At 42.1% G+C, this 144,179-nt stretch overlaps 1 protein-coding gene across 1 annotated transcript; it reads left to right on the top strand.

Moving 5' to 3' along the window:
• The first annotated feature begins 61,474 nt into the window (after nt 1-61,474).
• Nucleotides 61,475-126,485, top strand: LOC126263539 (A-kinase anchor protein 14-like). Its single transcript, XM_049960632.1, has 3 exons — nt 61,475-61,801; nt 105,804-105,911; nt 126,426-126,485. Exons 1-3 carry the CDS (start codon nt 61,475-61,477, stop codon nt 126,483-126,485), a joined length of 495 nt encoding a protein of 164 aa, XP_049816589.1.
• The last annotated feature ends 17,694 nt before the right edge of the window (nt 126,486-144,179 follow it).

Raw genomic sequence — 144,179 nt, 5'->3', positions numbered from 1 at the left:
ACTGTTGCATTCATTTGTTGCCGTTTATGTGACAAACTCTTATGTTTTCATCACTTTTTGGGAGTGATTATCACATCCACAAGAAAACCTAAATCGGGCAAGGTAGAAGAATCTTTTTAGCCATTCGCCAAGTGTGCAAGTTAGGTGGGTCGACAACATATTCCTGTAATGTGACGCACATGCCGTCACCAGTGTCGTATAGAATATTTCAGACGTGTTTTCCTGTGGAGGAATCGGTTGACCTATGAATTTGCGATCAAATGTTTTCGGTTCCTATTGGAGAGGCACGTCCTTTCGTCTACTAATCGCACGGTTTTGCGGTGCGGTCGCAAAACACAGACACTAAACTTATTACAGTGAACAGAGACGTCAATGAATGAACGGTCAGATCGTAACTTTGCGAAAATAAAGTAAGTAAAATCTTTATTCGAGGGAGGACTCGAACCAAGGACCTCTCGTTTCGCAGTTGGTCACTCTAACCACGAGACCACGGCGCTCACCAGCCTACATACTCCTTGATGTTGCATATCTTACACTTGGACTACTCAGTTTGTATATTTTGCTTATTTTTTCATAGTTCCACAAAACTTCTTCCTGTTTTCTCGATTGATCTGTGTTCAGTTTTTCAAGGTCTATCCACTGTGTCAATTTATAACTAAATCTGAGGGGGATGCGATGGGGAGGTTCCCTTGCCAGAGCCATTTGAATCATTTTTTTGTTGAGTCCCATAGTGTTCAGAGCCATTTGAACCATTTTGTAAATTCATAGCCACGTCTGTTTTTCACTGTAAACTTTTCCGAAATACTTGCAGTAGTTTACTCCAACCTAAAATATTACAATAAGTATGAATATTAAGGGACTGATAGGCAGCTCATCATGAAGCTGACGGATGAAGCTATAGCACTTGCGAGAATCAATTTTTTTACCGAATAGTTTCTTCACAATAGGTTGAGAAAGACTGCAGTTCGTTCGGCTCGTGCCCCCTGCCGTTCATGAAGTCGACAGCCAGCTAGCCCTGCGCCAAAACATACACCGTGTGAGACGTTCAGGGTGCGAGGTATGGCGGCAGGTGTGCGCGCCATCTAGCAAACTTGCCTGTGAGACGGTCGCGGTGGTGCCTTTGGAAAAGACAATCTTCCCTGGCCATTCTCGTACAACATAAACCTCTGCTCCGTCTCTAACGACTTCTGGTCGATGGGACGTTAAATCCTAGGTTTCCCTTTTCTTTGTTACGTTGGCAGTCGTCACTGACCCAAATAGCGGAAATTGCTGTCATACTCTGCAAACATATTGTTGTTAACTTTGCATCGATTACACAGGCTGATTGGAACACCGCAGCTTTGAATGTAACATTTTTGTGCATCGAGGGGCATTCCATAAGTAAAGCGACGCATTTCCTTCACGGCAAGTTCCGGTTACAAAAATGCGGAAGTAGTTGTGGCACACCGTGGAATATTCGCACTTCAGCCCCTCTAGTTTCATGAAGTTCCTATAGCTGGCGCCGTTGTACTTAGCCTCCAAAATGGCGTCTGTATCAAAACTGCATCCCAAGTAGAAAGATGTCACTGAGTTTCTTTTGGTGGAAAGCCAGAGCATCACAGATATTTATAGACGCTTGCAGAATGTCTACCGAGACCTGGCAGTGAACAAAAACACGGTGAATCGTTGGACGAGGCGCCTGTTACCATCGGAAGGTTGCGCAAACCCGTCCGTTTCCTCGCATACCGGCCAACCACACACATTTGTGACTCCTGAAATATTGGAACGAGAGGACACTGTCACTATTAGTGAGAGGCAGGTCACAATCAAACACGCCGTGGCCGGCCGCTGTGGCCGAGCGGTTCTAGGCGCTTCAGTCCGGAACTGCGCTTCTGCTGCGGTCGCAGGTTCGAATCCTGCCTCGGGCACAGATGTGTGTGGTGTCCTTAGGTTAGTTAGGTTTAAGTAGTCCTAAGTCTAGGGGACTGATGACCTCAGATGTTAAGTCCCATAGTGCTCAGAGCCGTTTCAACCAAACACGCCGCTGCACAACTGCGCGTCTCTGTTTGTAGTGCTGATACATTCGACCACCATTTGGGATACTGGAAAATGTCCGCTGCGTTCCTCACCATCTAACAGAAGACCGTGACGAGCAACGAAGAACCATCAGTGCGGAATTGCTTCCGCATTACGTGGGTGAGCGTGACAAGTTTTTGTCGAACATCGTCACAGGTGATGATACATAAGTTCATCACTTCGAACTGGGACCCTCTGAGTGTCGCCACATCTGTCCGAATAAAATGTTCAGATCTGCACCTTCAGCCGCTAAAGTCAAGGCGGCCTTCTTCTGGGACTCTAAAGGGATTATTCTGTTTGATGTCCTCCCTCGTGCTGCAACGATCAACTCTAAAATGTACTGTGCTACCCTCATGAAACTGGAGAAACGATTTCAGCGTGTTCGTCGTCACAAAAATGCAAACGAACTACTGCTCCTCCGTGGTAACACGAGGCTTCACACAGTTCCGCGCACCCGAGAGCAGCTCACAAAACTTTACTGGACTGTTCTTCCTCATCCACCTTACAGCTAGGATCTCGTAATTTACGACTTCCAACTGTTTGTCCCAATGAAAGATGTGCACCACCCGACAACATGGATGATGCGGGGCTCATTGATGCAGCGAGTTGTTGGCTCCGACCAGTAGGTATCGTAAGGTCGTCGCAATGAAGGAAGATTATGTTGAGGAATAGGATAGAGTGGGATATAACATGGTGTATACGACTCCCGAATAAAACCAGCCTGGTTTCAGAAAAAAATGAGTTGCATTATTTATTGTAACGCCCCTCGTAGAAAACACATTTAAGGTTCGTATGAGCTGCTTCACATTCTGCGGTTTCCACCAAATTTATGGAAGCAACTACACAAACTACCTCCGAACTCTGTCTCGCTCACTCCACAAGCAAACTACTGCAGAAAATTCTGCTAGTATTACAGTGGGCCTAGATGCTCTGCTGAGAGCTACAGTATCTGATCAAAAGAATACGGACGCCTATTAGTGGGCATTAGAGTAGGGAGTGCCCAACCACCGCGTTTATGACGGTTTTAACTCTGCTAGGAACACTTTCAGTGATGTGCCTGAATGTTTCTGAACGAATGGCCCACGATTCTTCCTCAGGAGCCGAAATCAGAGCAGCTAGTGATGTTGTACACTGTTTCCTTGAGCGAACTCAACATTCTCACCCCTCCCTAAGGTGTTCCAGTCGGTTCACGTCTACCCATTTCAGGAATGTTATTGTCCACAAACCACTGCCTCAGAGATCCTGTTTTAGGACGAAGTCCGTTGTCATGCTGATGCAAGCAATCACCGTCTCCAGGCAGTTCCTCTACTGTGCGCATTACACAATGCTGCAAGATGTGTTCGTATCCTTCCGCATTCACTGGACTCGCATTCGGGTGGACGACGGGTCAATCCCGCGTCCGGCCGTCCTGATTTAGGTTTTCCGTGATTTCCCTAAATCGCTCCAGGCAAATGCCGGGATGTTTCCTTTGAAAGGGCACGGCCGACTTCCTTCCCTAATCCGATGAGACCGATGACCTCGCTGTCTGGTCTCCTTCCCCAAACAACCCAACCGAACCCATTCCGCATTTAGCGTTTTCTTAAGCACAATAAAGGGACTACACGCTAACAATGAAAAATACGTCCATACCGTAACACCACATCTTCGGTACTTCACTGTTAGCAATACACATGACAGCATTTAAAGTTCTCCAGGCATTCGCAAAACCCAAACCCTTCCATTGGATTGCCGCAGGGTATAGCTTATTCATCACCCCAAATCAGTCGACTGGCAGTCATACGCTGTCCAGTGTATTCACTTGTTATCTTAAGTATCTCTTAGGATTTACTATAGAAATGTGTGGCTTGAGTTGATCGACCACTGCACCCCACTGTTTTAACACCCTGCACATAATCATTGTTCTAGCCGGGATGCTGGTAGCACTTTGTAACTCGGGTCTGATTCATTCCACTGTTGATCGAAGCAGACGAAATGAATTAAAATTTGCGCTGCGGCTGGGACTAGAACCCGGGTCTTCTTACATGCTAGGCAGAAATGCTAACCATTACACCACCGCAGTTGAAAGACGTGTATATTGCCGGCGATGGGCGAGGCATGACAGAATCTCTGACCAGAGAGTAGTTTATCGTTAGCTGTTGCTAGTCTGCGCTTGACCGCGCGAGCGTTCAGTTGCACTCTGTCTGCAGTTGGATGGTTGTACTCTGTCTGTAGTAGTAGTCAGTCGGAAGTAGTAGTAGCGAGTACTGAGCGGGAGTCGGCATGCGTCCGCGGTGTGCTCTGCTCGCGACTCTGGTCACGATTCAGGACGATGAGTATTTTTGTAGAAGGTAAAGAAGCAGCATTGCGCATATCTAATAATGTATGTTATTTGTAATTAATTTGTTCCAGAAAAATGCCCCAATAATAATTTCTTTTATAAAGTAACTCATTTAAAGAAAAAACAATCATTTCAATTCAAAGAATATTTCCTATGCTTTTCCTCCAATAATCCAAAAAAAAATATACGCCAGCATTGCACGAAGCTGTGTCAAAAATTGCAACATAAGAGCAGATATAAGTGCAGTTTTATTGAGGTAAGAATTTTTGCTTTTTTTATTCAGAATACAGGGCCGAAGGTCAGCGCTGCTGTCCTTATAAAATTTACCAGATATTATTATTTCTGTTAGGAAGTTACATTTCCTGCATGGTTCATTATTTAATTAATATTATTGAGGGTTTATGGTCAATTTCCATTTATCAATTTTTGCGGGGAGTTTACGCTTGGCTCCATGGTTCCATTTTCATTTAACAAAATTTCGTGTGAAGAGGTTACACTTGGCACACATTTTGATTGTCATATATTTCTTGGGAGGTTACACTTGCCACATTTATCATTAACATATTTCTTGGGAGGTTACACAGTACGATGATCAACATTGCTGCACTAACTACCTAAACTGAGTGCCCTCCTCAACACACACTATTTTTTCCCTTACATATTGTCACTACTGTCTAGCAAGCAAGAAGACCCGGGTTCGAGTCCCGACCGCAGCACAAATTTTAATTAATTTCGTCTGCTTCGATCATTATCGTAGATAATAAAAAGAGACTTAAATGTGTCAGTGAAACATTTAATTATAAGATCATTCCGCTGTTGTCTTGCGACGTTTCGCATTCACCCTGAGGAATGCTCGATGGTCCCTGTCTGTCGTTATGTGAGATCTTCCTCGTCTTGTTTTAGTTGCTCCTCCGCGTTTTCACTTCACAATGACGCCACCAACAGTCGACTTGGGCCGCTATAGAGGGGTTCAAATGTCCCTGATTGTTTTGTTACTCACAAGGGAAACTCCCCATCGCAACCCCCTCAGATTTAGTGGTAAGAGGGCCCAGCGGACAGCCCATCAAAAACGGAACACAAGCATGGAAACAGGAAGATGGTATACTGAACTGTGGAAAAAAGCAAAATAGAAGTGCAATAAACAGTAGGTTGAAACAGCAGAAGCGTCGTGGTTCAGTACTCGATTCCCAGCTGAGTCGGAGATTTTCTCCGCTCAGGGACTGTGTGTCGTGTTGTCCTAATCATTATCATATCATCAGCCTGCACGGTAGCTCAGGGTGTTCGGTCAGAGGGTTAGCTACCCTCTGTAACAAAAAATTGAGCGAACCTAAATGGGTGTCATCAGGGTCCGCCCCGAACAAATTCAACGAACAATATAGAACGAAATGAGATTTAAAAAAATAATAAAAAAAGTAGTTGTGGTATTGGACTATGACGTGTGTGAGCCGTGCTCAAAACTTCCTCCTGCCAATTTTTTTCTCCTTTTTCGCTGTTTGCGGTATTCAAATTTGGGTGTGAGTCGTGTTGAAACGTCCGTTTGCAACAGTGAGGTGTAAGCGAGGACCTGTAATGTCAGTTGACTCTACACAACAACTCCATTAGTAGCCGAAAGGAAGTGGCTTTCGAAAGGTAACTGCAAACGTTTGGTGACAAGGCGACAGGTTAACCGAATCCTCCAGCGGAAAATATGTCTGGTGCGTCATACGCGGTATTAGTGACAGTACGTGTGTCATACGATAGGAATATCTTACCGAAGCACCTAGCTTGTACGCTTGGTAGGTGAGAGAGATATGCCTCCTTGCTCGACTCAGGTGTTCGTATGAATGTGAATGTCATCACTCTCAAGCAAATGACGTAACCGTAATAGTTTGTCACATAAGCTACAATAAATGAACGCAACAGTTTCACGATCACCTAGTTTCTCTGCGCTCTGTCAAAACACATGTTTTTAACGGTTTTAAATTTGCGTTCCGTTTTTGAAGTTTTGGCTCTTGAATTCCTTTCTTGTAACGTAGTTCACACCCGTTTATTTATTTTTTCATTTCTGTGAGAAGTCTGTGTGGTATCTCGCCTGCTCTCACAATTCATCACGTTTACTTGCGACGGTAACATATTCTTACCACATGACTCATATTCTCTGTTTTATAGTATGGCAACTGCCCAGACTACAGCCGGCCGGTGTGGCCGTGCGGTTCTAGGCGCGTCAGTCTGGAACCGCGTGACCGCTACGGTCGCAGATTCGAATCCTGCCTCGGGCATGGATGTGTGTGATGTACTTAGGTTAGTTAGGTTTAAGTAGTTCTAAGTTCTAGGGGACTTATGACCTAAGATGTTGAGTCCCATAGTGCTCAGAGCCATTTGAACCATTTGAACCCAGACTACAGAAAGAGAACAAACGTTTCAGTGACTGGACGGACAGTTCATAATGTTGTGAAAAATAAATAAATAAAAACGAAACGGTACGAAGGAGTTTTGTACAGTATTCGTGCGTTCCATAGTTCACTACTGTGACCACTTAACCACGACGCTACGATTACTGGAACACGCTCAACATTGCATTTGTTGAGCTTGGACCGTTAACAGTTCAGTACACTTTCTTCCTGTTTTCATGCTTGATCTGTGTTCAGTTTTTGACGGGCTATCCACTGGGCCATCTTACGGCTAAATCTGACGGTGCTTCCATGGGGAGTTACCCTTGTCAGATGACATCCAGTCATCCAGTGACTGGTCCACGTTCGGAATCACAGAGCTCATCCGACCAATCCTTTCTGCTGTTACCGCTTCTCTATGGACAGCACGGTACTCCTCGCCAGCTTTCACACTGGTGGCGTCTGACTCTCTGTATATATATGGTCACTCCAAAATAAATTCACACTATTTTTCTAAAAGTACAGTTTTCATTCTGCCTGTGTGAAAGTTTTACAGTGTGTAGATACATCCTTCCCGCTTGTTTTCGAACTTAGTTTAACGTGTTACCGTGAGTGGCGCCGTCACAGCGTGTCTTCAAGATGGCTGCTACACTTGACGTTCGTCAGAAGCAACGTGCTGTCATAGAATTCCTGTGCTGTGAAAACGAGACAGTGGGAAACATCCACAAGAGGTTGAAAAAGGTGTACGGAGACGCTGCTGTCGATCGCAGTACGGTTAGTCGGTGGGCAAGCAGGTTACGTGATAAAAGCGGGCGCGGCAATATTGAGGTTTGTCCTCGCAGCGGCAGGCCTTGTACTGCACACTCTCCAGACAATGTGCAGAGAGTTAAAAAATTGGTGACTGCTGACAGATGCATCACAGTGAACGAGTTGTCACGCTACGTTGGGATAGGGGAAGTAAGTGTTTGCAGAATACTGAAAGTGTTGGCGTTAAGAAAGGTTTGTGCCAGGTGGGTTCCCAGGATGTTGACAGTGGCTCACAAAGAAACAAGAAAAACGGTATGCAGCGAACTTTTGGAACAGTATGAGAATGGTGGAGACGAATTTATAATGAAATGAACACCCTTAGCTACTTACAGGCGTTGACATACGTCGACAGGGACAGATGAAAATGTGTGCCCTGATCGGGACTCGAACCCGGGATCTTCTGCTTACATGGCAGACGCTCTATCCATTTTTTTTAATATAAGGTAATGACAGAATGACAGTCAGGGGGCAGAGTGGGCAGGGGTCGTACTTGGAGGCCTGGCCACGGTGTCCCCGTCTCCTGACAGGATAAATAAGGGAGAGGCAACACGAAGGAAACATTGTGCATTGTAATTTCTGTGTTAGTAACAATAATATTTTATTTATTCATTTAATTTTAATGTCCCAAAAGAAAAATCATATATAAAAAGGAAGGGAAAGAAATATAGGGCTGAAGTGACATCCTCGTCACTTCACTGGGAGTAAATCCTATCCCTCGAAGCAACGTAAACCTGGGACTCCCCAACGCTTCGGGGGGTTATGAAACATGCTGCCTAGAAAGTTCGCAAAATGCGTTTTATATTTAGAGTGACGTCGGATGATTTCGTGTTGTTCTAGTAGATAATGCCAATAGTTCATGCCCGATATCAAGGTCCGCGAGAGCACGTAGTGCGATGCGTGTCCTCCAATCCATCGGATTGCCGAAGTTTTTTGTGAGGGGAAAAAGTCAGCGTCAGGGAAAAATAAAGCGTCCGTCGTGATCGTTGATTCATCGGTGCGTCGGAGGAGGGCCATGATGCGTTGCGTCAGCCGCCAAACATCCTTTGCCCCACCGCACTGCAGAGAATGTTTGTCGGTGTCCTGCATGCCACATACAGGGTGTTTCAAAAATGACCGGTATATTTGAAACGGCAATAAAAACTAAACGAGCAGCGATAGAAATACACCGTTTGTTGCAATATGCTTGGGACAACAGTACATTTTCAGGCGGACAAACTTTCGAAATTACAGTAGTTACAATTTTCAACAACAGATGGCGCTGCAAGTGATGTGAGAGATATAGAAGACAACGCAGTCTGTGGGTGCGCCATTCTGTACATCGTCTATCTGCTGTACGCGTGTGCTGTTCACAACGTGCAAGTGTGCTGTAGACAACATGGTTTATTCCTTAGAACAGAGGATTTTTCTGGTGTTGGAATTCCACCGCCTAGAACACAGTGTTGTTAGTTACAACAAGACGAAGTTTTCAACGGAGGTTTAATGTAACCAAAGGACCGAAAAGCGATACAATAAAGGATCTGTTTGAAAAATTTCAACGGACTGGGAACGTGACGGATGAACGTGCTGGAAAGGTAGGGCGACCGCGTACGGCAACCACAGAGGGCAACGCGCAGCTAGTGCAGCAGGTGATCCAACAGCGGCCTCGGGTTTCCGTTCGCCGTGTTGCAGCTGCGGTGCAAATGACGCCAACGTCCACGTATCGTCTCATGCGCCAGAGTTTACACCTCTATCCATACAAAATTCAAACGCGGAAACCCCTCAGCGCCACTACCATTGCTGCACGAGAGACATTCGCTAACGATATAGTGCACAGGATTGATGACGGCGATATGCATGTGGGCAGCATTTGGTTTACTGACGAAGCTTATTTTTACCTGGACGGCTTCGTCAATAAACAGAACTGGCGTATATGGGGAACCGAAAAGCCCCATGTTGCAGTCCCATCGTCCCTGCATCCTCAAAAAGTACTGGTCTGGGTCGCCATTTCTTCCAAAGGAATCATTGGCCCATTTTTCAGATCCGAAACGATTACTGCATCACGCTATCTGGACATTCTTCGTGAATTTGTGGCGGTACAAACTGCCTTAGACGACACTGCGAACACCTCGTGGTTTATGCAAGATGGTGCCCGGCCACATCGCACGGCCGACGTCTTTAATTTCCTGGATGAATATTTCGATATTTCGATGATCGTGTGAGTGCTTTGGGCTATCCGAAACATACAGGAGGCGGCGTGGATTGGCCTCCCTATTCGCCAGACATGAACCCCTGTGACTTCTTTCTGTGGGGACATTTGAAAGACCAGGTGTACCGCCAGAATCCAGAAACTGAACAGCTGAAGCAGTACATCTCATCTGCATGTGAAGCCATTCCGCCAGACACGTTGTCAAAGGTTTCGGGTAATTTCATTCAGAGACTACGCCATATTATTGCTACGCATGGTGGATATGTGGAAAATATCGTACTATAGAGTTTCCCAGACCGCAGCGCCATCTGTTGTTGAAAATTGTAACTACTGTAATTTCGAAAGTTTGTCTGCATGAAAATGTACTGTTGTCCCAAGCATATTGCAACAAACGGTGTATTTCTATCGCTGCTCGTTTAGTTTTTATTGCCATTTCAAATATACCGGTCATTTTTGAAACACCCTGTATAAGGCAGAGCGGGGAATGTCGTACAATCGTTGGCGGCTGACTGTTTTGCGGTTGATTAGTGTATACCATGACGATCGCGCTGCTGTAGTGAGGAGAGGTATATGGACAGCTCGCCAAATCTGTCGCCAGTTTCGTGTTGGCTATTTAAGTTCGACAACATTGCTGCCATGATGACGCCGCTAGTATCGATATATCTCACGGGTAGTGGGGATTCTTGTAGAAGGTATCTGTAACTGTACATAACTAAAATCAACAAAAAATCGCGCGACGTGAGAAAAAGAGGGCGAGATTGTGCCTACCACCACCGGTGGTTCAAAGGACGTGGGAAGAAGCACATCCAGGATGGCCGACGTGATGGCGTGTTGCCGTTGGTTCCAAGTGCGTAGCGTCGCTCGCAGGTATAGAGCTAGAGCCTTGTTCCGCACATCCGTGAGGTTAAGGCCTCCAGAATGGTGTGGGAGAGTTAAAGTCTCGTATTTGATTTTAAACAACATTCCTTGGCTGACATAGTATCCAAAGGCCGCCATTAATCTGTCGGCAATACCATGTGGCATTGGCAGTACCTGTGCCAGGTGCGGCAGTCGCGAGGCCAGGTGAACATTAGTGTAGTCCACCCTTTGGAGCAGGTCGTGCGTTCGGAGTGAATTGTTGCGTATGTGCAGTCGGACGTTCTGGAGGAGACGGCGGTAGCTCGCCACCGCTGATTGCCGTAGCGATCGGGTGAACAATACACCTAAGCATCGCAAGATGTCCACCGTCGTAAACGGACTGTGCAGAGCGTCCAGCCCTCGACCGATGTGCATGATCTTGGTTTTATTCATGTTGACTCTGCTTCCCGCAGCTACTCCGTACGTAGTAAGAAGGGTAACCACCTGACTTACTTCGTTCTCCGACCGGACGAGTATCATCAAGTCATCGGCATATGCACGACACGTGAAGGAGCTCGCACGGAGTCGGATGCCTGTTAGAGTCAGTCTAAGAGTCATCATCAATGGTTCGAGCGCTATTGTAAACAGTATCATCGACAAGGGACATCCTTGCCTAACTGAGCTGCAAACAGGAATCGTTCCTACCTCCCTGCCATTGACTCTCACCGTCGAAGAAGCGCCGCGAAGGAGGCGCATGAGGACTGTAATAAAATCCTGTGGTATCGCCATGCGTCGCATGGTCGAGTCAAGGAAATCATGGTTGATCCTGTCAAAGGCACGATCAAAATCCACCGATACGAACGCCGCTCGCATGCGACAAGCTTCCGTCAGGGAAATTACGTCGCGGTATTCGCCGAGGATAGAATGTATGTTGCTCCGAACCCCTAGACAAGCCTGGTCTGGTGGTATTGTCTTGGATATTACAGTCTTGAGCCTTGCCGCCAACATTCGCGCAAAGATCTTATAGTCAGTATTGAGCATCGTGAGAGGTATAAATTGATGGACGCTGTCACTCACTGTCGATTTCGGTATTGGTATGAGCAGTCCCGCCATGAACTGCGACGGAACGTCCGCGTCAGGGCTCAGTAACTCATTATACATCAATACCAACTGGGACATCATTAAATCCGCAAATGCGCGATAAAATTCGAGTGTCAAACCATCTGGCACAGGGGATTTATGCACCGCACCCTTCGCGAGTGCGCCCCGGATGTAGTCTTCCGTTAGGGGTTCCAATAGCGCCTCTGCATCAGGACCATCCACCTCCGTTTGCATCTGTCGCAAAATTTTTTCTCCTGTCAGATTGTCCGTCGGCGTCCCAGTGAAAAGGAGGCGGTAATGCTCCAGAAACTCAGCAGCAATGTCCTGTTGTGATGTCAAGGGCCGACCATCGTCATCATGGAGCACTGTGATTAGGGATCGGCGACTACACGCATGTCCCTAGGACACATGGTGCATGCCAATACGTTCTCCATCGACGTTGTCCAAGCACCGAGCACGGATCGAAAGTCCCTCCAGTCGACGTCTCGTGATCGATAAAATGCAGGCCTGAATGCGATGGACTTCCGCTTGACGCTCGGGCGATGGGGCCCTGGAGGACAGGTCGCGGAGCACCATGTAGTAATAATCAACTGTATCTCGGAGCCATTTCGCTTTTTCCTTGCCATACGTTATGAGAGCTCTTCGTATCGCCGGTTTTGCACACTGCAGCCACCACGAAAGAACCGTACGGTGCAGCGGCAGACGGCGAGTGCAAGTCTGCCATGTTTCTTCGATCCGCTGGCGACATTCGAGATCCACCAATAAGGATGAATTAAGTTTCCAGGAACTACGACTCCACCAGACCCGCTGCTGTGGGAGGGTTAACGTGCATAAATATGCAAGGTGATCCGTAAAAGCTGTGGGCCAACGTTCAGCAGCCAACACGTGATCTCTTAATCCGTCAGAAACATAAATCCGATCCAGCCTGCCCGCCGAGTGGCTAGTAAAATATGTGTAACCCTCTCGCTGCCCATGTATCTTTTCCCACGTGTCCATAAGGGCCATGTCCCGGCAGATCGTGTTCAATGCGTGGCAGGAGCTGAAATTAGGAGTTTGATCCTTCGGTGTGAGTACACAGTTAAAATCCCCCCCTACCAAGATGTGGTCATACCTCCCACGGAATAGGGGGGCAATCTCCTCCGAGTAGAATCGTGCACGTGCCTGTCGATTGTCAGATCCGGAGGGTGCATAGATATTGACGATACGAATGCCGTTCACGGTCATAGCCAAACCCCGAGCCGAAGGAATGTAATCGAGGTCACACATCGGAATCCCTTCCCGGACTAGTATCGCTGTGCCACGTCCTCCATCTGGAGTCGGCGCTAGGTAGGTGTTGTATCCGTGCACGTCGGGAAAAGCAGCATTGCAGGTTTCCTGCACCAGCAGAATATCAACGTCTGTGGCGTAAATCATGTCTCGGAGAAGTTGCATCTTTGCTAGCGAACGTGCGGTGTTAATGTTCACGGTGCCCACCTTATATGCTTGGTTCGTTGTCGTTGTCATGCTCGTGTCATGTCATTGAGAACTCCAAAGGCTGTAGTCCACTATTCGTGCTCAGAGGGGTGCCCGCCAACGGGCTGCCCTCCTTTGTTGTCGTTCCGTGATGTACATCCTGTAGGTGAGTGGTCATCATTTGGGGGTGGCAATTCCTGTATGTCTTCGACTGGTTCCGCCCAGTCGCAGTGGTCATCCATCCGAGAAACGTCCTCTGATGTGTTTCGACGTGGCTGCCGGGACATTGGTGTCCCTGACTCCTTCGTCGGCAGCGCTGGGTCAGTCGGTGTCAATGAAGAGTGACCATCTGAAAGGCAGGACATCCGGTCACCATCTGACGGAATCCTGCCAGCGTCCTCTAAAGGCACGTGTTCTGTGTCAGACAGTTCTTCGGCTAGGATACCTTCCGTGTCCCCTGGGCTAGGGGGGGACTTGTCACCGGAACTATGGCGACGCTTTTTGCGACGCTTCGGCGATCGCTGTTTGCGTGCCCTGCCCTCTGCTGCCTCACTGTGGTCGTCGATCGTTCGTTGGTCCGTTGCCGGCGCCATTGTCTCCACCTCTACTTCCACGCCGCGTGCTACATGTGAGTTTTCGGAATGTTCCTCCCTCGACTGACGTGACGTGGGTGTATGGACATTCTCCGAGTCACTTCCATGCTCCCGTAACTCGGTCTGCTCGTGCATAAACACGTCCTTGTCACGCTCCGAACTTGGCAACACCTTCCGGCGGGCCACCGACACGTACGTCATCGGCAGTTGCGTGGGAACTTCTCGCTGTGACGCTTCTCCATGTGACAGTTGCACGACGCGGCGTTGTATGCACTCCGAGCGGATATGTCCTTCTCCACCACAGCCAGAACAGGTGCGTGCTGGCCATCGTAGATCACAATAGCTCGACATCCGCCAATGTATAAATAAGACGGGATGTGTTTAGTAAGGACGATCCGCACTGTCGCACGCCGTTTAGCACAGGATAGGTACTAAAACTTGCCCAGCATTCAGGCGTATGACTAAGTACCGTTCCATATGGTCGCAGCGATTCAGTAACCATCGATGGTGGTGGTTGTTGGGATGTTTAAGGGGGACTAAACAGCTAAGGTCATCAGTCCCCCATTCCAAAAACAGGCGAGACATAAATGCACGAAGCAGGTAAAACCCCAAGGGGAAGGAGACTCCCCCCCCCCCCCAGGCCCTAAAAGAACACAAATGCGGTAACGAACACTACAGACACGAAGAGGACAGATGAACACCAGACAAAAAGAAACAGAAGAAAAGAAGATGGCTGGAGACTGTGTGACTGACCACAACAACACAAAAGGGAAAGAGTCAACCAACCGACTACACACTAAAATCTGCAACCAAATATGAGAGACTCGAGGACAAGAGACACACAAAGGGAAAGGAGCAGGACCTCCCTAAATGGAACCATAAAAAGGACTACCACGGATAAAATTTAAAACGTCATCAGCCATGGAGGCATTGTTGCTTAAAACCAAAGGCAAAGTGCCCGGGAGATTAAAAGACTGCCGGAGGGTGCGCAGTCGGGGACACTCCAATAAAATGTGGGCGACCGTCAGCCGGGACCCACACCGACACAGGGGGGGATCCTCCTGACGCAAAAGATGGCCGTGCGTCAGGTATGTATGGCCGATGCGGAGCCGACACAGGATAACAGAGTCCCTGCGAGAAGCCCGCAGGGAGGAGCGCCACACATCGGTCGTCTCCTTAACAGCCCGCAGTTTATTCAGGGATGTCATGCCACGCCACTCAGCAGTCCACATCCCAAGCACCTCACGGCGCAACACCAGCTGCTGATCGCGAGCCGTGAGGCCGATTTCCAAAGCTGGGGCGTCGATCGCCCCCTTTGGCCAGCCTGTCGACACGTTCGTTCCCCGGGATGCCAACGTGACCTGGCGTCCAAATAAAGACCACCGAACGACCAGAGCGGGTAATGGCGGAAACAGACTCCTGAATAGAGGACACCAGAGGAGAAGAGGTATAGCAGCGGTCGATGGCCTGGAGGCTGCTCAGTGAGTCACTGCAGATGACGATGGACGTACCTGAGCAGGAACGCAGATGCTCAAGAGCGCGCAATATGGCCACCAGCTCTGCAGTAAAAATACTGCAGCCAGCTGGCAAGGAGCACTGCTCGACATGGGCAGCGTGAGCAAAAGCGTAGGCAGTGCGACCATCAAACAGGGAACCATCAGTGTAGACAGCCTCACATCCAGAAAATGAGGCGAGGAGCGCAAGAAAACGGCGACGGAGGGCCACAGGCGGAACCGAGTCCTTGGGTCCCTGTGCCAAGTCCAGACGGACGGACGGACGGGGCAAACACCAGGGAGGCGTAGGTGCACGGACCCGGAAGGGAGGCAGAAGAGGGAATGACCCCAGTTCGGACAGCAGGGACTGGACGCGGACAGCTATGGAAAGCCCAGACCTATGTCGCCGTTCGGGCAGATGGAGGACCACGGCAGGGAAAAGCAGGCGATGATTGGGATGGCCGGGCGAGCAATGCACGTGGACAGCATAGTCGGCGAGCAGTCGATGGCGGCGAATCCGCAGTGGGGGAACCCCGGCCTCCACCAGTAGACTAGCCACGGGGCTCGTACGGAAAGCGCCAGTTGCAAGCCGAACCCCACAGTGGTGTATGGGGTCTAACAACTTCAACACTGAGGGTGATGCAGACCCATAGGCCAGGCTCCCATAATAAAGCCAGGACTGCACAAGGGCTCTGTACAATCGCAGCAGCGTGCAGCGGTCTGCACCCCAAGACGTGTGGCTAAGGCAGCGGAGGGCGTTGAGGTGCCGCCAGCATTTTTGTTTCAGCTGAGTAAGATGAGGAACCCACGTGAGCCGGGCATCAAACACGAGTCCTAAGAAGCGGCAAGTCTCCACCACTTCAAGCAGGTGGCCGTCGAGGTAAAGTTCAGGATGAGGGTGGACCATCCGACACCTGCAGAAGTGCATAACTCGAGTCTTGGCTGCAGAGAACTGAAAACCGTGAGTCAGAGCCCATGAGGCTACCTTGCGAACGGCTACTTGCAGCCTGCGTTCGGCGAGTCCTGTAGTCGTGGAGCTAAAGGAGATTCAGAAGTCGTCGGTATACAAAGGAGGAGACACTGACGACCCCACGGCTGCAGCCAGACCATTAATGGCCACTAGAAATAAGGAGACACTCAACACCAAGCCCTGCGGGGCCCCATTTTCCTGTATATAAGATGAACTAGAGGCGGCACCCACTTGCACCCGGAAAGAGCGGCGCAATAAAAAGGTTTGAAGAAAAGCCGGGAACTGACCACGAAGACCCCAGTCATGTAACGTAGCAAGTATGTGATGCCTCCATGTGGTGTCATACGCCTTCCGCAGATCAAAAAATACAGCAACGAGATGCTGACGTCGGGCAAAGGCCGTACGGATAGCAGATTCCAGCCGCACTAAATTATCCGCTGCAGACCGGCCCCGACGGAAGCCACCCTGGGATGGAGCGAGGAGACCGTGCGACTCAAGGACCCAACACAAATGCCGCCCCACCATACGTTCGAGCAATTTGCACAAAACGGTGGTGAGGGTAATGGGACGATAGCTGTCCACCGCCAGCGGGTCCGCACCGGGCTTCAAGATGGGGACAATAAGACCCTCTCGCCATTGCGACGGGAACACGCCCTCGCTCCAAATGCGGTTAACGATGGTGAGGATGTGCCTCTGGCAGTCCCTGGAGAGATGCTTCAGCATCTGTGCGTGGATGCAGTCTGGTCCTGGTGCTGTATCAGGGCAATCGGCGAGGGCAGCGAGGAATTCCCTCTCGCTGAAAGGAGCATTGTATTTTTCAGAACGACGCGTGTGGAAGGATAACGGCGTCTGCTCGGCTCGCTCCTTTAGAGAGCGAAAGGCGGGGGGATAAGTTGCAGTCGCAGAGCTCTTAGCAAAGTGTGCAGCAAGGTGTTCAGCAATGGCGGCAGCGTCCGTGCAGACAGCGCCGTCCAAGGAGATCCCAGGGACACCCATAGGGGTCTGGTATCCGTAAATCCGCCGGATCCGGGACCACACGAGCGAGGGGGAGACACGGGAGCCCAAGGATGAGACATACCTCTCCCAGCACTCCTGCTTACGCCGGGCGATAAGGCGACAGGCCAAGGCACGGAGCCTCTTAAAGGCGATGAGGGTCTCAAGAGACGGGTGCCGCCTATGACGCTGGAGAGCCCACCGACGGTCGCGAATAGGCTCAGCAATCTCCGGCGACCACCAGGGTACAGCCTTCCTCCGAGGGAGTCCAGAAGAGCGGGGGATGGCAGCCTCGGCCGCTGAAATGATGGACGTGGTTAAGACACAGACCACCTCGTCAATGTCACCCTGTGGGGAAGACTCAATGGTTGCAGCGGAAGTAAAAGCCGGCCAGTCAGCCCTGTGGAGAGCCCAGAGGGGCAGGCGCCCAGAAGAATAACACTGGGGCAGTGACAAATAGATGGGAAAATGGTCACTACCACACAGGTCAGGATGCACTCTCCAGTGGAGGGATGGGACAAGTCCGGGGTTGCAAAGAGAGAGATCGATGGCCGAGAACGAGCCATGGGCCACACTGAAATGCGTGGGAGCACCGGTGTTCAAGAGGCTAAGGTCGAGCTGAGCCAACAAATGCTCCACGGCACGACCGCAGTCATCGGAGACAGTCCCACCCCATAGAGGGTTGTAGGCATTGAAATCGCCCAGCAACAAGAAAGGTGGCGGCAGTTGGGCTATCAGAGCAGCCAGGACATGCTGCGCGACAGCACCATCCTGTGGAAGGTAAAGACTGCAGACGGTAACAGCCTGTGGCGTCCACACCCGAACAGCGACAGCCTCTAAAGCTGTTTGTAGAGGTACAAACTCGCTGTGAAGAGTGTTAAGGACATATATGCAGACGCCACCAGACACCCTTTCATAAGCTGCCCGGTTCTTATAATAACCCCGATAGCCACGGAGGGCGGGGGTTCGCATTGGTGGAAACCAAGTTTCCTGCAGAGCAATGCAAAGGAAAGGATGAAGGCCGATAAGTTGGCGGAGCTCAGCCAGATGGTGGAAGAAACCGCTGCTGTTCCACTGGAGGATGGTATTGGCCATGGATGGGAAAGGCGTGAAGGGACTGGGGAGGCAGATTACGCCTCCTTGGCCCCTGCTGCTACTGAGTCACCACCTGGACAACAGCTATCCACTGTGTCCGAGGGACTGGCGAGATCCAGGTCCTCAGCGGACGCCAGAATCTCCACCTCGTCCTCAGACGCAGAGCTTGTAGGAAGCGGTGGGACGGGTGCCACCGCAATGTCGGTAATCTTGGGGATTTTCTTCTGCTTCTGTTTCTGTTTCTCGCGTTGAGCCTACTATGGTTCAGGTTTATAGGGCTTCACAGGGTCAGTCTCAGGGACGGACGACGACCGTGAGGCCCTACGACCAGGGACGGGTGGTTGTTTCAACCACTTGCGGGCGTCCGCTTTTCCGCTGGTCGGAACTTGCGAAGGGAGGTCCCCAAGGGACCCCTTCCTGGCGAGCGGAGCCGAAGAGGTCTTACGCTTCTCCGGCTGGGAAGGGGGAACGTCCCCGATGGTTGGGGGGGCGTTGCTCCTGAGGTAGATGGAGCAGGAGCAACAGGGAGTTTAGTGCCCCCCACCATCAAGGGGGCAGGTGTGGGCCTTCGACTCTGAGAGCTGACGAGAGCTGATGGAACTGGAGCAGGAGTGACAGTTGCGGCATAAGAAGAAGTCATATGCACTGGATGAAGCCGATCATATTTCCGCTTCGCCTCAGCGTACGTCAGGCGGTCGAGGGTCTTGATTTCCATGATTTTCCGCTCCTTCTGCAGAATCGGACAGTCTGGCGAGCAAGGCGGATGGTGCTCACCACAGTTCACACAGATGGGAGGCGCGGCACAGGGATGATCAGGATGGGATGGTCGACCGCAATCGCGACAGACGAGGTCGGAAGCACAGCGAGAAGACATATGTCCGAACTTCCAACACTTGAAGCACCGCATCGGGGGAGGGATATATGGCTTGACATCACAACGGTACACCATCACCTTGACCTTCTCAGGTAACGTGTCACCCTCGAAGGCCAAGATGAAGGCACCGGTGGCAACTTGATGATACCTCAGACCCCGGTGGACGCGCCGGACGAAATGGACACCTCGTCGCTCCAAGTTGGCGCGCAGCTCGTCATCGGACTGTAAAAGGAGATCCCTGTGGAAGATAATGCCCTGGACCATATTCAGACTTTTATGGGGCGTGATAGTTACGGAGACATCCCCCAGCTGATGACAAGCGAGCAAGGCCCGCGACTGGGCGGAGGATGCCGTTTTTATCAACACCGATCCGGACCGCATCTTGGACAAGCCCTCCACCTCCCCAAACTTGTCCTCTAAATGCTCTACAAAGAACTGAGGCTTCACGGATAGAAACGAGTCACCATCAGCTCTGGTACAGACAAGATACCTGGGCGAATACGTCTCAGCTTCATTCAATGCCTTTCGTTCCTCCCATGGCGTGGCCAGGAATGGGAACGATTTGGGGTCATAAACGTTACCCTTAAAATGAGCCCTCGAACGCTTAGAGACTACTGGTGGCTGGCCACCAGCGAGAGATGATGTACCACACTTCATTGCGGGTCATCTGCCCTGATGCCACCTACTCCGACCAAGGGCCCTCCCCACGGGCGCCACCCAGCCGCAGCAATAGCCACCTGGCAGGATGGCCATTGCCGGGAGTCCCGATGCCCCAGGGAGATGGGCAGCTACTCCTTGGCATACGTGGGGAGTTAACGGCGCAGGCATCAGTAGAGCGATCCCTGTGTTGTCAGGGGGCTACAACCAACAGGGTACATGGCGGCCCCACCACAACGGACTGGCTACCGTGCTGGATCTTAGGTGCAAAACTGTCCAAGGTCGTCATCGCAGTTAAAAGAAACACTGCAGAGTGCAGCGTGGGAATCGCACCCAGGGACGTATCCTCGCCCAAGAGATGGAAAACGAGCGGGACACCATTGCAACGATAAAAAAGCCGGCTAAAGGTCTCAATGCACGACGGATACAGTGCACCATGTAAGGCGCCCTTCCCCAATTGGCTCGCTCTTCGGAATAATTTAGAAAGATGGAGGTCAAACCCGAGAGGGGACCATCACATAAGGCCCAAACAGTGGAGACTCCTTTTAGTCGCCTCTTACTACAGGCAGGAATACCGCGGGCCTATTCTTACCCCCGAACCCGCAGGGAGTAACCATCGATTCTGGCACCTCAAACGGCAGTTCAAAGATCCGAATGACCCTCACACCCAATCCTGAAGGAGTTACTGTTACATCGCTGATATGGCCATCAGAGTGTCGAAATTTAAATCCTCTTTGAGCAGCGGAGAGAGTTCTTTCACACGCAGCTTCATCGGTCATCTTTACGTACATTGTACTGCTTACAATGGACAGGTGTATTCCAATTATGTCTGCAGCAACGAACTTCTTCCCTCAAGAAACGCTCTATTTCGAAAGCATTGGGTCTGGCAAATTCGTTGTCGAACGTAAATTGGAGCGTAGTCTTTCGAAAATTGTGTGCCATGGAGATCGAGTCGGACAACAACACACGCGAGTGCCGGCGGTGTAAACACTTCCTCGTCCACGCGCGCCCGCGGCCGGGACAGCAGGTCCGTGCCGCGCCACCGCCTAAAGCAGACTGTCCATCTGAGCCACCGAGGACACAGATGATAGCGCGCGTGCAGGGATTTATTCTGGCACGCCTCCCGCGAAACTCACGTTCTCAACGTATTGTCCCGCACTACATTCGTAGTGCCCCCGCCCATTATACTCATTACTCGCGGCGCGTTGCCTATTCCCGTAAGAGTTCGGGCACTGTTTGTGCATTCGCACAGAAGAAGAAGATGGTTAAGTGGCCGGTGAGTCTTAACTATATATATAATAAAATGGTATCTGTTCTTTCGAACATGTCCGAAAGAACAGATACAATTTTAATATATATATGGAGATGAATTTCTTGGAAGAATTGTGTCAGGTGATGAAACATGGCTCAATCATTTTTCAGCAGAGACGAAGAGGCAATCAATGGAGTGGCATCATGCAAATTCACCCAAGAACAAAAATTTAAAACCGCACCTTCTGCTGGAAAAGTTATGGTTATGGTGTTTTTCGATTCTGAAGGACTCTTGCTTGTGGACATCATGCCAAGTGGAACCACCATAAATTCTGATGCATATCTGATGACACTGAAGGAACTTCATGCTCGACTGAGTCGTGTTTGACCACATCGGCAAAAGCAGGATGTTTTGCTGTTGCACGACAATGCACGGCCACATGTCAGTCAAAAAACCGTGGAAGCGGTCACAAAACTCGGATGGTCAACACTGAAACACCCGCCTTACAGTCCTCACCTGGTTCCATGTGACTATCATCTCTTTGAGTAACTGAAAGACTCTCTTCGTGGAACAAGGTTTGAAGATAATGATTCCCTTGTGCACGCTGCCAAACAGTGGCTCCAACAGGTTGGTCCAGAATTTTACCATGCGGTTATACAGGCACTGGTACCAAGATGGCGTAAGGCAGTTGAGAGAGATGGAAATTATGTGGCGAAATGAAAATATTGTTCCTAAAGGATGTATCTACACACTGTAAAACTTTCAAACATAGAGAATAAAAGATGGATTTAAAAAAAATAGTGGGCATTTTTTTGGAGTGACCCTCGTATATAGGGTTTATTCTCTTTCTTTCTATATCTCTTTACAGAGAATTTCGGAATACACGTTTATCACCGGACGTTTACTCTAAACATATCGGAATTACTCGTTCCATAGTCGTGGTATAAATTCCTCTCATACTCAGTACGGCCTTGTCAGAACTTCTATTACACTAACACAAGAATTTCGTCATCTGTTCTGTAAACGTGACTATCTGGAAAGATATGATCCTGCATATAATGAATACTTCTTTCGATCGTTTCGGAAAGGGTTTTCTCAGATTTTTTGGTAAAAATGTTCTCTTGTCGTCGTGGCCCTCAAGGGACTGATGAATCATACTGTGATAAACAGACCTCCCTCCGGCAAGTAATACTGACATAGGAGGCCACCATTATTTTCATTCATTTCTGAAAGGTCCTTTCTCCTGGGGAGGGGGCAATTCAAGAGAGAATCGTCATTGTTTGTACACTGAAGAGCCAAAGAAACTGGTACACCTTCCCAATATTGTGTAGGGCCCCCTCGAGCACACAGAAGTCCCGCAACGGCACATTGTATGGAGACATGAAAATATTGTTCCTAAAGGAGGTGCTGGAGGGAATTGATACCATGAATCCCGCAGGGCTGTCCATAAATCCGTAGGAGCACGAGAGGGTGGAGATCTCTTCTGAACAGTGCGTTGCAAGGCATCCCAGATATCCTCAACAATTTTCATACCTGGGGAGTTTGGTGGCCAGCGGAAGTGTTTAAACTCAAAATACTGTTCCAGGAGCCACTCTGTAGCAAATCTGGACGTGTGAAGTGTCGCGTTGTCCTGCTGGAATTGCCCAAGTCGGAATACACTAGGGACATGAATGGTTGCAGGCGATCATATAGGATGCTTACGAACGTGTCACATGTCACAGTCGCATCTAGACGGATCAGGGATCTCTTCTCACTCCAACTGCACATGTCCCACACTATTTCAGAGCCTCCACCAGCTTGAACAGTCCCTTGCTGACGTGCTGGGTCCATGGATTCAGGAGGCTGTCTCCATGCCCGCACGCTTCCATCCGCTCGATACAATTTAAAGCGAGACTCGTCTGACCAAGCAACACGTTTACAGTCATCAACAGTCCAATGTCGGTGTTGACGGGCCCAGACGAGGCTTAAAACTTTGTGTCGTGAAGTCATCAAGGCTAAACGAGTGGGCCTTCGGCTCTGAAAGCCCATATCGATAATGTTCCGTTGAATGGTTCGCTCGCTGAAACCGTTGATGGCCCTGCATTGAAATCTGCAGCAATTTGCGTAAGGGTTGCACTTCTGTCACGTTGAACGATTATCTTCAGTCGTCGTTGGTCACGTTCTTGCAGGATCTTTTTCCGGCCACAGCGATGTCGAAGATTTGATGTTTTACCGGATTCGTGATTTTCAGTTTACACTCGCGAAACGGTCGGACGGGAAAATCCCCACCCCACTGCATCGCTACCTCGGAGACGCTGTGTCCCATCGCTCGTGCGCCGACTGTAACACCAGGTACAAACTCACTTACATCTTGATAACCTGCCATTGTAGCAGCAGTAACCCATCTAACAACTGCGCCAGACACTTGGCTTACATAGCCGTTGCTGATCGCAGCGCTGTGTTCTGCCTGTTAACACATACCAGTATTTGAATACGAACGCCTGTACCAGTGTCTTTGGCGTTTCAGTGTATATTGTGCTAGACACCCCAAATCTGAAGCTCACATTGCAAATACGGAGAAAATTTAATGTTTCAACTGATTTTGGCCTAATTTATGCTCCATGAAGTCTCAAAGGCAGCGAGCAGTCCTGCTTGTTATCCGCAGTTTAGCACAGATCAAACCACTTACATGTGGTGACCAACTTTGATTTCGTAGCAGAACGCGTGTAAAACATACTTCTCTCTTAAGTGGGATGCAACAAAACGTCTGAATCCTCTCTAAAGTCCAGTGTGGAACGGAAATGTTCAAATCAAATATAACAAGTTAGAAAACACCAAGAAGGCTATAAAATACATCCCAAAATGGTACAAATGGCTCTGAGCGCTGTGGGACTTAACATCTGAGGTCAACAGTCCCCTAGGACTTAGAACTACTTAAACCTAACTAACCTAAGGACATCACACACATCCATGACCGAGGCAGGATTCGAACGTGCGACCGTAGCGGTCGCGCGGTTTCAGACTGAAGGACCTAGAAACGTTCGGCCACAACGGCCGGCTAAATACATCCCAGGCACATATGTACAATATTATTAAAATTTACTAAAGGAAACTAGTGTCATGGATAATCCAGTGCGTATAACAGTTTTTAGCGAGGTAAACTCGTTTGTATCGGATGCAGAAACAGAGAGATTTCTGAAGTCATTGCTAAAAGTCCTATGATTAATAAAACTCGCAAGGTTTCAGTCTTTCTGTTGAACATAAAGTACTAAATTCATTGCGTAATTTCACTGATGATGTAAAAGGAATACTTCATCAGGAACAGTAATTTGATTTTAAAACATAGTTTGTCTTTTTTCGACACCATAGTGATTGATTATGGGACCGTTTAGAAATGATCGATTCATTAATTATGGTCTAACTAAAAGGCGGACCTGAGTGGGTGTAAAGCTTTAGGTGAAGCAAGTGAAGCCCGTACTCCTCAGCTTTTTCGATCGATTACACGCACTCCGAAAAAAAAAAGAAACTGCAGAGCACTATCAAGACCAGGAACAAGCTGTTGCGATAATGAAAATTTGTCTGCGTTTGATCCACACTGCACAAAACACTCGGACATGGAAATTAATGTTAGTCGTCTCAGCCGTTAAAATGGGCGCTATTGAGTACGTAGCAGCGCAGACGTGGGTATTGTAATTGTGAAAGTTCGTCGGTATTCCAGCTTTGCAGCATGAAGCACCCCGTCGCGGAACGATTGTGTAGGTATCGGACGCTTTGAAATGGCCTAGATTCGCAACACGTGTTGCACTTCAGTTTAACGTTTTGCATTAATCAGTGGAATGTCTGCTTTACGTGCCCCGAGTACCATGCAAATTGTTACACAATAACTACCTGGGCTGAAACCCAATTCGCTTTTACAAGGCGAGAACCTGGTTGAAGGGTCGTTGCATTCCGTTCGGAAACATTTTAACGTGCTTTAAAGCCCATCTTTGAAAGATGACTGAATCGTCCGTAACACAATACTCTGGAATTTTTAAATGTTTCGGTAGGCTACACACGCTTTGACGGACTCGTGCTGTCAACTGCAAAAAGTATTGTAAAACATTGTTTTGCCTTCCATTAAATTTAAAAGTGATTTCGGTGTTATATTTGCAGGAGTTCTAATTCTACGAAATTCTGAGCGAATTAGTGACAATTAAAAACTAATTCGTTAATATGCAATTATAATACTAAAGATTTTTATACATTTTATTGCCATACCACAATTTTTTATTAATTTTGTTCTTCGTATTTTACAGCTTTTGTGATCACTCTTCTAATTTCCGTACCTGGTGTGAAGTCAAGACACTCTGCTGTTTTAGTCACTGTCCTACAGAAATTACTCCATCCTTAGCTTTTTATCGAAGTATTACTATCAATGTTGTCTTTTATTCCTTCAAATACAAGATATGTGTTTCAGAAAAGCAGAGCGTCATTTCTTTTCATGTATCGTTACGTTACCATCTCTTCTAGTCGAGGAACTGTCAGAGAACTGCAAACTTATTATTCCCTAGCGTGGGTAGCCAAAAATTTGAGAGTTGGAAAATCGTTTTTCTCAAAGTAAAATATATTCATTTCATGCAGACATACTGTAGTTGTAACGTAATATACGACATGATAAGAGGATCGAGTTGGAGGTTCATTCTCATGTTTTTTGTAAGAAGATATAAGTTAAAAGTGGTAGAAAATGATGGCGATCACGTGAGTGGAAAAATCTTACGGTAAGAGAAAGTAATGTTATTAAGACTGCAACTGTGATACAAAATGTTCGAAATGTTGCAAATTAAAATAGTCTATTTCGCAAGTTCGTTGATGATGTGAACACACTTCAGCTACAGAAAGAAATCCACATTTATGTTACTGAATAAGTATTTTCTAACATTAAGAACGCATCACCCTAGCTTATAATTACACTACACCGTATCTCAGCTGAATGATTTACTTTTGTGTATCGTTACTAATATTTCCCAGTACCACAGATATCGTTCTTGCTATTGAAACATAAAGAGTGAAAACGAAGTGGATTCGAAAATGCACATAGTTGGACGTTTCCTTTTACCGGGTTACTGTTGCAGGAATTGGTCTGTAATATATATATTACCATTTCTTGGCCGGTGTGACTGAGCGGTTCTAGGTGCTTCTGTCTGGAACCACGCGAATCCTGCCTCGAGCATGGATGTCTGTGAAGTCCTTAGGTTAGTTAGGTTTAAGTAATTCTAAGTTCTAGGGGACTGGTGACCTCAGATGTTAAGTCCCATAGTGCTCAGAGCCATTTGAACCATTTTTGAACAGTGCATTTACTTTTTTATAGACGCCATAACATACCTATTTCGTGCTAGGTGACAGACAAATGTCTTCCGAATGCTACTGAAACACCCAAAGTTCTCTTCGGTTAATGACTGAGTAAGTGCTAGGTGCGAAACGTTTGGCCACGGGATATGGGTTAACCACTTTTTATGGTTTCCGCAGACCTAGACGACAACCTATAGGAGATGAGTGCACGGCGTGGAATACCAGCGAAGGCCTGTTTGCATGCATGGATCAAATGACGGTGTATGTAAAATCTGGCAGACTCTTTTAACCAGAAGTAAATGATAAATAGGCGGTGATGATATCTTTTAAGCGACACTGGGGGCTGAATGATCGTTGAGCACACCAAATACGAATAATTGTTCGAATCTGAGCCACAGGTCTCTCAGCAACGGAGCGTGTTAATTGTCGCACATAGCTGTACGTAAACGTGAAACAGGCCCATACCAATCCCATTGTCTATCGACTAAAGTTTCGTCTGACAAGGGAACCTCCCCATCGCACACCCCTCAGATTTAGTTATAAGTTGGCACAGTGGATAGGCCTTGAAAAACTGAACACGGATCAATCGAGAAAACAGGAAGAAGTTGTGTGGAAGAATGAAAAAAACAAACAAAATATACAAACTGAGTAGTCCATGCGCAAGATAAGCAACATCAAGGACAGTATGTGTTCAGGAGCGCCGTGGTCCCGTGGTCGAGTGAAAAATTTAATTTTTTATTTTTAGACAATTATTATCTGTTCGTTTGTTCATTGACGTCTCTGTTCACTGTAATAAGTTTAGTGTCTGTGTTTTGCGACCGCACCGCTAAACCGTGCGATTAGTAGACGAAAGGACGTGCCTATCCAATGGGAACCGAAAAGTTTGGTCGCAAGGTCATATGTCAACCGATTCCTCCACAGGAAAACACGTCTGTTATATTCTATACGATACTGGTGACGGTATATTTTGTCGACCCACCGTTGGGTGGCTTGCGGAGTATAAATGTAGATGTATAAATGTAGAACTTGTACACTTGGCGAATGGGTAAAAAGATTCTTCTACCTTGCCCGATTTAGGTTTTCTTGTGGGTGTGATAATCACTCCCAAAAAAGTGATCGCATCGGACGGACAGATAATAACTGTCTGAAAATAAAGAATTAAAATTTTCACTCAAGGGAAGACTTGAACCAAGGACCTCTCGTACTGTAGCTGCTCACGCTAACCACGGGACCAAAGCGCTCGTGAGCATATGCTCTCCTTGATGTTGAATATCTTGTGCATAGACTATTCAGTTTGTATATTTTGCTTATTTTTTTCATACTTCCACACAACTTCTTCCTGTTTTCTCGATTGATCTGTGTTCAGTTTTTCAAGGCCTATCCACTGTGCCAACTTATAACTAAATCTGAGGGGGGTGCGATGGGGAGGTTCCCTTGTGAGAACAAGGGCTGATCCAAGGTTGAGGGAAGTTAAAACGTGTTTATAGGCTTTACATATACGAGTTTACAAATTTCACAACTAACTTTCGTAGAATAAAATACCGGCAGTACGAAAACGAAGGGTCTCGAATGTGGCGAGGAATTCTAGAACTTACGAGATACATTTCACGCTGAGGACGGGCCGACGTGTATGAGCTTGCGGCCTGACCGCTAACACCGCAGCCTGGTAGAGGCTGCCCTACTTGCTGTCAACAACACCTCCGGCTACCTGTGCTATGAGCTGTGTGCGCCTCTTTTGTAGGTGCCGTGTGCGCCTCTTTTGTTGGTGTCGTGGGACTAAAGGCCAAGCAGTTTTGCACAGTGGGTTGTCCCATCAGAGTCTCCCTCACTGTAGATGTGCGTCAATCGTTCATCAGCAGCGGATGTGTTGTCACCGTCTTTCACTGCAGTGCCCTCTCGAACAGCCTCCGTTTCCGTACAGCTTTACAGGCCTAAGCTACCGGGTAGTTATACTTAAAGTGCAGCTCCTCACGGAGGTCCAGTCTGGGCGCGTTAATGTGGAACCGATCGAAGCTGGAAAAAAATTAGTTACAACTGTGGCCACCAGGTGCAAATCAGGCGCTGAACATTGTTTGTATGTAAAGCTCTGTATAAAGTAAAGTATGGCCGTCCTATTCACCTGCGTTTGGCGCGGTCCGCAGTTCAGGATTGGCTGAAACCCCGGCACGTGACGTTAGCGGCCATCGTGAGCCCAAGCGTTACGTGTGAGGCATAGGAAGAGTTGTGTATTTTCGTTGTTTTAAGTAGAATAATGCCTCAGTGCTGTGCTTTTGGCTGTTCGTGTCGAGGCGAAAAGGGAGGCAAACTGTACAGAGTTCGTTCCGAAGGGAGAGATGCAACGGGAAGGAGAATATGGCTGATGAAAATCAGCAAAGCCAACTGGCATACCACAAGAGACTCTCGCTCGTGTGCGGTAAGTACAGTTTTTACTCATTGCTGCAAATTATCGTAAGGTTTTAGATTCACTTTGTGTCAAACTTTCTATATTTTGACTCATTTCTTGATCGGATTTGGTGCATCATTATATGTCATTAGCCTAAAGATGGTCAAGTTTGTTTTTAAAAGGTACGTCGTTTTCAAGCCTTTCTTTTTTTTTTTTTTTTTTTTTTTTGGACAATCCCTAGCAAAAGCGACGCGTTTCTAGTATATCTGCAATGTACCGACTGATATAAACTATAAAAGCGTATTTTTTGCAGCACGAAAGATGAAATAGGTAAACGTTGTTTTTCATTTCGTAGTTAGTGTGTAAGCCTAACTGTTGAAGCCGGCCGGAGTGGACGAGCGGTTCTAGGCGCTTCAGTCTGGAACCGCGCGACCGCTATGGTCGCAGGTTCGAATCCTGCCTCGGGCATGGATGTGTGTAATGTCCTTAGGTTAGTTAGGTTTAAGTAGTTCTAAATTCTAGGGGACTGATGACCTCAGAAGTTAAGTCCCATAGTGCTCAGAGCCATTTGAACCATTTTGAACCTAACTGTTGAAGACGGAAAGTGCTGTATTTGAATGTTTTAGTATATATTGTTGCGTCCTCCGAAAAATACGCTATTTTGGCTACCTGTACTTTAAAGAGCAATTAACAACGCGAAGTTTTCATTAAGGTTCTTGAAAATAACTGGTGTGATAATGACGTGCCTCTTTAAAGTACCTATTACTTGCATATAATAGAATAGGCCTACCGTTTCCACAAACATTGAAATTAATTAACAGAAATGCATAGTTGAATTGCAGCTTAGAGATAAAACTACCACTGTTAGCACATAAAACGAAAAATAGTGAGTGGTACTGTACAAAGTTGTCATGACTGTTAAAAAATTTTACCTGATTGACTGTACATTATGCTTTAAACTTATATTTAGGGCGCTCACAATAATAAATTGTACTTTTTTTCACGCAATATAATGTAAAAAAAATTTTTTTGTACTATGCATGTACGTAACCTACGACCTTTCATTCAATAACTATTAACGTTACCAGTAGGCTAGTAGTAGTAGTAGTAGCTTTATTCATCCATAGATCTCTTTTTACAAGGATATAGGAAGTGTTAATGGTAATATTACTGTGGCAATTTGACCGCTAATCTACATTGTATTAACATGAATACAGTTGTTACTGTTTCCTACAGCCTATTTTTGATCGTTGGCTTAGTTTTATTCCGACACGTTCTAAAAATATTGTATTCTCTTGTACTTTCGTAATCATTCTCCTAATGTCACAGAATAATTTACACACAATACTTTATGGGATAGATCTGACAAAAATATAAAGCATATGTGATCATATAGACACGTTTATTAATTCTATTTACTAAGATATCGCGCATATATACACCACTGGCCATTAAAATTGCTAAACCACGAAGATGACGTGCTAAGGAAGCGAAATTTTACCTACGGGGAGAAGATGCTCTGATATGCAAATGATTGGCGTTTCAGAACATTCACACAAGGTTGGCGCCAGTGGCGACACCTACAACGTGCTGACATGGGAAAAGTTTCCAACCGATTTGTCATACACAAATAGCAGTTGACCGGCGTTGCCTAGTGAAACGTTGTTGTGATAACTCGTCTAAGGAGGAGAAATACGTACCATCAAGTTTCCGACTTTGATAGAGGTCGGATTGTAGCTTATCGCGATTGCGGTTTATCGTATCGCGACATTGGTGCTCACGTTCGTCGAGATCCGATGACTGTTAGCAGAATATGGTATCAGTGGGTTCAGGAGGGTAATACAGAACGCCGTGCTGGATCCCAACGGCCTCGTATCACTAGCAGTCGAGAAGACAGGCATCTCATCCTCATGGCTGTAAGGGATCGTGCAGCCACGTCTCGATCCCTGAGTCAACAGATGGGGACGTTTGCAAGACAACAACCATCTGCACGAACAGTTCGACGACGTTTGCGGCAGCATGGACTATCAGCTCGGAGACCATGGCTGCGGTTACCCTTGACGCTGCATCACAGACAGGAGCGCCTGCGATGGTATACTCAACGACGAACCTGGATGCACGAATGGCAAAACGTCAATTTTTCGGATGAATCCAGGTTCTGTTTACAGCATCATGATGTTCGCATCCGTGTTTGGCGACATCGCGGTGAACGCACATTGGAAGCGTGTACTCGGCATCGCCATACTGGCGCATCACCCGGCGTGACAGTATGGGGTGCCATTGGTTACACGTCTCGGTCACCTCTTATTCGCACTGACGGCACTTTGAACAGTGGACGTTACATTTCAGATGTGTTCGACCCATGGCTCTACCCTTCATTCGATCCCTGCGAAACTCTACATCTCAGCAGGATAATACACGACCGCAGATTGCAAGTCCTGTATGGACCTTTCTGGATACAGAAAATGTTCGACTGCTGCCACGTTCTCCAGATCTATCACCAATTGGAAATGTCTGGTCAATGGTGGGCAAGCAACTGGCTCGTCACAATACGCCAGTCACTACTCTTGATGAACTGTGGTATCGTGTTGAAGCTGCATGGCAACTGTACCTGTAAACGCCATCCAAGCTCTGTTTGACTCAATGCCCAGGCGTATCAAGGCCGTTATTACGGACAGAGGTGGTTGTTCTGGGTACTGATTTCTCAGGATCTATGCACCCAAATTGCGTGAAAATGTAATCACATGTCAGTTCTAGTATAATATATTTGTGCAATGAAGACCCGTTTATCATCTGCATTTCTTCTTGGTGTAACAATTTTAATGGCCAGTAGTGTATTTGAATCCAATGCTTTATTTCGTATAGCAAAAGAGACATTGGGCAAATTTTCGTAGTACCAATTAGAAGGAATAAGAAGTAAGTCGATATAGAGCTTTAAATAAGGGATGGATTTTTCCTTGACCTTGCGAACTAATGTTGGTTCCCTTTTGTCCTGCTGACTATTGGATAAGACCAATTCGTGTTCAAACTCGATACTGCAACAAGAGTTGCGAAATCTAAAAATGATTCAAATGGCTCTGAGCACTATGGGACTTAACATCTGAGGTCATCAGTCCCCTAGACTTAGAACTACTTAAACCTAACTAACCTAGAGACATCACACACATCCATGCCCAAGGCAGGATTCGAACCTGCCACCGTAGCAGCCGCGTGGTTCCGGATTGAAGCGAACTGCGAAATGTGCTTTCGCTATTACTAAAGACCTGCAAGGAAAAAACTGTCGCGCAAAACAGCATGATCATTGGTTTTCGGACCAAAGGACGGGTGAAGAACTTCCGAAACGGCTAAATTTGTAAACTCTTCGCCCGCCGCCGTGGTTAAAGTAAACCGTGCATAGCAAAATGGCGCTGTCCAAAACCGGCGCCGAGGCAACTCAGGTCACCAGGAGCCATAGATGCCAGGTGTGACCGACGACTGCGGAGGTGTGTACGGGCGAATAAAGGTGCAGCTGTGGAGTAACCGACCGTCCAGGGGAACCAAAGGGCCACCAACAATGTGTCCTCAATGACAGTTCAGTGGACGTTGCAACAGGCGCCTGCCACAACTGGAAATCAGCCGAGTGGCGACAGATGGCCTTTCACTTTTCATGCGTGTAGGGTGCGAAACGCTTGAAAGCAAACACCTGCAATATCCTTCGGAAGTGTGGAGGCCGAGGAGGGTGGGTTATGGTCTGGGGAATGTTTACATGGCATTTTCTGGAGAACTCGTCATTGTGAAAGGTGCAAGGGAACGACAGAAGTAAGCATCCATCCAGTGTCCGCCCCAATGGCTGAGTGGTGCGCCGTCACGGTAGCTCAGCGTGCTCGGTCAGGGGGTTAGCTACCCTCTGTAATAAAAAAAAACTGAGTGAACGGATCAACAAAGAACCTGAATAGTTGTCGTTGGACGTCCGCCACGAACAAATTCAACGAACAATATAGAACAAAATGAGATCTAAAAAAAAGTTGTCAGCGTCACGGATTGCCGTCCTATGGGCCCGAGTTCGACCCCCGGCTGGTTCGGCGATTTTCTCCGCTGAGGGACTGGGTGTTGTGTTGTCTTCATCATCATTTCATCCTCATCCGGCTCGCAGGTCGCCCAATGTGGCGTCGAATGTAATGAGACTTCCACCGAGGCGGCCGGACCTGCCCCGTAATAGGCCTCCCGGTCAATGACGCCCGACACTCATATCCATTTTTCCATCCATCCAGTTCATTTTTCCTGGTCACGATGGCGTCTACCAGCAGGACAATGCAACGTGGCACAGAGCTCACAGAGTACGTGCGTGGTTCGAGAGCACCAGGAAGAGTTTGGCATCCTCTTCCGGCCAACATTGTTGTTGTTGTTGTTGTGGTCTTCAGTCCTGAGACTGGTTTGATGCAGCTCTCCATGCTACTCTATCCTGTGCAAGCTTCTTCATCTCCCAGTACCTACTGCAACCTACATCCTTCTGAATCTGCTTAGTGTATTCATCTCTTGGTCTCCCTCTACGATTTTTACCCTCCACGCTGCCCTCCAATGCTAAATTTTGAGTCCCTTGATGCCTCAAAACATGTCCTACCAACCGATCCCTTCTTCTAGTCAAGTTGTGCCACAAACTTCTCTTCTCTCCAATCCTATTCAATACCTCCTCATTAGTTACGTGATCTACCCACCTTATCTTCAGCATTCTTCTGTAGCACCACATTTCGAAAGCTATTCTCTTCTTGTCCAAACTGGTTATCGTCCATGTTTCACTTCCATACATGGCTACACTCCATACAAATACTTTCAGAAACGACTGCCTGACACTTAAATGCCGGCCGAAGTGGCCGTGCGGTTAAAGGCGCTGTAGTCTGGAACCGCAAGACCGCTACGGTCGCAGGTTCGAATCCTGCCTCGGGCATGGATGTTTGTGATGTCCTTAGGTTAGTTAGGTTTAACTAGTTCTAAGTTCTAGGGGACTAATGACCTCAGCAGTTGAGTCCCATAGTGCTCAGAGCCATTTGAACCATTTGACACTTAAATCTATACTCGATGTTAACAAATTTCTCTTCTTCAGAAACGATTTCCTTGCCATTGCCAGTCTACATTTTATATCCTCTCTACTTCGGCGATCATCAGTTATTTTACTCCCTAAATAGCAAAACTCCTTTACTACTTTAAGTGTCTCATTTCCTAATCTAATTCCCTCAGCATCACCCGATTTAATTTGACTACATTCCATTATCCTCGTTTTGCTTTTGTTGATGTTCATCTTATATCCTCCTTTCAAGACACTGTCCATTCCGTTCAACTGCTCTTCCAAGTCCTTTGCTGTCTCTGACAGAATTACAATGTCATCGGCGAACCTCAAAGTTTTCACTTCTTCTCCATGAATTTTAATACCTACTCCGAATTTTTCTTTTGTTTCCTTTACTGCTTGCTCAATATACAGATTGAATAACATCGGGGAGAGGCTACAACCCTGTCTCACTCCTTTCCCAACCACTGCTTCCCTTTCATGCCCCTCGACTCTTATAACTGCCATCTGGTTTCTGTACAAATTGTAAATAGCCTTTCGCTCCTTGTATTTTACCCCTGCCACCTTCAGAATTTAAAAGAGAGTATTCCAGTTAACGTTGTCAAAAGCTTTCTCTAAGTCTACAAATGCTAGAAACGTAGGTTTGCCTTTTCTTAATCTTTCTTCTAAGATAAGTCGTAAGGTTAGTATTGCCTCACGTGTTCCAACATTTCTACGGAATCCAAACTGATCTTCCCCGAGGTCCCATTCTACCAGTTTTTCCATTCGTCTGTAAAGAATTCGCGTTAGTATTTTGCAGCTGTGACTTATTAAACTGATAGTTCGGTAATTTTCACATCTGCTTTCTTTGGGATTGGAATTATTATATTCTTCTTGAAGTCTGTGGGTATTTCGCCTGTCTCATACATCTTGCTCACCAGATGGTAGAGTTTTGTCATGACTGGCTCTCCCAAGGCCATCAGTAGTTCTAATGGAATGTTGTCTACTCCCAGGGCCTTGTTTCGACTCAGGTCTTTCAGTGCTCTGTCAAACTCTTCACGCAGTATCGTATCTCCCATTTCATCTTCATCTACATCCTCTTCCATTTCCATAATATTGTCCTCAAGTACATCGCCCTTGTATAAACCCAACATACGCCCGGCATTTAAACCCAGTTCAGAATCTGTGGGACCACATCCATCGGGCTGCTCGCGCCATGGATCCCCAACCGAGAAACGTACCGCGGCTGCCCAGGGCACTGGAGTCGGCATGGCTCCACACACCTGTCGATACCTTTCAGAACCTCATTGACTCTATTCCTGCACGTCATGCAGCGATCCGCACTGGAAAAGGTGATTATTCCGGCTGTCACAAAGTGGTCACATTAAAATCGCTGGATAGTGTGTAACACCTGGGAGGATTTAAGAAAGTTTAAAATCTCTGGTTTTTATACAAAAAATTGAGTAAGAAATTAAATTTCGTAAAATAAGACAAAATGTTTAGTCATTCACTGCTGTAATGCTGAAGAAATAAAGAAACATAAAAACAAATAAAATAAAAATTAAAATAGTAACATCAAAGATAAATAAATCAACAAACACTTAAATATGCCAATGTACTACTCGCATAGTCAGACCTAAGACTGGAAAAATGGGAAAGCATGTTATTATTACAAAGAGGTTGGCACAGGCTGCCCCACTGTTGCGGCCACCTTTGACGGTCGGAAACATTACACAAGGCACGTCAAGGGTCGCGAAGCGCACGGTCGGAAACAGCACAGTACCACAGATTCAACACGGTTGGCGAACACACAGGTACAACCGGGAAAATACGGCAAACTGAATAAGGGAAGACAGAAAGAAGAAGACAGAGGCAGAAAAAAACGAAAAAAGAAAAAAAAGCGGAGCACCTGAACGTAGGCAAGAACAACTGAAGGGTATGGCACTTTCATAGTTTACACAGTCGTATAGGTATAGTTTGCAGGCGGGTATTCACGACCACGGTGTTTGATGAGAAAACGACACTTGTGAGAACACTCTTCTAGTTTGTGTTGTGTAAACTGTGAGGTTTTCAGAGTTCTAAGAGTTTGTTGCCGTTACAGTTCTTATTCCTATAAACTGCGTGATAAAGCACCTTCAGATTTTCGGACGTATGCTTTTCAAAACTTATATTTCTCTGAATTGCAACTTTTTGACCGATACGATAAAGCAATGTACTATACCCTAATGTAAACAAATTATTATGATTATATAAAAATATGTATCAATTTTATGGTGATTAAGCAGTTTATTGCCGGCTGCTGTGGCAGAGCGGTTCTAGGCGCTTCAGTCCAGAACCGCCCTGCTGCTACGGTCGCAGACTCGAGTCCTGCTCGGGTATGGATGTGAGTGATATCCTTACGTTAGTTAGGTTTAAGTAGTTCTGAATCTAGAGGACTGATGACCTCAGATGTTAAGTCCCATAGTGCTTAGAGCCATTTGAACCGAAACAGTTTACTATTCTCACCATAAAAACATTTCATACACTTCGTTGTTATTATTGTGAAAATCGTACAGATATGTTGGCACATTACTAGAGGAAGTAACTGCAGTATATACTGGATGAACATAAAAAAGACAAACTGCAGGGACAGATTGCTTACTGGAAATTGAGCCTAAAAGGTCCTATGAACATGTGTCCCGAAGTGGACTGTGTACGTGCAACGACAGAAAATCGTCTCGGAACACAACACAGAGATGCATCGCACCCATGTCACGACAGATCTTCGATGTGGCCTCCATGGAACTACATGTGATAGGGACAATAGCTGTTGTCATGCATGATACACACATCGTAGTTTGGGGCCACTTGCCGGCCGCGGTGGTCTAGCGGTTCTAGGCGCGCAGTCCGGAACCGCGCGGCTGCTACGGTCGCAGGTTCGAATCCTGCCTCGGGCATGGATGTGTGTGATGTCCTTAGGTTAGTTAGGTTTAAGTAGTTCTAAGTTCTAGGGGACTGATGACCACAGATGTTAAGTCCCATAGTGCTCAGAGCCATTTGAACCATTTTTTTGGGGCCACTTGCCTCTAGTTTGTACTACGGTTCGTCTCAATATCCCGTAGAACCCGGTCCTTCAAGTCTAGTGTACGCGCAGTCCACCGCCTCTCTACACATTCGTCTGTCTGGAAGGAACCCTGATCACACAAACACCCAAAGAGGCCTTGAAGTGTTTGATGGTCTGTGAGGGTACTTGTTCTGGCATAGCCCTTTCCATCTGCTTGGCCGTACACAAATACCATCTCGGCTTGTTCCCGACATCAAAACCGGACCATTATGCTTCTTTCAGTATGCTGCATCAATCACGCAGCCAGCAAGACGAGAAACACACGTCAGATGGTAAAAGGAGCTGTCATTCGTCAGCGCCATCTTCCGTGGTAACGATGCATTTCCGGACACTTGTTCATAGGACCATTTTTCCTCTCTTTTCAGTCAATTGTCCGTCCCTGCAGTTTGTCGGCTTCATTAACGTTCACCCTGTGTTTAGCGAGAAGGGAGGGTAGGGGGCAGGATGGGGCAGACAAGGACAGTAGGAAACTATAATCCCCCCAAGAACTGAATCCCAAATCAGTGCCTGCCAAAGAAAGAGTTAGTGTAGCATTACTGCTCTTCATGTTGTATGTTGCGATATGCCCGGTAACTAACGCATGTTTCTCACAATTTTGTGACGGGAGTATCTTCATGTTGGAAACACTGAAGTGGCAGTTCTGGAGTGAAAGTGCCGTCGGTTTGTGTTTCGTAAGAACTGTCGACATTTTACTGCGACACATAACAGAACTGACAAATATCAGCATGCTCACTTCAGAAAAAAATGGTAAATTTTGACATCGAAACCAGTACCTGCGTGTGGCTGAAACATGTACGTCTGCGCGCACTTACTCCAACACAGCAGTAATATGCATCCTACCACTGTGATAACCTATATCCACCCAATCTGGCTTCGAATCACTCGGATTCTGTGTATTGGTCCACGTTATACTATACGATTAGACATGCTAGCGACTCCCGAGCTCTTTCCTAATATCATGCCTGCAGGCTGATACAAAAGAACAAGATAGAACGTGCAGCAAATGAACGAAGCTGAATATATATTGTGCTCCACTTGTATGTAAAGTCCCTTCGGTCTGTAAACCAGTAATTTTTTTATTTGTTGTTGTCTTCTGTCCGTAGGTTGAACTGACGCAGCTCCCGACGCTAGCCTATCACTTGGTACCCTCAACCTCTGCATAACTACTGCCCCACAATTCACAGTCACCTATTAACGTCATCTCTGAACTGTTTTTCGTCCATATACAAGGGTACACTTTTAGAGAAGACTTATATTTTCAGAAATGCTTTTATTGCTGTTGCTAACGTTCGCTTTATATACTCTGTATTTCCGCCATCGTCAGTCGTCTTGCAGACCAAATAGCAAAATTTTCTAGTTTTCTGCTACTTCCGTATTTCATTTCCTAAACTACACTGATGTCCAAAATTAAAGCAACAAACTGCAACTTACCTGTCCTGTGTCTAATGCAGGATATAACCATACAAACTATCAACCAGACGTCCGTACCATCGTGTTCTGCACGGAAGATGGCATTCCGGTCAACCACACCAACGATGACGCCAGGGCACCTATGAAACTAGGTAGTGCTTGCTGGGTAGCCCCACATCCACATTCGCTGTCTAAACAGTCACAGTCGGTGCACTATGGCACAGAGAATATGCCTACCAGACTCTTTGCGATGGAGGGCCGTAGAAAGAAAGGTAGCAGGACGATCGCAAACTGGTGTGGCTCGTAGTGTGGATCGTTCTGTTGTTTCTTGGATGTAGCGACAGTTTATAGAGACCGAAACTGTATCCAGAAGTCCAGGCAGGGCCGACCACGTGTTACTTCAGAAAAGAGGATCGTTATTTGGCTGTAAGGGCGCGACAGTACCACCTCAGTACCGCACGGCAACTGGCGTGTGAGCTCCCGGCATTCACTGGACGTGTTGTATCGAGGCTGTTTAGGTTTTTTTTATTGGTAACACCACGTAGCGCTCTGTATGAAAATCACTGGTTGTGCTGTGTGTAGTCTGTGGCTGGTTTGCATTGTTGTTGGCTATTGTAGTGTTGGGCAGTTGCCTGTTAACAGCGCATAGCGTTGCGCAGTTGGAGGTGAGCCGCCAGCAGTGGTGGATGTGGGGAGAGAGACGGCGGAGTTTTGAGAGCGGATGATCTGGACGCGTGTCCATCAGAGACAGTAAATTTGTAAGACTGGATGTCATGGACTGATATATATATTGTGACTTTTAAACACTATTAAGGTAAATACATTGTTTGTTCTTTATCAAAATCTTTCATTTTGCTAACTACGCCTATCAGTAGTTAGTCCCTTCAGTAGTTAGAATCTTTTATTTAGCTGGCAATAGTGGCGCTCGCTGTATTGCAGTAGTTCGAGTAACGAAGGTTTCTGTGAGGTAAGTGATTCGTGAAAGGTATAGGTTATTGTTAGTCAGGGCCATTGTTTTGTAGGGATTTTTCAAAGTCAGATTGCGTTGCGCTAAAAAAATATTGTGTGTCAGTCTAAGCACAGTCATTTATAATTTTTCTAAGGGAACGTTTCAGTTGCTTTCACATATGAGTTCCGATTTAGTGTGAAGAATGATTCTCGGTTAAATCGCATCTGGAGGGAATGTTGAACACGATTAATGGACCCGAACATTGTGGAAAGAGACCGATCTCGAGGAGGATCTTAAATGGTTTGGGCAGGGATTGTGTTTACCACTCGAACCCCTCTTCATGAAATTGTACAGATGAATCAGCAACGCTTAACTGCTTTCAAGTGTCGTGACGATACCTTGGGACCTCATTTGCGATTGTTGCGAGGTGCTGTGGGCCCAGACTTCGTATTGGTGTACGACAATGCTCGACCTTATACAGGGTGTTACAAAAAGGTACGGCCAAACTTTCAGGAAACATTCCTCTCACACAAAGAAAGAAAATATGTTATGTGGACGTGTGTCCGGAAACGCTTACTTTCCATTTTAGAGCTCATTTTATTACTTCTCTTCAAATCACGTTAATCGTGGAATGGAAACACACAGCAACAGAACGTACCAGCGTCACTTCAAACACTTTGTTACAGGAAATGTTCAAAATGTCCTCCGTTAGCGAGGATACATGCACCCACCCTCCGTCGCATGGAATCCCTGATGCGCTGATGCAGCCCTAGAGAATGGCGTATTGTATCACAGCCGTCCACAATACGAGCACGAGAAGTCTCTACATTTGGTACCGGGGTTGCGTAGACAAGAGCTTTCAAATGCCCCCATAAATGAAAGTCAAGAGGGTTGAGGTCAGGAGAGCGTGGAGGCCATGGAATTGGTCCGCCTCTACCAATCCATCGGTCACCGAATCTGTTGTTGAGAAGCGTACGAACACTTCGACTGAAATTTGCAGGAGCTCCATCGTGCATGAACCACATGTTGTGTCGTACTTGTAAAGGCACATGTTCTAGCAGCACAGGTAGAGTATCCCGTATGATAACGTGCTCCATTGAGCGTAGGTGGAAGAACATGGAGCCCAATCAAGACATCACCAACAATGCCTGCCCAAACGTTCACAGAAAATCTGTATTGATGACGTGATTGCACAATTGCGTGCGGATTCTCGCCAGCCCACACATGTTGATTGTGAAAATTTACAATTTGATCACGTTGGAATGAAGCCTCATCCGTAAAGAGAACATTTGCACTGAAATGAGGATAGACACATTGTTGAATGAACCATTCGCAGAAGTGTACCCATGGAGGCCAGTCAGCTGCTGATATTGCCTGCACACGCTGTACATGGTACGGAAACAACTGGTTCTCCCGTAGCACTCTCCATACAGTGACGTGGTCAACGTTACCATGTACAGCAGCAACTTCTCTGACGCTGACATTATGGTTATCGTCAACTGCACGAAGAATTACCTCGTCCATTGCATGTGTCCTCGTCGTTCTAGGTCTTCTCCAGTCGCGAGTCATAGGCTGGAATGTTCCGTGCTCCCTAAGACGCCGATCAATTGCTTCGAACGTCTTCCCGTCGGGACACCTTCGTTCTGGAAATCTGTCTCGATACAAACGTACCGCGCCACGGGTATTGCCCCGTGCTAATCCATACATCAAATGGGCATCTGCCAACTCCGCATTTGTACACACTGCACTGACTGCAAAACCACGTTCGTGATGAACACTAACCTGTTGATGCTACGTACTGATGTGTTTGATGCTAGTACTGTAGAGCAATGAGTCGCATGTCAACACAAGCACCGAAGTCAACATTACCTTCCTTCTATTGGGCCAACTGGCGGTGAATCGAGGACATACTGACGAAACTAAAATGAGCTCTAACATGGAAATTAAGCGTTTCCGGACACATGTCCACATAACATCTTTTCTTTATTTGTGTGTGAGGAATGTTTCCTGAAAGTTTGGCCATACCTTTTTGTAACAACCTGTAGACCATGGGTGGTTGGTGTTTTATTGGAAACACAAGATACTGTACGCGTGGCGTGGCCTGGTTGCTCTCCCGATTTGAACCCCTTAAAGTGTGTCTGGGATGCACCAGGGTGACGGCTTGCACCACGTTGCATGGGGGCTTAATTAAATAAAATGCAAATATTTTTAGTTGCTGTCTGTCCGATTACGAAGTCTCGTACCGGTTGGCCCTGACTATTTTTGTACGCAATCTGACTGCATAGAACAACAACAAAGAATGAAATGAAAATTTCAGTTAATACAATTAATTAATTAAGTCCCCAGCAACTATAAAACCTACGAAACCAAAGCACAAGTGTAATTGTTCTGTGTGTGGGAGTGTGACTCAACGTACACATCTGGCACGGTTCTTCTTCAACAAGACAAGAAATTTTAAATACCATTTATACTGAAGTAACTAAAAAATAGAAATACTATAATTGCGTAAGGAAAGCAGAATTACACTCTAATACAAGAACACAAGCCAGATGCTTTGTTGACTGAACCTGTAATGAAGCATTATTTACGACATTAAATAATGAAAATTAAATCAAGTTTTGTTACCTTCATATATTGATGAAAAGCACTCAAATCATTACAATATCTCCATTGGAACAACATCTGCTGTCTATCCATCAAACAACTACATAAAACATGGAACAAACACGCTTCACTACAACATCTCGACAAACACTTTTCACTACGACATCTCAGTGAGCACTGCGCTCCGCTACCTCTCAATAATCACAGCCTACTACCAGCTCTCCCCAAGCACTGACTACTACGAGTTCTCAATAATCACTGCCAGTGGAGGCGGCTAAACAAAACTCTCGGGCGCGATCTCTGGCGCTGTGGCTCAGTGTAGCCACCTTTCATATGCCCTTCCTCCACGGGCCAGAATTTGATGGTATTTTTGCCAGCATTGGTGGTGAAAATACCACCAAATTCGTCAAAAAAATACAGAAAAAAATAAAAGATAATATTAATACGTAAATATCACATAATTAGATAAAATTTTGGCTTTGCACTGACCTTTCAATAACCTAATATATAAAATACAGTAAGCAATACAAATTCTTTCATACATATGACTTTACATAATAGTTTACACAATACACAAAAAATCAGTTTATGCAAATGTTCACATAAAATCTTGTCAATATACCACAGGTGCAAACACCAACAAGTGACATCATTTCAGTAGAAGCAATTCCATCAGTGGCACCCAGTAATGTTGAACAGGTGCAGACAGCAGTCCATAATATTCACTATCACTAATCACACTGTTTATCAGAGTTTATCAGCAGAAATTAAACAATGTTGAACAGGTGCTACAGCAACAAGTGACATCGTCTCAATAGAATTAGTTCCATCAGTTGCACCCAGCAATGTTGAACAGGTGCTACAGCAACAAGTGACACCATTTCAGTAGAAGCAGTCCATCAGTGGCACCCAGCAATGTTGAATAGGTGCAGACACCAATAAGTGACATCATTTCAATAGATGCAGTCCATCAGTGGCACCCAGCAATGTTGAACAGGTACACACAGCAACAAGTCACATTATTTCAGTAAAAGCAGTCCATCAGTGGCACCTAGCAATGTTGAACAGGTGCAGACACCAACAAATGACATCATTCAGCAGAAGCAGTTCCATTAGTGGCACCCAGCAATGTTGAACAAGTGCAGACATCAACAGGTGACATCTTTTCAGTAGAAGCAGTTCCATTAGTGGCACCCAGCAATGTTGAACAGGTACACACAGCAACAAGTGACATTAGTTCAGTAGAAGCAATCCATCAGTGGCACCCAGCAATGTTGAGTAGGTACACACAGCAACAAGTGACATTATGTCAGTAGAAGCAGTTCCAATAGTGGCACCCAGCAATGTTGAGCAGGTGCAGACAGCAAGAAGTAACATCATTTCAGTAGAAGCAGTCCATCAGTGGCACCCAGCAATGTTGAGCAAGTGCAGACACCAACAAGTGACATCATTTCAATAGAAGCAATTCCATCAGTGGCACCCAGTAATGTTGAACAGGTGCAGACAGCAGTCCATAATATTCACTATCACCAATCACACTGTTTATCAGAGTTTATCAGCAGAAATTAAACATGTCCTAGTGGCACCAATCATGCAGAAAAATTACAAGTAACAGTCCATAATATTCACTATCACTAATCACAGTGTTTATCAGAGTTTATCAGCAGAAATTAAACATGTCCTAGTGGCACCAATCATGCAGAAAAAGTGCAAGTAACAGTCCATAATATTCACTATCACTAATCAGACAGTTCAGGCATGAACAATAGTTTGAATCCACATACAAATGCTTTTACACTAAACATACAAATCATAACAAACACACAAATGATGTCAGATAATTGTCATATTAACTATTACAAATACTCAAATATCAGTAAACCTATAATATTTATGGGTGTCAGTGCAAGCCACTACATACAAATAAAATAATATTTAGGAGATAGGTGGGTAGGATTAGGAAAGGAAAACACACAAAACACACTCACTCATCTTTCATCCACATTAAGTACTACTGTGTAATTGAATAGTGTTAACTGTGTAAATGTAACTCTGTCCAAGATTTGATGTTCGACATGTGTATCAAGTAGTAGTGGCAGCAATGTATAACAGTCAATAATAGTTAAGTCAACGTCATAGTCATCATGTCAAGACCAATGTTTGCCAAGCCAGATCAAATGTACTGTTGCTGAACAACTGTCAGTGAGCCAAGATATGCAAATACTTCCTCTCTTCAAAAAAAAGTATATACTGCTTAGTGATTTAACAAAGTGTGTGTATAGACTATCTTCCTTCTACTTTAGTGTTCTAGTCTGCTATCTTCATCCTCCTTGTTCCATATAGACCAACAAAAAAAAATATGTACCTCACTTACTTTACCTCTTATCCACCAAAACTCCAATAATCATCAGCATCACATAATATCAATACTTCAATAATACCTCTTACGTCGATACATATAAATCTTATCATCAATATCATTTACCTTACCTCTTGTCCACAAAAACTCCAATAATCATCAACTTCACATAATCTCAATAATACCTCAATAATACCTCTTCAATACGTCGATACATATAAACCTTATTGCCAATATCATTTCACTTCCATAACAACTCTTTCCTCTAGCCAGTCTCCTCGAACAAGTACAGATAAAATCCTAATGCAAACTTCATGATTTCATACAATCCGAAGACACACTGTCAACACACAACCTCTGTGTAATCCATCTGACCCAAATCTTCTACTCATTATGTATTATAAACAAAGAAATGCATACATGACCTCTAACAGACTTAGTTCGAATAACTCTCAGTAATTAAGTACGATTACGGAGTGTGAATGATCATAAAATTTCACAGCGTGTACACCACTTCAAGAATTATGGCAAACAGAAGCAAACATGTGGAGTATTTCTTGTGTCAAGTGTCACTTCCTATTTCAATTGCTCACGAAAAATGCAGTGTAATAACTGTCAATGGTCTAAACCTAGTGTTGGTATGTCACGTCGTTAGCTTCCTTCCTATTAACATAAATTTATACAGCTTCCATAAAACCTCCAGCTCATGTGACTTCTATGAAGTTTCTTGTACTAATGTCGTTCGTAGCATTATAGCAGTTCAGTTTCTTATCTTAAAAATATAAGGCACTGAGCGTAAGCAAAACATGCAATAGCGAGTAAATATACCAGTAGAGAACAGAATGTCAACAAGTGGATGCAGCACAATCCCTACAACGAGGCTCTGCCAAGCAAACAATCTATAATTAATACCACAGTGTAACTTAAACTCTATATTTGTACACAGTATATCAGCATTTCTATATACTAAATTGAAGAGTAGTTATGACAACAAAACAGAAATGTGTAAATATGCAATCCATACGCACAGCAGCAAACATATATCTTACGTAATAAACAAGTCATTAGCATCCTATCAGCATAAGCAAGTAAATGTACATATGTAATCTTAATAAGTAAACATGAAGGCGCAAGCAGATAAATCACAAAGTATAACTTACATACATAACCACAGTCAGCACAATTAATCAGGTGACAATTATAATTTAAATAAATAAGCACAGCAGGCACATAATAAAAAAATATGACATCAGTGAAAAAGCATAGCAGCCAAGCGATGCATAATGTATACAAATAACAACCCTGTTCATTAATCAGTCATTGTCAAAATCAGTTAATGTACACAAGCACGTCGCTTCACAAGTAAATTCATAGAACATGAAATTTAGCAGAAAGTATGAATCACATAATCGCGAGCAGCAAATTACGTCTAAAGTACGTACCTGAATGGAAATATGATACCTGAAAATAAACTCAATTAACAGTTACCTTTTTAGTTTATTAGTTTCTTCCTCGAAATTACATTCTTCCTGAAATTTTCTCGATAGCAAGTCCTCTTAACGTCGGACACACACATAATTTACCTGAAGTTCTTAAATATTTTATACAACCGTATCCTGAAAAATACTGAACGTTAATAACATAATTTATAAAGTCACTATAGCTTTATACTGAATTTAATCGGAGAAATTAGACTGTGTATTTGTTTACGGCTGTCAGTGCATTCACACTGAACGCTCGAGCAGCTGTAGGCGCGTGACGTAGGAAGTAATTGCTTGCGGTCAACGACTGCCTTGTGCGGCGCGCAGACTGACTGTTGCTTTGAGTATGTGCCGCCGCCAAAACACAGCGCGGTATCCTTGTACTCTCCGCATGTTTACATGTAGCTGTTAGTTTCTCTAAAGTATGTCATTCCACAAAAATTTTAACGTTAGATATATGATGTATTCCCTTAGAGCGTCGAGATTTAAGAGTTTCTACTTCAACAGTGTTGTCATGAATAATTTTGCGAATTCTATATGGACCGTTATAAAGCAGAAAAAATTTGCGACACAAGCCTTTTCCTTTGTGAGATAAACGATGGGACTTAATTAACACCTTTTGACCAACTGACAAAGTTTTTAAACGACCAGGACGCTTAGCTGATTTCTCTCTTCTAGCAGCCGCAGATGCAATATTTCGTAGAGCCAGGTTGACAACTTCAGAATGCCGCAGTTGCCGTGAAGGCGGAAAAGGAACGATTTGAGAAATGCGATTTGTCGGTGCTTTATTTTTTAATATCAGTGTAGGCGGTAAAGAAGTTGAATCATTAGGAAGTTCATTCAGAATGTTTTGAAAAATATGAAGATACTGATCCCACGTTCTGTGATTCTGATGACAATAAAGACGACACAATTTATTGATTTCCTTCATCCATCTCTCTGAATCGTTAGACTGAGGGTGAAAAAGTGTAATGAAAATTGGTTTAATCTTACGACGCCGTAGAGTACGAAGCCAAATTTTAGAGCGAAACTGTGATCCATTATCTGATATAACCTTATCAACATGACCCACTTCTTTAAGAAAATGTTTGACGAAAGCATTAGATACTGAACGAGCTGTTGCTTTGCGTAAAGGTGTAAAACACACATATTTTGATGTCAATTCCACTGCTACGAAAATGTACGCAAAACCATTAGTAGAACGAACCACTGGACCGAACAAATCGACTGCAGCCATGTCCTTTAATTTCGCTGGAATGATAGGAAACAACGGTGCTCTGTGAGAAAGAGTTGGCGGCTTAGCCTTTTGACATAATTTGCATTTGGCCAGAACAGATCGAATACGTTTTTCCATATTACTGAAGTAACAATTTTCTCGTAATTTACGAAAGCATTTTCTGGGACCAAAGTGTGCATAACTGAAATGCGTATACCAAATCAGCTTATTAACCCACTCATCAGGAATACAAACTAACCAAACACAGTTGTCGACCGATTTTCGTTTAAAAAGAATGTCATTGCGAACTAAATAATGCTGTCTAATCGCTACGCTTTCCTTTCTCCTCCACTTCTCCTTAATGTCCTTCCAGATTGGATCCTTATTTTGCTCCTTAGCGATGTCCTGGAGCGAAGACGAAATAAAGTTCTCAAACGCAACACCTTGAATATACATCAAACAATAATTGTTTTCCTTGCAGTCCTCTTCAGCACTTTGTTTCAAACCCATAGGTGCACGTGATAAAGCATCAGCAACAATATTTGAAGAACCCTGTATGTAAACAATACTAAAGTCAAATTCCTGTAGGTACAACGCCCATCGTGACAATCTGCCATGAGTTAATTTTGTTGACATAAGAAATTCCAGAGCTCGATGATCGGTGTAAACCTTAGTATGTCTGCCAAACAAAAATGTGCGAAATTTTGTGAAAGCCCAAACAACAGCCAAAGCTTCAAGTTCCGTAATTGAATAATTCTTTTCGGATTTAGAGAGAACACGACTTCCAAATGCAATAGTCTTCTGTACTACAACGCCGTCTTCTTCTATCTCTTGAAATAAATGTGCCCCTAGGCCTTTGTATGATGAGTCCGTCGCCAAACAAAAATCTTTAGATAGATCCGGGTGTGAAAGAAGTGGAGCAGCAACTAAAGCATCACGAAGTTGTTCAAATTCTGACTGAGCTTCCTCATCCCAACACCAGTTAGATTTCTTTCCAGATAGTTCACATAAACGAGGTGTGGCCAAATTGTCCAATCTAACAAAGCGTCTAAGAAAATTACAGACACCAAGAAAACTACGAACATCACGTTTTGTAGTAGGAACAGCGTAATTACGAATAGCATCTAGTTTCTCTGGATCAGGAAGAATACCTTCTGTAGAAATAATGTGACCGAGAAATTTCACCTGAGAACGACCAAATTCAGATTTTTCCAAGTTCACTGTAATGCCAACTCTTGCAAAAATACGTAATAATGAATCCAAAATTTTGTTGTGTTCACTCCAAGAACGTTTAGCAATAAGAATGTCGTCAACATATGAAGTAATATTGTCACGAAGATAAACAGGTAAAATTTCATTTAAACTACGAATAAATGCTGCAGAAGATACAGTAAGTCCAAACGGTAATTTCCGAAACTGGTAACAGTTACCAAAGGCTAAAAAGGCAGTGTATTTTCTACAATCAGGGTGGAGTTCTATTTGCCAAAAACTTGCGCGCATATCAATCGTGGATAAAACTTTAATTCCATGGAAATGTTGAAGAAGTTCATCTAAATTTTGTGGACGGTCAGTTTCAGGAATGATGATATTATTTATCTGTCTGGAATCCAGAACCAAACGAATTGACCCATCCTTTTTAAGAACAACGTGTAATGGGCTGGTATAAGGACTGACTGCTGGCTCAATAATGCCCTGATCTAACATGTATTGAAGTTCACTCTTAACCTTGTCTCTGTAAGCCAAAGGAATAGCGTACGTTTTCCCGCGAAATGGTGTGTGTTCTTTTACTTTAAACAAATATTGTAAGCCTTGTATAGTTCCTGTGTGATGACTAAACACTGTAGCATGTGAAGTCAAAATGTGGTGCAGCTCTTCTCTTGCAATGTCATCTGGCACTTCAGCTTTCTTAACCTTTTCATTAATTAATTCTTCGCTATTGATTATATCCTCCATCGCGTCTCTGTATCTATTGTCATTGTCATGAATAAACACACTGTCGTCATAATGCTCAACGAAAACATCAGAAGTAAGAAACCTTAAACATTTTGTATCTGATTCAGATCTTGCTAAACACTCGAAAAATTTCAAACATTTCGGCATTCCGGCAACAGTCAAATTCACACTTCCTTCTTTAAAGTTCAAAATTGCCTTATGTGTGTTAAGAAACTCCATACCTAATATAATCTGTGTACTGAGTAATGGAACAATAATAAAATTAGCAGAAAATTCGTATCCTTGACAAATGAAATTAAGGTTGGTCTGTTGTTTAACTTCCACACTTTTTCCAGAAATCGCTCCTCGAATTGTAGTTTTAGAAATAGGTAACACAGGACAGGCAATAGTTCTTTCACATATTCGAAAAACTGATTCACTAATGACGTTCAATGGGCTCCCAGAATCTAAAACTGCAGTGAACTTATTCTTACCCACACATACTTCAATAACAGGATGTAAAAATGCGTCTACATTATTTTCCTTTTCGTCTAACAAAATGTCTCTCATGTCTTCCAGGCGTACGTAGTGTAAAGTCGAAGTGTCATTACTTTCTGAACCGTCTATATTGCTGCCAGAAGCCGAAGCTGCAAGTCATTGTCGATTGTTTGCGTCACGTCTTTGATTATTCCCGTCATTTCGCGGATCAATTTCTACTATTTGCACTTGTCTCTCTGAAGTTCTGTCACGTAGAGGATGCCAGTTAGGTCCCTCCTGTCTGTTAGATGCAAATTCCTGGTTGTGTCTGTTATTAAAATTTCTATTTTCCTGTCTGTCTGCATAACTACTTCTTGTGTAATTTCGACTGTCACTTCTGAAATTATTGTTGTATCTACTACCCTGATTATTTCTGTAGTAAGAATTTCTATTACTGTTTGAATAATTTCTGTCTTGATGATACCGATTACTGTTTCCGTATGATTGATCATTCCGGTACGAATTACCGTTATTATAATTGCCTGTGTAATTTCTGTTAGAACGTCTGTTATTGTCATAAGGCTGGTATCTATTGTCCTGTCTGTTACGTCTGTCATTCTCAAAATTACCCATATAACGCCCGTTCCGATCACTATCCCTTTTATCTGAAAATCTATTGTTATTACTGTTGCTGAAAAAGTTACAAGAAGTCCCGTCGTCGTTGTCATACTCAAGTTCTTGCAATAAAGTCTTAAAAGTCTCGATGTCGTCTTTACATCTTCCAGCTAAAGCAATTTGTCTTATGGATTGTGGCAGCTTAGTTAAACAAATGCGAATTAATTCAGTCGGGCTATAAGGGTTGGAAAGGAACTGATTCTTTCGAATCATGTCTTCAAAATATTCCGCTGGCGTGCGGAACTCAGACTGTTTGAAATTACGCTGCATAACGTGGTTTCGGACCAATATGCCGATAGAAATGCATGATAAAAATCATTTAGGTTATTACAATCTCTAATGAGTGCGCGCATCCGCGTCGCCGGTTCGTTTTCTAAAGATCCACACATAAATTCCAGTTTGTGACTTAGTGGCCAATTTGGTGGAAGTGCGTACATAAATTGATCTAACCATGAACATGGATGTATGTCATTCTTAGAATTGCGGAAGATCTTAAATTTCCGAACAGTCAAAAAGTGTTTATAGTCAAAGTTTTCGCCTCGTGGCGACAAAGACCTACCGCGTCTGTCCCAGTCCCAACGTTGATTATTGTCAAGTTCGCACGCCTGGCGCTCTCTTGTTGCTTCTCGTAAATGAAACAAATTATTTTCCTCAAAGCCCTCTGCTATCTGTGATTCTAAATTTCTTCTACTGTCCTTTCCTACAATTTTGCCTTCGATTTGTTTGACTTGCTTTCGTAATGCCTCAAATTCCCTTTTCACGCGTTCATTAAACTTTCCCTGATTTTCAACATGCTTATTTATGTTCTGGTACTCTTCGGTTTCTGCAAATGGTAATGGAGCTGTATCATCCGAATCTCTGTCCCCATGTAAACTAAGATTTGTCAATTTATCTGAAATCTCCTCAACTCTTTCCGATAAGTCACCTATTTTTTCTTTCTGTTTATTTACGTCTTCCGTAAGTGTCGCGACTCGGGTTTCAGTATTGACACATTTAGTCGTTAACTGTTCATATTGTTGTGTTAGGTTATTTAATCTGTCATTTGGTATGGATTCCTCGATTTTCTCAAATATTTCTTCCTTATCATGTGCACGTTGTAAATTTAACTCTGAAAATTTTTGTACTATCACGCGATCTCTTTCTTCCTGTTCTCTATCTTGTTCCCTTTGTCTAATCTCTACTGCAATTAATCTATTATTGTGAGAATTCAAAATCGGTTGTACTTCTTTTCTAATTTCTTTCTTTAATTCATCTTTCATGTTTTTGAAACATGTCCCTATTCGTGAATCTAACCGTGCTTCCATTGTTTCCATCTCTGTTTTAATTGTTCCTATTTGTGATCCCAACTGTGATCCCAGTGAGTCTAACCATGTTTCCATTGTTCCCCTATCTGTTTTTAATTCAGATCCAAACCGTGTTTCCATTGTTCCCATATCAGTTTTTAATTCAGATCGTAAAGTTCCCATCTCTGTTTTAAATTCAGATCGTAACTGCTCCATTGTTCCCATCTGTGTTTTAAATTCAGATGCCAAATTTAATATTACACCCATCAACTGCTCCGTGTTAACTTGTTCGAAATTCCTTTCGCCCCTAACATTTCCCGCAAAACCAGTTTCATTCGTCATAGCTGTAAAGCTATCTGTGTTCGATACTATTCCAGAATTTTCTATCGTTAATCTCGTATTCTGTGAATTTTCTGATTGAGAAAAATTTTGAAATGGTTCCGGATTATTTTCCCGACTTATTAAATTGTTTTCAACTCCATTATTCATTATACTGTTGTCCTGTGTTGGCGAGTTCGCCATGTCAACAATTTCGTCATTCTCACTATTCATCATTTTTGCCTTTTTCATTGATCGCGTAATCATTTACAAAACATACAAAACTAGTCACTATAAAAAAATTACACACAATCACACTATATCTCCAACAATATCATTCACATGAAATGTTTCCCTCAAACACAATTAATCGAACAATTGAAATAATTGCCCTAAATTGTCAAACCCATAACAAGACAATAAAAATTACATTTTGAAAAATACCATTAGAAGAATGCCAATTACCAAATCTACACGTGCAAAATAGACTAGAATTACTAAACTAGAAATTACTACAACAATACTACTGTCTACTGTTTTTACAATCAGAAGAATTCCAAGGGACGATCCGAAGCAGCGGTCGCCACGTGCATGGGGGCTTAATTAAATAAAATGCAAATATTTTTAGTTGCTGTCTGTCCGATTACGAAGTCTCGTACCGGTTGGCCCTGACTATTTTTGTACGCAATCTGACTGCATAGAACAACAACAAAGAATGAAATGAAAATTTCAGTTAATACAATTAATTAATTAAGTCCCCAGCAACTATAAAACCTACGAAACCAAAGCACAAGTGTAATTGTTCTGTGTGGGGGAGTGTGGCTCAACGTACACATCTGGCACGGTTCTTCTTCAACAAGACAAGAAATTTTAAATACCATTTATACTGAAGTAACTAAAAAATAGAAATACTATAATTGCGTAAGGAAAGCAGAATTACACTCTAATACAAGAACATAAGCCAGATGCTTTGTTGACTGAACCTGTAATGAAGCATTATTTACGACATTAAATAATGAAAAATAAATCAAGTTTTGTTACCTTCATATATTGATGAAAAGCACTCAAATCATTACAATATATCCATTGGAACAACATCTGCTGTCTATCCATCAAACAACTACATAAAACATGGAACAAACACGCTTCACTACAACATCTCGACAAACACTTTTCACTACATCTCAGCGAGCACTGCGCTCCGCTACCTCTCAATAATCACAGCCTACTACCAGCTCTCCCCAAGCACTGACTACTACGAGTTCTCAATAATCACTGCCAGTGGAGGCGGATAAACAAAACTCTCTGGCGCGATCTCTGGCGCTGTGGCTCAGTGTAGCCACCTTTCAACGTCATCATCCATCAACCACTCTCCAAGACTGCGGGCAGCTCTGCAGGAAGCTTGGGCGTGATTGCCTCAACATTGGACTGATGACATCATTCACAGCATGCTCCATCGTTGTCAAGCCTGTACTGCTGCCAGAGGGGGTCACACTCCATACTGAGCACATTAACCAGTTGTCGGAATGCCTGTGCAAACCTGTTAAGTGGCAGAAAGTGAAGAACGTTTTTGTCTACCGTTATGCGTGTTGCAGTTGTTCACGTTCTCTGTTCTTTAAATTGTTTCTACTTTACTCTCACCAGTTTATAGTGTTTTGTTGCAAAATAAGCGCAACATTGCGAAATTTGCGTGTGTTGCTTTTATTGTCGACACCAGTGTAGCTCCAACAGATTAATCAGACTTAATTTTACTACACTCCATTAGTTTCATTTCACTTTTGTAGTAGTTGCAATAGTGTGAAACAATTCGCGGTGTGCTTAGGCTTCTTCAAAAACTGACTCATGAAAACAATTGTACTTCCATTTCTGTGTTCGTAGTGCATAACCACAAATGTTTCGTAGAAGTCCTATCGTAATCGCTGTATGACGATTAAAATGCCAGATAATGCACCACGCAGACCACATTTAGCAAACAAAAACAAATACGCCCCAACCCAGAATCAGACCATCCACCTCCTGTATACTAACCCAAAATACTATCCACTGCACCATCTGCACAACACTACTGCTATAAGCTGGCATAGGTAGTTACTATACATGTGGTTACAGTGTTGCCAGATTGCTAAACTTTTACGTCCATTTACTGCCCGAAATATTCGCAGGACGAGAATTTGTGACATATATTTTTGTGTTGCTAGAATGTAAGGAATCGCGCTTCGAAACCGAAGGTGGAAATTTTCCGTCACCCTGTGAACGCCTGTCGCAGTTTCTCTCCATATTTCTGCCGCTTTCTGTTCAGCCGGTCTCCTGCCTGGCGAAAGACGCCTGCCTACCAGTGTTGCAGTGTTTTTGGTTACTCATTGTCATTTACTACTTATAGACCGCCGAGCCAGAAAAACTGTTTTGTTTCTCTTGCATACGTTATCGTTATGCCGACTGCCATAATCTAATTGTTCTATTTTTCTCAAGGTGTGTCCTCGAAATGGCATAACATTTTCGAAGGCCAGTTTTCAGTGCTGTTCACTTTAATTGCTCCCTTTTCTCTACACCATATGGTAGCAATACTCTCAACAATGGATCTGTAGATGGCTCGCTTTGCCGTTTTGTAACCTTACAACATACGCGGGTCCAGGGTTCGGTTCTAGAGGTGTGGGAGGGGTGACTGTCCAACCCCTTCCCCCAAAGGACACCCATTCCCTGGAGCAAGGGTGGGATCGCCACCCCCGCGCCACCTCTCAGAGAAAGGAAAAAACCTAGATCTTCAAAGAAAATAGTTTAACAGTCGGTACTAAGCAGGTTTTCAACAAGTTCGTAACTGGAACTTTTTATGACTACTTACAAGTCACCAGTAGCACCAAAATATTTTAAATACTCCATACCCATAGGTCTAGCATGCCCCACATACCAACATATGGGCGTCCTTGCTTCCCCCACCAAATACAATATGTGATCACCTCCACATTTAAATTGCCGCAGATTCTTAAAATTATAACAACACATCATAACAGTAAAACATACAAAATCTTTCAACTGACACATAATAATTTGTTTACGTCAGTGGTTAGTACAGTCCTTTTCCTTTTGTTTGGGGAGGGGGGGGGGAGGCGGAATGACACCCAGCACACACACACACACACACACACACACACACACACACCTGCATCTGGTTAAATTGCCATTCCAGAGAAGGCAGTTGACTTTCCTTACCGATCTTTTCCCGTAGCTCATTTTATTATTCATGTCATCGACTGTCCTGCTATTCGATGGTAGCGGTACTCCCTAGCACCTGAAGTCCTTTGATTTTTGTCTGTTCAGTTTCTAAGTCTTCCGCATTTCTTCCTCCTACTGCTTATACTAAGTTTTCTGGATGTTGTCAGTCCCCAACTTTCATATACGTACTTCAGCTTTTGCGGCAAGCTCCTATCTCCAGCTAGAAAAACCTAGTTGTCGGCACAAAGAGAATATCTAACAACAGACCCAAATATACACACTTTTTTTTAAATGACATTTACGAGTAAGCTACAGCATTTTTATTCAAAATGTAACACACGCCTTCTATGTAACTATCCCTGCACTAGCTGTTACGCACAGCTGCACTAGCATATCAGTAGTTTTGTTATGAGTGAATATGAGTAAGTAATCCATTGCAGCCGTCCTTACGCGTCTTCCTGTTCAGGTAAGCAAAGCTCATGATGTGGAACTTCCCCCACCTGCCTCACCGCACGATGATGCGGAATGTGCAGCCTTGCTGCTGCGTGTTGCATGTGGAGGCGCGTTGGCATTTATACACTGTGCACATTATACAACAAGCTGAATAATTTTTAACATGGTTTATGTTACTGATATAAAAAAGTATGTTCTAATCTCTACTGCACAATCTCAATTCGGTTTCTTTTACTTTCTAAAGTAGCTTGTAATCTTCCAGGTGGTTCAGACTATCTCCGCACCAAATCTCATCGAAATTTGTCCAACGGCTTAGTCGTGAAAATGTAACCGACAGCTGCTTTCGCGTTTGATAATATTAGTATGGAAGTATGGATTAAACAAGTTGAGGACAGTATAAATATTGTATTCAAGCTGTTACTCACGCGTGCGCTCACATATCAGTAAAATGAGATGAAATGTGTACATAGCTTTATTGGCTGCGAAGCCCCATCCAGGATAATCGGCCCTCTTGGTGCTAGGGCTTTTATCTGACGCCACTTCCGTGACTTGAGAAGCGATTATGATGAAAGGATGACGAGGAAAACACAAACAGCCAGTCCCAAGTGGAAGGAATCTGTTGATCATCCATAGTTTTGCTACGATGAATGATGACGATACTACACTGAATCACCAAAGAAACTTGTATCGTGCCGGCCGCTGTGACCGAGCGGTTCTAGATGCTTCAGGCCGGAACCGCGCTGCTGCTACGGTCGCAGGTTCGAATCCTGCCTGGGGCATGGATGTGTGCGGTGTCCTTAGGTTAGTTAAGTTTAAGTAGCTCTAAGTCTAGGGGACTGATGACCTCAGATGTTAAATCCCGTAGCCATTTGAACGATTTTTGAACTTGTTTGGGGATGCGTATTCAAATACAGAGATAAGTAAACAGGCAGAATACGGCGCTGCGGTCGGGAACGCCTCTATAAGACAAGAAGTGTCTAGCGCAGTTGTTAGATCGGTTACGGCTGCTACAATGGCAGGTTATCAAAACTGAGGTGAGTTTGAACGTGGTGTTATAGTCATAGCACGAGCGATGGGACACAGCATCTCCGAGGTAGCGATGAAGGGGGATTTTCCCATACGACCATTTCACGAGTGTGCCGTGAATATCAGGAAACCGGTAAAACATCAAATCTCCGACATCGCTGTTGCGGTAAAAGATCCTGCAAGAACTGAAAATCGTCCAACATGTCGAAATGCAACCCTTCCGTAAATTGCTGCAGATTTAAAAGCTGGGCCACCAACAAGTGTCAGAGTGCGGACCATTGAATGGAACATCATCGATATGGGCTTTCGGAGCCGAAGGCTCGCTCGTGTACTCTTGATGACAGCACGGCACAAAGCTTTACGCCTCGTTTGGGCCCGTCGACACGACAATGGCCTGTTGATAACTGGAAATATGTTGCCTGGTTGGACGAGTCTGGTTCAAATTGTATCGAGGGGATGGACGTGTACAGGTATGGAGACAACCTTATGAATCCATGGATCCTGCATGTCAGCAGGGGACTGTTCAATCTGGTGGAGGCTCTGTAATTGTGCGAGACGTGTGCAGTTGGAGCGACGTGCGACCCCTGATACTTCTAGATACGACGCTGACAGGTGGTACATACGTAAGCATCCTGTCTGATCACCTGCATCCATTCATGCCTATTGTGCATTCCGACGAACTTGGGCAATTCCCGCAGGACAATGCGTCGCCCCATACGTCCAGAATTGCTAGAGTGGCTCCAGGAACACTCTTCTGAGTTCAAACATTTACGCTGGCCACCAAACTCCTCAGACACGAACGTTATTGAGCGTATCTGGTATGCCTTGAAACGTGCTGCTCAGAAGAGATCTCCACCCCCTCGTACTCTTACAGATTTGTGCTGGACTCATGGTGTCAGTTCCCTCCAGGACTAATTTAGACATCAGTCGAGTCCATGTCAGATCGTGCTGCAGCACTTCTTCGCCCTGCGGGGGCTCCACACGATATTGAGCAGATGTACCAATTTCTTTGACTCTTCTGTGTAAAATAAAATGTGGACGTTCTAAAATTATAAAAATAGCGTTTAACTTAGGAAGAAAGAAAATAAATGATTTGTGATTTAGAGCAGTGCAAATTATGTAATGATTGTATGTCCAAAAGCGTCGGCTGCCCACATGTATCTGCCCGTTACCCACAGCTGCTGTCGCGTATCATAATCAAATGCAGCTTTACTAAAAGCCTCCACGTTCTGCATACAACGTCAGGACGCACCGTTTTTCTATTTGACGTACAGGACTGAAAATGACGGCGTTGTTGTCAGCCTTCAAGCATCTCAGACGCTATAAGACACGGGTGACGCTCATCAACGAAAATGCGACGGGCTTGTGATTGATACTAGTATGGAAGTATGGATTAAACACGTTTAGGGTCGTAAGAGCATGGAATTCAGCTCATATTATGCAGTATGTATCAAACAATAAAAGCAGTTTCTCACATGTGGTAAAATTAAAAGCCATAGAATTTGTAGCGACGTCAGGAGTCAGCCGAAACAATGTCAGTTAATCAGTTGATCGGCCGGCGCATGTCAACAGGGTTCGCGCTTGATACCGCGTTCGGAGGTGAAGTTATAATATCGTGAACCTCAACTGCATAGCTGTGATCCAGCTGATTGAACACCAGTGGGAACTTAATGGAGTCGGCGGTCACTCCGGCACAGAGGTAACTCGCTTCCATTTGTGCAAACCATAATGCTAAGTTGTGGGGCCAAAACGGCGGTAGCCGCACGGCCATTCTTGATATGGTTGGCGGGTCCGTCCCCGCACCAATTTCTAATTCTTGAAGTTCGCTGCTAGCCATTTTTGCTGCTGATTTATTGTCTGTTTAGCTGCGATCACTTCGGGGTCACCACTGTCGCAAGTTGTGTGTGTTGTACTTGCGACCTCATTATCGTGTTCTTGTCCGCAGCGAGAGTAAGATACGGGCGACGTATAATTCTGTTCAGCACTTCATTTAGACGATCAGCTGATTAACTGACATCTGTTTCGTCTGACGCCTGACGTCGCTACAAGTTAATACTGTTTCAGAGAATACTTATCGTTCCATATATCGCGTTATATTCTTGAAAGCAATAAATATCTTAAATGTATTGAAAGGGATGTTCACTTGCCGAGATGACTGGGTGTTGTTGTGTCGTCTCCATCATCATCATTCATCCCCATTACGGTCGGAGGAAGTCAACCGCAAACTACCTCCATTAGGACCTTGGCTAGTATGGCTGTGCGGGTCCCCCGCATCGTTCCCATACGCTCTGTCGAGAAGCATGGGACTTCATTTCCATTATAATTAAACGTCACATAATTACATAAAGCTTATAGGAGCTGTATGTTACAGTACAGAGCCTATTGTTCCACAACGTCACCGGCCGAAGTGGCCGTGCGGGTCTAGGCGCTGCAGTCTGGGACCGCGAGACCGCTACGGTCGCAGGTTCGAATCCTGCCTCGGGCATGGATGTGTGTGATGTCCTTAGGTTAGTTAGGTTTAACTAGTTCTAAGTTCTAGGGGACTAATGACCTCAGAAGTTGAGTCCCATAGTGCTCAGAGCCAATCCACAACGTCTTAGTGGGGTAGTGGTTATGAGTGTGAAATTGTAGGGGGGAGGACTGCTGGTTTGCGTCTGGTCCTCAATCCTTTTTCTCCTTACAAAAAGGTTCTGTGATTTCCTTATTAGGTTAATAAAAGTGTGTTCTGTAATGTTTGATGTTGTGTACATACAAGAGTGCTCTGTCAGAAGTGAGTTGTCACCGTCAATAATATACAAATTAAGCATGCAAATGCAGTAAATACTCAGACACGTTGGCCCGCTGGTAAAACAAACTACCACGCTGAATAAAAGGTGTAGAAAAGACTGACACATTAGCATAAGAATTAAAAGTTAAATTAGTGTCAGCCATCCGTGAGACTTTTCGTTATTTTATTGCAACAAATTGTATCAAAACCGATACGTTTTCGAGAGATGCTCAGTGTGTTGTCGTTTTGAAACAGCATTTACTTATAGAAAATAAGTTAACTGAGCTGCCATTTCAATTCGTCTGGCTAAATGGCTGTCCACCCCTTTTAGCTGCAGACCAACTCCTGAAACTAATGTCCAGAGTTTCTTAAAATATACTTACATTGTTAAGACGCCTTAATGAACAACGTTGAATATATACGTTAAATTGGTCCTGTGTTGACTGGCTTCAACTTGTTTTTTTTGTTTCTAAATCATCAAATTGTCTCACATCCAATGTTGACAAATACATATTAGGAAAAATAGTTGACACAACGTTTTCATTAAGTTTCGGAATAATATGTTGCAAACACTTTAATCCCTCTTTTATCAACAGTCCAGGTCACAGGAATATAGTAAAGAATGCAGTACTTGACACATTTACAAACAACGTAACTTCGAGGTTAAGGTATCCTGCAGTGAAGACACAGCGTACTCTTCAGTTCCACTGAGACGAATTATTATAGTAAACAGTACGATCGAAAAAGTGGATAGACAGCTCTTTCCGCCTTCGATATGGCGTGTGACGTTAAACTCAGCTTACGTTTGCGGGGAGTATGATGAGATATTACGCTTGTATAACAGATTTTGAAATTGTTAACGTCGTTATTCCGTAATTGTCGTACGTCAAAATGCCAACTGCTTCAGAAAACAGTAGGACTGTGGTTTTATATGTGTTTCGCGTTTAGATCGCAGTTTTCCATGCTTTCATCTTTCACTTACCAGAATATAAATAAGTATGAGAAGGTAGCTATAATTTTGAATTCAACTGTACGAAAAGATAGCAAGTTATGCATTGTCTGAGCATAATATCTTACCTTCTTATTTATTTCTTGCTTTGCTTTTCAAGGACCAGTTCCCTGTGAAAAAGGAATTACTTGTCTTTCAGACACAGTTTGCACTATTACCAGAAGAATTAACTCCATACTCGATTAATAATGTTGATCAAAAACCGTTCCTGGTAGTCATTTGTCAGAACAATGTCCTTACAGAAAATAAAATGACGGAAGGAAATAATACTGTTATGCAAATGTGTGTCCTCTACCAGGATTTGAGACCTATGTTATCTTAATACTGGTTACTTAGGTGTTATTTCTGTCTCGATGCTGCTGCTGCAAAGAATGAAACTTACTATCTGCGCTACGTTGAATGATTGGTGCCAGAACAAATATAGTAAATAGGAGGGCTGGGCAAACGATGCTCGCGTACTAACAGGCTCGAAGTTTTCGCTATATGCTGCAGAGCTCAAAGTATCGATCGCTGCTCGAGCAATCACGTGATCTTTGACTTGGGCTATACGAGCGCTAACGTATTGATCCGCGAGGAACTACAAACTAGTCCCAAGAACTAGCCATAGCTCTTCGTGGTGCTTAACAACTTCATGAAGTACGAGAGAAAATAATAGAACTTCCTACGGCCGTATACACCCCTGTTGTTTGTAAACAAATTTGCAGTAAATGTTATCGTACAGTGTGTATGGATACATTAACATTTATGGTGGTTTTTTAAACTATCAAAGACGAAAATGTTGTGTTTCAAAAAATATTACGTGGCACTGAACTCAAAGCAGTATCCTATTTCGTTATTAGAAACTATAATGACTTAACAAGAGGGTTAATGAGGTTTTCGATCACCGTTCACAAATAAATATAATAAAGTTAACCAGCTTTTTATCAGCTTGGAAACAAGATGGTAAGATAAGGATGAAACAAAAACATAATTAATTAGAAATTATATTAAACTGACTGGAAATGGAACCACCAGATTAAATTGTAGCCTCACGACCCGTCGTGCATATATAGTAACAATAGACGTTACTAGATAGTGGGGCGAGCGAAAGGTCAAGAGTTACAGTGAATCATGATCGAGATCTCTCAGTTATTAGATGCTGGTCCTAAATATGGCCTGCATCCTAGAAAATTCTGCAGGATCGAACGCGGATTTGAAACGTCGTCCGCCCGAACGCGGGTCCAGTGGGCCTCGTTCAGTAGGCCTGTTCGAGTAGTGTTCAGGTATTTCACTAGTAAACAGATAACCAGAAGTTCGTAATTAGATTGAATGTTCGCTCGCCAGTAAATTGTGTCTATCTCTGACAGAGAAGTATAATTATCGCTGACGGCAAAGATAAACATAAAAGTTCGATCGGTTTTTGTAAGAAAAGCACAACACTTCTTGCTCTTAGCCGCTTAAAAATGAACGACGTTTCAACTAACGGCAGTTATCAGAAAGATCCATATTGTTTAAGTGTAGAAGAAATCGCCAGTGATTTTATCGAAAATCTCTTGGAGTCGGCGGTCGAGGAAATTAGAAGACAGGGCGTCAACGTAGACTTTCGGAAGCACATTGTGACACCGAAATGCTTAGTGCAGTGGCCGTCCGTCAGCGACTTCACTCCCGATCTCGGCCTGCAGAAAGTCGACGAATATATTCGGAGCTGGCCGAAGAACGCTGAGATGATGTACTGCATCGACTACACAGGCTGCAGGAGAGACTCGCGAAGCGATTTTCACTTTTATGAGGTGCGTGTCTTTTTCTTTTCACATTCACAAGAATCCATAATTCTATGATGTATTTTACACTGTTGTCTAATACTGTTGAGAGCACTGCTTTTTTTTTAAATTTTTGTATAATGTGCTCCTCTCTTAAGCAAACATATGAGGATATGAGCTAAACATTTCAAGATCGCGTTTTGTGGCGTAATTTATTGTTAAAACTATTGGTACAGATTATGATCTGTAAAGCATGTTGTTGAAATGAGGTCTTAAACTTCCAACATCGTCCTTTTACAGCAAAGGCAACATCTGGATGATTTGGAATCATTTGAAGGTTGCATTCTGCAAAGATCGAAATCCCGGCTCTTCCATTTTTACGGCGGAAGTATTGGATCATAATATTATCATTAATTTAGCTCTTCAGCGAAAGTTTGCATAAACGTTGATACTACACATAGTTTGACAATGCGTTACGGCAACTGGATTAGAACAATAGGCAGCCATTGAGAGGTGCGGTAACACAAAATGTGTTTCTGACTCCAAGAAATCTGACATGTTATGATTTCAGAATACATATTTTCAGTAGATCCCAAGGTGCCAGTTCCACTTAGATACGACAGATTATCTTGAATTGCAGCGAAGAAAGTGGCAAACAATGACATCTCCATGATACTCGCTACAGAGTCCATTTTTAAATACGAAAGAAAGTCGCAGATAGTGATTGGGCTGAGACTTACGGTGCGACATTAAACTGCTGTGAGATGGAATGAATGACAATTCTATCACTTAAGTCTTACGTCATATTTCTCACTTTTCTCTGGCAACCGAAGGTTAATCTGTAGTTGGAACATGGTAGGCTAATGCCCTCTCCCTCTCCCTCTCTCTCTGTCTCTCTCACTGTGATATATATGTGTGTGTGTGTGTGTGAATTTAAGGAGCTCAACAGTGGGATATTAGCACCTTTAGGAGGCTAATGTAAATTGCTGTGAGCAAACCAATAGATTGTTGCGCTCCTTATTTTCACTTATTTACAGTAGCATGAGAAGAAGGTTAGATAGGAACCTCATATTTTACGAGGGCGGTTCAGAAAGTAACCTCCGATTGGTCACAGTGCGGGTTGTGGGGGGAGTAGCGACGCCATCTGTGCGTTCACGCACTCAACAGGTCAGTCGGCATCAAGCCGTGGTCGAGTGAACGTCGTACCTGCGCTAGTTTAGTTTTAGTGGCAGTTTGAAATGTGTGCTGCAATAGAAAACCCCGCCAAATGTGAAGTGCGTGCTGTCATAAGGTTTTTTACAGCCAAAGGATATTCTGCAGCAGCTATTCATCGTGAGCTTTGTGCCGTGTACGGACCAAGAGTTATGAGTGAAGGAGTTGTCCGTGAATGGGTACGTTTATTTAAAAGTGGACGAGAAAACGTTAATGATGAAGAGAGGAGTGGTAGACCATCATTGGTGACTGACGAACTCGTTCAGACAGTTGATGCAAAAGTTCGTGAAAATCGACGTTTCTCAATGTCGGAGTTGTCTACTGGTTTTCCACAGATTTCTGAGACTCTCTTGTACGAGATAGTGACAGCAAGATTGGGTTACCGTAAGTTCTGTGCACGATGGGTGCCCAAAATTCTTACCGACCACCACAAAACTCAAAGAATGGCCTCTGCATTAGACTTTCTGTCACGTTATGAGGACGAAGGAGAACCATTGTTAAACAGAATCGTGACCGGTGACGAAACCTGGATTAAGTACGTGAACCCTGAGACAAAAGAACAATCAAAGATGTGGGCACATTCAAATTCGCCTACCAAACCAAGAAAAGCCTCGCAAGATTTTTCTGCCAGAAAACTGATGGCAACGGTGTTTTGGGATGCCAAAGGGGTGTTGTTGGTTGAATTCATGGAACGTGGTACGACCATTAATCAAGACGTGTACTGTGAAACAATAAAAAAGTTACGACGGGCTATACAGAACAAACGCCGTGGTATGCTGACTTCCGGTATCGTTTTTTTGCACGATAACGCCCGTCCTCACTCTGCTCGCAGAACAACGGCCCTTCTTGAGTCCTTCAAGTGGGACGTTATCAACCATCCACCTTACAGCCCAGACCTGGCGCCAAGTGATTATCACCTCTTCATGCATTTGAAGAAATGGCTCGGGTCACAGCGGTTTGATGACGACGAAGAGCTCAAAGATGCGGTCACAGGCTGGCTCCAGGCACAAGCGGGTGATTTTTATGCAGAAGGAATTTCAAAGCTTGTGAAGAGATACGATAAGTGCCTCAATCGCTATGGAGACTATGTAGAAAAATAGTGCAAAGATGTAGTTGTAAGATGTATATATTAAAATATTTTTATTTAACTTGGTGTATTTTTTTAAATCAACCGGAGGTTACTTTCTGAACGGCCCTCGTACATTAATTTATTCCTAAGAAATGTTTCATCCCCCTGATCTTTTGTCACCTGCTACTTAAAACCAACTTCCTTGATGTCGTTATTCCGCGACATGAACACAAACGTAACAGCTCTGCAAATCACAATTACGTTTCACTTGCGATGAGAAAAAGTTTTGCTGGCTGATATCAATAATTTTTTGTAGGACAACTGGCTAACCCCACGCATACAAAATTATTTTTATTTTGAACAGTTTTCACTTTACAAATTATTTTCTGCCGGCCGGTGTGGCCGTGCGGTTAAAGGCGCTTCAGTCTGGAACCGCGTGACCGCTACGGTCGCAGGTTCGAATCCTGCTTCGGGCATGGATGTGTGTGATGTCCTTAGGTTAGTTAGGTTTAAGTAGTTCTAAGTTCTAGGGGACTGATGACCACAGAAGTTAAGTCCCATAGTGCTCAGAGCCATTTGAGCCAATTATTTTCTGTCTACAATATTTTAGCCGGCCGCGGTGGTCTAGCGGTTCAGGCGCTCAGTCCGGAACCGCGCAACTGCTACGGTCGCAGGTTCGAATCCTACCTCGGGCATGGATGTGTGTGATGTCCTTAGGTTAGTTAGGTTTAAATAGTTCTAAGTTATAGGGGACTGATGACCACAGATGTTAAGTCCCATAGTGCTCAGAGCCATTTGAACCATTTTGTTTTACAATATTTTAAAAATGAAGTTAAATAGATATAACTTCACATGAACACTTGACATACTCGGCATGACTGATAGCGAAGAGGTGTGAGATCTATGTTTTAATGCATGTGTAATTTAGTGACATAATTTCACCCTGACTAGGTAATTTCAACTGGACACGTTGAATGAATGGACAGATCACACCTGTCTACAAGAAGGGCAATAGACGTGATACACAAAACTAACGCTTAATATCGTTGACATCCATATATAGCTAATACTTAGAAAGTGTTTTGAGTTCAAACGTAATGAGATATCTCGAGCAGAATGACGTTCTCCATGTCAGCCAGGACTAATTCACGCGAAACTCAACTCGCTCTCTTCTCTCATAACTTCCTGAAAGCCATGGATCAAAGCAATCAGGTAGATTCAGTATTTCTCGACTTCTATAGAGCGTTTGAATCAGTTACACATCAGCGCTTATTAACGAAAGTACGAACATATGCGGCATTAAACGATATTAGCGATTGGACTGAGGATTTATTGTTAGGGAGAACACTGTACGTTATCTTTGGTGGAAAATCACCGACAGATACAGAAGTACCTTTGGGCGTGCCCCGAGGAAGTGTTGTGAGACGCTTGTTTTTCACTTTTTAAGTTAGTTATCTAGCAGACAAAATTAATAGTAACCTTAGATGTTTTTGCAGATGATGCATTTATCTATAATAATGTACTATCTGGAACACGCTGCACAAAAATTGAGTCAGATTTTGGCTTGATTTCGAATAGGCACATTACTTGGCAACTTTCTTTAATAAAAGTTCAGATCCGTGAATCTGTGCATTTCAAAACACGGATAAACGTAATATCCAAAGACCACAACGTCAATGATCACTGATGCTGACGCTTTATTAGTGAACTTTCCTTATTCGGCATGTTGAGCAGCGTAAGCATGATGATACTGTTATTGCCGTTCCTGTGGAGAAGAAAAGAAAAATCTTACCCACAGATATTGCCCTTGGGTGATGTCGTGTTCATATCCTGTGTCTTCTGCGAGAAAATTATTCTCGCAACAGATCAGTTCAACGTGTGGCCTGTGGTGTGGTTGGTGGTCCAGTTCACGGAAGACCCGGTTGTTGGATTGTCCCGTCTTCTAGTAGAAAGACCTCGCGATGATCTTGAATATATCCTGCATGAGCGGGATTCTTGTGTCTTCGTGCAGCAAACGAGTGGAGTATTCCCTCGGAAGACGCAGAGCGGTCTTCAGAGCTCGGTTCTGGATGCTTTGCAGCGTTGCGATGAGCTAATCTGCGGCATTTCCCCGCATCACAGCTGCACATTCCAACACTGGTCGGACCAGAATTGTATTCCAACACTGGTCAGACCAGTGTTATCAAGGGGTCACAATTGGGATCAGTCAACTTATACAAACAAACACGATAATTTAATCATTACTGGGAATGTGGAATGGAACAATCACATGGGGTCAGTCGCAGGTAAAGCAGGTGCAGAATTCAGTTAATTGAAAAAATACTATGGAATTCTAATCAATTTGCATAGCAGAGTTCGTAAAAAAATGTCGTGTGACCCATCCTAGAATACTGCTCAAGTGTGTGGGACTCGCACCAAATCGGACTAGTCGGGAATACTGAACGTGTACAAAGGACAGAAGGAATTTTCACAGTTAGTTTGGCCCACGGCAAATCGTCACGGACATTCTCAAAAACATGAAATGGCACACCTTTAAAGACAGACATCAACTATTCTGCGAAAGCCTGCTTACAAGGCTCCTAGAAATGGTACCACGAGAGAGTTTCAGTAAGACCCTACAGATGCCTACTCTTTGGTCCCTTAGGGACCACGATCGCAGACTAGAATGATTACAGCATGCGCAAAGAAGTTTTAAGGTGACATTCTTCTAGTACTGCATCGGCGAATGGAACGAGAAGGAACGCCAATTCGTGGTGCAGTGTGAAGTACAGAACTGTCGAAATAACGAATAAATGAAGGGTGCTTATTCAATCAACTTTTCCAATACTGAAATTTTAAACGAAAGAATAAGGACAACATTCACTACTGGTCTTCAAAACCCATGTCACTTTTGAATTAACCTCTAATGTTTTGCTTACTCTTGTCCATTCCACAAATACTGTACACTAAAAAGCCAAAGAAACTGGTGCCCCTGCCTAATATCGTTTAGGACCCCCACGAGCATGAAGTGCCTCAGCATGATGTGGCATGGACTAATGTCTGAAGTAGTACTGGGGGGGAATTGATAACATGAATCTTGCAGGGCTGTCCATAAATCCGTAAAAGTACGAGGGCGTGGAGATCTCTTTTGAATAACACGTTGTAGGGCATCCAAGATATACTCAATAATGTTCATGTCTGGAGAGTCTGGTGGCCAACAGAAGTGTTTAAACTCAGAAGAGCGTTCCTGGAGCCCCTCTGTAGCAATACTGGACGTGTGGGGTGTCGCTGGAATTGCTCAAGTCCTTTGGAATGTACAGTGGACATGAATGGATGTAGGTGATCAGCCAAGATGCTTACGTACACGTCACCTGTCAGAGTCGTATCTAGACGTATCAGGGGTTCCATATCATTCCAACTGCACACGCCCCAAACCATTACATAGCGCTCACCAGCTTAAACAGTCCCCTGCTGACATGCAAGGTCCGTGGATTCATGAGGTTGTCTCCACACCCGTACACGTCCATCCGCTCGATGCAATTTGAAACAAGACTTGTCCGACCAGGTAACATGTTTCCAGTCATCAACAGTCCAATGTCGGTGTTGACGGGCACAGACGAGGCGTAAAGCTTTGTGTCGTGCAGTCGTCAAGGGTAGACGATTGGGCCTTCGGCTCCGGAAGCCCAAATCGATGATGTTTCGTTGAATGGTTCGCACGCTGACACTTGCTGATGGCCCAGCATTGAAATCTGCAGCAATTTGCGGAAGGGTTGCACTTCTATCACGCTGAACGATTCTCATCAGTTGTTGTTGGTCACGTTCTTGCAGGATCATTTTTCCGGCCGCAGCGATGTCGAAGATTTGATGATTTACCGGATTCCTGATATTCACGGTACACCTGTGAAATGGTCGTAAGGAAAACCTCGCAGATGCTGTGACCCATAGCTCGTGCGTCGACTATAACACCACGTTCAAACTCACTTAAGTCTTGATAACCTGCCATTGTAGCAGCAGTAACCAATCTAACAACTACGCCAGGTACTTGTTGTCTTAAATAGGCGTTGCCGACCATAGCGCCTTATTCTGACTGTTTACGTTAGTGGTGGGCAGGAAATCGCGTATCTGTTAGAAATCACAGTGACAGAAGTCACAGATATCACAGTAGCAACTTTACAGAATCTAACTGCGATTTCAGTCACAGTTAGCAGTCGCAAGTAGTATTTCACATTCAAAGACGTGAGCCATCTATTGGTCGAATTTAGCACTGCTTTCTGCGATTTCAGTGACAAGTCGCAACTAAGAGTCGCAAGTAGCAACTAAAGAGCGCAGTTAACAGTGCGATCTGTTGGCCAAAGTTCGTACTACGTCCATCTCTGCGATACGGTATCGAGTCTAACTGCGATTTCCGTGACAAGTCGCAACTAAGAGTCGCAAGTAGCAACTAGAAAGTGCGGTTAACAGTGCCATCTGTTGGTCAAAGTTCGTACTACGTCCATCTCTGCGATACGGTATGGAGTCTAACTGCGATTTCCGTGACAAGAGTGCAACTAAGAGTCGCAAGTAGCAACTAGAAAGCGCGGTTAACAGTGCCATCTGTGGGTCAAAGTTCGTACTACGCCCATCTCTGCGATATACTATTGAGTCCAACTGCGATTTCCGTGACAAGTCGCAACTAAGAGTCGCAAGTAGCAACTAAAAAGCGCAATTAGCACTGCCATTTGTTGAGCAAAGTTCATACTACGCTATTCGCTACCGAGTCAAACTTCGATTTCTGTGACAAATCGCAACTAAGAGTCGCAAGTAGCAACTAAAAAGCGCAGTTAACACACTTTTCCTAGTGTCATCTGTTGACCGACGTACGTACTTCGTTATGAGAGCCTTGTGCCTCACGAGATCGATGTGCTGTGTGTGCATATGAAGGGCTAATTTCAATAGTGGTACAAGTCCATTTTTGTTCATTTTGAGATACGGAGTCGTAAAGTTAAATGATCGCTGAAAAATCTGCAGTTGAGATACCAGAAATATTCAAGCATATGGCTTCTTGCTAGAGATGAACCTTTATTTATGTTTGTTTGGATCACTAATTTCAGAAGCATTATAGACAGAAAAGTGGAGGTAATGGACTTGCACCACTATTGAAATAAGCCCTTCATATTATATGACAACATGCACATTCAGCATCAGTTATGGTTGGTCAAATACTGCTGTGACTCTGAATGTATTATATTAATAAGAAGCAACATTGCCTTTTTCTCCTGAAAATATCAAGTAACGTAACAAATGTGTTTGATTCTGCTTCCAATGTGACAGTTTTGGTTAATACTCCACATGCCTACAGGACTTTGCAATGTTAACACAGCAGAACTCAGACATCTGTATAAGTGTAGAGAAATGAAAACAGTCATATGAATGCCTCACTTTTGTTCCGACACAGTTCAAGACTCGGGAGAAAAGTTTTACACCTGGTGTTCTACATGGCAACTTCACACACAAGAACTTTTTGCCGACACTACTACCACCTACATAAGTAAGCTGTTCCTGTGTTACTTTCAAGTAATGCACTTAAGCCATTCCTGATTTAACTGGAAGATCTGTACTTCCCACTTTCATATCAACAGCCTCAAAATGCATATTGTAGACTTCGGGATATGATACAGGTCAGTGTCACACCAAGATTGTGGAGAAAAGGGGGGGGGGGGCGGCATGTCACTCTCCAACAAGTGTTTACCAATAAGTAAGTGGCGGAAAATTATGGGTATAGGACGGCTTAAACATGTGGAAAATGAGATTTTTATTATTCACTCACTGTATTTGACATTTATTATTCCTTTAAAATCGCACAACAACTTCAATAAAACACAGTTTAATCATTCACACACTTATTTCACAATTATTTCACTTTTAAACTGCAAATCCTCTAAGAGCTGTCTTGAATCTTCACGAGTCTCTCTCAACAGCCTTGATGAGGATAGATACGTACAGCAACCAGTAATCAGAGTCAGAACTGTGTCTGCAAAAACACAAGGATTATTAAACAATTTTTGCTGTCATTAATTACTAGCAATATAATTGACAGAGTAGATTGCTAGTATTTGCTATAATGAATATCACATTTGCAAGAACGATCTCACTGAAGTAATTAAGTCCATCGAAACGCTTAGAAACTAACCTCTCGTCTGACGAAAACTGTCTAAAGACGCAGTGGCAATTTCTTCAGATCTGTTGACAATGATATTTTCAGTTATCACTTTACTGAGTGATTGAAATGTAGTTCAGGTACCTGTGAACATAACAATATGTTAGAATTCATTTTCTAAATACGAACTATTACAGTACTGTACGGCTACTTACATATTAATTACACTATTAATATTTTCACAGTTGTTTCTTTAATACAAAATTAAAGCCAACGGAAGAAAAAACGTAAAACATACTTGCCAATGACAGGTTTGTTGAGATGCAATTTTCTGTGTTGACAGATGTAACTTTTTCATACGGTGGTAAGTCGCAGAAATCGCAGGAATCACAGAAATCGCAGAAGTCACAGAAATCGCAGAAGTAGCAGAAATCGCAGAAATAGCAGTGGTGGAGGGATACACGACCTATGTTCCTTAACTGCGACTCTTAACTGCGACAAATCACAGTTAAGAATAACAGATACTGAAAAGTAGCATTCACAGAACTCACTGATATCGGAAAATCGCAGTTTAGCCCATCACTAGTTTACGTATTTCTGTATTTGAATTCGAATGGCTATACCAGTTTCTTTGCGGCTTCAGTGTAACAACGCAGAAGTAGCAGAAGTAGCAGAAATCGTGGAAGTAGCAGAAATCGCAGTGGCGGAGGGATACACGACCTATGTTCCTTAACTGCGACAAATCACAGTTAAGAATAACAGATACTGAAAAGTAGCATACACAGAACTCACTAATATCGGAAAATCGCAGTTTAGCCCATCACTAGTTAACGTATTTCTGTATTTGAATTCGAATGGCTATACCAGTTTCTTTGCGGCTTTAGTGTAACAACGCAGCCTGATTTCCAGGGATTACCATTTCAGTTACCTGGTGAGTGTAATCCGACTGCAAGAAAAAAGTTTCATATCAGCACACTCTCAGCTGCAGATTGAAAATTTCATTCTGGAAGCTATTCCTCTTGTTGATCTGTAGGAGGCTACTCCCCTGCACTTCAGTGATAGTTTGCTGTCCTGTTATTATTACCTATCATTCCCATATAGGACTGTTCACTAGACTGGGTGGAGGAATCTCCTAGTGCTAGACTAATAGCGAAAACATCCTTTCTCCATCCAGCAATTAGCGACAAGACTGGTTAGAGCTACTCTCTAGTGCTTGATAAATGGCAATTACCCCTCCCCAACTCCCATGCTTTACAGCCATAGGAAAAAACAGATGAATTTTCTCGCTGATTTGGAATTTCCAGCCAATAGGAGGATGGGGACTTAGAGTGCGTCAGTATTCTGGATCAGCCATTTTGGATTGTTACATTATAGTCAGAGTGTGCCAGTATTCCAAGGGTGATGAAATAAAGAGAGCACCCTACATCCTTCCACACCAGTGATATGCTAATTGAATTTTTATAAATAGAGAATGTGTTATTATTATTGTATCCTTCACAATGCAATGTAATTAGCATTTGAATTTACCCCCGAATTTCGAATTTAGCACAAAGTTTTGAATTTCCCATTAAGTTTTGTACTTCCAGTCATTGTTCCAGGTAGGGGCAGGGAGTGTAGTGGGAGTGAGTGGGGGCGCAGGGGATTTTCAGGAGGGAGGAGGGGTAATTAATTGATCAATTTAATTAAGTGTGCGACGTAACGCGCTCTTTTTCGCACGTCGACGGCTGTTCTGCAACATATATAGTCTACCTATCTCGATACTGCTGCAGATCTGCACACGTTAAGACCTGCCTGCAGCTACTTAAGAGATCTCAGAAAAGCTGTGTTGAAGAAACAGAGATTTCGTAACTACACATCGGAGGCCGCTATAAGTACAAAAAGCTGAAAATAGTCTTGTGAACACTAAAGAATAAATCTGAAATGGGTTGCTGTTCAAATTTCTAAGTTCAAAGGTCCTTTTAAACTTGCATTAGGATTTTTTTATTGCTATTAAGCAAGATCATCAGCCCATATGTGTTCAAATCATTAAAGTTCCTGTTCACAGTCCTCGTCACACTCAAACAGTCAGAACTTTTCCTATCCAATTCCGAAACGTTTACGAGAGTGACACAGTCAATAAACTGCTATTTACTTTTGAACTTGGCATTCAGTGGTTGTCTTTGAATAAAGTTTTTGCTCGCCATAAATGCTCAGTAAAAAAAATTACTTAGTACCGCCACGCTTTTAGTTCAAAGTTTACACACGCGATTTTCTCCAGAACAAAATATCTCTCGACTCTTAAAATTTCACAAATAGTTAATGGAAACACCAGCTACCTTTATCACTGTACCGAAACGCGGAAGTCACTGTATCACTTCATTTTACACATAATGCATTCGGACACTTTCTGCATGACCGGCTCCTTCGAAAACTAGTCCACCTCTTTCTTCTTCTCTGTGCCTCTACAAGCACCTCTATCTCATGCGTTAGGTGGTAAACCGTCTCCCTTTTTATTGGCTGTACGGAATTACGGCCAATCAGAACTGACTTTCAGGGCGCGGCTCGCGCCAAAATCTAGCAAGAACCAACCACTGCTCTCAGCTCATTGACGTCGTTAAAAGAAGCAACTCAAAACGCTCTTGTTAAACAAAAAAATGAAATGAAATAAACTTTAAGCTGTACTTTACGTCTGGAATTTAACTATATAGTCGCGAACATTCTGGCTGTCTCTTACATATTCAAACATGCTTGAACATCCGTCATCCAATAGTAGGGGAACCACTGGTGGATTCGTTCCCACAATACTAAGCTGGAACACTTGCAAGTTTCTATAGAGAATTACAAACTGAAAATTTAATAGTGGCGAATGTCCCACATACACTCACACAAGACTCTCTTTCACACTCACCCTAACACAAAACATAAATATCTACTTGAAATTCTTAATATATATATTGATTTAGTTTTTTAAGTGTCAGATAATTCCTTTTTTTACTGACTTTTCTTTTTTTAACTTCCAAATTATGACGGTTATTGACGTCAGATATTGACAGATTGTTCCTTTACACGACAGAAGGTTATGTACCTAATATGAAGTCCCTCAAGCTATTTCTAGATCAGTTATTAATTTTATAGTTCCAGACCCCCCCCCCCCCCTGACCACCATGAACCGTAGACCTTGCCGTTGGTGGGGAGGCTTGCGTGCCTCAATGATACAGATAGCCGCAACGTACGTGCAACCACAACTGTTGAGAGGCCAGACAAACGTGTGGTTCCTGAAGAGGGGCAGCAACCTTTTCTGTAGTTGCAGGGACAACAGTCTGGATGATTGACTGATCTGGCCCTGTAACACTAACCAAAGCGGCCTTGCTGTTTTGGTATGGCGAACGGCTAAAAGCAAGGGGAAACTACAGCCGTAATTTTTCTCGTGGGCATGCAGCTTTACTGTATGATTAAATGATGATGGCGTCCTCTTGGGTAAAATCTTCTGGAGGTAAAATAGTCCCCCATTCGAATCTCCGGGCGGGGACTACTCAAGAGGACATCGTTATCTGGAGAAAGAAAACTGACATTCTCCGGATCGGAGCGTGGAATGTCAGATCCCTTAATCGGGCAGGTAGGTCAGAAAATTTAAAAAGGGAAATGGGTAGGTTAAAGTTAGATATAGTGGGAATTAGTGAAGTTCGGTGGCAGGAGGAACAAGACTTTTGGTCAGGTGAATACAGGTTATAAATACAAAATCAAAAAAAAATGGCTCTGAGCACTATGGGACTCAACTTCTGAGGTCATTAGTCCCCTAGAACTTAGAACTAGTTAAACCTAACTAACCTAAGGACATCACACACATCCATGCCCGAGGCAGGATTCGAACCTGCGACCGTAGCGGTCTCGCGGTTCCAGACGGCAGCGCCTAGAACCGCACGGCCACTTCAGCCGGCTATAAATACAAAATCAAATAGGGGTAATGCAGGAGTAGGTTTAATAATGAATAAAAAAATAGGAGTGCGGGTAAGCTACTACAAACAGCATAGTGAACGCATTATTGTGGCCAACATAGACACGAAGCCCACAGTAGGAAAAGGAAGAGAAGGTGAATATGGATTGGGGCTAAGAAATGAAAGAGGAAGCCGCCTGGTAGAATTTTGCACAGAGCATAACTTAATCATAGCTAACACTTGGTTCAAGAATCATGAAACAAGGTTGTATACATGGAAGAACCCTGGAGAAACTAAAAGGTTTCAGACAGATTATATAATGGTAAGACAGAGATTTAGGAACCAGGTTTTAAGTTGTAAGGCATTTCCAGGGGCAGATGTGGACTCTGATCACAATCTATTGGTTATGAACTGTAGATTAAAACTGAAGAAACTGCAAAAAGGTGGGAATTTAAGGAGATGGGACCTGGATAAACTGAAAGAACCAGAGGTTGTACAGAGTTTCAGGGAGAGCATAAGGGAACAGTTGACAGGAATGGGGGAAATAAATACAGTAGAAGAAGAATGGGTAGCTTTGAGGAATGAAATAGTGAAGACAGAAGAGGAACAAGTAGGTAAAAAGACGAGGGCTAGTAGAAATCCTTGGGTAACAGAAGAAATATTGAATTTAATTGATGAAAGGACAAAATACAAAATGCAGCAAGTGAAGCAGTCAAAAAGGAATACAAACGTCTCAAAAATGAGATCGACAGCAAGTGCAAAATGGCTAAGTGGGGATGGCTAGAGGACAAATGTAAGGATGTAGAGGCTTATCTCATGAGGGATAAGATAGATACTGCCTACAGGAAAATTAGAGAGCTTTGTAGAGAAGAGACCCACTTGCATGAATATCAAAAACTCAGATGGAAACCCAATTCTAAGCAAAGAAGTGAAAGCAGAAAGGTGGAAAGAGTATATAGAGGGTTTATACAGGGGTGATGCTCTTGAGGACAATATTATGGAAATGGAAGAGGAGGTAGATGAAGATGAAATGGGAGATATGATACTGCGTTAAGAGTTTGACAGAGCAATCAAAGACCTATGTCGAAACAAGGCCCTGGGAGTAGACGACATTCCATTAGAACTACTGACAGCCTTGGGAGAACCAGACATAACAAAACCCTGCCATCTGGTGAGCAAGATGTATGAGACAGGCGAAATTCCCTCAGTCTTCAGGAAGAAAATAATAATTCCAATCCCAAAGAAAACAGGTGTTGACATATGTGAAAATTACCGAACTATCAGTTTAATAAGTGACAGATGCAAAACACTAACATGAATTCTTTACAGACGAATGGAAAAAAAACTGGTAGAAGCCGACCTCGGAGAAGATCAGTTAGGATTCCGTAGATGTGTTGGAACACATGAGGCAATACTGACCCTATGACTTATCTTAGAAGAAAGATTAAGGAAAGGCAAACCTACGTTTCTAGCATTTGTAGACTTAGAGACAGCTTTTGACAATGTTGACTGGAATACTCTCTTTCAAATTCTGAAGGTGGCAGGGGTAAAATACAGGGAGCGAATGGCTATTTACAATTTTTACAGAAACCAGATGGCAGTCGAGGGACATGAAAGGGAAGAAGTGGTTGGGAAGGGAGTGAGAGAGGGTTGTAGCCTCTCCACAATGTTATTCAATCTGTATGTTGAGCAAGCAGTAAAGGAAACGAAAGAAAAGTTCGGAGTAGGTATTAAAATCCATGGAGAAGAAATAAAAACTTTGAGGTTCGCCGATGACATTGTAATTCTGTCAGAGACAGCAAAGGACTTGGAAGAGCAGTTGAACGGAATGGACAGTGTCTTGAAAGGAGGGTATAAGATGAACATCAACAAAAGAAAAACGAGGATGATGGAATGTAGTCGAATTAAGTCGGGTGAATCTGTGGGAATTAGATTAGGAAATGAGACACTCATAGTAGTAAAGGAGTTTTGCTATTTTGGGAGCAAAATAACTGAGGATGGTCGAAGTAGAGAGGATATAAAATGTAGACTGGGAATGGGAAGGAAAGCGTTTCTGAAAGTATTTGTATGTGGTGTAGCCATGTGTGGAAGTGAAACATGGACAATAAATAGTTTAGACAAGAAGAGAATAGAAGCTTTCGAAATGTGGTGCTACAGAAGAATGCCGAAGATTAGATGGGTAGATCACATAACTAATGAGGAGGTGTTGAAGAGGATTGGGCAGAAGAAAAGTTTGTGGCACAACTTGACTAGAAGAAGGGATCGGTTGGTAGGACATGTTCTGAGGCATCAAGCGATCACCAATTTAGTATTGGAGGGCAGCGTGGAGAGTAAAAATCGTAGAGGGAGACCAAGAGATGAATACACGAAGCAGATTCAGAAGGATGTAGGTTGCAGTTGGTACTGGGAGATGAAGAAGCTTGCACAGGATAGAGTAGCATGGAGAGCTGCATCAAACCAGTCTCAGGACTGAAGACCACAACAACGACAACAACATAGTTCCAGAGAATGTAACTACTCTGTAAGCGCCTCTCTGTTACTTTCACATGCTGCAGTCATGCCATATGGTTATGACGCACGTCTGCAAGACACAGCTTGCCCATTGCAGATTGCATAAGATTCTGACTGCTTACACTGGAGCCCACATACATTCATGCAAGAAAGCTTTAGTAGACAAATTGGTGACAGCGCCGTAGCTGCGATGCCTCAAGTGTTCAATTAATTTAATATCAAAGGTGTGCTCGTTTTGGCCAGGGGCTGGGGGGAGGGCTGGATATTTCTTAGGAGGGGGAAAAGTGGCTCAGAACTGAACTGAGAACTGGTGATGAGGGTTGCAGCCCTTTATCCAGAGAGGAAGGGGGGAAGGAGGAGGGGGATGGTTGGGGTGGATCTGTTTCTCAGAAGGATGGGTTATCCCCAGGGGGTCATAAATCAATCCTGAGGTGGTCATAAACCACTTAGCAGAACAGTTGGTTGTCACAGATCAATCACCTGCCACAATTTAGGTAACACATCAATTTGATATCGAAAGCGTACCAGAACTCTCTTTGCTCCACTACTGATGTCAGCAACCATGCTTGAATCTTTTTCAAGAAAATAGTGTAATTTCTGAGTACTTGCACTTTTGCACTCACTTTATCGTGTTGTAATTATGCAGTAATGTAATGTGATTGCTACTGCAGCATATTGCACATGACGAACTCTTGATTTTTTCGATCGTTGTTAACGAGGTTTTTTTTTTTTGGTCATCAGTCTACTGACTGGTTTGATGCGGCCCGCCACGAATTCCTTTCCTGTGCTAACCTCTTCATCTCAGAGTAGCACTTGCAACCTACGTCCTCAATTATTTGCTTGATGTATTCCAATCTCTGTCTTCCTCTACAGTTTTTGCCCTCTACAGCTCCCTCTAGTACCATGGAAGTCATTCCCTTATGTCTTAGCAGATGTCCTATCATCCTGTTCCTTCTCCCTATCAGTGTTTTCCACATATTCCTTTCCTCTCCGATTCTGCATAGAACCTCCTCATTCCTTACCTTATCAGTCCACCTAATTTTCAACATTCGTCTATAGCACCACATCTCAAATGCTTCGATTCTCTTCTGTTCTGGTTTTCCCACAGTCCATGTTTCACTACCATACAATGATGTACTCCAGACGTACATCCTCAGAAATTTCTTCCTCAAATTAAGGCCAGTATTTGATATTAGTAGACTTCTCTTGGCCAGAAATGCCTTTTTTGCCATAGCGAGTCTGCTTTTGATGTCCTCCTTGCTCCGTCCGTCATTGGTTATTTTACTGCCTAGGTTGCAGAATTCCTTAACTTCATTGACTTCGTGACCATCAATCCTGATGTTAAGTTTCTCGCTGTTCTCATTTCTACTACTTCTCATTACCTTCGTCTTTCTCCGATTTACTCTCAAACCATACCGTGTACTCATTAGACTGTTCATTCCGTTCAGCATATCATTTAATTTTTCTTCACTTTCACTCAGGATAGCAATGTCATCAGCGAATCGTATCATTGATATCCTTTCACCTTGTATTTTAATTCCACTCCTGAACCTTTCTTTTATTTCCATCATTGCTTCCTCGATGTACAGATTGAAGAGTAGGGGCGAAAGGCTACAGCCTTGTCTCACACCCTTCTTAATACGAGCACTTCGTTCTTGATCGTCCACTCTTATTATTCCCTCTTGGTTGTTGTACATATTGTATATGACCCGTCTTTCCCTGTAGCTTACCCCTACTTTTTTCAGAATCTCGAACAGCTTGCACCATTTTATATTGTCGAACGCTTTTTCCAGGTCGACAAATCCTATGAAAGTGTCTCAATTTTTCTTTAGCCTTGCTTCCATTATTAGCCGTAACGTCAGAATTGCCTCCCTCGTCCCTTTACTTTTCCTAAAGCCAAACTGATCGTCACCTAGCGCATTCTCAATTTTCTTTTCCATTCTTCTGTATATTATTCTTGTAAGCAGCTCCGCTGCATGAGCTGTTAAGCTGATTGTGCGATAATTCTCGCACATGTCAGCTCTTGCCGTCTTCGGAATTGTGTGGATGATGCTTTTCCGAAAGTCAGATGGTATGTCGCCAGACTCATATATTCTACACACCAACGTGAATAGTCGGTTTGTTGCCACTTCCCCCAATGATTTTAGAAATTCTGATGGAATGTTATCTATCCCTTCTGTCTTATTTGACCGTAAGTCCTCCAAAGCTCTTTTAAATTCCGATTCTAATACTGGATCCCCTATGTCTTCTAAATCGACTCCTTTTTCTTCTTCTATCACATCAGACAAATCTTCACCCTCATAGAGGCTTTCAATGTATTCTTTCCACCTATCTGCTCTATCCTCTGCATTTAACAGTGGAATTCCCGTTGCACTATTAATGTTACCACCGTTGCTTTTAATGTCACCACAGGTTGTTTTGACTTTACTGTATGCTGAGTCTGTCCTTCCGACATTCGTATCTTTTTCGATGTCTTCACAATTTTCCTGCAGCCATTTCGTCTTAGCTTCCCTGCACTTCCTATTTATTTCATTCCTCAGCGACTTGTATTTCTGTATTCCTGATTTTCCCGGAACATGTTTGTACTTCCTCCTTTCATCAATCAACTGAAGTATTTCTTCTGTTACCAATGGTTTCTTCGCAGCTACCTTCTTTGTACCTATGTTTTCCTTCCCAACTTCTGTGATGGCCCTTTTTAGAGATGTCCATTCCTCTTCAACTTTACTGCCTACTACGCTATTCCTTATTGCTGTATCGATAGCGTTAGAGAACTTTAAACGTATCTCGTCATTCCTTAGTACTTCCGTATCCCACTTCTTTGCGTATTGATTCTTCTTGACTAATGTCTTGAACTTCAGCCTACTCTTCATCACTACTATATTGTGATCTGAGTCTATATCTGCTCCTGGGTACGCCTTACAATCCAGTATTTGATTTCGGAATCTCTGTCTGACCATGATGTAATCTAATTGAAATCTTCCCGTATCTCCCGGCCTTTTCCAAGTATACCTCCTCCTCTTGTGATTCTTGAACAGGGTATTCGCTATTACTAGCTGAAACTTGTTACAGAACTCAATTAGTCTTTCTCCTCCTTCATTCCTTGTCCCAAGCCCATATTCTCCTGTAACCTTTTCTTCTACTCCTTCCCCTACAACTGCATTCCAGTCGCCCATGACTATTAGATTTTCGTCCCCCTTTACATACTGCATTCATCTTCAGCTTGCGACGTCGGCATGTATACCTGAACTATCGTTGTCGGTGTTGGTCTGCTGTCGATTCTGATTAGAACAACCCGGTCATTGAACTGTTCACAATAACACACCCTCTGCCCTACCTTCCTATTCATAACGAATCCTACACCTGTTATACCATTTTCTGCTGCTGTTGATATTACCCGATACTCATCTGACCAGAAATCCTTGTCTTCCTTCCACTTCAATTCACTGGCCCCTACTATATCTAGATTGAGCCTTTGCATTTCCCTTTTCAGATTTTCTAATTTCCCTACCACGTTCAAGCTTCTGACATTCCACACCCCGACTCGTAGAACGTTATCCTTTCGTTGATTATTCAATCTTTTTCTCATGGTAACCTCCCCCTTGGCAGTCCCCTCCCAGAGATCCGAATGGGGGACTATTCCGGAATCTTTTGCCAATGGAAAGATCATCATGGCACTTCTTCAATTACAGGCCACATGTCCTGTGGATACACGTTACGTGTCTTTAATGCAGTGGTTTCCGTTGCCTTATGCATCCTCATGTCGTTGATCATTGCTGATTCTTCCGCCTTTAGGGGCAATTTCCCACCCCCTCCGCCCTCTTTGACAAGGCCGTTGGCAGAATGAGGCTGACTTCTTATGCCGGAAGTCTTCGGCCGCCAATGCTGATTATTTATCAAAATTTGGTCAGTGACGGGGATCGAACCCGGGACCGAAGACGTTTCGATTATGAATCAAAGACGCTACCCCTAGACCATGGGTACCCATGACGGGGTTATACTGTATCACAAATAAAGTTTAATTCCTAATATGATTTAAGACCGAAGACGTGATACACTAGGGATATTTAGTTTGCTGCATGTGCTAGTAAATTCCTATTTCTGTATCATTTCTATGTAAACCACCTATTATGGGCGGCGATGCAACGTTCTGGAGTCCTATCCGAAGTGGCCTGGATGTATCCAACCCCATTGTTCTCAAAATCTTTCCCAGAGGTTTCTGGTTCAGCCGATCCCTGGTCGTACTATCATTGTAGCTACGATTCGTCGCTCCTGTACTCACTTCTACCAGTAACATCACCACAATCTAGTATGAATGAACTACATTTTACCTCAAATAAATGATAAAGAGACTGTTTCTCAATTTTCTTTCTCGAAAAACATTCAAAATAATTCCATTTTTGTAACTTTCTAATAGATGTCAAGTGACCAGACTAAAATCGATCTAACGGTTCCAGGCGCTCAGTCCGGATCCGCGCGACTGCTACGGTCGCAGGTTCGAATCCTGCCTCGGGCATGGATGTGTGTGATGTCCTTAGGTTAGTTAGGTTTAAGTAGTTCTGAGTTCTAGGGGACTGATGACCATAGATGATAAGTCCCATAGTACTCAGAGCCATTTGAACCATCTTGAACTAAAATCGAGTGAAATGCTTGAAAATTTTGTGTAACAAATATAATGTGACTCTAAGCCGAACTTAAGTAAAAGCGAAGAAGACTAATGCTAAAACGATCCAGACGAAGAAAAAATTATAATTTTTCGTATTGTATGAAAAGCATTAGGTGAAATTTACAGCTATGGACTTCAAATATGAAATAAGTGTCCTACATAGACACTGCTTGCAATGAAAGGAACAATTGTATTCACCGGATAATTTTATAAAGAAAATACCATGCCTTAGCCAAAGGGAGCAGTGGAAGGATACATCAGGTGATTTGTATTTTTCATTATACATGCTGTTTAAAATATGTAATCCAATGACTTTACATGGTCAGAGAAGGCAGACTTAGTGTATATCACGGATTCCGATGAAAATGACCAAAGTTCTATTTCTGAATTTTTGTGAGTTTTTCATCATTTGTTTTATTGCATGTTCTTTAGAGACAGACACTTCTGTCTCTCCTACCTTGGCCATTGTGTATGTAAGCATTTGTAATTTTCGTTCTTAATAAGTATGTTAACATGAAATTGTGTAAGTATGGTTATTTCAAAGAATGATAATCACCATTTTCACAGATGACGGACCAGGTGTCGAATTTTTCTAATCGGTACTTGTAACGATTTCCCGAATAACGGGTTGCCGACGAACAATAGCAACCACGTTTTATTTCTCATGCGGATCGCTGCTAACAGCAACAAACTTTTTCAGAGACTGCGGTTATTAATTCTCTACGAAATCCGATGTCTCAGCGAAATCAAACTGACGCGCCTATAATAATTATTATTCACGCGGACGCGAATCAGAAATTGCGAGCCTATTACTGCGGCAGTGGACAATGGTTCTACATATCTCTTTCTCAAAATCACAATAGTTAATAATATTTGTCATTTTGCCAATATAATTCTTCATCTCGGTCTGAAATGGAGAGTTATAACATGTAGGCCAGCTTCCATGACATTTGAAAGAACTTTAAATTCTTACTATTTCATAAAAAACCAGCAAGCACCAGAACTGTTTATAACCTATAGGTACAACGTCCTAAATGTAAACTAAACAGTATGAACAAAAACATATATATTTTCCACCTCACTGAAGGTGTCTTCCAGACAGTAAATGCTAGATACGTATAGGACAAAGACTGTGTTTTATTCAGCTGCGATTAGACGGTCCGAAAATAATAATTATAAACATAACGTACAACAACATTATACGCAACTGAGGACAACAGAACTGTATAAGCTAAAGATGTGTAAGCTTTGTTCAGTGTCTGATCGTATTCTAATTGTTTGTGTATCCAATTTTCTGAGGCGGAAATTGGGGACCAGGCCAGAATTTGCCTAAACAAGCCAGAGCAACCACCAAAAGACGACTGTCTGGGCAGTACACAGTAACGGAGGTCAGTCCGCCACGCGGATTCGGTCCGAGTCTGGGTTACCTGCCAGATCCGGCAGCTAGCGCGATGCACGTTACGCTGCACGAACAGGTCAGTCCAGACTCGGTAATATCCAAATACACTCAGTTTTATTCACGATCGCGATTCTCCATCAAAAACTGTCTCTACCGATTTCGGGAATTCCTGACACAGTCGGTAGTCCATCAGTAATAACGAAATAAATATTCGGTAAAATGCGTCATCCTTAGTGAGGTTATTGGAGACTCCGGATTAGAAATGATCTGAATGAAGATAAGCATCAACGGTGGCTGGAAGAGGGTAACGGATGTTTCTATAGCCCTGCCTGGGGAGATGTACTGGGAGAACGCTTCAGTGATAACTCGAAGAATACAATGCGTAGGGTTCTTAGTCATACTATGATAACGCTGGGAGATTTCAGATTATCAGCAATACACTAAGGAAATTACAGGCGTCATGGATTGCGATTCAAATGAGATTAAAAGTCTTTTCTGGAAATCATCGCACCGAACTGCAAAGCTTTTAGAGGAGTTGAACTGAATGTTAACAAATGTTGAAAATACATCTGGTTAGCATGTGTGACAGGGAAGTGAATGCAGATAATATGGCCGTTACCATCAAGCATTCATTTCTGAGGATTAAAACTGCAGTACCGATGAATAAAATTAAGTGTATTGTACAGTACCAATTTCACTTTCGCCGGCTTTTTCAAAAATATTTAAAAAGATTGTGTTCAAGCATATCCTTAAGCATCTGACTGCAAATGATATCCAAGTCACTCTTTGGGTTGCTTAGGGGTTCCAATATAGAGAAAGCTATTTATAAGTACAGTAAGAATGTCCTTAATTAATTAGATAACAAATGGCATTTTCTGTGACCTGTCAAATCCTTTGGCTGTGTGAATCACAGCATTTGCTTAAGTAAATTAGAATATTATATAATTGCGTAGGCTTCTGCAGCGAAAGTCAGTCGACATAAAAGTTTTCTGGGTATGGTACCACGTTATAATGTATAAAACTACTGCTGCTGGGCAAAAACCAACGGTTGAGCCACAGTTGCAGCGACCTTCTTCTGGGTCACTGGTGCGCTCTAGCTTTTTTTTCTTTTATTGTGATTTCGTGCCTCAGCTGAGTCGGGTTAGCAGTGGCCTACATACGCCACTCTTCGGCCAAAAAACACAACATACCTACACGGAACGCATAGAAAACATAAAAAACGTGGTAAACACATAATGAACACTGCACAAGAAATCAGAAGTCATTCGACGGGAGACACTGTAATGAAGGGTGGTACCAGTTGAAAACAGATGAAGATGCCTAGGTGGAGACACGAACATAGTAGAAAACACTGACGAAGACACTGTATACAAATGGAGAGACACTGATGCACGGAAACACTGTCAACGATAATTGGTGAAGCACTCACACTGACGAAGGGGGAGGGGGGCTGCCTCCAGGTCAAGGGGAGGGATAGGAGGATGGGAAAAGGAAGGGGGTGGAGCCAGTGGGAGAAAGAAGGGAGAGCGGGGGGGGGGGAGGAGAGAGGGGGGTTTGGGAGCCCGGGGAGAGGGATGGTAGCGGGAGATGTGGCAGAGAGGAGGGGGGAAAAGGAAGGTGAGGAGGGAGAGAGGGAGCCCTGAGGGAAAAAGGGGGGAACAGTAGGGGAGAGTCAGAGTTGGTAGGATGGGTAGATGGACGGGACAAGGACACCATCAGGGAGGGGGAGTTGGCAGAAGCCACCTTGAGGAAGGGTATGGAGGGTGTAAAGGTGCAGATCAGGTGGGATGCAAGAATACAGGTGCAGCAGCGGGCGGGCAAGGATGGGAGAGACAAGCGAGTGTGGGGGATTGAGCCTGAGGGAGGCGTAAAGGATCTGTATCCATTCGAGGAAAAGGAGAAGGTGCAGGAATGGAATCAAGTCATATAGGATCCACGTGGGGGATTAGAGACGGATGCGATATGTGAGGCGGAGCACGTGGCGTTCGAGCATTTGGAGGGACTTAAAGTAGGTGGGAGGGGTGGGGATCCAGGCGGTATGAGCATAGCAGAGGATGGGCGGATGAGGGATTTATAAGTGTGGAGGATGGTGGAGGGTTCCAGACCCCATGTGTGGCCAGAAAGGAGTTTGAGGAGGTGGAGTCGGGAACATGCCTTGGCTTGGATTGTCTGGAGATGGGGGCTCCAGGAAAGGCGACGGTCAGGGGTGACACCAAGGTACTTGAGGGTGGTGTTGAGGTGAATAGAACGGCCATAGATGGTGACATAAAAATCAAGGAGGCGGGAGGAAGGGGTGGTTTTTCCTACAATGGTTGTCTGAGTTTTGGAAGGATTGACTTTAGCAACCACTGGTTACACTAAGTGGTGAACCGGTCAATATGGAATTGGAGCGTTGCAGGGCGGGGGCGAGGGCAAGGAAGGCAGCGTCGTTGGCATACTGGAGAAGGTGGATGGGGGGGGGGGGCGTGAAGGCAGCGGCATGTCCACTGTGTATGGAAGGTAGCGAGGGGGCGAGAGGACGGAACCTTGGGGCACACTGGCAGAGGGATAGAAGGTGTATGAATCCGTGTTATGGATGGTGACATAGAAAGGATGGTGGGAAAGAAAGGAGGTGATCCGATGGATGTAGTTAATAGGAAGGGCGAAGGTTTGGAGCTTGAAGAGGACACCACACTGCCATACACTGGCATAAGCACATTCAAGGTCGAGGGAGAGGAAGATGGCGGAGCGACGGGAGTTGAGTTGTTTGGAGAGGAGATGAGTGAGGTGAAGGAGAAGGTCATCGGCAGAGAAGGACGGCCGAAAGCCACATTGGGTAGCGGGAAGGAGGCAGTGCTGGTGCAGATGCTGGTGAATTCATTGGGTGAGGATGGATTCCAGGACATTGCTGAAGTCCGAGGTAAGGCTGATGGGATGGTAATAGGAGACAGCTGATGGCGGATTGTTGGGTTTGAGGGATATCAGGACCCAGGAGGTTTTCCAGAGGGCAGAGTAGAAGCCGGTGGACAAGACCACATTATAAAGTCTGGCCAGGGTGGAGAGTAAGTAGGCAGGAGCTTCACAGGGATGACGATAGGTAAACGTTCGTGACCAGGAACGGTGTTGCAGTTCGTGCAGAGTGTAGAGATGGTATCTTGAGTAGTGATCAGGGCATTGAGTTTGGTGTGTGTAATGTTGTCCAAGTACTGGAAGCCAGGAGAGAGTGGAAGGGCAGAGGTGTCAGTTCGATCAAGGACATCAGGGAAGAGGGAATAATCGAACTGGGGATCGTCAGGGAGGGTAAAGACATTGGAGAGGTAAGAAGCAAGATGTTTGGCCTTACTAAGGTCATCAGGAAAGGGGTGGTCATCATGAAGGAGAGGGTAGTGGGGTGGGGGGGGGGGGGTAGATCCGGTAAGGCAGTGGAAGGCTGACCAGTACTTAGGCGAGTTGATAGGTAGGGTAGTATTAAGAGGGTGCATGTCTGTCGCCAGTCCTGGCATTTCTTGGCCGCGAGCAAGTTTTGGACGTGTTGTTGGAGTTGCAGGTGGCGTCGTAGTGTGTCCCGGTTTCACGTCTGAAGGAAAGCATGCTAGGGATGGCGGGATTCACAGAGGAGGAGTGGGCCTGTGGAGGTAAAGTGGGACGGTGCTGGTGGATGGCGACGGTAGGGATGTGAGCCTCCACGGCCTCAGACAAGGTCTGCTGGAGAAAGGAGGCTGCACGGGTAACATCATCAGGGCGGTGGTAGATGACGGGGTGGCTATCAATCTGGGTAGTGAGGGTATCCCAGTAGGCATTCCAGTCGGCATGGGAATAGTCATGGACATACTTCACGGGAGGGTCGATGCGAGGGTCGGGATGGGGGCAATGACCGTCTGATTCAGTTAGGACAGGGAGATGGTCACTGACAATAGGGTTGAGGATGTCATGCAGAAAAGGAGGTTAGGAGAGCCCAGGATGACATAAAGAGTGGTATTGGATTCAGGGTGTGTGTGTTGGGGAATGGGAATGAGAATGAGGTCACCATGGGGGGGGGGGGGGGGGGAGAACCAATGCCACCGCAGTAGCTGGGCAGTGGAACGACTATGGATGTTGAGGTCAGCAGCAATCACATAGGAGGAGAAGGTATGATTGATGTGTGGAAAGGAAGTCGAAAGGAATAGGGTCAGAGGGGCAGACATATATGGTGGTGCAGCTAATGGTAAGGCTGGGGAAGAAGAGACTGAGTATCAGGTGTTCTGTGGGGTCGGGAAGGAGGGGTTGGAGCCGAAAAGGGATCTGGCGATGGTGGCCAATGGCTATCCCCACCATGCGCTATCAGGAGGGTATTATCAGAGTGGTGAAAGACGTAAGGCGACATGTGGATGGGATTTTGAGGCTGGAGAAAGGTTTTGTTCAGGAGGAAGGCATCCACGCGGTGGGTCATGAAGGTATGCATAAGGAGGTTCTTGTTAACGGGAAGGAAGTGGATGTTGTTGAACAAGATACGGTGCTGTCACGCCATGGTGGGGTTTAAACGAGGGTGTCAAGACAGGAGAAGATAAAGTGGACTAGGTTATGGGAGTAGGTGGCGAAGGTGTTGAGGTGAAAGATGGAACGGACAGCTAGGTAGAGAGTATAGGGGCGCTGAAAGGGGTGGATATTCTGATGATGTCCTCGGCTGTGGGGAGGGGCGAAGGGTGTCACCAGGAGGGGTAGGATCATCAATGGGACGGACAGGCACAGTAAGTTCGGGAGAGACGGGATGGGGCCGGGCCTTATATTTTTGGGAGTAGGTGGGGTGAGAAAGGCTACAGGTGTTGCAGGTGGGGAGGGGGGGGATTCGAAGTTAGGACACTGCCAGAGGCAATATGCCTGTTTGCAGTGAGGGCAGACAGGGGCCTTGCGACACTCAGATGTATAGTGCGCATTGTACTGGAACGGACTGGGGAGGGGAACGGGAAGAGTCGACTTTGTAGTGGCAGTTAAACAACAGGACGCTCTCTTTGAGGAAACGGTCAATGGAGGGGGTGGACTCTGAGAAGATCCACATGAGGAAGGTAGGGCCAGAGGAATTATGGATGCAGCAGGCCGCCTGGATTTCAAGGTGGGCATGGGTGTTAAGCTCTGCCAACACCTCCTCCTCCGTGATCACCAGGCTAAGCCAAGTGATCACGGCGGTGAGGGTCGGTGGGTGGCATGGGGTTGGGGTTGGCGAGAGGAGGGGGAGGATGGAGCAGTGGTGAAGGCGGCATTAGGGCCAAAGTGGATACGGGGGATTCTGGCCAGGATATCAGTGTGGAGGGTGGGGCTGGCAGAGGAGATAAGGGCAGAGTCCCTACAGGGGATAAGGAGGGAGATAGGGGCACTAGGGTAGTACTTCCGGAGAAGCATGGTTAGGTTATGGGCTCCCAGGAGGGATGGGTCAGATTTGGATAGGACATACCTGTAAGTAGAGGTAGGGGAGGAGACTGAGAGGAGGGGAGGGGAGGAGGTGGCAGGAGGCGTGACGTCCATGGCGTCAGGGAGTGTGGGAGGAGGGAGAGGCTGTGATTTTATAGGGTTGGAGGAGGCTAGGGCGCTTAACCACAGCAGAGAAGTGAGAGGAGGTTTGGCGGACTGGAGCGACTGGGAGATGGTGGGAAGAGGCAGGTCCCGGTGATGGTGATGGTGAGATAGCAGCGTGGGTAGTGACTTGTCGAGCGACCAACCTGCTGGGGACCGTAGAAGCTGATGTAGTGGCAGGGGAGGGGGGAAGTGGAGGGAAGGGATCAGATGAGGGTGAAGGATTTTGCTGAGCTGGAGCAGGAGCGGGAGCAGGAGCAAGAGATATGGCGCAAGAAAGGGTGTAGTGGTTGTATGGGTGAGGAGGGGGGGGGGATGTGTTGAGGAGGGGACGACTGTGGCCACCAAGTAATGGTGGTGGCAGCGGCCGATGGGGATGTGTAGACTATTGCAGTTGTGGTGGCCCTGATGGTGGGGATAGTCATGGTGAGGGATTACCAGGGGAAAAAACAGAACAGGAGAACTGGAACAATAAGGGACGAAGACAGAGATGAAACACATGTGAAGCTGACGAGGGCTGATGGGCTGCTGGAACCTACGAGGGCCGCTGAAACCAACGAGCTGCTGGAACTGTTGAGGGCCGCTGGAAACAGCGAGGGCCGCTGGCATAGTGGGGCATGGTTGGAACGGCTGGAATGATTGGAATGGCTGGAATGGCTGGAACGACTTGAATGGCTAGAACGGCTGGGCTGCTGCTGGAACCAGCGAGGGCTGCTGGTGTATCTGGAACCGGCTGGTGTGGCTGGAAACCAGCTGGGCTACTGGCGCTACCGGAACTTGAAACTGGACCTAGCACTGGTGTCACTGCTAGGCTGCTGCACATGTGAGAAATCATAGCACTTCAACGATTCTGGTTAACAATCCTTGAAGGACGAAACTGTCTTAGAGTTCCGCCGAAGATGTGCAGTCTAGCTATGCAGTGTCCCTTATATTTTGTTGTTACTGCTCACTGCACATGCTGTTACATCATAATTTTAAAAGATAGTTTGTTTCATTGGTCACTTAAGGAAGAAAGAGAGGGAACTTAATTTTAAAACGTTATTGTGGAGGAAAGAGAACATAACCTCTATTGTCTATTAGCTCATGTGTTATGTGCCATGATTGGTGGTCACTGTCGAATGAGAAGTTGGCTGCTGTTTACCAAATACTGGATGTCGGCCGCATGGCGGTTACTCGCTGGTAGTGCTCGTGCCTCGTGTGACAGTGCAGTCTGTTGGGCTCTGATTGCTGGCAGCCAAGATGGGGCAAGCCTGAATCCATCATCTATTCATGTTATTAGGATGTTTAAGTATTCCTATGACCTCCTGATTTTGCGTTTTGTCATAACCGGCTGCTTGACCAACACACAGGCTTCACTGAATTTTATTTCTTCTCCGCATTCTTGCTGATGTTCTGCCACTGCAGATTTGTTGTGTTGCCCCAGACGAATATAGCGCTCCTGTTCCCGAATGAGTCTGCCAGTCTCGCTGATGTATGCCTCTCTGCATTCGCATTCCACCTTGTACATGCCTGCAGTGTGTAAGGCATCCATCTTGTCCTTAGTGGAGCCTAGCACGTGCTGGATCCTGCGACCACTATAGAAGACAGGCTGCACCCCAACCCAGCGAAGGGGTTTGCCTATTTGGTCAGTAACATTTTTCAGATAAGGTAAGTGCACTGTTGGTTGCAGTTTGTCTATTTCTTGCTTATCTTTCTTACTTGGTTTCGTCGACAAGGCTGTGTTCTTTCCCCGTCTGTGGGAAATACCTTCAGAAATGAAACTGGCAACTGCATCATAGACTCAGGATCCCGAACTTATAGGGACCTATTAGCCATGGTTTTGAAAGCAGTTGCCAGTTTTATTGCACCTTTACCCTTTGCTGTAAGAGGAATGCACAAAGAAAATCTGATACATCTGCAATTCATTGATGTTGGATGATTGTCTGTAAATATGTGCCTGTATATGTTCTAATCTCATTTATCATATTCCTATGAAATATGACAACGTAATGGTGTCAGAGTCTTCATTGACAGCATGCTGTTCCGTGAGAAATACATCACCTTTCTTTCAATGGAGCATATCTCCGTAGTATGAATCTAACGCTATCACAGAGCTTCCAATACACTATCCATTGAATCATTTACAATTAGTGCAACAACCTCACACGTCAAAGCATAATTCAGAGCTACAGCAAGAGTTGTGGATGAATCATTGTTCATTTTTTACCCCCATGTGCTGTTTGATAGTTGACTGAGCATGATACTGCATTCCATCTAGTGTATTCTGCCTAGAGCAGAGTATGTCTACATGGGTAATACGCTTAAGCATATGGGTAATTATTTAATTTGAAGCAAGCACAGTACTTACATGCATATCCAACCATTGTACATAAAGAGTCAATCAGCCAACAAATACAAGCCACACCAAATCAGACCTCCAGCAACACTAGTCATCTTAGTACCTCTTACACCTCTTCCCGAATTGTAGTGCCACAGTCATTAGGTGACATACTGACAGAATTTGTGTCACTCACCTCCTACACCATCACTACTTAGTTGGTGGATTACACGCATGTGAAAAATTCATGCAAATTAATTTGATCCTGACATATTCTTCTACTTTAGCTCACTGACCTGTCAGTTACTAGTGTTTGAATTGCTTCCCTTAAAATGCCAGCAAGTGAATCTGAAACCTACATATGTATTCTACTTCAGTTTGCTCCAGATGTGTACTGCTAGGCATTTGACAGCAGTTAATGCTCCTGGTGAGAGTGTATGGGAGTCTAGTCCTATTAATGGGCAATAGATTTAGTTATGTTAATGTCAACTACCAACTCCAACACAAGTCTTCCCACCAGTCTACTGACAACTCATTATCTACAAACATCCCACATCTACAAAAATACACTGCAAGCACCTGCATGGTGCATGTTGGAGGATACATTGTGCCAGTATTATTCATTACCCTTCCATCCCAATCTTACATGCTGATCAACTAACAAAGTACTTATATACTTCCATACATATCCTAAAACACCCCTATGTATCGAGGAGAAATATGCTATCTTTCTCAGAGACTTTTTCTTCCGTCGTGGAGTATGTCAACCTATACGATCCTAGTAGCATCCACATGACGCTTTTGCTTTGCAGATCAGTCGTATAACATGATGTGGAGGACTGATAGATGGCGAATACATAGTGTTGAGCTGTTGAATTGATGTTACTGTTCACCAGTATGTATCATTTAACCACAAACTGACATCTGCGTGTTAATGTCGTGATAGCACCTGGCAATGAACTTAAAGTTGTAGCAGAAATTGAGAACGTACAGTGAGGTACAAAGGCGGGATTCTTTCAGATATAGTGGGTGAAGCTGTGTGTCAAGTGGACATATATACAGAGTGGCAGTTGACAGCTAAGTATGAAACATTCTGTCTCAGCATTCTCCTTTTTGACAGTGGCAGTGTTAGTGCATCAATACAAATTATGCTTGGTGTTGATATATTAAAATTTAGAGCTTGAGAGTCATCACAGGATGTATTTCTACAGAAAACAACTATTTGTGAATTACTGTCACATAGTTTTCGAATTTCAGTCAGTGCTGTTTAAGTATAGTGATGCTGTGTGTGGTACTCCCTCTCACCATTACCAAGTGGTCCACTAAATTTTAGAACTTCAGGACTGCTGCTAGCTCAGTGTACAGATTGAATAACTTTGGGGATACACTACAATCCTACCTCACTCCCTTCACAAACACTGCTTCCCTTTCATGCCTCTCGACTCTTATAACTGGTTTCTGTACAAGTTGTAAATAGCCTTTCGCTCCCTGTATTTTACCCCTGGTACCCTCATAATTTCAAAGACAGTATTCCAGTACAGTCAACATTGTCAAATGCATTCTCTAAGTCTACAAATGCTAGAAACGTACGTTTGCCATTCCTTAACCAACCTTCAATGAGAAGTCATGGAATCAGTATTTCCATCTCTCTGGAATCCAAACTGATTGTCTCCGAGGGTGGCTTCTACCAATGTCTCCGTTCTTCCATAAAGAATTCATGTTAGTATTTGTATTTTGCAACCAAGACTTATTAAATTGATAGTTCAGTAATTTTCAAACATGTCAGCCCCTGATTTCTTTGTAATTGGAATTATTACATTCTTCTTTAAGTCTGGAGGTATTTGGCCTGTCTCATACATCTTGTTCACCAGATGGAAGGGGTTTGTTATTGTTGGCTCTCCCATGGCTACCAATAGTTCTAATAGAATTTTGTCTGCCTTGTTTCGACTTAGGTCTTTCAGTGCTCTGTCAGATCCTTCATGCAGTATCTTATCTCCTATCTCATCTTTATCTAAGTCCCCTTCCATTTCTTCTTCTTTTGAATAACCCATTTGGAGGGTATGATGAATCAACTTTGGCTACTCTTCATTGTATTAGATTTCCTTAATTTCCAAATTTCCTTCATTCTTTAAGAGTGTTGTTCCCTTTCTTCTTGAGTCCACTTTCATCTAGTTGTTTTCGTTCTCTCCTAAAATTCTGCCTTTTGAACTGCCTTTCTGAAATGTGTTCTGTTTTCTATTGCGGCTATTCTAATTCCAGCATTTTTTATGTCCTTTTGAGTCTCTATGAACCATGTGGGCTTAACCTGTATTCAGCATTATCGTCTCTTTTAGCTCCCAATATTTTCGTTAAAATTCTTCTTTCGACCTTCTCTAGTTTCTCAAGATCTCCATTTCTTGTTAGTTTAAGTGTTTCTGCTGCATACAGAGCTTCAGGTCTGGCCACTGTTCGGTAGTGTCTTAATTTCGTGTTCCAGGACAAGAATTTTTTGTTGTAAACGTTTTTGATCACATGAAGCGCTCTTTCCATTTTGTGCACTCTAGTTTATGTAGCTGTCTTTTCTTTTGCATTGTATGAAATCCACTCTCCTAGATATTTAAAGGGACTCTCTTTCATTTGTATAATATTGCTCTCAAGCATATCTCCCTTGTACAGACCCTCTACATACTCCTTCCACCTTTCTGCTTCTCCTTCTTTCCTTAGGACTAGTTTTCCATCTGAGCTCTTGATATTCATGCAAGTGGTTCTCTTTCTCCAAAGTCTCTTTAATTTTCTTATAGGCAGTTTCTATCGTTTCCCAAGTAATATATGCTTCTAAACCCTCTAGATATTCATGCTTAGCCATTTTGCACTTCTTGTCAATCTCTTTTTAGACACTTGTATCCCATTTCTCCTGCGTCATTTACTGCAGTCTTATGTTTTCTCCTTTCATCAATTAAATTCAATATCTAATGTGTTACCCATGAAATTCTACTAGTCCTCATCTTTTTAGCTATCTGCTGCGCCTAGCAGTAAGCATCTGAAGCGATCTGAAGTAAAATTCATATGTCAGTTTTTGATTCATTTGCTATAATCTTAAGGAAAGTCATCCAAATGCCATAAACTGACAAGTCGGTGAGCTAAAGTCGAAAAATATGACAGGCTCAAATTCATTTGCATGGATTTTTAAGGGGGATGTTATCTGCCCACCAAGAAGTGACAGTGTAGGAGGCAAGTGACCCAAATCCTACCAGTATGTGACCTAAAGATAGTCGCACAACAATTTGGATTGAGGTGTAAGTGGTACTAAGTTAACTACTGTTGCTGGAGGAGACACTGATATTGATTTCGTCTGCCTTGTACTGGCTGATTAATCAGCTCTTGTAACACAATAGTTGGATAAGTGTATAAGTACTGGGTTTGCTTCAGAATAAATAACTACCCCTCTGCTAATGCATACAACACATGCAGACGTACCAGCTCTAGATCAAGAGTAACGGGATAAAGGTCATCTGGATTGTTGTGAAATTTATTCACAATGGCAGCCTCTCCCCCACCTCCTCCTCCTGGGGAGTGGAAATGGCAACATGGCACTGATGACATCACCACCCCTATTCTTCCCCCTCCCTCACTTACCCTCCCCTCCCCTCCCTCACTTCCTCTCCTCTCCATCATTTGCGAACCAGCGGAGAAAATATTCAGTCAGTGCTGAGCTGCTGGCGAGGAAAGATGTAAGGTAGCGTCTCTATTTATTTACTTTATTTATTTTTCAGGGTGTTTTCTGCATCTGTATTGTTCTCAATTTGGCTCCACACTCCGCCGCCGCTGCCCCCACTTTCTGGCGACCCCCACCCCCACTTTTCCCGATAGTGTGTGTATATGTTCACCTTGAAGGTTGAAGACCAGCTATTCTAGTCCGCAACACTACCACCAGGGGCTGTTCAAAACTGTCCTACAGCCCCCTTTGTAACTGGTCTGGTCATATGCACATATCGTGGAGAATACTTTGAACTCCACACAGAAAAATTTCGAAACAGATGAAGTGCTTCTTCTTGGTGGGAAATAGTCTATTTGCACTACCTTGTGAAATTAATTGTTTAACAATTTACCGAAGTCAAATAGATTGCTTAAAACACTCTTCTTCATAATAAAACATATTTTCAACATTCAAACATTTTGCAAATCAAATAATTAAATTTCTGCCACAAATAGATCCTAGCACTAAATGTATCCAGAGTCTATTACACACACATCTTCAGCTGCCCCATATGCTCAGAGACTGGAGAGAGTGTCACTGAGACCACCAAGCTGTCAACAATCAGTTTGCAAGGTGGGAACAATAGTCCAGTGCAAACTCTCGCCATAATGATTCTCCTCAAATTCCCACGTAAAAGTCGGAGAATACACGCAACAATCACATCTCCTTCTCTCGCCACTCTACTGGTATACTGGCTAGTTCACTATTCAGCCTCCCAGAGGGTGCCACCACCTCGACTTCCCACTGTGACCATGAGTACGATCCGACTACCCAGCAGCTGGGATCTTGCTTTGTACTCACTGGTCGCGCGAGCTTAGCTGCCAGTTCCAGTCGGCCACTGGTTGCAGACACTGCAAGACAAGCAGGGGTGGCTTCTTCATATAGTTCTAACTGCAATTCCATCCTGACATCGACTCCCCAGTTTAAAAAATCCACTTTACCCAATCCAAGACAGGGATTTTGTTGTCTATGCATCTCGAATTTCTCGCTTGAAATCTAGATTCATCCCTTTTATATGAGTTATTTTCGAAGACTAAAGAAATTGGAGCATACACATGTTTTCACATCGCTAAAGTATCGTTACTTGTTGGGAGTCTAAAACTATGCTGTTATATCCTCTGTGTTGGAGCTCACAATTTTGTCCTAAACACATCATACTATGATCTTTCTCAAAGAAAAGTAATTTTTGCAAAAGGTTTCCACACCACTTAGAAATCAGTAGATCTCTGCTTGCCAGAGACGACAACAATGGAGGACACTTGCACATTGGATGGTTCAGCAGGTTCCTGTCTGTAGGATAAAGATGTACAGTATGTGTGTCCAACATTCATCATCTGCTTACCTGTCCCAACTTGTTGATTTCTGTTCCTATATTCCTATTGGCTGTTGCTATATTTAATCTTACATTCAGTTTTTTAAGAGCAAAAACCCACAGCCAGCAGAATAAATACTGTGCTCACAGACCATTGTGCTCAGACCCATATTCATCAACAGGTCAGAATGCTGCAATCCTGTTGGTTCCCCGAGGGAGGTAGTGGGTGGAGGGGGCAGAGGTTATATAAACCCTCATCATGGTGCAGTTGCCCTCATTGTGCCTCTTTCTCCAGCTGCATGCATGCTTTGAGTTTTCGCCGCTAAAATGAAACTCTCCTCATCATCATCAACCACCATCAGTACCAGCAGCAAATGCCTAAGAGTTGAGGAGTAGGAATTACTATGTATGTACAGAAACATGATTTCAACTTGTCTCTCTCTCTCTCTGTGTGTGTGTGTGTGTGTGTGTGTGTGTGTGTGTGTGTGTGTGCACGCACTTGTCACTACATTTCAGAACAAGTAGCTCTCATTATTTTTGCACCCTGCAACTGTATTGGAAGAGCCATAAATGATAAAACTCTTCCATCTGGTGAGCAAGATGTATGAGACAGGCAAAATACCTCCAGACTTCAAGAAGAATACAATAATTCCAATTTGAAAGAAAGCAGGTGTTGACAGGTGTGAATATTACCAAAATATCAGTTTAATAAGTCATGGCTGCAGGATACTAACACAAATTCTGTATAGAAGAATGTAAAAACTGGGATGCCAACCATGGGCAAGAGCAGTTTGGATTCCATACAAATGTTGGAATACTGACCCCATGAGTTTTCACAGAAGGTAGGTCAAGAAAAGGCAAACCTACATTTATAGCTGCCCTTTCCTCTCAGTTAAGGTTGTGTTTTGGTGGCTTGGCACCAAGAGGAAAGGGCAGCTATCAGGGAATTGAAGAACAACAATGAAATTGTGATATTAACAGCAGACAAAGGCAATGCTACTGTCATCTTAGACACCTTGGAGTACGAAGACAAGATGGAATAATTATTAAATGATCCCATCTACAAAGAACTAAGGGCAGACCCTACGGCGAAGATAATTCGAAAGATGCAGGCCATGATTAAGGACTCAAGAATTTACACTGACACAGCCAAGGCTCTTATTCCCAGAGTACCAGTCTCTCCTAGAATTTACGGTGTTCCAAAGATACATAAGGAAAGTTATCCTTTGGGGTCAATAGTGAATGGGATCAATTCACCCACCACCAAGGCTGACAACAGTGTGCGCCGGTACCAGCTACTTCATGCTATAGACACACCCTCTGGCCTCTTGCCTGCCTCAGAGACTACGAGCTCTCCATCACTGCAGCCATTGTCCAACCACAGATCAATGCTGATACCTCACAATGCTTCCCCTTCTCCTGTACTCTGCACTAGTGGGGGAGGGGGCTCTGTGCAACATGGTGGCCATATGTTGCCACTGACTGACAAAATAAACATTACAGCCCTGTACAGTAGAGTGAGCAATAAAATCAAATGGTGTAACAGCAGCTGTGGGGCCATCCATCTCACCTTATCTGTCTGCAGATGATTTTTGCCTTTCCCATTGCTCCTCCAGTACTGGTGTCACTGAGCAATGCCTACAGGGAGCCATCTAAAAGGTGAACACATGGGCTCTAACCCATGGCTTCCAGTTTTCAGCCACAAAGTCGTGCGTCCTGCACTTCTGTTGTAATCATACTGTTCATCTGGAATCAGAACTTTACTTTGATGATGATCCTCTCACTGTAATGGAGAAGTGTCATTTCTTAGGACTGGTTTTTTATGCCTGATTAACTTGGATTCCTCATCTTTGTCAGCTTAAGTGGAAATGTGTCAAGACCTTAATGCTGTCTGCTGCCTGAGCAACACCAATTGGGGTGCAGATCAGTTTACATTGCTGTGGCTGTACAAAGCTCTTGTTCAGTCCCACCTTGACTATGGAAGTCTGGTGTATGGATTGATGGGGCCCTTAGCATTGCCGTTACTGTACCCAGTGCACAGCTGTGGGGTTCGACTAGCAACAGATGCTTTTAAGATGAGTCTGGTGATTGGCCTCCTGGTGGGGGCTAGAGTCCCTCCATTGCAGATCAGGTGCCAAAACAGCTCACCAATTATGCTGTGCACATTCGTAGGTCTCCTGAGCATCCAAATTACCATCTCCTTTGCCCAACCATAGCAGTTCATCTCCAGCAATGGTGGCCCAGGTCAGGGATTACAATTGCTGTTCACATCCAATTCCTTCCTCTCCTCTGAGTCCAATCACACACATCTCCATGGTGTATACCTAGGCTGCAGCTTTGGCTGGACCTTTTGCATGGCCCTAAGGATTCGGTTTCTCCTGCGGCTCTCCACTATCACTTCCTCTCGATTCTTGATGTGTCCCAGGGCTCTGAAGTGGTCTACACTGACAGCTCGGTGGTATATGCTCACGTCGACTTCATATATTCTCATACAGGACAATCCTTGCTGGATTGCTGCAGTGTTCTTGCTGCAGAGCCGGTGGCCATATCCCATGCTCTTGAGCATATGAGTTCCTGGTCTGGTGAGTCCTTCTTTGTCTGTAGTGATTCCTTGAGCTGCTCAAAAGCTATTGGGCAATGCCACGCTCGCCGTACAGGCTGGTCAAACAGGTTATTTGGAAACTGCTTCTGGAGATCGGCATCTCTGAAACTGACCTGCACTCGGTATTATGCCATGAGGTTTTTGGGATTTGGAATACAGAAGGGCATTGTCTAGGTATTCCCAATAAACTGTGTGCCATAAAGGAGACTATGAATGTGTGGTAGTTCTGCATGCAGGTCTCTTGCAGGGACTCTGTAGTCCTCTACCAGCTCTGCAAAGGCCACACTTCACTGACCCACGGCTATCTCCTCCACTGTGAAGAACCACCCCAGTATTGGTGCAGTAGCCAGTTGACAAAGTTCCACATTCTCTTGCACTGTCCTGCTTTAGCAGTCCTGTGATGGAATTTTCAGTTATCGGACTTGTTACCATTATTTTTAGCTGACAATACCTCATCAGCTGATTTAGTTTTACATTTTATATGTGAGTGGGTTTTATCATTCCACCTAAGTTGTAGTGCATGTCCTTTCTCAGTCCATGTTATTTATCTACCCTAGTGCTTTTAGGATGGAGGTTTTAATGTGTTGCAAAGTGGCTGGCCTGTCCTTTTTTGCTCACATGATCAGACAGCCACAGTCGTCTGCTCTACTGTTTTAATCCTTTCTACCTGTTTCTTGGGTCTATCTGTGGCTTTCTTGACTTCTTTTGTTGGTTTGTAGTGCTTGTTACCATTCTGTAGTTCTTTTGGTTTTTCTTTTCTCCAAGTTTTGTATGATAAGTATTGTTTGTTTTATTCTCTCCCCCGTGGACTTGTTTTGTAGCAACTAGGGACTGATGACCAAGCAGTATTTTAGTCCTTCCCCCCTTTAAATGAATGAGCTAACCAATAATACCTGTGATGGAGGTATGTGTTGAACCTCTGATCAGTGTAGAGCACAATGTAAATTTATCCAACAAGTAAAGTGGGGATCTGTGTACCACAGTGTAGACCGCAATGTAAATTCGTCCAACAAGTAAAGTGGGGATCTGTCTACCACATTTTGTGTACCATTGATTACTCTCTTGCTGGTACCACATTTCTTACAGTGGTCTGTAACATGTCAACTAGGGGATGGTGATCTGCATAAACAGTAAGAGGTCTGCCCGCAATCTCTTCTAAAAAGTAGCAACTATGGCTAGTAGCTCATGGTCAGAGGTTGACCACTTATGCTGCATATCTGAGAGATCACAAGAGAAAAACCACAGAACTGAGGAACCTCCTGTTGTAACATGGCACCAATAGCAAGGTCTTTCACATCCGCTGTTTTATTAAGGTGGATGTTGGAAGATGGATGAGCGAGTGTAGTTGCATGCAGTAAGTTATCTTTGATTTTATCAAAGGCTGACTGCATAGGATGTGTCCATTCAAGGTGGCATTTTCCCGCAGTATTCTTCTCACAGAGGACTTCAGTCAGAAGAATGAGAGTCTCAGCTGCATATGGGGTGTGTCTTCTGTGGAAATTTATGATGCCTAAAAGTCTGAGTAACTCTTGGTAGGTGGAGTTTGGGTGACATACTGATGACATTGCTTCTGACTGACAAAATAAACACCATTGTCCTGTGCGGTAGAATGAACGATAATACCTGTGACAGTTTAGTATGTGTTCAACCAGTGATCGGTGTAGACCACGATGTAATTCTGTCCAGCAAATAAAGTCTGCCACACTTCATGTACCAGCTGGTATCACATTTCCTACACAATTTTTGGGAGCTAGATACATGCTATGCTCAGAAGGTCTGCTTTTAAAATTATACTGTAGGCTATTGTGTTAGTCATTTATAGTTTCCCCTATTGGAGAAAAATATTCATTGAAAATATTTTCAATTTCACATTGTTCTTTTACAACCATTCCACTATAGTCAACAATAAAGTCCATACAGAGTTTGTCTTTGGCTGTTCTAAAACTGTTTATCACTTCCCAGATTCCAGTAGCAACACCATATGGAGCTTGAAGCTTGTTTGCAGCATAGTTGCTCCTGGTCTGTATTAATAAATCTTTATAGTATTATCGATAAATTTTGAAGGGCTCCTTTAGCTTGAGAGATTTTCTCTATTATTCAGGATTGTGTTATGAAGTAATTTTAATTTTACCCTTGCTTCACTGACATAAGAAATTATAACATGACAGTAGAAACAGATAAAATGAAATACAAGAAACGTATTCAGGCGACAATTAGTAAGTTTAAATAAAGAAAATCAACAACGTAACACTGGAATTTTCTTAATTTTTAAGCTCTTCCAGGAGTTTCTTGACAGAATAGAAGGAGTGAGCCATGAGGAAACTCTTCAGTTTAGACTTAAAAAGCGTTTGGGCTACTGCTAAGATTTTTGAGTTCTTGTGGTAGCTTATTCAAAATGGATGCAGCAGAATAGTGCACTCCTTTCTGCGCAAGAGTCAGGGAAGTGCACTCCACATGCAGATTTGATTTCTGCCTGGTATTAACTGAATGAAAGCTGCTAACTCTTGCGAATAAGCTAACATTGCTAACAACAAATGACATTAAAGAAAATATATACTGTTAGGGCAATGTCAGAATTCCCAGACTATTGAATAGGGGTCGACAAGAGGTTCTTGAACTTACACCACATATAGCTCGAACAGCTGGTTTTTGAGCCAAAAATACCCTTTTTGAATCAGAAGAATTACCCCAAAAAATAATACCATATCACATAAGCGTATGAAAATATGCGAAGTAGACTACTTTTCATGTTGAAATGTCACTTATTTCAGATACTGTTCTAATGGTAAATAAAGCAGCATTTAGTTTCTGAACAAGATCCTGAACATGGGCTTTCCACAACAGCTTACTATCTATCCGAACACCTAGGAACTTGAACTGTTCCATCTCACTTATAATATGCCCATTCTGTCTGATCAAAATACCAGTTTGTGTTGAATTGTGAGTTAGAAGCTGTAAAAACTGAGTCTTACTTGATTTAGCATCAAATTATTTTCCACAATTTTCCACAATTTCATGAACTACATTATTTGATAATGTTTCAATATTACACGCAAGATCCTTCACTACCGAGCTGGTGTCATCGGCAAACAGAAATATTTTTGAATCACCTGTAATACTAGAAGGCATATCATTTATATAAATAAGAAACAGCAGTGACCCCAGCACCGACCCTTGGGGAACGCCCCACTTAACAGTGCCCCATTGGGACTGAACATCACTACCACTCTCAGTATTGCGGAGAATTACCTTCTGATTTCTGTTCTTAAAGTAAGAGGCGAGCCAATTGTAAGCTATTCCCCTTACTCCATAATGGTCCAACTTCTGCAGTAATATTTTGCGGTCAACACAGTCAAAAGCCTTCGTTAAATCAAAGAAAACACCTAGCGTTCGTAACCTTTTATTTAATCTGTCCAAAACCTCACAGAGAAAATATAATATAGCATTTTCAGTTGTTAAACCATTTCTAAAACCAAACTGTACATTTGACAGCAAATTATGTGAATTTAAATGCTCCAGTAATCTTGTATATACAACCTTCTCGATAACTTTAGCAAACACCGATGGCATAGAAATAGGTCTATAATTGTCAACATTATCCCTGTCTTCCTTTTTATAAAGTGACTTCACTACCGAGTACTTTAATCGGTCAGGAAACCGACCATTCCTAAAGGAAAAGTTACAGATATGGCTACGTACTGGGCTAACATACATAGAACAACATTTCAGTATTCTGCTAGATACCCCGTCATATCCATGAGAGTTCTTGGTCTTTAGTGATTTGATTATCAACTCAATCTCCCTGTTGTCATTATCATTGAGGAACATTTCAGGAAACAGTCTCGGAACACTTTTTTCTATGAGCGCTATATGATTCCCTGTTGGGACTAGGTTCTATTTAGTTCACCTGCTACATTCCGAAAGTGATTATTAAATACTGTACATATATGCGACTTAGTAGTAACACGGACATTCCCACTGCGCACTGATTCTATATCCTCGACCTGTCTCTGCAGACCAACCACTTCCTTTACGACTGACCATATGATTTTAATTTTATCCTGAGACTTAGCTATTCTATCTGTATATCACATACTTTTTGCCTTCCTAATAACTTTTTTAAGCATCTTACAATACTGTTTGTAATGGGCTGCTGCATTTAGATTTTGACTGTTCCTAACGTTTTGATATACAGGGTATTTCAAAAATGACCGGTATATTTGAAACGGCAATAAAAACTAAACGAGCAGCGATAGAAATACACCGTTTGTTGCAATATGCTTGGGACAACAGTACATTTTCAGGCAGACAAACTTTCGAAATTACAGTAGTTACAATTTTCAACAACAGATGGCGCTGCGGTCTGGGAAACTCTATAGTACGATATTTTCCACATATCCACCATGCGTAGCAATAATATGGCATAGTCTCTGAATGAAATTACCCGAAACCTTTGACAACGTGTCTGGCGGAATGGCTTCACATGCAGATGAGATGTACTGCTTCAGCTGTTCAATTGTTTCTGGATTCTGGCGGTACACCTGGTCTTTCAAGTGTCCCCACAGAAAGAAGTCACAGGGGTTCATGTCTGGTGAATAGGGAGGCCAATCCACGCCGCCTCCTGTATGTTTCGGATATCCCAAAGCAATCACACGATCATCGAAATATTCATTCAGGAAATTAAAGACATTGGCCGTGCGATGTGGCCGGGCACCATCTTGCATAAACCACGAGGTGTTCGCAGTGTCATCTAAGGCAGTTTGTACTGCCACAAATTCACGAAGAATGTCCAGATAGCGTGATGCAGTAATCGTTTTGGATCTGAAAAATGGGCCAATGATTCCTTTGGAAGAAATGGCGGCCCAGACCAGTACTTTTTGAGGATGCAGGGACGATGGGATTGCAACATGGGGCTTTTCGGTTCCCCATATGCGCCAGTTCTGTTTATTGACGAAGCCGTCCAGGTAAAAATAAGCTTCGTCAGTAAACCAAATGCTGCCCACATGCATATCGCCGTCATCAATCCTGTGCACTATATCGTTAGCGAATGTCTCTCGTGCAGCAATGGTAGTGGCGCTGAGGGGTTGCCGCGTTTGAATTTTGTATGGATAGAGGTGTAAACTCTGGCGCATGAGACGATACGTGGACGTTGGCATCATTTGGACCGCAGCTGCAACACGGCGAACGGAAACCCGAGGCCGCTGTTGGATCACCTGCTGCACTAGCTGCGCATTGCCCTCTGTGGTTGCCGTACGCGGTCGCCCTACCTTTCCAGCACGTTCATCCGTCACGTTCCCAGTCCGTTGAAATTTTTCAAACAGATCCTTTATTGTATCGCCTTTCAGTCCTTTGGTTACATTAAACCTCCGTTGAAAACTTCGTCTTGTTGCAACAACACTGTGTTCTAGGCGGTGGAATTCCAACACCAGAAAAATCCTCTGTTCTAAGGATTAAACCATGTTGTCTACAGCACACTTGCACGTTGTGAACAGCACACGCTTACAGCAGAAAGACGACGTACAGAATGGCGCACCCACAGACTGCGTTGTCTTCTATATCTTTCACATCACTTGCAGCGCCATCTGTTGTTGAAAATTGCAACTACTGTAATTTCGAAAGTTTGTCCGCCTGAAAATGTACTGTTGTCCCAAGCATATTGCAACAAACGGTGTATTTCTATCGCTGCTCGTTTAGTTTTTATTGCCGTTTCAAATATACCGGTCATTTTTGAAACACCCTGTAATTGCCATTTTGTTCTACAGGATATTCTTATCCCTCTAGTCAGCCACCCAGGCTGCCTGCTTGTGCTAGTACCCTGTTTTGAACGTTCTAATGGAAAGCAACTTTCAAAGAGCATGATTTATTTATTTATTTAGCTTATGGCATATAACACATCATATAGAAAAGACATAAAAATCATAAGACACAGAAATAAAGAGTAGTCACAGTGTGTAACATATAGTTGTAGATATAAAAGTGTTTAAAAATAGTGTATATAACAAACAAAAGTTCACAAACAAACATCCAGATTTGTGACATAGTCTATTGCACTTTCAGTCACGGTCAGAAACTCATTGGGGTCTCCTGCAAAACGTCTCAGAGGGCAATCTTCCACGATGTGATGAATCGTCTGCCGGTCCGCACCGCTGTCACATCTCGGGGTGGTGATTTTACCCCACCTGTGGAGGCTGTCTGCACATCTGCCGTTATTTGTCCGAATTCGATTCAGGGTCGTCCAAGTTTTCCTTGGCAAATTGAATCCTGGTGGTTGGACATTGATGCATGGCATATTCTGCAGGTTTTGGGGCACAGATTCTCTCCACCGCATTTTCCAGAGGTTGCCATAATCCGGGTTGAGAGGATGCGTATTTTTTGCCTTTTTTAAAGAGGGGTGTCTTGAGCGCAATCTGTTCATCTCCAGGGCAGGAACATCCTTATGGATTGGCAGTTTCTTGTTGTTCAGCACTTTTCCATACTCGTGTAAGAGAGCGTTCTGTCTGCGCAGGTCCGGTGGGGGAATGTTGCTCAGTATAGGTAGCCAGTGTAAAGGCGTTGGCTTTATTGTTCCTGATATCACCCTCATTGTGTAGTTTAGTTGAGCATCGATCAAGCCTGTGTGTTTACTGTTTAGACATACCGGTACGGCATATTCTGCTGTTGTGTAGACAAGTCCCAGAGCCGAAGATCTCAGTACAGCCGCGGAAGAGCCCCACGTGGTCCCACATAGCTTCTGTATGATATTATTTCTAGTTTTAAGTTTTGCGGCTGTATTACGTAGGTGTTCCTTGAATGTTAGGATTCTGTCAAAGGTGACGCCTAGATATCTGGGGTAATTATTATGGTTTAACTGCCTGTTTTCGAAATGAACGTTGAGCTTTCTTTTTGCTTGGGCATTGTCGAGGTGAAAGCACGTCACCTCCGTTTTTGTCACGTTTGGCCGTAATCTCCACCTTCGGAAGTAATCTCCCAGCTTTGTTAGATCCGCAGTTAATGTGTTTTCCGTTGCCTCCATTGATCTGCCTCTTGCAGCTATTGCCCAGTCGTCCTGAGGAAAGCATTATATTTATCATCTACTGTAACAGCACTATAAACATCTTGCCACACTTGTTCCTTGATAAGGTTTACAAAGGTCTCTGCAGCAACTGGATCAGCTTTCCTAAAAAGTTGATAACTATATTTAACATGAGTTGCAGCACAAAAATCTTTTAGAGTTAAAACTTGTGCATCATGATCTGAAAGGCCATTCACTTTTTTGCTAACAGAATGCCCTTCTAGTAATGAGGAATGAACAAAAATGTTGTCTATGGTTGTTCTACTGTTCTCTTGCACTCTCGTTGGAAAGAATACGGTTTGCATAAGAACTGTTAATCTTAAAAGTTTGTTACTTTTGAAGAAAAGTTGTTAATTGCTTAATTAAGCAATTATTCAGTACCATATATTATATTACTGGTATTATAAGGAAAATTGTAAACCAGTTTTTGTGTTTTGATGAGTCTCCTGTACTTTTAAGTCAATGGCTTGAAATTGTATGTTATGAGACAATAAACTTCTACTTCTGCTTCTACTACTGTGAATTATTTTAACTATTGCAAACAACTTCATAAAGTTATAGGTTCATAAACACAAACCAATTAAAATTCTCTTTTTTCTTTCTAGGTGAAGTGGAGTGTACCTAACATGATGTATCCTGTACCACCAGCAGTGGCCAGTGTTTTCTTCACAATGGAACTTTCCAGAATTAAGCCTCCGGACTGCCCAGTGACAGTAAGAAATTATGTGATTATTCTGAATAACCCAATTACTTACTTTTGTTTGTCACTATTGCATATTTCTGTGTTCTCCTTTTCTAACATGCCAACATTCAATACTCCATTATAATATAATATTATAATAATAGTAAAAATTATTATTATTATTATTATTGTCTTCAGCCTGTGGACTGATTTGATGCATTCTCCATGTTAGTCTATCCTGTGGCAGCTTCTTTATCTCTACATAACTAGTGCCACCTTCATCTACATCTTCATCAACATCTGTACTCTGAAAATCACTGTGAAATGCATGGCAGAGGGTACATCCCATTGTATCAGTTTTTAGGGTTTCTTTCGACTCCATTCACATATGGAGCACAGAAAGAATGACTATTTGAATGCCTCTGTGTCTGCTGTAATTATTCTAATCTTCTCAACATAACCATTATGTGAGCATTCCATAGGAGGTTGTGATATATTCATAGATTCATCATTTAAAGCCAGTTCTAGAAACTTTGTTACTAGACTTCCTCAGGATTGTATTTTATTGGGTAATGATCTGAGGACCTAGAAACGATGGAGAAACTTCATCCCATCATAGCCCTCAGAGGTCCACTTCCCACAACAGGCCACACCAGTCCATCCATCTCACTGTCAACCCCCCTACACCAAACTCTGGGTTATAGTGCAGTCCAGCCCCCAGTGGATCCCCCCCCCCCCCCTCTCCCCCATTCTCCCCCCTGGGAGTGTCTCAAGCCAGACAAGTGTAACCACAAATGGTAGAGTAATTACGATTTATGCGTATGTGGAGACAGTGTTTGCACAGCAATCGCTGACATAGTGTAACTGAGGTAGAATAAGGAGAACCATGCCACTTTCTCCGAGGCAGATGGAAAATCACCTTAAAAACCTTCCACAGGGTGGTCAGCACACTGGACCACGACACAAATCCACTGGGCCAATTCATGCCGGGGACCAGCATGCCTTCTCACTTGGGAAGCAGTGCATTAGACTGTGCAGCTAGCCAGGCAGGCTTTTTGAGACAGTTTACGTCTATCTTTAAGAGTCTGTCAGTTCTGTTTCTTCAGCATCTCTGTAACACTTTCCCATGGGTCAAACAAATTTGTGGCCATTCATGCTGCTGTTCTCTGTTTACGTACAATATCCTGTCTGGTCTGGGTCCCACACATTCAAGCAATATTTGGAAATGGGTTGCTTGAGTGTTTTTTAAGCAATCTCCTTTGTAGACTGTTTGCATTTTCTCAGTATTCTACCAATAAAGTGAAGTCTACCACCTGCTTTATACACAACTGAACCTATGTGATCATTCCATTTCATATCCCTACAAAGTGTTACACCAAGGAATTTGTAAGAGCTTGCCATTTCCAACTGTGACTCATTGATATTATAGTCATAGGATACTATGTTTTTCCATTTTACATTCCTCAACATTTAAAGCAAGTTCCCAATCTTTCCACCACTTTGAAATCTTATGAAGAACTGTCTGAATATTTATGCAGCTTCTTTCAGACAGTCTTTCATTATAGATAACTGCATCATCTGCAAGGTCATTAATACACAATATGAACAGCATGGCTCATAACACAATTCCCTGGGGTACACTGAAGTTGCTTGTACATATGACAATGACTCTCCATCCAAGATAACATGTTGTGTTCTCTCTACCAAAATGTCCTTAGTGCATTAACAAGTTTCACTTCATACCACACGTTGCTAGGGACTGGACACTAACTTCAGTGCCCCTAACAGCCTATACACAGGACCCAAATTTCTTTGGGTCTTGTGAAAGATCATTTCACAATATTCTGCTTCAGCAGTCATTGAGGGCTTCATACATTGCCCTCTTGACAGCCAAACATGTTTCATTCAGCATCTCTCTATCTATAGTCCTATGCTTTGTTTTACACCAACCATACAGTAGTCTCTGTTTCCTTAGAAGTTTCTATAAAGTGACTGCATGCCATGGAGGGTCCCTCCCATTATGAACTCTTCTACTGCATACATATACGTCCAGTGCATGGTAAACTATTGTCTAAAACTTGGGCTGTAAGTCCTCTACATGCTCCTGCCCTATGCTGAAAGTTTCAAGTTCCTCACTGACAAATAACATTACTGATTTTTTATCTAGTTTACTGAACATGTATATGTTTCTGCTTGTTTTAGTTGTCCTTTGTACTTTGGTAACCATTGTTGCCATAACTGCATCATGATGTCTGATACCAGTTCCGATATGGACATCCTCAAAGAAGTCAGGCCTATTTGTTGTCTTTAGATCCAACAAATTTCCATCATGAGTGGGGCTCATAACTGTATGTTATAGGTAGTTTTCATAGAAGTCATTTAGTAATGTTTCACAAGACATCTTATTGTGTCCACCATTAACAAAACTGTAATTTTCCCAATTGATTGGTGGGTGATTAAAGTCTCCACCAATGATTATAGCATGACTGAGAAACATCTACAGAGGAACTGAGGCTTTCTATATGCGAGGTGCATTCAAGTTCTAAGGCCTCCGATTTTTTTTCTCCAGACTGGAAAGAGATAGAAACATGCGCATTGTTTTAAAATGAGGCCGCGTTCATTGTCAATACGTCCCAGAGATGGCAGCACCGTATGGCAGATGGACTTTTACCGCCAGCGGCGAGAATGAGAACTGTTTTAAATACTTAAAATGGCGACGTTTTCCTTACTTGAACAGCGTGCAATCATTCGTTTTCTGAATTTGCGTGGTGTGAAACCAATTGAAATTCATCGACAGTTGAAGGAGACATGTGGTGATGGAGTTATGGATGTGTCGGAAGTGCGTTCGTGGGTGCGACAGTTCAATGAAGGCAGAACATCGTGTGACAACAAACCGAAACAACCTCGGGCTCGCACAAGTCGGTCTGACAACATGATCGAGAAAGTGGAAAGAATTGTTTTGGGGGATCGCCGAATGACTGTTGAACAGATCGCCTCCAGAGTTGGCATTTCTGTGGGTTCTGTGCACACAATCTTGCATGATGACCTGAAAATCCGAAAAGTGTCATCCAGGTGGGTGCCACGAATGCTGATGGACGACCACATGGCTGCCCGTGTGGCATGTTGCCAAGCAATGTTGACGCGCAACGACAGCATGAATGGGACTTTCTTTTCATCGGTTGTGACAATGGATGAGACGTGGATGCCATTTTTCAATCCAGAAACAAAGCGCCAGTCAGCTCAATGGAAGCACACAGATTCACGGCCACCAAAAAAAATTTCGGGTAACCGCCAGTGCTGAAAAAATGGTGGTGTCCATGTTCTGGGACAGCGAGGTCATAATCCTTACCCATTGCGTTCCAAAGGACACTACGGTAACAGGTGAATCCTACGAAAATGTTTTGAAGAACAAATTCCTTCCCACACTGCAACAAAAACGTCCGGGAAGGGCTGCGCGTGTGTTGTTTCACCAAGACAACGCACCCGCACATCGAGCTAATGTTACGCAACAGTTTCTTCGTGATAACAACTTTGAAGTGATTCCTCATGCTCCCTACTCACCTGACCTGGCTCCTAGTGACTTTTGGCTTTTTCCAACAATGAAAGACACTCTCCGTGGCCGCACATTCACCAGCCGTGCTGCTATTGCCTCAGCGATTTTCCAGTGGTCAAAACAGACTCCCAAAGAAGCCTTCGCCGCTGCCATGGAATCATGGCGTCAGCGTTGTGAAAAATGTGTACGTCTGCAGGGCGATTACGTCGAGAAGTAACGCCAGTTTCATCGATTTCGGGTGAGTAGTTAATTAGAAAAATAATCGGAGGCCTTAGAACTTGAATGCACCTCATAGTTTCCTGTTACATCAGGAGATCTAATCATTATTTTATGCCCACCTCCAATACTGAATCTTGTCCAGAGAGTCTCACATGTAACTTCAATTACTATCTTGGTGTATTTGAATTTCTTCTCTACTGTTACAGGTACACCAACTCCATTTCTCATTATCTTATTCTTTCAATATACAATTAAATTTTCCCCAAAAATCTCACTGCTAACAATTTTAGGATTCAACCAGTTTTCTGTAACCCCCCTTCCCTTTTCTGTCTGAAGCTCCCTCTGGCACCGTGGAAGTTGTTCTCTGATGTCTTAACACATGCCCTACCATCTTGTCCTTTCTTTTTTTGGTGTTTTCCATATATTCCTTTCCTTCCTGACTCTCCAGAGAACCTCTTCATTTCTTACCTTATCAGTCTACCTAATTTTTAACGTTTTTCTGTAGCGCCAAATCTCAAATGCTTCGATTCTCTTCTGTTCCAATTTTGCCACAGTTCATGTATCACTATCATATAATGTTGTGCACCAAACATACGTTCTCAGAAACTTCTTCCTCAAATGAAGGCCTATGTTTGATACTAGTAGACTTATCTTGGCCAGGGGTGCCCTTTCTGTCAGTGGTAGCCTGCACTAGTTGTCTAGCGGTAGCGTCTTTCTTTAGTAATCAAAATATCCTCGGTCCCAGTTTTGAACCCCACCACCACTTAGATTTTGAATAAAATTCATTAGCATTAGCAGCCAAACACTTCTGACATTAGAAGTCGCCCACATTCTGCCAGTAGCCTTGTCAAAGAAGGTGAAGGAGCGGGTAAAGTTTCAGGGCACTCTCTTGCCCTTGGGTGAGAAACAGCTCATAAAGTGGAAGAATTAGCCATGAGCAATGGGTTGAGGGTGCAGAAGGCAATGTATTAAAGACAGATAATGTGTATCCACAGGACATGTGGCCAGTAACTGAAAATGTGTCGTGATGATCTCTCCATTGGAAGAGATACCGGACTAGTCCGCATTTGGATTTCCAGGAGGGTACTGCCAATGGCGAGGTGACCATGAGAAAAAAACATTCTATGAGCTGGGAGCCCAATGTAGGAAGTTCAAACATGGTAGGAAAGGTAGAAAATCTGAAAAGGGAAATGCAAATGGCCAATCCAGATAGAGTGGGGGTCAGTGAAGTGAAATGGAAAGAAGAAATGAATTTCTGGTCAGGTGGTTATAGTGTAATATCAACAGCAGCAGAGAGTGCTATAATGGGGGTAGGATTCATTATGAATAAGAAGGTAGGGCAGAGAGGGAGTTACTGTGAACAGTTCAGTGACCGGGTTGTTCTCATCAGAATCAACAGAAAACCAAATCTGACAACGATAGTTCCAGTATATATGCCAATGTTGCAAGCTGAAGATGAAGAGACAGATAAATTATGAGATGATATTGAACAGGTAATTCAGTATGTAAAGAGAGATGAAAATCTAATAGTTTTGGAAAACTTGATTGTGGTTGTAGGGGAAGGAGCAGAAGAGAGGGCTATGGGAAAATACAGGCTTGGTTCTAGGAAAGAGAGAGGGGCAAGACAACTGTGTTCTGCAATAAATTTCAGCTAGTAATGACAAATACTCTGTTGAAGAATCACAAGTGGCTGAGGTATACTTGGAGAATGCCAAGAGGTATGAGGAGATTTCAGTTAGATTACATCATGGTCAGAGAGATACTGAATTGTAAGGCATACACAGGATCAGATTTAAACTCAGGTCACAATTTAGTAGTGATGAAAAATAGGGTGAAGTTTCAGAGATTAGTCAGGAAGAATCAATACACAAGGAAGTGGGATATGTAAGTACTAACGAAAGAGGAGATACACTTGAAGTTCTCTAAGGCTATAGATACTGCAATAAGGAATAGCTCAGTAGGTAGTTCAGTTGAAGAGGAAAGGACATCTCTAAAAAGTGCAATCAAAGTAGCTGGAAAGAAAAACATAGGTACAAAGAAGGTAATTGAGAAAGGACCATGAATACCAAAAGAAACACTTGAGTTGATCGATGAAAGAAATAAGAAAAAAAATTTTAGGGAAATTCAGAAACATGAGTTTCTGAGGAATGAAATAAATAGGAAGTGCATGGAAGCTATGACAAAATGGCTGTATAAAATGTGTGAAGAAATTGAAAAAGAGATTATTGTTGGAAGGACTGGCCCAGCATTACAAAAATAAATAAATAAATAAAAGCAAGGATGCTAACATTAAGAGAGCAAAGTGATTTCCACAGTTACATACAGAGGAGAGAGCATTTAGGTGGAAAGAATACATTGAAGGCCTCTATGAGGGAAGATTTGTCTGATGTGACAGAAGAAGGAACAGGTGTTGATACAGAAGAGATTGGGGATCCAATATTAGAATCAAAATTTAAAAGAGTTTCTTGAGACTTAAGATCAAATAAGGCAGAAGGGGTGGATAATACTCCATCATAATTTCTAAAATCATTGGAAGCAGTGACAACAAAATGACTATTCACAGTGGTGTGTAGAATGTGTAAGACTGGCAATATACCATCAGACTTTCAGAAGAACATCATCTACACAATTCCAAAGACACCAAGAGCTGCCAAGCATGAGAATTATTAGACAGTCAGCTTAACAGCTCATGGATCCAAGTTACTGACAAGAATAATATACAGAAGAATGGAAAAGAAAAGTGAGGATGTGTTAGATGAAGACCAGTTTGGCTTTTGGGAAAGGTAAAGAGAGGCATTTTTGACACTGTAGTTACACATCAAGATTTTGGCCAGAATCTTCATCAGAAAATAAAAAACACATACACATTCACACAAACAAGTACACCTCACACACACATGCACATGACCACTATTCCTGGCTGCTCATGCTAGACAAAGTGAAACACATTCAACGGGAGCAACAATCCATGGTGGAGCAGTGAAGGGGGAGGGATAGCACTTAAGGAGGGGTAGGAAGGATATTGGTTAGGATGTCCCTCATTTCAGGGCATGGTGATAGATAATCAAAGCCCTGATCAAGGATATGTCCTATCACCTCCTCCCAACTCACATCCCCTCACTCTCATTGTACACTTCTCTCTGCCAATGCACCCACTGATCTCCTTCTCTACTCCTCTCCTTTCCACTCCCCTTTTCTTTTTTGTTCCCTTTCCTGCCTCCCCCACAGCTCTCAGATGGTGCACCAGGTAGCCTTGTCTGCCTCCTCTAGACACTGCATGTTGCACCAGGCAGCACTATTTCCTCTCCCCCCTCTCCCACCCACCTTCCCCCTAAACCCTGCTATACATCCACATACACCCCTCCACTATGGAATGTCGCTCTTGTTTGATGCATTTCAGTTTAAGTTTCAGTCTGGCCTGAGCAGCCAGACATTGCAGTCACATGTGTGAGAGTTGTACTTGCTTGTGTGAATGTGTGTAATGTAACAATCTTTCTTTTGTGACTGTCTGCAACTCAACTTGTCAGCTTTACAGTGAGTAACAATCTATCCTTTCCGTAACTGTTGATATTCCAACCTGGACTTTCCAATGTTTTATTAAGCAGTTCATTTAGATGGTGACTGCCTAGTTTGTAAAATGCTTTGCAAAAAAGACATCCAAAAGCTCCCACTGAACTACTTGATTCAGATAATCACTATACAATAGAAAATTAGGATTCGGCAGTGGACATAAAATGAGTTAGAACACAATTCCTGAAAGAACACTACAAGTTTTGATGGTTGTACTCCAATCACTCCCCTCCAGATTTCAATGAAGACCAAAATCAAATAGTTTTAGTTGTCAATTACACTTGAGTATCTGGTTATTAGTTATGATGGGTGATTTAGTTTCCTTTTGTCATTTATAACAATTTTCACAATTATTTGGCTCCTTGATTATAAATCAGTAGAAGTTTAAAATACTGCAGGTACTAGTGTTCTGTGTCCAGCCACTGGCAGCTTTTATTATCTGACAATAACAAAACTGTGTGATATCAAGTTGTTTATTTTATTTTACAAGGAACTTGGAGATTGTTCCACCCTTTCACTGATGTCATTTAATATGATGGGTTGTGCTTTATTCTTCTGTTTCCCTTAGAACTCCTTTTTTATCAATCAGAATTGATGGCATAAAAATATAAATTAGATCATAAATTTAATTTGCAATAAATATTATCTTCAGTGGTCTCTAAAAGTTGTCTGTATTGTGACTATAAATTTTAGAATAAAAGTTTAGAATAAAAATTGTAAAGGAAAAGCATTGTGTAACACGTAAGTTCATTTCAGGTATCATTGCAACCTTCATTTAGTTTATGTCATTTTGTATCACTCCCATATCTTTATTTCATCTTTGTCATTTTATCATATCAGATTGAGGAAATGTATGCTTCTTCATTTTTTACTACTGAATACAATTGAGAAACACTCCAATTAAAGTGTAGTATTGACCAGCATATTTACTATCAAAGTCGAAAATCGGACTATTTAGAGCAACATACATGGGAATAATGCATTTAAATGTTTGTGCTTGGTAAGTATTTGATTTATGGAAATATTTGTGCTTGGTAAGTATTTAATTTATGATTATAATATTGCAACTAAAATTGAGAATTTTTTGATTGCAGAATTGTAGCTTCAATCTACATATGTGTTATTGTTGTAGAATTCACTTCAAAGACTTTGATGCAGCTCTTCATACTATTCTATCCTGCACAAGCCTCTTCATCATTGCATAAGTACAGACCAACATCCATTTGAACCTGCTTACCATGTTCAGGCTTTGGTCTCCCCCCCCCCCCCCCCATAATTTTTATTCCCACACCTCTGTCCATTCCTAGATTGACAATTTCTTGTTGCATGTCTGTTTGAGAAAAATATATTAAATAAAGTGGTTAGGATTTGACAATGCTGTCCACAGCACTTGCAACACATCTCCTGCATAACTGAGCAAAGTTTGGTTGTAAAAGATAAAAAACCAAAACTACACATAATTTTCTAGAGGCAGCTCAAATGCATGTCAATCTACTCAACACAGGGAAATCACCACACTTTTATCATCCTCAGCCATTATCACTTATATTTCCTTCCATAGGCATTACAGTGCTTGGGAATTGGTAAATGAGGTCATTCTGAGTGGCCGCATTTCTATTTGGATTAACATGCTCGACACAGAACTACTTGAAAGAAGGCCCCCAAACTGATATTGAACAAAGCCAGTTGGATGCTATACAACTCACATTATTTTAATAAAAATATAGCATCTAGAACATGGTGGATCATGTAACTATGGTGATCATTCAGGCTAGAAAAACCTTTTTTAAAAAGTTACCAGGAAGAACCCACTGGCACAGAGTTTCATGGTGGAATGATGAGTGCCACACAGTGATCAGGGATAGCCAAAAGGATCTGTGAAGATTCCAACGTAGCCCAACACATGAAAACCAATGCTTGAGGTGTAAAGGGCAAGAGCCAGAAATAAAATCAAGGGCCATATTAGAAGATCATTGCAATAGTTCTTAAAGTTCATCAATCATTTCATATAATCAAAAAGCTGTGAGTCAATGACAAGGATTAGTGCGCTCTCATATGTAATATCATTCCAGAATAATAGCATTCTCAGAACAACACATGAAGTCACTCAATGGGCAGACACAGCCACAAAGCAACATAAAATGTGAGTTTTGATGCTACAGACCTGCATCATCAAGAGTCTAAATGAGAAAAGCCATCTGAATTTTAGTTAATCAAATATGGACTACAACTACTCTTCACTATGTCACAGCCGGAATGTGTATAGATCTGTGGTTCATCGTGCAGTACCAGCACCAGATGGCAAGCAGTTTGATATGTTAAAGTGGGATTAAAGGGACCAGACTGCTAAGGTAATGGTATGTTAAAGAACCTAAATACTCTACCATATGCTTAGGCAATCTCTGGATGTATGTACAATTGCTCCTTTTCTTTCATTCATTCACACTTTATTCTATCAGGGTTTAGGACTGCGGCCACATCACATTGACTTTTTACCACTATATTTTGGCTGGCAACTGTCCAGCCATCTTCAAGTGAATGTCCACCACTGGAGACTGCTGGTTATGGTGCCAGCTTTATAGCAAAAACTGGCATGGAAATGCATGTGCACTGGCCCCCATCATGGGAGTGTCCTCTACCGAAATCTGTGCCCTCTACAAATACAGTTCCATCTGTGGTGCACTGTCGCATGTGTGAAGGTGAAACTACATGTCTGCACTCTGTTGGCATGTGTGCTCACATTATTAAATTCAAATGTCAGATTTCGGCAGACATGTCATTATGAAATTAAAGAGAGCACAGCGTCCAAAGCCTTGCCCAGTTGAAAGCCGCCATCAGAATTTATAAGCTTTTGTGCAACATGTGTTTCCATAGATTTTTTAATTACTGTATCCCAAAAGGGTCTTGCTGGGGCCAAGATTTTTGTGGCAGAATAATCTGTAGAGTGACCTGTAGCAATAGAATACTCAGCTACGGCCAACTTAACTTGGCTGTGAACAGCGAGTGTGGTTCTCACGTTCAATGCACTGTGCATATTGTCTGACCTATGTAAGCTTTGCCACAGTGGCCTGCACACCACAGATGGAACAATATTTGTGGAGGGTGTGGATTTCAATAGAAGCTGCTCTTGTGATGGCTGCCAATGCACATGCGTTTCCGTACCAATTTTTGCTATAAAGATGACACTATGAACTAGCAGTCTCCAGTGGTGGACACTCACCTGAAGATGGCTGGATGGTTGCCAGTCAAAATATTGCGGCAAGAAGTGAACATGATCCAGCTGCAATTCCAAAACCTCATAGAATATTCAGGACGCTGGGAAAAGAATCACATGAGATACTGCTTCAAGGAGGTGATGGCATTGCTAATCCAGAGGTTGGACAAGCTATGCAATAAGTGAGCAAGATGGTTAATTTATCTGTATTTTCACTCTAATATCTTGTCCGACCATCTTCAGGTGAGTGTCCTCCACTGGAGACTGCTTGTCCATGATGTCGGCTATATAGCAAAAATTGGTGCGGATACGTATGCGCATTGGCGGCCATCACAGGAACATCCTGTATGAAAATCCATGCACTCTGCAAATACTGTTCCATTGCAGCATGCAGGCATGTGCATAAAGGTGAAAGAAACTAAATGTCTGACTTCTGTTGGAATGTACACTCGCATCACTAAAGACAAATGTCAGGTGTCATCAGATGTGACATAATGAAAAAAATCCCCCAGTCAGTACTATCTGAGATTAGATATACAGGACTTAAATGAGTGCTGTACATCCTGTTTCATAGAGACATAATTTTCAACAGTATCTATGAAGTAATTATTAAAAATATTGCTGACTAGAATCAGAGGTTCAGAGATATCTTCATTATTCACAGTTAACTGTACATTATTAATTTTAGTTTCTGTTTCCTTGTTTCTGATTTTATTTACAATTGACCAGCAACTCTTTGAAACATTATCTGAACCTCATAGCTGTTGGCTGATTCTTTCTGATTTTAATCTCGTGACTTCTTTGTGGGACTTATATTTGTACCGCTTGTAGAGTTCTTTATGTAACTCTGATTTAGTCTGTGTAAGCTATACCTGTTCTCCATTTTTTCCTTCAGATCTTTTGTTTTAAATCTAATGGTACAGGTTTTGATTTTGAAGGTTGATTTTTCTGGATAGTCACTTTTTTAATGGCACAGCTGTATTTAAGTGCTCAGTCATAATTTCTGTGAACATGTTCCATTTATTGTTGACCCCAATGGTAGTCATAACTGAGTCCAATGATTTCTGGCTTAAACTGTGTCTTAGTGTAGCAATGTTATTTGCAGATAATATTCGTCTGTGCTCATACATTTTTCTTGGTTTTAATTTGGTATTACATTTTAACACTAGTGTTTGGCCTAAATGATCTGAGAGATGACTATTTATAACAGCTGTTGAGATGATGTGGCCATAATTTGTGATAACATGATTAAATGAACTACTTAGTGTGTTACCTATTCTGATGGGTACTAGGCCAAGAAGATCTTTAGCCCCATAAGACAGGGTACAATCTGTAAAACTTTTACTTTCCCTCCAGAGACGAACAGTGATTTTTTGTAGCTGGCACCAGGGAAATCACTTCAGCACCATCCAGATCCAGTGCCATCAAGAATGTAACTATGGATGTAAGTACACAATATCAAAGTGACAAAGAAATGTACAAGTCAAGTGAACAAGCTGATGGGCTGCTACAGAAGAATCCAGACCTACCCTTTTGTGAGGATGGCTCATTATTAAATATTAGGTCTTTAAAAAATAAAATTGATGATCCTAGTAGTAACTATATAATGCATTGTAATATAAATGGTTTAAGTGCTGAGTACTCATGTGACAGAAGCTCTAAGTTAGATGAGCTACACGTTTTTTTATCTGAATTTCTAAATGTTAAAGTAATTTGTTCAAATGAACACTGGCTTAGTAGTGATACCATAAAAATCTTAAATAAAATTGAAAACTTCAAGGTAGCTACCAGCTTTTGTAGGATAAATAAGTCACGAGGAGGTTCATGCATACTCATTCATTCTGATTTACATTACCATGTAAGATGTGACTTCAATTGTTTTAATGAAGGGTGTATTTTTGAGGGTTGTTGTGTTGAGTTAAAGGACTTAAATGTTGTTATAATATCAATTTATAGAATCCCAGGGAAGGTGACAACTGAGCATTTCCTACGCAAATTTCAGACTTTGTTAGAATACCTCAGTAAAGAAAAAAGGAAATAAATTGTAATTGCTGCTGATTTCAACATCAATGTGTTGAATGAAACATGTGAGGTATCAAAATTTACAGACTTAATAAAAAAATATGGCTTCAAATTAAATTTTTATGAATCTACAAAAGAAAATGCTCAGTCAGCAACATGCATTGACAATATTTTAACGAATTATGAATTTGAAAATGGATATAAATTTTGTCTAGATCTAGGAATTTCTGATCATTCAGCATTATTCATTGAGCTACCCAGAGCAGGTAGAGAAATCCCATGTAAAAAAGCTTATGTAAAAAGGATCTTCAACCAAGAAACTTTGACTCTATTCCATGATAAGCTGAAGGAGACAGAATGGCACTTTGATAAAAACATTTCAAGCACAGCAAATTTTGAAGCATTTCTAAGGGATTTTCTAAGTGTTTTCAATGAAATATTTCCACAAAAAACTTATTTTAATAAAATGACAAAATTAAAATGGTTCACTAAAGGTATACAAATCTCCAGTGCTAAGAAAAGGCAGCTACATAAGTAACTAATACATAATAAAAAAATTGAATTTATTGAATATGTTAAACAATACAAAAGTACATTTAAGAAATTTTTCAAAGCAGCAAAGCAAATGACAAATAATAAATTAATCTTAAAATATAAGAATAAATCAAAGGCAGTGTGGTCAGTTGTAAAACATGAATTAGGTATCAAAGCCTCTAGGCATGGAATTAGTACAATTAAGCTTGAAGATGAGATCATTGTAAATCCAGCTCAAATTTCAGAATGCTTCAATGAGTTGTTCATTAATGTAGTGAAACCAGAGGTTAATGTTGCAGATTATGAGAAAAATACATGTCCCTTTGGACTAAATCATAATTCTGAATGCCTCACAAAATTCAAAACAGTTTCAACAATAGATGTAGAAAAATTATATTAAAACTAAAAAACAAAAATTCTGCAGGTTGGGATGGAATACCAGCAAAAGTCCTTAAATTTGTGTGTAAAATAATAGGATACCCACTATCTAAAATAACAAACCAATCATTTGAACAAGGAAGCTTCCCAGAGGTGCTGAAGTATGCAGAAGTAAAACCATTGCTCAAAAAACGGTCAAGAGAGGATATGGGGAATTATCGTCCCATCTCCCTCCTTCCAGTCTTATCAAAAATCTTTGAAAATGCTGCTGGTATGCAGATTCGAAATTTTATGGAGAAATATGGTATTATTACAGAAAACCAATTTGGTTTCCAGCATGGCAAAAGTACTATTGATACAATTAACAAGTTTATCGAGAAGATCAGCACATTATTAGACAACCATAATAAAGTGGCAGGAATCTTTTGTGATCTCACAAAAGCCTTTGAATCTGTAAATCATGCACTACTCATCTATAAGCTTGACAAGTATGGGATCAAGGGTAATGTTCTAAATTGACTTACTTCACACTTATCAAATAGGAAACAAAGAGCGATTGTCTCATCAAATTACTATTCAAAATGGAAAACAGTAGCCCAAGGTGTCCCTCAAGGCTTGATTCTAGGATCTATTTTGTTTTTGTTCTATGTTAATGGTTTACCGAACAATATAAATGCTCCATTGATTTTATTTGCAGATGACACATCTGTATTAATTGAAAACCAGGAGCCAGAAAACATCCCTCTCTACATAATAAACACAGTGAACAAATTAGAAACATGGTTCCAACTGGATGAATTCAAAATGGTTCAAATGGCTCTGAGCACTATGGGACTCAACTGCTGTGGTCATAAGTCCCCTAGAACTTAGAACTACTTAAACCTAACTAACCTAAGGACAGCACACAACACCCAGCCATCACGAGGCAGAGAAAATCCCTGACCCCGCCGGGAATCGAACCCGGGAACCCGGGCGTGGGAAGCGAGAACGCTACCGCACGACCACGAGATGCGGGCTGATGAATTAAGTCCCCAAAACCCACATGGTCCAATTCAGAACAAAACAGTCAAAGCCCCAAGAAATCAAAATAACTCATAAAAATCAGGATATAGAAGAAGTGGATTCTGTGAAGTTTTTAGGGTTAAACCTAGATAAAAATTGGAATAAACATGTTGCCTACCTGTTAAACAAATTATGGAGCTTTGCATTTGCTATGCAAATATTACCTGTGCAACAGACATGAATAGAAGGAAAATTGCATACCACAGCTACTTTCAATCAGTTGTAAGGTATGGTATTATTTTTTGGGGAAATTCAAGCAATATATTGCGCACACTAAAGTTACAGAAAAGAATAATAAGGAACATGTGTACTGCACATCCAAGGACATCATGTCACCCACTATTTGAAAAACAACAGTTATTAACAGTTCACTCCTTATACGTCTATGATATTATCATCTTTCTACACAGCAATTTAGAGTTATTCAAGAAAAACTGTTTCAATCACACATATAACCTGAGAAACAAAGACAATTTTATGCTTCCCACTCATTGCTTAAACCTATATGTGCAGTCTCCTCAGTATATGGCAATGAAAATTCATAACAAGCTAAAAGGAAAGAATGTTCTGAGTATGAACCTAGAGACAATGAAAACAAAGCTATATGATATACTTGTCAAACGCTGCTACTACACTGTTGAGGAGTTCATGAAGGATGAACTGAACATTTGAGCGCGATAAATTTACATATAGTCTTGTGTGTAAATGTAGCTGTCCTTCACAACAGGGAGGAAAGAAAAATAAAAGTTTATATAAATGTTAAAATTCTTTGTACCAATTAGGCCTAAGTTGTGTTATCCAGTTTTTTGACGTGTCCCCTGTACACAAATCATATGATTAAAAATTGTATGTTATGAGACGAATAAAACACTATTCACTATTCACCATCATGTAAAGTGTTGATATTCAGATCTCCCAGTATGACAAGATTTACACTTCTACAGCCTGACATTAATTTACTTAAAATTCCATCAAGTGATTTCAGGAAAACATCAAAGTTTCCACAGGGGGATCTACATACACCTATGACATAGAAACTTACATTTTCTTGAGTAGATGGCAACACCACTACCTTTATTGTGTGTTATGCAGTAGAAAGTAGCTAGGTTGTAGCATTGTAATTCGCATTATTGAATGTTGTTCACTGTTTTCTGGTGTTCTGTAAGTATTACTATATGTGGAGATAGTCCTGTGATAAATGATTCAAAAGAATCTATTTTGTTTCTTAAACCCTGTTTAGTTGTTCTTCTTGACATCATTCTTTCTGAAACTGTCGACATAAAAGTTTTCTGGATTTGGTACCGCGTCATAATGTGAAAACTACTGCTGCTATAGAAAAGCCAACGTTTCAGCCACAATTGCAGTGGCCTTCTTCTGGGTCTAATGGTGTGTTCTAGCTATACGATGCCCAACAGACCACACTGTCAACACGAGGCACGAGCACTACTGGCGAGTAACTGCCGCTGCACGACTGATGTCCAGCGGTTGGTAAATAGCAGCAAACTTCTCATTCGACGGTGGCCACCAATCATGGTACATAACACAAGAGCCAATGGACAACAGAGGTCATGTTCTCCCTCCACCGCAATAACCTATTATAATAAAGTTCCCTCTCCTTCTTCCTTAAGTGACCAATAAACTAACTACCTTTTTAAAATTATGATGTAATGGCATGCACAGTGAACACTAACACAAAATATAAAGGACATTGCAAAGCTAGAACGTACCATTAGACCCAGAAGAAGGCCGCTGCAATCGTGGCCGAAACGTTGGCTTTTCTATAGCAGCAGTAGTTTTTACATTATGACACGGTACCAAACCCAGAAAACTTTTACGTCGACTGACTCTGTCCGCGGAAGCCTACACAATTATACTTCCTGAAACTGGTTCATTTAGTAAGCTGATTGTTAAATGACTGACACTACATTATGTAAATTGACCAGAAATTCCTTCAAATTTATTACTCTCAAAAATATCATGATGATCAGCTTCTTCTGATGAATATATGTTTAGTTCATCTTACACAGGCCAGAAGCAACAAGTCTCCATAACCATGACATATTTACTGAACAGTTTCACCATTGAATTACTTGTTCACGTATCACACATAAAATGTTGTTTATCAATTACTAGTTACTCACAGAGTGAGTTACAGAAGTTTTACAAATATATTTACACATTGATGTTCACATGCTGATAACTGACTGATACAATTTAATTCTGTTCTAATTATGTATTGTTCATTCTGAATGACACAGATTTTTCAGCTATATGAATGCTAACCAGGGACTGACTTTTACATGTTGGATGACACCTACCAGTATGGAAATTACCACATTTAATTCTGAATAAATTTTTAAATATGATGATTTAGGAAAACATAAAATGCTTGAAAAGAGGAACTGAAGGGCTTTCAAATGAGGTGTTTTGCTACATTCAGAGTTATTTACTAGCTCACTTCAAACTCTATCTCCACATATTTTGACTGATCCTCAAATTAAGAATCTTTACTCATAAAAATTGATTTTAGGTAGTTCAGTTACAGGGTATCCACAAAAAAATGGAAACATCAAATACACTGCACAGTACCATACCTAATATAGTAGAGGAAACCCTTTGACACTCAAAACAGCTTTCAGTCATCTCAGAATGGTTAAATACAGACCCGGTATATTTTTCAAGGGACTCTTATTCCACTGTTGCTGCAAAATAATGACAATTTCAGGTAACTATGATGGAGGTGGATAGTGATGACGCATCCTTCTCTCTGAAGTAAACCACAAAGGCTCGATAATTTTGAGGTCTCATGACTGTGGTGGCCTGCACTTCATCCTTGTGCTCACAAAACCACTCCTGGATGATATGAGCTTTGTGAACAGGAGTCCTTTTGTCTTGGAGCACAGCATCACCTTTGGGAAACAAACTTTGTATCATAACACGAAATCCTTGGCAGTAAAGCAGCATTTGAGAGTAACTATGGGACTGCCCAAATCATCACCAAACCCCTGCCATGTTTCATGTTGGTATGTAAACTTGTCCATACGTTGGAAACAGTGTGAAGCAAGACTCATCCAACCAAATGATTTTCTTCCATTATATGAGTATCAACAATTTGCACATGTTCTGAATCATTTAACTCAGCCATAATGCACTCACAACTATGCAGAACTCTTTTCTGACTGTGACTGACACTTGCAATAGTACCAAATTCAACAGTGCAACCTGCAGGTACGGATGGCATCTGCATTTATTTTGAAACAAGCACTTCTGACAGTGTTTCAATATATTTGTACAACACCTGTAGATTATCAACACCAGCAATATGAAAATTATGCTGTGGACAATAAGATTTTAAAATCCATCATAAAATAAATAAAAAATTATAATTACTGTTAGAAATAACATAAGACCAACTGGATGATTCCAACTAACTCTGTTATGAAAGGCAATCTGTTCTTTTGGAACCCAGACATAACAGTACCCAATAAATGATTTATGAATCTTTCTGGCAATTTAAAATTGGGCAGGAACACAAACCCAGACGTTTGGCTTTAGTTGGCTAAAGCTTTAGTGCCTGATCTGTCCATGAGACACACACAAATTGCCCTCACTGCTTTATCTCCAGTAGTACCTGTCACTCCTACTGTCCAAACTTAATAGAAGATCTTCTGTATGTGCAGGAGAACTGTGAAATCTGCAAAGTGTGGGAAAGCTACTGGCAGAAGTAAAGCTGATCATGAAGATGCCATCACCAATCCTGAGGCACAGCTGTGAATGTGGGATGTGTTGGTGCTTGGCTTTAGTTGGCTAAAGCTTTAGTGCCTGATCTGTCCATGAGACACACACAAATTGCCCTCACTGCTTTATCTCCAGTAGTACCTGTCACTCCTACTGTCCAAACGTAATAGAAGATCTTCTGTATGTGCAGGAGAACTGTGAAATCTGCAAAGTGTGGGAAAGCTACTGGCAGAAGTAAAGCTGATCATGAAGATGCCATCACCAATCCTGAGGCACAGCTATGAATGTGGGATGTGTTGGTGCATTGATAGGTGATATGAACACTAATGAGTATGGATCTAATGGGAACGATATGGTTTAGAGGCAACATAAGATGTCCAGTATGAGATTCTTCACTCTGTAGCAGAGTGTGCACTGATATGAAACTCAGTGGCAGATTAAAATGGTGTGCCAGACTGAGGCTCAAACTTGGGACCTTTGTCAGTCACAGGCAAGTGCTTTACCAGACTGTGGCTAAGCCACATCTCTGCAATACCCTTTCTTCCACGAACACTAGCCTTGCAAGTTTTGCAGGAGGACTTCTGTGAAGTTTGGAAGGTAGGAGATGAGGTACTGGCAGAAGTAAAGCTGTGAGAATGGGGAATGTGTGATTTTTGGGTAACTTAGTTCATAGTGAGGCAATGTTCCCTGCTTTACCTCTTTGTTGATTGTCCTCGGTGTCAATGTACTGGCTGCAAAAATAGGGGGCTGTCAACTGTAAATTATGTAGCCAACAGATGCACAGTCCTTTACTTTCACTGTTCACAACCCTCACCCCCCAATATTACACAGTTATGTGACCAGTGCACTATTGTTTAACTTTCAATAAGCCTCATTAACAGGTTGCAGGTGAACATCCACATATTGCTTCAATAGTTTACTATTTAACATCTATGAGCAGTAAAAGCATAACCACATAGTCCACAATTCTTTCAAAATAATCAGGTGTGTATGGAGCAGACACTGTCATTGGTTTAATGCATGGTCTAATTGTGTTACACTTAATTCACAGTTATGTTGATGCATTATTGTTGCTCTAACACAGGTTTCTTGTCTGAAACTCAGCCATGGACTGACTGTCCTGTGACCACTGGGTCCTTATATATCCTCACAATAATCGGTACTGAACTTACACATTGTTTGAAGTTAAATTTACAGAAATTGCAATTAAAACTTAACTCATTGAATTAACTGAATACATCAAACAATTGGTTCTTTTTAACAGTTTCTTCTTCTACATGGGTTAAGCCAAATTATTTGTTTAAATTATGAAATTAAGATATATAATTACACAAAACAATATTTTTGATAAAACTGTTGATTACTTTGGAAGTACTAAAGGACTTGCTTTGCTAACATGTTTTCAAATAGAGCTAAATAGACACATTAATATTACTAGTATTTCATCTTCCACATGTTTATAATTAGTACAGAATTTATATTTGTTTATACATCAACAATAGAATTTAAGTTACAAAACAATCACTGATTTTGCCCTATAATAGAAGGTACTAACTAGGAATAGTTGAAATAAATTAGAAAATCAATTACATACATAAAATTAAGCAAAGAATTAGTTCTGGCATTATATTCTTTAAGACTGAGGTCCCACCTTTCTCCTATACGAAAATTTAGATGATACTCATGTATGTTAATGATAATTGGTTCAAAAATGAATTTTAAGGAGGCAGATGGAAAAACAAGAGGGGAAGTAAAAATGTCCCAGCTTTCTTCATCACACATGGAACACTCACCCTTGAAAGGCAAAGGTCCCAAGTTTTAGTCTCAGTCTGGTATACAGTTTTAATCTGCCAGGAAGTTTCATAATAGTGCACAGTCAACTGCAGAGAGAAAGTCTCATTCTGGAAACATCCCTCAGGCTGTGTCTAAGCCATGGCTCTGCAATATCCTTTGTTTCAGGAATGCTAGTCTTGCAGGTTTCACAGGAGAACTTCTGTGAAGTTTGGAAAGTAGGAGGTGAGATACTGGTGGAAGTACAGTTGTGAGGATGTGGTGTGAGTCATGCTTCAGTTGCTTAGTTTGTAGAGCACTTTCCTGCAAATGGCAAAGGTTCCAATTTTGAGTCTCAGTCCAGCACACAGTTTTAATCTGGCAGGAAGTTTCAATGTAAGAGGTGTTTTGTGTCTTTTACGTGGGAAACTAAGGTGCAGGTAATGGGTTGGGCATGTTTGTCAACAAGACTCTCTCTTTTCCAGGGACCAGCTATAGTGCAGTGTCCAGAGAGAAGATTGGTGTCCAGATTTGATTATGGATAAATATTCCATCAGAGGCAGGAGCACATGTGAGAATAGCCATGACATATACCAGCTGTGCTACAATCACTGCACAGCATTCTACGTGAGCATGATTACCAACCATCTCTCTACCAGAATGAATGGTCACAACCAAACTGTGGCCAAGAACAAAGATGACCACTCAGTGGCACAACATGCGAGAGTTTAATGGCTGCTTCACAACCCGAGCCATCTGGATCCTTTCTTCCAGCACCACATTTTGTGAACTATGTGGATAACACCTATCCTTGCAATACAAACCAACTTCACTCCTGTAATCCTCCTGACCTCAACTTCTGACAGAATACTCCACTAACCCATTTCCCCAACACCCTTTACCCAATTGTTTTCCCTCTTTCTGTCCTTTGCCTCCCTTCCAGTCCACACCATCACATTATGTTCATCATGCACCACTCTTCGCCAGGTCCCATACCTGTGTGTCAAGGTACTAAACTTTTCATTCTCTTTTGTGTATGCTCCTTAACAATTAAATGCATGTGCTGTTCATAGAGTCGTCTCCTTTACTCATAAATAATATGATTAAGGACAGATGGTTTTGCTGTATATGTGGGATGGGATCACCATAGCAAAACTTGCTGGTGGATGAGTCAGTCAGACGGCAGATTCAGATTCAGATTCTTTATTGGTCATTCAGCATTATTACATGCAATAGAATTTGTCAGTTCACTTAACCTATTAATTTCACAAAATAAATTTTTACATATTTAAGTTGATATTGCGCATTTCTAAAAATTTTTCTAATGAATAGAATGGATTAGTTAACAAGAAGTTATGTACATTTTCTTTAAATAATTTGTCAGGCTTGATTGACGCATTTTTAGACAATTTGTTATATATTTTAATTACCATATGCTTATGACTGTTGTTAGTTTTAGCTAATCTATTTTGTGGCAACAGCAGAGAAGTGCAGGTTCTTCTATAGTAGTCATGCCTTTGCTTTGTTACACTTAAATTAGGTAGTTCAGCAAGTATGTAGTTAACACTGTCAATAATATATAAATTAATAACTGTTAAAATTCTATATTTAATAAACAATGGTGTACAGTGTGTTCTATTATCTACCTTAGCCATTACTCTGATTACTTTCTTCTGGATCACCATAATTTCATTTATTTTTCTGCTGTTTCCCCAGAGTATTAACCCATACCTTAAAACAGATTGAAAAAAGGCAAAGTACACTGTCCTTATGTACTCAAATGTCACACAACACATCTGTCTCTTCAACAAATATATAGCTCTTGACAACCTAACCACTATGTGATCAACATGAGAGTTCCATGTTAGACTGTTGTCAAGTGCTATACCTAAAAATTTTGCCTTTTGTTTTTATATTTTTGTAGTCTTTGATAGACTGAACCACATATTCTGGGTCCTTTCCTCATTTAATAGCAGACTATTTGCACAATCCATTATGTTGCATTTTCTTTTGCCAATTTACTTACAAGGTTATCAAGTACATGGTTTACAGATAGAAAAGTTGCATCATCTGCATACATACATGTCTTTACATCTATGTTTCCTGGTAAGTCATTTACGTGTACAAGGAAAATAAGTGGTCCCAAATTAGATCCCTGCGGCACTCAGTGTTGAACCTTGAGTATGTTTGACAGATGACTTTCTGAACTCACCACCTGTTTCCTTTTATTGAGGTATGATTTGATGAGTTTTAAACTTTTATCACATATTCCATAGTACTCAAGTTTAGAGAGCAAAAGTGAGTGGTCAACACAGTCAGAAACTTTGCTCAGATCACATAAGGTTACCTGTGTGTGCGCATGGTCCTCAGATGCTGCTAGAATGTCTCATACTAAGAGCTCTATAGCATGTATAGCTGACCTTGCTTTTCTGTAACCAAACTGTGATGCACTTAACATACCATTAAGTTCTAGGTTCTCATACATCTGCTGATATATTATACCTTCAAAGACTTTTCCTAGTGCCGGCCGGAGTGGCCGAGCAGTTCTAAGCGCTACAGTCTGGAACTGCGCGACCGCTACGGTCGCAGGTTCGAATCCTGCCTCGGGCATGGATATGTGTGATGTCCTTAGGTTAGTTAGGTTTAAGTAGTTCTAAGTTCTAGGGGACTGATGACCACAGCAGTTAAGTCCCATAGTGCTCAGAGCCATTTGAACCATTTGAACTTTTCCTAGTACTGGAATTAGTGAATTGGTCTGTAGTTTGCAGGATCTGATCTGACACCCTTCTTAAAGACTGTAGTTACCTTGGATAGTTTGAGAGGATCAGGGAAAAACCCTTCTATGAGACACAGGTTTGTAGAATATGTTAATGGTGCTGCAATGTAACGTATGATTTCTTTCAATAGATTGTTTGACATATTAAAAATATCTGTACTGTGTGAATTTTTCATTTCTTTGACTATTTTAAGAACTTCATGTTGGCATACCTCTTTAAAGTGTTTCAATGACGATCTGGCCCTATTATGATTTAGGTTTGCTCTCTTAAGATAATCTATACGTGTTACATTGGGTTTACTGATCAACTTTTTTATATCATCAGCACAGCTTACAAAATATTTATTGAATGTATCTGCTGGTATTGGGACTGTCTTATCAAAGTTTATGACTTCACCTTTAACAGTATTAATTACTGACCAGGTTGTTTTGCATTGGTTTTTACTACTTTTTATGAGATTTGTGTTGTATCTTTGTTTCGCCAATTGTAACTCTTTCTTATACAATTTCTTAGTGGTTTTTTCGAGATCCTTAATTTCATCAGAATTGTTTACTTTGGCAAGGCACTTCAACAGCAGTAGCTTATGTTAGATACCTTATGTTAGGTAATCACTGTAATTCACGAAGATTGTTACTGAACCTTCATGCACAGAGAGGAACCTGTAGAGGCAAGGTTCAATATTGGGTTTTGGTCAGTTTTGGAGCCACCTCAGAATCTCTCCCCCAACTCCATCTCACTTCTCATCCTGACTAATTCCTGCATACCCACTTTCTACAAGCTTCTCAGAATCCATAGACTCAACCATTCTAAATTCTTAGTTGGTTGCTATGTCCTCATCGAAAGAATCTCAGGTCTAATAGACCTCCACCTCCAACATATGTCCATAGGTTAGCTTTCCATATCACAAATAAAGTACTTCCTTCTTCACCTCTAAACCATCCTCACCTGGTGGCCACCTGGATCCTTACTTATCACTGCTGATGTTGCGATGATAGTTACGATGCCACAACGTAGGTGCACTCTCTCGTAAGTTGGCACTATGAGAGAAGACTAACTACACTGACCACAGCACCCTCTGGCCAATGCTGTGGAGCTCAGGGAGTGCCGTCTTGATTTCACACATTTTCATCAAGAGCAGATGGCCTGGAAATATCGCTTCTACTACCAAGTGGGCTAGCTTGCTATTGAGACTTTGTATTAGTTTTGTTCAGTTAAAGTTTGGACAGCAAAGAGTATTCGTTAGTTTTGAGATTATACAGAATAGTCATCCAAGCTTTGCAGGATTAGACATGGACTACAGCTTCACACCTACATGCTCATCCTAGCCAAAGTTATGCATGCATTTGATATTTACTTGTGTTTTTGGCTCTATTAAAAGTATTAAAGTCACATGCAGTACCAAAGTGCTTCACCTCTCCTGCTCCTACTTGCTTCCTTCACTCTCAGTCTATATTACAGAACCAGTTCACAGGAGCAGAACCACGCACCTTCTATCCAGGCGGGATACAAAAATTGACATCACCTCTGTATATAATAACCACTCACATGTCACAATTCTGTCCAATTCTCTCTCCCCCCACCTCCTCCTTTCTCCCTTCATACACTCCACCTCCACAACTCCACACCCAAATTAAGCTGCTATGTCTGTAAATTGCAATAGGCTGGCAAGGTCTAGCCAAACAGGTGAATGTGTGTGTATGTGTATTCTGATGTGTATTCTGTATTAGTTAGCTTTGAATAAGGACATCATTAGAAATATTAGCAATGTTTCAGTCCTGTTTACGTGGTATCAGAGATGGCATCAGATCCTCAGTAAATCTTATTCATTCATTCATCATGTCCCATAGAAGCTGTCAAGGATCCCCTTCAGGGATGGGGAATGAGTCAAGGAATACATTAGCAGGAGACAAAGACATAAAAGAAAATTAATCTGTATACCATGTTAATGATAATCTATCTTTATATTGCTTAGTTCTAAATGAGAGCAGATAAAACTGGTGGAAAGAAACTGTAGCTTTCTTGGATCGTACTCACTACAGCAGGAAGGCCTGGTCCTTAATGAAAAAGCTTGATACAGCAAACACCACCACCTGACAAAAATGCAACATTAATATAGGTGATATGGCCAATCACATGATCTCCACCTCCAAGCCAAAGAGAGAGAAACACATCATAATAGGAGTGAGACATGTCTTAAAAGTAGGGATATGGTCAGCTCCACAAACATCTGACTTTTCCACCCCATTTCAATTGGGAGAGACCATAGAAGCTGTAAACAATGCAAAACTTAAGAAGGCAGCATGCATTCATAGTATTTACCCAAGTTGCTGTTGTACTGTGGTCCTGCTACTGTCAAATGGCTGAAGACTTTCTTTTCCAATTCCTTAGAGACAAGTTATCTGCCACATCTCTTCAAGGAATGTATTATCATTGCTGCACTAAAACCAAACAAAGATCCATCTAGAGTTGAAAACTATCAGCCATTGCTCTCTGTAGTTTCATGTTCATGCACCTGGAGACGCTCATTCATAACAGAATCTGCTTAGCCATCAACAAACACATCCCAATAGAGCAAGGTTGGCTTAGACCAGGAAGAGGATGTGAGGAACAGGTGATAGCAATAGCAACTCATATCAAAAATGCCTTTGAGAAGCAGAAGATAAAAATGGTGGAAGGGGGGGAGGGGGAGGGGTCTTCTTAGATCCAACTGCAACCTATGATACTGTATGGAATGACAAACTCCAGTTCAGTTTTATCAGTGTCATTCAATGTCAGAAACTAACCACTCTAATCAGCAATCTACTAAATGACAGATGCTTCCAGGTGTTCTCAGAGAATTTCAAAAGCAAAGTTCACAAAATAAATGATGGCCCCATTCGTTTTTAATCTGTACTCATACAACCTTCCAGAAACAAAGTCCAGGAAATTTATTTATGCAGATGATATCGATATGATCACTCAGGATCAAAGCTCAGGATCGGAGCTTCCAATATTTCAACAATCCAAAATACCTACATGTGACCCTAGACCTTTGACACACAAAGTACATCTCCAGAATGTGGCAACTAAAATCAAATCTTGGACCAATCTGCTCCAAAAATTAACAAAAGCTGCCATGAACACCACTACAACAGTTCTCAGATCATCAGCTCTAGCAGTTTCATACTAGTCACAGAATACTACTGTTCCGCATGACTAAACTGCCCTCACACTAAAATAACTGACATAGTGCAATCAAGCTATGTGCCTCATCATTGGGTGTATTTGCCCCACAAACATTTGCTGGTTATCAGTACTTAATAATATTCTGCAACCATACATAAGGATTTCACAGTCATTGCTGAACATGTGGACAAGAATAAAAAGCAACCCACAATTATTACCAACTCATTCACAAATTTCATTGGAAACCTGGTGACAGAGGTCTATAAAACCATCATGGCACGCAGCAGTCAGCCTGCAGGACACAATCTTCAACACAAGAAGTGTGGAACAATCAATGACTAGAGCACTCTCCCAATGAACATAATCTGTTAATCTAAACTCCCTGTGAGTGACCAGCAGGTTTTCATCTGCTGAGATGACAGTGGTGCATAGTGAATCATGTGAGAACGGACTGCAGCACATGTGGAACATTGCTACACCAATGGGGATGGAAGCCCTCCCTTGAGAAAAGATGATAAACCTTATATCACATGACATCTGCATGTTCCCTTAGAGCATTCAAAGGAATGATGGAAGACCTTTACAATTTGTCTGCAGAATCTTCTGACTCGATTTCCAATCTGGACTTAAAGCACTGAACCCATACGAACTTGTGATTGTGCCTATCTGTATAGAAATGTATGTATTTGTTGTGAATAGATGTCTGTATTTCTTGTGATCATACTATAATACTTCTCTGTCATCATACTATAAATAAATAAATACTGCTTAGTGTTATTCAAGCATATTCCATCAAAATTAAATCAAATAAATTAGGAAGAAAGCTGCTATTTAAAAGAAACTGCTGCCTTCTGAATTTTATTGGGTAGCTGTTGTTTATCTGCTATTATTTACTTGATTAAAATTATATTTTAGAATGATACATTTTCACATCTATAAAGACAAAGTACTATTTATAGCTCATTATTACTTGTCATAGAGCTTTATACAAACACTGCTGCTTGCCATGTAATTAATAGGAATTTTCAGTCCATGAATCTTGATAGATAATTTATAGAAAGCATGGCTAGTGAAGTATGTTTTATATTTCCTTTTTAATTTGTAGGGCTTTCCAGTTTCTTGCCTTAGATTAGTTGGGAGCTTCCCACCAGAGTACATAATTCCATTCTGAATCATAAGACAATGAGAGAAAGTTTACGTAAAAATAATTTTTGTGACTTGTATTGTGACTGTGCATAACACAGTTCAGTTCAAATTGGTTTATATTAATAGCAACAAAAAACCTTAAGGACTAAATGTATTGGGAGGAGAGTGTAAGAATTTGAAGATCCTTAAAAAGGTTTCTACAAGACTTCTGGTTATTTGCTTTACACAATATTCTTACACCTCAATTCTGATGAGCAAATACTTTATTTACTTTAGGGGCACTGACGACAAAGGGAGTGTAAACATGCAGAATAAGCCAACACCATTGTCTTTAGGCCAGCACAGTGGCAGCTGCTTCTGAGGGTGTAGCATGCTGCAGTGAGCTTCTTAAGTAATTTACACGTGTCGGTGCTTTTTAACTTATTATCCAGCTGGCCACCAAGGATTTTACTTGTTGTGCTTCATTCAGTGTGTGACAATTAATGACTACTTTTGGTACTAATATGTCATTACTGCTTGTAATGCATTTTAACTTATTATCCAGCTGGCCACCAAGGATTTTTACTTGTTGTGCTTCATTCAGTGTGTGACAATTAATGACTACTTTTGGTACTGCTTTTAATTTGACACAGTATTTCCATAGCAACACAGAATAGTGTCTTATCTGTAGAGCATTCAGCTAAGGAACTGGGAAAAAGAGCACAATATCTTCATAAATAATTTAGGAGTAATAGTAGAAGCAGCTTCATTGTGTTGGCTTCTGTGTTCAGCTGCCACAATGTAGCTGTGTGTTCATGCTTTTTTCTCTAACTTGTGAAAGTCTTCAAAAGCTAGCAATTTTTCATTTTTTGTTTTGTTTTTGTGTGTGCCTGTTAATGACTCAGTGCGTTTGATGTTTGGTGTTTGGTTTTCTTTACTACTAAATTATTTACATTCTACCAGGATGTTCCTTATTGTATATATCATTTTTAAGCATTCCTTCCATCATATGTACTAATAAAATCATGGATTACTTAAAGTAAAATTAAGATAAAAACATGGTATTATAAAGTTTTGTATTGGCCAGTGAAAGAACTATAATGTGTTAAATATTTTTGTTTTTTGTGATTTGCAGGTTACATATGTATTTGAAGGATCAAAATTAAAGCATTCTCCAGGTGACACACCATTTCCACTGAAATGGGTGTGGGACATTATATGGAATAAAGTTCAGCTTTTCAAAACGTTGTCATTTTAGACATCAAAAATGTCTTATATATTGACAGCTGCTTGGCAGTAACATTCATAAGTCAAACAATACTCATGCAAGTGAAATACTATATGCTGTCCATCTACACAAATGAAAATTCCCTAATTAACTTCGAGTCTCAAATAACAGAACACTATAAGCAAACAAACATATGTTTCCATTGCAGAGTGTCTCCAAAATAAGAAGTAAGAAAGTAAATGTGAAGTACTGTATCCCATAACTAATGATGTATACTGCTAGTTTTCATTACACAGAATATATGATGCAGACTTTTTTCTCATTAAAAGCAAATATGTATAGCATAGTAAGTTTAGCATCATAAAATCTCACTGTTATGTTTGCTTTCACTTGTAAATATGTGATTTGTGACAGATTAGAAGTCTGACATATGTGAAACTTTTATAGCACAAATTAACTCTCTTATTTTCTCCTCATGTAACAAACTGGAAAAAAGCAACAGTGCAACCTTCATGAAGGTAGTTTTTATGTAGAGAATTTGTGGTATATTTTGAGCATAATGCTGCTACAAATACACAAGTGTGAAATATGTGTACAAAAGGGAACAAGATAATCATTAACCTAGCAGTTGACTACAAACTTTGGGTAACTCATGTGATGAGAAGCATTTCATTGTGCTTGAAGTGGCAGTTGGTGGAATGTCTTGCTGAATTTTGACTTCATGTTGGCTACAGTTTAGAATGGTGCTTTATAGTATAGTGGAAAAATCTAGAACAGAATACCACCACACATAAGGTAAGAAATGGAAAATCCCCAGATATTCAAAAATAAAATGAAAGGATACCTAATTAGGCACTCCATAGGCAATTCTTCATAATATTAGGACTCAGGGATGTTGATTCCGCATAACTCCATGAATATTAAAGGGAGATTTATTTTCAGCTTATACAAACAGCTGATCTACATCTACATCATACTCTGCAAACCTCTGTGAGGTGCATGGCAGAGGTTACGACCCATTGTACTTGTTACTAGAGTTTCTTCCTGTACCATTACACATAGAGCATAAGAAGAATGACTATTTGAATGCCTATTTGAATGCATGTAGTTATTATAACCTCATGATCCCTGTGCGAGCAATATGTTGGGGATTGAAGAATATTCCTAGAGTCTTCATTTAAAGCCAGCTCTTGAAACTTTAATAGACTTTCTCAGGATAGTTTATGTTTGTCTTTAAGAATCCTCCTGCTCAGTTCCTTCAGTATCTCTGTGATACCCTCTCAAGGATCAAACAAACCTGTGACCATTTATGCTGCCCTTTTCTGTATATGTTCAATATCCCCTGTTATTCCTGTTCACTATGGGTCCCACGCACTTGAGCAGTATTTTAGAATCAATCACACGAGTCATTTGTAAGTGATCTTCTTTGTAGATGGATAGCACTTCCCCTGTATTCTACCTACAAACTGCAGTCTACTGTCCACTTTACTCACAACTGAGTCTATGTGATATTTCCATTTCATGTCCCTACAAAGTGTTACACCCATGTATTTGTACGAGTTGGCTGATTCCAACAGTGACTCATTTATATTATAGTCATAGGCTACCATATTTTTTCATTTTGTGAAGTACACAATTTTACATTTCTGAACATTTAAACCAAGTTGCCAATCTTTGCACCATTATGAATCTTATGAAGATCTGACTGGCTTTCAGATAGTGATTCATATAGATAACTGTGTCATCTGCAAAAAGCCTGATTTTACTATTAATATCATTAACATAGAACATGAAGCACAAGGGTACCAACACAGTTCTCTGGAGCACGTCCGAAGTTACTTCTACATCTAACAATGAGTCTCAATCCCAGATAACATGTTGTGTCCTCCCTACCAAAAACTCCTCAATCCAGTCAAAAATTTCACTTGATACCCAATATGATCACTCCATATGATCATACTTTTGACAATAAGCACAGGTGCAGTGCTGAGTCAAATGCATTTTGGAAATCAAGAAACACTGCATCTACCAGGTGGCCTTGATCCAAAGCTTTTAGCATGTCATGTGAGAAAAGTGCAAGTTGGGTTTTAACATGGTCAATATTTTCAAAATTCCTGTTGACTGGAACTGAGAAGGTGATCCTGTTCTAGGTACCTCATTATATTTCAGCTCAGAATATGCTCTAAGATTCAACAACAAATCAGTGTCAAGAATATTGGACAGTAGATTTGTGGATCACTTCTACTATCCTGTTCCATGCTGTTTTACCTTTCTATTTTGTGTATTTTACTGACACTCATCTCAATCTGTTTTTGTGTTGGTGTTGAAGGCCTTCCTGCTGTGCACCCATACAAACATCTTGTGATGTTCGCATGCTTTAATTCTTCGTTGATAGTCCTCAGTGTCGATGTACTGCATTTTTATACTGGCTGAAAAATGGGGGGTGGAAGTTCAACACTGACCACTGTAAGTGATGTAGGCAACAGTCACACAGTTGTGTTTCATAGTTCTTTACTGTCACTGTTCATAACCCCCGAATGTTACACAGATTTATGGCTAATTCATTATTGGTAAATTTAGATAATCGTCACTAATAGCTTGCAGGCAAACATCATTATATTCCTACAATAGTTTGCTATTGAACATCTATGAGCAATAAAATCCTAACCACACAGTTCTTTCAGAATAATACAGTACGTGTGAAACTATTTCTCAAATCAACTGAACAGACACCGTCATTGTTTTAACACAGGGTCTATTGGTGTTACACGAATTCCACTGCAATACCCATCTGAAAATCAGCCTTGGACTGACTGTCTCGGGAAAAAAATTGGGTGTTTATACATCCTCACAATAATAGGTGCTCAAACTATACATTGTTCGATTACAATTAAAATGTAATTCATTTGATTAACTGAATACATTGAAAAATTGATTCTTTAACAGTTTCTTCCACCACAAAGGCTAGACTGGATTGTTTGTTTAAGTAATGAAGTTAACAGATACAGTTATACAAATAATACTTTTGACAAACCTGGTAATTATTTTGGAATTAATTAAGAGCTGGCTTTGCTAGCATGTTTTCAAATAGAGCCAAATAAATACTTTAAGTATCACAATTGTTCTTCTTCCAAATGTTTATAATTAGTATGGAAATTATATTTGTTTATAGATCAATAATAGAATCTCCAAGTCATGAAACAATTACTGATATCACCCTATAGCAAAAGATATTAACTACAATAGTCAAAAGAAGTCAGGAAATGAATTATGTACACAAAACTAAGCACAAAATTAGATCTGGTGCTATATTTCTTAAGACTGAATACCAACCTTTCTCTTTTATGAAAATTCAGATTAATGGTTATTAGTCAAAAGAAAAGAAAAGAAAATGCATTTAAGGAGGCAGATGGCAAAACAAAAGAGGAAGTAAAGAGATCCCAGCTTGCTTCGACACATTACCCCCTTATTGGATTGACCAGATAAATATTGTAAATAGCTGACTCAGCAATTCAATGACCACAAGTGATCCTAGAAAGTGGATTTAACAAACTAATAAGAAATCTTATCAAAAACAACATTACATATGTTTTTCAAATTTCTACTTGTATGAACTGGCCATATGAAAATCCCCATACAAAGTATTTACATATAGCGTATTGTACAATGGCACAAAATATCCACAAGTTATATTTTTAATAAAAATAGGCATCTTCATCATAAGTGAAGTCGTTCTTGGATTAACAAAGATTACATTCTAAGATACGTATCACATTATACAGGTCCTGTCTTGCTTCAAAGAATAAATACACATGGGTTGCAAGTAATTAAATTACACTGTGAATTGCACTTAATTTCAGACAGAAAATTTCACTTTTTCAGTGTTTAGTGTTTTTCACAAACACTTTCACTCCTTTAAGGAGTTTTAACACATTTTCTCACCAAGTCGTCCACACCTTCAACAGGTCCAAGTGGCAGTTAGTAAGGAAATGCGCTGCTATCAGTTCCTTTGGAGGTGGTTCTCCTCCGCCACATAACACGAAAAAATTAGACAAAATACCCTAATTTAGTATACTCACTTTAAATTCCAACTAAGTATAGGGAAAAAATGTTTCACATTTGCGAAAAATTACAGTCATTACTTCATAAACAGATATGTTACACAGTTCTCATAACATCACAATAATTAGCACTAATATTGACTATAGTATGAAAGGTGTGGACTAGTAAAAATTTAAAATCAAGTGTACATTTCAGTACGTCATAACTGTGTATAATACTGATTAAACTTGAAAGATGTTTGTTTCTTCTCCACTTGCAAAATCACTAAAATAGCAAGTCCTGGTTTGAAATTCACATAACTTATAGACTCATCATCTTAATGTCCAAAATATGTACATTACCTCTTGCAAAACTTCAGATGTGCATTAGCATAGATTTACTGACCATTACATAACGGGGGAAAAAAAAAAAAAAGAAAAAAAAAAAAAAAAAAAATAGTCACCATCACATAACTTAATTACTGCTCAAATCAAAATTAAGAGGATGGAAGTTATACCAAATCATTGCCCTACTTCTCCACTCAACTCTGAGTGCTACATTCAATAAACCAGAAAAGTAAGTCCTCAAAAAATCTCAAAATGATACCAAATAGTTGACCTTTCAGAATATTCACATCACTCTAACACCTCAGTTATCAGTTAATCGGCAAAATTACTTTTCTTTGTTCTTGTATTACCACTTATAAGCTCATAATTCCTCAGAACTTCCCCAGAACACAAATAGAAGTTTCCAGATAACATATAGATTGATAATGCAGCATTATATGACTTGTATCTCACTAAAGTATTGCCCTTTCTGTTAAGCTCTCATTCCCAGCTGCAGTGTCATGAATTGCACAATGTACACAGCACCCAATGTTGCCTAGATCAGAAATGGATCCTCATTATAGTTACTTCACAGTTGTCTGTATCCAGTTATCTTTTTCATTAATCATGTCTGTCAGCTCCATTCTTACCTCGTTAGTTAGTGGACTGCATTCTCAAAAAATATCGGTACTGCAGAGACATTTAAAGCTTAACATTATTCATTATTTTGTTATTTCATTATTACTTCATTATCTAATAAATAAGCACCTGCTCTGCATATCCAATGCAAAACTGATTCTACTGAAAAACACTGCTAAGGCAAACTTAACTCTCACTACTGATCAGACAAAATTATGACTTAGAAAAACTATTATTTCACTGTATTCCATCAAACTGCTTGAGATTCTAGCCTGAGGGGTGACATACATACAAATATTGCTTATTCCTTTCATACACATTATTCCAGGCAAGTATGTTTAAAGTTGTATTTCATTAATGTTAGAAGAAGCTGTACTATGACACACTTCTGTAGGTAGATAGTTTTCTCCATATACTGACTGCACTGAACACAAACACTTTTATTATATCATAATTAATATTAAGACCTAGTATTCAAGACTGTTTTTACTGCATATTGCCACTGCTGCTGCACCAAATTATATGAATTTGACACATGATCTGATTACTTCAGATGTTAATTATATTTTTCAGATAATCTGCACCTTCTCCTCCACATATGCTCACACCTTTCATTTTCTATTTACCTTACCTATTTATTTGACAGAAATCCTTTAACCATGACACCAATTTATTTTCATTGTATTTCAAAAACCAGAATAAACACAGTATCTCATAGATACCAAATATCAATGCTGTGCTGAGATTTTGAATCACCAAGAAATTGCACTCCAACAGCTGTCCCACCAATTCCACAGTTAATAGTACCTCTCGTTTCACACTCTTTGATAGCTTACCAGTAGCATCAATAATTTTTATTCCAGAAACATGCTTATCTACTATATCCTCTGTGTTCTTAATAGACTCAAAAAATGCATGTGAAATGCCATTCAAATCACTATCAGGTAAACACTTAACATTTATACAGTATACACTTGCTGATATTGCAGGATGCCACACTTCCTTTTTACTTACCATATGATCTTCTTCGTACAACAAATCCTCATTAATCCATTCCCTGGAAAAACTATCATTCTGTTTACCAAAACAATTATCAGGCACAGTCAAATGACAGACAGCATGGTTACCTTCCTCATAATCACTCTCATGAAGCTCTTACTCTTCATTAGGCCTAATATTATCCTCAACTATTCTTTCTTTACGTAACACATTGCCATCATTATTGATGATAAATTCAAATACCTCATCCTCATCACTACTGGTTCCATCATTGCTACCATCATTAAAACTATTGTCAGAATCAGACCCACTGTCACTTTCATTGCCTTACTTGGCTAATTAGTTGATCCTTGTTTCCAGTATTAGACCACAAAGCAAAACACCTAAATTCCTTATGTTCTCTTAAAACTTCATCATCTGTTTTGTCATTTTGGACATCCTGAGCAACAGCAACACACTCTGTTTCATTACTTAATTTTATTATAGTAAGTTCCTCCTCTCTTTTTACAGAATAAACTTTGCTGCATGCACCATCACTCAACATCTCACTAGAATTAGAATTTACATTTGTCTCACTACTATCATTTACATTACCCTTACTTGTGATTAGAGCACATTTATATACACATGGCTCTTCATCACCACCTGCTCTAGTGTGAGCCAAAACTGGAGCATTATCTAGTTTAAATGGTTTGACCCAGAATTAAAATCATATCCTCCATTTCTGTTACTTGAATTTTTCCTATCATTTCCATGCCCATTCTGGCTATCCTCCACCCAATCATTTATTTCTATTATAATTAGACCTGTTCATCCTATTTACCTGACATTCTCTCCCTGATTTATTATTGTCATCAAAATTCCACCAACAGTCTTCCACTGAGGGCTTCACCCTCTTCACTTTATCAACATAATTTAAAAACATCACTAATATTACACCCAGGGTCAGGTACAAGCAATTCTCTAACTTTCTGAGGCAACTTAATTTCTAAACCCATAATTACTGATTCACTATCTAGTTCTATATCCATATATTTCAGTTTGTTTATCCAAAGCTGACAGAAACCTTTCACAGTACCCTTCCAAGAGTCAAATTTCTCTCCTCCCCAAAATTTGCTCAAAATTCTCTATTGGTTCCCTTTGGACTCATATTAATCTAAAAATGTTTTCTTAAAGCTATTAGATGAAGTACAACTATAAGCTACCTCAGCTGCCCATCCATAAGCATCCCCTTTCAAAAAACCTCTCACAAATGACATTTCTCTTTGTCATTCCATGTTTCAGCCAAATCATTAAATTCCCTAGTGAAATCCAGTGGATGGTTCAAACTTATTAAATTTCTTACAACTAACAAATGAAAGACTGTTTGGGACAGTGCATACTCTATGCTTTAGATTTTGTACCTCTCCCATCTTTTTCTCCATTTCAGCCCATTTTGAATCTACATTCTTATTTACTTTCACCATTTTTTCCTCTACCACTACTGCACACTTGGTTTCTTCTTCTATTTCTAAATTATTTTTAATATGATTGATTTGGTTCTCAAGTTTAACCCTATTTTCAGCACAAAATTTCCTGGCTGCTTTGACTTCATCTTTACACTGTTTCTCTAAAGCCTCCACCCTCCTAGTATTGTCATCACAAAGCTTCTTTCTCTATTCTACACATTTACTACTCATTAATGTTAATTTCTCTTTAATATTATGTACTACTTTCTTTATTTTTTCATCACAATCTTTGACTATGCCCTCATCCTTCTTATTTAACTCTGAAAGATTAGAGTTGGCTACCTTAATTTCCTTTTTAATTTCTTTCTTCAGTTCATCCTTTATGCTAACCATATCAGTTATAATGCTATCAGTTTTCTTTTCCACCCTATTAATGTCTTCTTTCATACTATTTTCCACCCTACTAATGTCTTATTTCATACTACTAATGTTTTCTTTCATACTCATATTACTCAGACTGCTCATAATTTGCCTTAACTTCACTTCCAATTTTCCATCTGCTGTAAGCTTTTGCCCTTGCTGACTTTTGCTACTAGATTCCTCCCCCTTAGCCTTAATAATTTACCCACATCAGTACTGCTTTTGTTCATTTAGCTTACATCACCATACAATGTAGATGACACTTTCATCTACAATAGGACTTTTGACCCCATCATTCAACATTACATTCACGTCTGATATATAACCACTATCATTTACCATATCAGACCACATTAAGTCTTTCTGTTGATTTAAAATTGTAGCCTCTACAGCTTTGTTATCAGTCACACCACCTCCCTGTTGTCCATTCTCCCCCATCACAATGTCTTATTCACTAAGGCCACTCATTAGATTAGATTAGATTAGATTAATACTAGTTCCATGGATCATGAATACGATATTTCGTAATGATGTGGAACGAGCCAAATTTTCCAATACATGACATACTTAAGTTAATTTAACAACAAAATTACGTTAATATAACAACTTTTTTATTTTTTTTTATTTTTTTTTTAATTTTTTTATAATTTGTTTGTTTGTTTGTTTTTTACTTCTTAATTTATATCCAAAAATTCCTCTATGGGGTAGAAGGAGTTGTCATTCAGAAATTCTTTTAATTTCTTCTTAAATACTTGTTGGTTATGTCAGACTTTTTATACTATTTGATAAGTGACCAAAGACTTTAGTGGCAGTATAATTCACCCCTTTCTGTGCCAAAGTTAGATTTAATCTTGAATAGTGAAGATCATCCTTTCTCCTAGTATTGTAGTTATGCACACTGCTATTACTTTTGAATTGGGTTTGGTTGTTAATAACAAATTTCATAAGAGAGTATATATACTGAGAAGCTACTGTGAATATCCCTAGATCCTTAAATAAATGTCTGCAGGATGATCTTGGGTGGACTCCAGCTATTACTCTGATTACACGCTTTTGTGCAATAAATACTTTATTCCTCAGTGATGAATTACCCCAAAATATGATGATGCAAGCAATGAGTGAAAATCGGCGTAGTAAGCTAATTTACTAAGATGTTTATCACCAAAATTTGCAATGACCCTTATTGCATAAGTAGCTGAACTCAAACGTTTCAGAAGATCATCAATGTGTTCCTTCCAATTTAATCTCTCGTCAATGGACACACCTAAAAATTTTAAATGTTCTACCTTAGCTATATGCTTCTGATTAAGGTCTATATTCATTAATGGCATCATACCATTTACTGTACGGAATTGTATGTACTGTGTCTTATCAAAATTCAGTGAGAGTCCGTTTACAAGGAACCACTTAGTAATTTTCTGAAAGACATTATTGACAATTTCATCAGTTAATTCTTGTTTGTCAGGTGTGATTACTATACTTATATCATCAGCAAAGAGAACTAACTTTGCCTCTTCATGAGTATAGAATGGCAAGTCATTAATATATATTAAGAACAACAAAGGGCCCAAGACCGACCCTTGTGGAACCCCATTATGGATATTTCCCCAGTTTGAGGAATGTGCTGATCTTTGCATATTATGAGAACTGCTTATTTCAACTTTCTGCACTCTTCCAGTTAGGTACGAATTAAACCATTTGTGCACTGTCCCACTCATGCCACAATACTTAAGCTTGTCTAGCAGAATTTCATGATTTACACAATCAAAAGCCTTTGAGAGATCACAAAAAATCCCAATGGATGGAGTTATTCAGATCATTCAAAATTTGATTGGTGAAAGCATATGGAAACCAAACTGACATTTTGTTAGCATTTCATTTTTACAGATATGTGAAGCTACTCTTGAATACATTACTTTCTCAAAAATTTTGGATAAAGCTGTTAGAAGGGAGATTGGATGGTAACTGTTGACATCAGATCTATCCCCTTTTTTATGCAAAGGTATAACAATAGCATATTTCAGTCTATCAGGGAAAATGCCCTGTTCCAGAGAGCTATTACACAGGTGGC

This window comes from Schistocerca nitens, chromosome 6 (genome assembly GCF_023898315.1).
Source record: "Schistocerca nitens isolate TAMUIC-IGC-003100 chromosome 6, iqSchNite1.1, whole genome shotgun sequence".
Classification (NCBI taxonomy): Eukaryota; Metazoa; Arthropoda; class Insecta; order Orthoptera; family Acrididae; genus Schistocerca; species Schistocerca nitens.
Note: the sequence above shows the minus strand (reverse complement) of the source record. Positions and strands in the feature narration are given on the sequence as shown.

Coding starts and splice junctions, on each gene's coding strand:
- LOC126263539 (XM_049960632.1), top strand. CDS start 61,475: ATGAACGACGTTTCAACTAACGGCAGTTATCAGAAAGATCCATATTGT. Junction 61,802..105,803: donor GCGATTTTCACTTTTATGAG/GTGCGTGTCTTT, acceptor TTTTCTTTCTAG/GTGAAGTGGAGTGTACCTAA. Junction 105,912..126,425: donor CTCCGGACTGCCCAGTGACA/GTAAGAAATTAT, acceptor TCTCTTTTCCAG/GGACCAGCTATAGTGCAGTG.